Source organism: Ostrea edulis, chromosome 7 (genome assembly GCF_947568905.1).
Source record: "Ostrea edulis chromosome 7, xbOstEdul1.1, whole genome shotgun sequence".
In the NCBI taxonomy this organism is placed as follows: Eukaryota; Metazoa; Mollusca; class Bivalvia; order Ostreida; family Ostreidae; genus Ostrea; species Ostrea edulis.
Genome location: NC_079170.1, coordinates 1,723,761 through 1,851,864, shown reverse-complemented (window position 1 = coordinate 1,851,864; position 128,104 = coordinate 1,723,761). Strand labels below are relative to the sequence as shown.

Sequence of the window (128,104 nt, the reverse complement as noted above, 5' to 3'; positions counted from 1 at the left end):
TAACCGGATTGCTCCGTTTACCTTATCGGGATATAGGCTTCACGGCGGATGTGACCGGTTGACAGGGAACGTTTACTCCTCATTCTCCAGTTTGTCCAAAATTTTGAATTCTTTATTGGAATCATGATATCTATAGCTGCACGTTATCTTCACCTTTTATCCACTAACATCAGAAACTTCATCTGAGACATCATCAGGCACATAATGGACATCTTAGGATCATCAGGCACATGAGGGACATTTTAGGATGTAGGTATCTTAACTCGTTGATCTGCTAAATATCTGATGAAATATGACTTAACTTTTGTCTAAATAGTCTACATTTCCCTTTATGATCTGGCATAGTATTGGATAAGTTCATTTTCCCCTAAAAACGATGACGTTTCCATATGTAACAATATTCCATAATTACCTGCATATGGTGTTTATGTTTCTCCACTGATTCGATACGCTAGAGCTTATTCTTCGAACGATAAGTTTCAAGGCACACTACCAAAAAATAAGCTGAGGTTACAGGGATTTCAACCTTCTCGTTTAAAGTCAGTATTTCGCAAATTCTATACCTATTATAACAACCTAATTTACCAAAACAACATGTCATTGGATAAAATGCTGTCTGACATGTTTCATAGCTACTGGAACCATTCTTTAAACACTGATTTTGAAAATGGTTTATTCTATATATCTGATTAAGATATAGGGCTCACGGCGGTATGACTTCTTAACAGGGGATGCTTACTCTTTCTAGGCACTTGAACCCACCTCTGGTTTGTCTATAGGGGTTCATGTTTGTCCTACTCTTAATTTTGCATTCTTTATAAGTTTGTAGGAACTATATAACTTTATAACTTTATATATAACTGTATAGGGGATCCCTACTCCTCCTAGGCACCTTATACCACTTCTGGTGTGTCAAAGTGGCGAAAATCCCTGTTTGCAGTAAATTGTATTTTAAAATATGTCTTGTGTTTTCCTTTGTCAGTGACATTTTATCGCCTGTTTGTTTATGCAGTCAAAATCTGTTTATTCAGTCAGCGCGTGCGACCGGAAATCCCGCGTAGCCCCAGTGCACACAGAGCTGGTCAATAGCCTTAGGTAAGGTATGGTTGCAAAAAAGTCGATGATTATGTAATAAAGTACATCGGACAGCTGTGTACCCTGCTGTGGTCAATTATTTAACATTTAAAGTCTTATTCATTAGCGTGTTATCATCTTCACATTACCACAGAACCGACCGGTAATTAAGTTGGCCGTCTTATTGTGTATAATGTATATACATCAATTGTTTGTTTTTGCGGCCAAGCTCGTTGATTACAAGATTTTGATTTTGATGTGTTTGATTTTAGTTCGAATATTTCATAAACAATGCGGTCGGTCACCATTGATATGGACATAGCAATTTTAATAAAAAAAATTCTTTGAAGTTCGGTGCACAACAGTATAAAAATGTTAATCTCATAAGACTATGCACCCCATTCTATTTTGCCACTAAACTCGTAGCTTCTGACCATAGTCAGTCTAGAATTCAAAAAAATATCTATGTTTGGCGTTACAGTCAACCCCACCTGCTCAAACATCTTATTCTGTCCAAATTGCAAAATCTTCCATACCAAAACGGAAATTTGATAGGGAATGGTTGAGATACGACTCTAAATTGGGCTTAATGTTTTGTGACATCTGCATTTCGGGAAATGTACACAATGTTTTCACTGAGGGGCGTAGTATCATGAAGTTTTTATTTATATGATTTATTATCTGATTTTTTTATTTTCATAATAGAATTTATCAAAAAACAAATCAACTTCTTAACAATTCAGAAAGAAGTGTTTAGGTATGATAGCTGGATATGATTAAGTAATGTAACTGATTCAAAATGCTAAAATCAGTGTAATGAATAAAATAATATGATGGAAATAATTGTAAAGCATGAGATTATTTGCGCCGCGCCGCACCCCGAAAAAGTGGCGAAAGGGAATTTTGGTCCAGTGGGAGCACTGGTCCAGGGGTCCGTGTTTTCCCAACTATATATTTTGTATTGCTTATAGGAGTTATGAGATTAATCACTGTTCGTTATCTTCACCTTTCATGAGATTGATCACTGTTCATTATCTTTAACATTATTATTCAAAGACTATTCTAAGTTGTTCTTTATTTCCTTATGTCGAACTTTTTTTTATCTGCGGAGTATATTCAATGCGCAAGGAAATAAAATCCCAAAAAGAGTGACTTTTTTTTGGCAGATTTGGGGTGATTAGAGATTTATTTGTTACTTAGGCTAGTTATACTAATCGAAAAAATAGTAATTTTGTGTTTTATATGTTTTGTGTTTTGTATAAAACATTTCAAATGCAGTGCGTATCTTGTATAATCCTCTTAAATATCTTTATGCCATTTCCAATTGCAATGACTCTGGATCCGGTGACAGCGTGGCAAGTACATGTAGTACTTTGAAAGCGAGTTTTTCGCTTGCCTAAATGGTCAAGCGGTCTAGTGTAATGAATATTGCTTAGTAACACATTTACACAGTGTTTGCCGTCATTGGAACCCACCGATTTTTCTTTGTTACACTGCATTCAACGCGTAGTGTAACGGAGAAAAAAGCCATGGTTTCTGATGATGAGTGATTTCAAAGTAAAGTTTATTATTATATCATGATATAACATTGGCAAAATAATACGGGGAAATCTTATTTTTTCACAATTGCAGGGGAGAAATAAAAATGTTGTTACTTTGTAAAACTAAATTATGTAGCATTCAAGTAAGGTTTATATTTTTGAATGAGTATTTTGTCTTTGGTTTCTTTTTCTGTTGGCCATTGTTAAATTCATATATGGGAAAAACGATGACATGAGGATTTATGTTTTTTCAACAGTTCTAATGCTTAATAAATGGGTGCACTGGTATTGATTAATTGATTGATGTTTTCTGCCACACTCAACAATTTTTTTCAGTTATCTGGTGGCGTCCAGTTTTTATTGGTGAAAGAGAGAACCCAGATACAATGTACCTGGGAAGAGACCATCGACCTTCCGAAAGTAAACTGGAAACTTTGTCACTTACCGATGGGAGCGGGATTCGAATCTGCGCCGACCAAATGTGAGAGGCCATGTGATTTAGCTTTTGGGATCTGATGGTGAACGATCATGCGGTGTCTCGCAATGTCTTCTGTCTGGCGCACGCAATACCGTAAGGTTGGAGCTAACGCATGCCTTTTCGTTTTTACCGTAAAATTACTTTCGTTTTACCAGAATAATTCGGACCCTTGTGTTATGTACGGGCAGGTAGCGCGTCTTGTGTTGTTGCATTTAATGATGATAGGATTTCTTTAATATTACTGATAAAACAGTATCTGGTTAGAATGGATTTTAATGAAGGATTTTGTCGTTTACATTTGATTATTTTGGAATTTTTACAAACATTTTGTTCATGTCCTTTTTGGCTTCTACGATAGAAAAGTTATTTTTGATAAGTTTTAAAAACTTTCGGAATTTTAGGGTTATGTGTTGAAACATATGGTATGAGACAATTCATAGATTTACATGCATTTTTCACTGTAAGGAGGGATTTCCTTTCATGTGATTTTGCTTTGTTTATTCCGTTTTCAATTAAGTCCTAGTTTAACGTCTTTGTAAGACTATTTTTTTCCCCTCGAGACGAGACGAATGTTCAGACTTTCTGTATCTGATATCATCGTGCATGGACGTCTAGCTAAATCATATGGAATATTGTTTCAAAACTTTTAAGAAACTGAAGCATACATTATCTAGATTTGATTTCTTTTTTTTAAATAACATGTCCTTGATATTACATAATTCATTTCCGGCACTTATTTCCTTCATTTTTTCATTGTTTACACAACACTTCTTTCTTCATTAAATATTTGCTAACATAGGTGATTTGCTAGCTGCGGAAGTTACTACAAAAACAATTATTTCTATTCACGTCTGTCGTACGAATTGGAAAATAAATGTTTCCGGTTTTACTAAGAGAAATGGCAGATTTAGAGGGAAGTAAAGTAGCTTGGATCCCCCACCTTGATTTAACATATCCTACTCAAATGGCCATTTTTTGGCATTTGGGGAGAAAATGTACAAACCTAGGTTGTAATCCATTTTCTGAAATTGTCTGGATATACCCTTTAAGTATTTGTCCATGGCACAACTTTCCCGCTGTTATAAGTCTCTCTTCAAACAACGATTGCATCATTACACTTAAAGTATGAGTCTTTTATGTAAGGGGGAGTTTCTATCAGGTGCATACGGAGATAATTATTCTTCTTCTTATTATTATTATCATTATTATTTCATTCATTTATAAAGCGCAAAATTACATAACGTTTCTGTGACTCTAATTTGTCTGAAAAATCTGAATCAGCAAAAAATAAAAGTACCTCTGCTCAAACTTTAAACACATTAGTGGGTGCCAAGTTCTTATCCTCATCTGTTCAACCTCACATTCCCACTACCATTCATTTGAAATTAAGTTTGACCTATGCTATTCGATATGTTTTAGTTCGGTGCAGTTTACGCTTTATAATCCGTGGAGGGGGTTACGCGTACATGTAAGGGGCGTAACCCTCACCAAGTTATATCACATCATATAACATACATGTAGGTCAAAATTAGCTTCATTCCTTGTCATTTAATGCAAATTAAAAGACAAAGCTACATTGTGCAAGTCTTTAGCGTATAAAAAAACGTTTAACAAACACTGATAAATATAAATTTCTTGCACCACACAAGGATTCTCTTAGCAACATACGGACGAAGTGACGACCACGAAGGAAGCCGTGTTTTTCGCACAACTGGAGTATCTACTTATTTATCAAATTTGAAAATGTGAGGTGGAGTTTGTGACGAAACTTGATAATATAAGATATGTTTTCGCTATATCTGTAGGCCTAATGATTAGTTCCCAGCGCAATATTGACTTTGAAGACGCTTTGACAGAAAGTACCATCACACAAAATTACGTTGTGTAGGCCTACCAGAAATGGCAATATGATTTGCGATTTTTGATTCAATAAAAGTTTCCATATCTTACCATGAAATATAATATTGTCTCCATTTAAACCCAACACAGGAAGATATGTTAGCAATTCACAGATAGTGATGTACATGCATGTCATTCGATGTGACACACATTTTGCAAGACATGAAGTATTTTATTGTTTGATAGGCGGATCAATCACCCCCTCCCGAAGTGATAATATATATTATAATGAAACAGCAAAATTTGAATGTACTTGATATACCATTATTTTGCATATGATATCGTTGTATAGGAGTATGTATTGAATTTTTACAGTTAGTGTCTTGTAAGAAGATATTCCTTTTGTTTGAAATCATGAAAAAACATTGCCTAACAAAAAATAAATTATCGTGCCAGTTTAATTCCGTTGATTCTAACAGAGTTGCAAAGTAAAAAAAAAAAGAAAAAAGAAGTGCCGTCTTGTGTTGTCAATGGGGATGTCTGCATACCAAGTGACATTGTACAATATCAGCTATTTTTGATCAGTGTGCTCAGCCAATCAAATTACGTTTTGCAAGTAAAATTATATTACTATTGCTATAAAAATCACAATTAATTGATCTTTGCACACAGAAATACATATCAAAGAACAGAATATGTCTAGGAGTCAAACTGTTCAAACATTTAAAGAAAAAATAATTATATATCAAAAATCTTCCTGTATTTTCTTTAATATTTTTTTTTCAAGAAATTTTGGGCAGTTAACATTGATTCAATAAATCTATATATTCTTTATCTAATACATACAAAGATTCGGACAAAACTCGTCGAGATAGTGTTTAGCCGGCAAGTTTGAAGTTTCATGTCAGTGAATATGGAAGATGAATATCATCGTATTTATACATACACACTAAACTGGAAAAAAATATCCCGGTTTCTGTATCATATGTGATGCTGATTAAACTTAAGTAAACAAATATTTCTTTGTTGAAATTAAGTTTTGAATACTCGTGTAGAATTGAATCTCTGAGTGGGGGTTTTCTATCATGCCCAGTTATGTATGGAAAAAAGGTAAAGATGTGCTGCGGCTCGTTCAAAACTCCCTCTAACTATGATAATAAACGCACTGTCCAATAATTAGAAAATTGAGCTCAACTCCCAAAAACGTGGGGTGGGCAGCCCCCGATTCCATCATATGTTGCTACGGGGATAATAGATTGATACTCATATATATATATATATATATATATATGTCATATGAGTTTTATAATATTGCATAGCTCGGTCGGTTTTATGACTCGAGGAAATCAAACAAAGTGAATAAAATCCAGATACGGTAGACAAAATTCAATTACCGGGTACAGTGATACTTTGAAACTTCCCTCCGATATAACGTGGTTTTAGTGCTCTAATATTTGATTGCAACAATAAAAAATATTAAAGCAATAAGATTCTTTTCATAATGAATCATAATTACATGTAGCCACCATTAATAATTGTGTACAAAAGTTGCCCTATTAATGTATAATTTTCGTAAGTACAAGGTACTTTATCTATTATGGAAAGGCCCGCGATTACTTGTATATTATAGAACCTGTTTGTTAAGATATATCAAGTATGTACATAAACCTTAAGAGTTCCAAAATTTCATAGTTCCGATATTCCGTAAATCGTTTTTACGTTTTATAGGAATTTCAATGCATAAAATTTGTTTGACATATCACCTCAGATATCTGAATCACTGAAATTGAGTTGATGGAATTAATCAGTTTTCGTTCATCTTGTGTATAATATTAGTAATTTTATTTCGACATATATTCCATTATCGTATGTACAGTGAATATGATGTTTATGTCTTTCAACTTACTCGATTGTTCTGTGTATCCCAAGTTTTTTTTTTTAATCGAGGCAGGCTACTAACAAAAAAGTTTATGTAAATGGGGAAATTGTATGGTACTTCGAACGATCGAGTTTGTCAGTACAACCTATCAGTTACTGGTACAGGGGTTTCAGAAGTCTCGATTGAAATCAGCATTTCCCACACTCTGTGGTCGTTATAACGATTTAGTTCGTCAATACAACCTATCATTGCGTTGAATGCTGTCTGACATGTTTCATACCAATTCTTAGGCCATCGTTGGCACACTGATTTTGACTACAGATAACTCCGTTTACCTGATCAGGATATAGGGCTCACATCAATTGTGACCGGTCGACAGGGGATCCTTACTTATGTTATGTGTTCATTATCTTCACCTTTCATTGGGTCAAATGCTGTCCGACGAGTTTCAAACCGATTGTTAGACCGTTCTTGAATATGGATTACTCCGTTTATCTGATCAAGACATTTGGCTAACGTTGGGGATGCTTACTCCTCCTAGACACCTTATCCTACCTCTGGTATATCCAGGGTTCTGTGTTTGCCAAACTTTTTATTTTATTTTTGAGTGTTTCGTATAAGAGATTAATGACTATTCGTTATCTTCACGGTTCCATATCGAGATATCTTATCATAACACGATTCACTGCAATATCTTAATCTAATTTCCCTGTCATCCAAACTGTCTAAATACCTTCCTCCATTGTCTTGTTCAACACAAAATAGATCTGGTGACAGTTAGGAAAGGATGCTCAGATTGTATTTGGAATCATGATAAAAGTACAATTTAGTTGCTGCCTGATAATTCTTTTTCTAATTTCAAGTAAGTGTTTCAAGATTTTAATAGATGTATTTCAGAATATCCATGTTCTTCGAGATAATTAAATATTAATATTTGTTTTATAGACCTGTTTGTATGGTGTTTATACTTCATTCTAAACATCTTCAATATTTTTAAGTTTTAGAAAGCAATGAAGAAGCAAACTGTAGACGTCAACTTTATACAGATGAATGCAATAATAGCGGATGGTTATGGAATTGTAGTCAATTGAACTTAAAACGAATTCCTAGTCTCACCACAGGAAAAACTGAAGGCAGAACGTTTTCGATTGACCTCTCCAGAAATAAGTTTACATCGATTTCCCAAACTACTTTCACAGGTGTCAAGAAAGGGCTTTTGAGGAACGTAACAGCTTTATACTTCAGATATAATGAGCTACAAATTATAGATAGCTTTTCTTTTAAATGGCTGCATAAACTGTGTGTTCTGGATGTTTCATACTGTAAACTTCACACAGTTTCCCTCAGAGAATGTGCATTCTCAAATCTTGGAAAATTGGAAATTTTATACGCACAAGGTAATGTCTTTCACAAAATCCGCAACAAACGTAAAGGTTATCCTGATCGAGAAATAACAAGATTGCTATCTTTGAAAACGCTTCATATTGATGTATTTGAAGGATTTATCTTTAAAAGCGATTTCAAACGTCTAAAAAGATTGAGCGATGTGGAGTTCTATACCACCGGGTCCATGTTCCACTTAACCAACAACACATTTAGCGGATTATCAGATTCACCCATCCATAACTTGACGATGATATTTGTGTACGACGTGCATTGCGACGTCAGTGAATATCTCTTTTGTTATTTCCCATATCTAAAGGGTGTTGAAATGAACTTTGGCGGTAAGTGTGGCTTGAGTGTAGTACTTAGAACCTTAAAGTGTCTGCGAAACCGAAAAATAGACTATATACATGCTATTGAAAATGTTCCGCATATTATCCGTCAACCTTTTATTTTAAATGAAAGTAATTGCGAATATCTGCTGAGTGTCTGCGTCAAGGAAATAGATTTTAGCAGCAACCGAATTGCAGGTATTTCCGTAGAAGCACATGGATCAACCATGGGAAATTGTGTTGAACATCTTAATCTCTCCCATAACAGAATTGAAGTTATAGGTTTCTCTATTTTGCTCAATTTGATGAAAAATTACCCTAAACTAAAATACTTAGATCTTAGTTTTAATAACATAAGGTGTGAGGCGGATATCGCTGATGGTTCAGTCCAAACGCATTTGAACGGGACACCGACTATTACATTTACGTTCTCAAAGGAATTAGAAACATTGCTATTTTCTCACAATCACATTCACGTTCTCAGTGATTCTTATAAGATTCATTTAAACTTTGTAGGCGAAGGATTGAAGGTGCTGAATATGTCTCAAACAAATTTTCCATTTAGAATTCTTAGGCAGATGAATTTCCCCCAATTAGAAATTCTTGATATTTCTGACAACAACTGCACTGATATTTCGTTTCAGTTATTACACCACACAACAAAACTGGAACAATTTGGAGCGTCAAACACGAACATGAATTTAAATGCTGGACTAAACATGAGTAAAATCTTCCGAGGTCTGAAAAACCTTCGTCAGCTAGACCTGCGAAAGCTTTTCATTCATAAACTTCCGCCATCTCTTTTGAAAGATCAAACACATTTATCCGGTCTTTATCTTGAGAACAACTATTTATCTTCTATTCCATCTGCAGTGGAACCTTTACTCAACCTAACGCATTTATATCTTCAATCTAACAAAATTTCGTCATTGAAACACTCTGATTTTCACACACTCCAGAATCTAAAAAAAGCGCAGATCTTTATCAAAGGAAACCCTTTAAATTGTGATTGTTTACACATCTCCTCACTTCGATGGATGAAAAAAAATCAGCATCTCTTTGGAGATTTGCATAAAACTGAATGCATGGAAATATCATCCACAATTTCAAAACTATTCGATGAAGAAACTTTTGCAGAATTTGAGAAGAAATGCCAATCTCAAATGTGGTTACTTTTTTCTTCCTCTGTGTTAGTTTTAATAAATGCCTCAATCATTGTATCAGCGCTTCTAAAGAGATACCGCGTGCATGTGGACTACATTATTCTGCGTATTCGTAACAGATTGAAAGGTATACATTTGCCCAAGAACAAAAACTTTGAGTTCGATGCCTTCATATCATACGCTGAAGATGACTACATGCTGGTGACGTCAACCCTTTATCAAGCCCTGACAAATTTAGGTTTTGAAATAAGCCTACCTGATAAAGACTTCATCCCCGGAAGGTCAAAGGTGGACCAGCTTGTACAATCTATTGACCACAGTCGAAAAGTCGTTTTCATCATTACAGAAAACTTTCTAAAGAGTGGCTGGAATTCGTACGCCGTCCAGATGGCGGTGACCCATGCCTTTCATAACCACCGAAAACGGTCCATCATAGTGATTATCAAGGACAACATTCCAATAGAAAGAATGCCAAAAGACTTGCAATATATCTGGTGGTGCATATCGAGCATAAGGTGGCCAGATACTTTAGAACTGATGGATAGTTTTTGGGAAGATCTTGCTACAACCTTGGCCTCAGTTTGAAATATGTGAAGCTCATTTGAAATTCATTTAACAATCACATGTTAAAGAGGAATTTATTGGTCTCACTGAGAAATGGAATTTGTAGTCAATGTAGAACTATGTTCAAATGTAGAATTTTTATTACTTTGGTTAATGTTGTATTTCATCAGAAAATTATATACATGCAAAAATTTCCAGCCTGTGTATCGAGTTTCAACTTCACTAATTTTACATCTGCATGTACATTACAGTTTTATTTTTCATTGTCGAGTATTTTCGTTTTAGGATGCTTCATATTAATAAAGTACTTTTTTCACATACATTTTGGGCAATGTTTTTAAAAAAAAAAATTAAAGGTACTTAGCTAAAGGCTCCTGTCAGTTACATAGGAATAGAGAGATGTCTTCTGCCGAGTTTTGTTTTTTGAAATCATAAAAGAAATATTGCCTACATGAATCCCAAATCCTATCTTATGTGTTTCCTTCGGACATGCCTGTAACTGATAAGTTGTTTCTGTGCTCTGGAGAGTCCATGAAATCATAGCAAGCACAACAAGCAGCTTGTTCTTACAGCGGAAAATCGAGATACATATACATCTACAGAGGTGTTGGCGTCAAAAATAATTCTCCTACAATCCCAACGACCACATTTTCTTATCCCAAAAAGTAATATCTCTTTGGCCTAGATTAATTACCTCGATCTAATTCTACCTTTAAGATTCCCCGTGCGTTGGAATCTAGTAGGTCTGTGTATTTATGGACTTTTAACGATATGCAGTTGTTGACTGGGGTTGGGGGCAACAGTTAGTATGTCGGACCGGTAAGCAAACAGTTGCCCAAGACCGAAGGTCTATATATGTTGCCCGAGAAACAGTCCACAATTATTTGTTATACCCCGTAAAGGAAACAATCTAATGGATGTAGTATATTGTATTGTATTGTTATACACCTTCATGGTTAGGTTGGTTTCACTAGGCGGACATGGTTTGTTGACTTTGAACGGAATAGTGTGCATGTAAAATTTATCCGGTACCAATTTTGAGGCACCAGATGCGCATTTCGATAAATAATGTCTCTTCAGTGATGCTCAACCGAAATGTTTGAAATCCGAAATAACAATGAAATTTTGAGCTATTATAGTCAAAAACAGCGTGTCAAAAAAGTGGAGTCAAATGCGTCAAAGGATAAGAGCTATGCATGAGGGAGATAATCCTTAATTTTGAAATGAATTTCTAAATTTTATAACAGCATACATTCAACACCGGATCCACAAAGTCAAAAGAAACGTTGCTAATATCCTAATTAATAACTATAGTTTAGAGTTTCTGTTCTGCTTTTCATCTAATATGTTCTGTGTTTCATCATCAGTTAGACCAATGAACCTTGCCATTATGTAAGTAAAGCAGCAGATCAAGATTCATGTGACTTGCGTATAAAAGTTTTAACAAGCATAAAATGAAAATAAGTAAACATAATTTGATGCAATTATTCTAGAAAAAGATGAACACATATTTTTCTATGTTCTTGCTGTCCCTACTTTGAAGAATTAATTTAATTTCATCTTTCGCTACAACAAAATGTGCATCTGCCATTTCTATTTATCTAAATGACAGAAAAACATGATTCGAGTTAGCGCCATCTGACGTCATCGGTGAACAGTCAATTTTAACAGTTCCTGGTCTAGCAGTCGCTAGAACAGTCAAAATGTTCGCTTTTTTCGTAAGGAGTTCTATAGGAACTGTTTTATAGGGGTATATCAAAATCCACTACCGTCTTTGTATGCTGTTGTCACACAAAAGAGGAAGTGGTGGATCTAATTAAAGAGATCTATACTTTTGTGCTACAGAAAATAATAATTTTGAATTTCCAGTGTTTGGAAATTGTAACCGCTCATATCTAGTTAATTTCAGGCAGGCCCGGTGATGTAAAACATGGTGACGGCTCCCTCTCCTATTAGTTGAGGCAGGGTCGAGTTATTTTAGCAAGCACATTCAATCGATATAAAAATCAACAACGCCATTCACATTTGCACTATAAGAGAGAAGTTTACCACTTGTGTCTATGGAAATTCGTAAGGCGACACTAATAAAATTTCTTGTTCTTCGGACAAATGACCAAAACAATCGGGGCGAGCAAGCGATTTACTATTTATGATATTATAATTTATTTTTAACATACTTTTCAGGTGGTATGGTAAAAGAAAGAAGCCAGCAATTACATTTTTGTTTTGCTTTCTTGAACTTTTGCATTGTAAAACAATGAGACATATATTCAAAATCACCTGATTATGTAAAATAACCAATATTCTATTTTGTTAAAGGAACATTAACTGTGAAAGTGATGGTAATTTTTTTTATACTCAACATCTCTCAATGGCATAGGAATATACATGTATTTTAATGACTTATAAAAACTTTTATATTGTACAAAAACAAGAGAAACTCTCATAAGACTACGTTTGATAACCGCTTTTGGAGTAACAAAATGTGCAACGAAGAATAATTGCCTTGCAAGACATCACCAAATATTTAATCACCAAAATTACTTAATTCATGTTCCTGCTTTGGGGATAAAAAGTGTTTGAAATAATCAAATCGTGCTGTTACTGCTGAAATATATAATATTGAGCAATTTTCGATGAATATGAGTTTTGGTGACAAAATGACAGCTAATGCCCCTTGGAATACATGCACATATTAATAATTTAGTAAAATAATAAGATGAAAATAACGAACAGTGATCAATCTCATAACTCCTATAAGCAATACAAAATAGGTAGTTGGGCAAATGTTTTGCAGTTTATAGGGCAAATATATGGATTTTTACAGCAGATTTATAGAAATAAATAGAGTTTTTATAAAAGAATTCGTGAAAAGGTTTGTTGTTTCTGTATACAAATATCGCAATCATTGTATCTTACTGTAGAAGAAATAACATTAAACATAAACAAAATCATTTCACATCTAGACAGTTTTCCATCCAACAGACAGTTCTTATGCAATCATCATAGTTATTCTCTTCATAATAATAATAATAATAATAAGACCTTTATTTATCCAGGATTGCATATTTAGCGATAACGCTAGTTTTCAATGTGGTCCTGTTTATAACATACATAGACAGATATTAGTAAAATAAACACAGATTAAAAGAAGTAGAATACATATAAACTTAAGAAATAATTATGAATGTAAGATAAATAGAATGCAAAATGAAGCTTAAAAAGTATGGTGATAATCTCTAAGATAATTTCTCTTAAAACACGCAACACTCGTTGAGTTTCTTATATTTTGACTCAAGGCAATCCACACTGTGCTCCCTGAAATGCTGAAAGATCTTCTATAATATTCTGTTTTTGCCCTGGGTATATACAATATATTTGAATAAGAATTTCTAGTTTGCCTCTGACTGACTTCTGAAACATATTTAAAAACATTTAAATAATCTGGCATTAAACCATGTAAAACTTTATACACTAAAATTACTTTTCTATAGACAAAGTAATCTGATAGAGGCAACCAGTTAAGTTCTGTAAACATGACATTAGATGGTGTTTCAAAATTTCTGATGTTAAGAATTACCCTTGCAGCTCGGATTTGCAATATAAAAAGCTTATTCACATTTTCAGCATTTCTTGGATTGCTCCATATAGTACAACAATATGTAAAATGTGGACAAATCATAGTATTAAAAATCTTCAGCAACGCATCGTTTGACATAAAATATCTTATTCTTCTTAAAATGCCAATTCTCTTGGAAATCTTGTTCATAAGTGATTCTATATGACTTTTCCATAACAATCTGGCATCAGCTCCAAAATTTTTTTTCTTATCATTTTTGAAAATAGGACTCATTTCTTGTTGTTGGATATATAGGGCTTTATAGGGATTTTAATGAATTATAGGGAAAATATAGGAACCTTCAAATTTATAGGAAAATATGGGAATAAATAGGAACTTGACACCCAGCAGGTTGTGTTTCTCTAAGACATTGTTTAAACCACAAATGTGATAATATGTTGCTTAGTTTACGTGTTCAAAGCACTGTGTATAGAAGTTCCTTATTTGATGAAGAAATGAATAACAAAATTCAGTGAATGTATTTAAAATTGTATTTGTACATTTACATACATGTGTAATTGCTATTTCAAGACTAAATATACTGTCATTTGCCTAGTTCCGGATCACATTTTCATTAACGATTGCTGGCGGTAACACGAAGATAATTTTGGTTTCATTCTTCTTATGAGAAGATCAGAAATTTCTCAAATGAAACATTTATATAATTTATCTGACAATTGTTGTAAAGATCACAGGTCTAAATGCATTTCCGGACCAAGTCAATAGGTCTGTTCTGAAACATACCACCAGTTCCGAATCACGGACAAGCAGGCCAATTCGAACATTGACTGATCCGATCCGATATTCAATCGGTCTCATGAGAGGCAAAGAAAACGAACAGTGATCAATCTCATATCTCCAACAAACAATACAAAATAGATAGTTGGGCAAAACACGGATTTCTGGACACACCAGAGGTGGCATCAGGTGTTTAGGATGAGTAAGCATTCCCTGACGACCGGTCACAACCGCTGTGAGCCCAATATCCTGATAAGGTAAATGGAGTTCTTCGTAGTAAAAATCAGTGTGCCGAAAACGGCCTAACAATCGGTATGAAACATGCCAGACAGCATTTCACCCAATGATAGGTTGCATTGACGAACTATATCGTTATAACGACCATTGAATTTGCAAAATGTTGACTTCAATCGAGACTGTTGAAATCCTTGTACCACCAAGTGTTTGTCAGTAGCTTGCCTCAATTTAAAAACTGATCATACGCAGAAGATATTGCGTATCGAATCAGTTGAGAAATGTAAACACCATATGCAGGTGATAATGGAATATTGCTATATAAATATGGGAAGTTAACAATTGAGAGGTTGAAATCATCCCGTTTGTCATAAAGTCGGGTTGTTAGTTTCCTGTTAATATCGACTTTCAATAAAACATCAAAGTATGAAGCAAAAGCGGACGACTATGTGGTGTCTTTTATTTCGAGTTCCCTGAGATATATTGAATTGATTGATTGAGGTTTTACGCCGTTTTGGCAATATATCATCCATTTTACGGCGAAGAATTGACATATGAATGAAAAGTATTATTCTTAATAGATACTACATCATCGATATATCTAAATGTCGATTTCGTCTTCACGTGTAGAGGTTTTTGAATAAATTCTGCTTCAAAAGAATATAAAACAGGTCACCTAGCACAGAAGCACAATTCGTGCCCGTGGGAATTCCAACTGACTGTTGAAAGACCTGATCACCAAAGACCACGAAGATAATGTCAATGAGGAACTCCAGTATATTTTTTATTTTAACTTCAGGATACTTGTGAGTGAAATCAGAGTGGCCTTTAACAAAGTATTTTTGGATGATTGATCACTAGATAGGAATATTTGCATTTTACATTTTTGTTCAAGAAGGAACTGTCTATGATATGAATAAGTCTAGTCTTTAATTTATCGTGAGGAATGGTCGTGTAAAGAGTTGAAAAGGCATACGTTTTGATGTTGTTGATTTGAAAATTTTTTCTGATTTCAAGTTTCCTAAAAGTTCTTTAGAATGTTTTAGAATCCACATTTGATTTTCACCACTTCTTGCATATGTAGTCGCACAGTACGTTTGAGGTTTCGTCTTCACAGCTGTTGATATTTTCGCAAGGAGCACAGATGGTGCTTAGTAGAATGTTTCCTGGATCCAGCAATGTACATTTGCGATCATAACATCCCTGTTTAGAGGGATACCTCCTAAAAAAACCACGAAAATTGTATGTTGAGGAGCAAAAAAGACATACATAATATAACATCAGTCAATAACAGGAATTGCTAAATCATTCTCTATATGAGAGATGAGGATAACGAACAATCACCTGATATATCGGATTAAATATGCTGATAATTAAACTGTACGTAAATCTAAAGATTTTTAACAAATTAACATGGTCATAATTCACAACAAGAGTAATCTCTCAATTAATGATAATTCAGCTTCTATACATTTTTTGTTTCTTAATAAATTCGTTTAGAGGTACCTGTAAGAACACACAACACTTGCTGGAAGGCATTTTTTTTTATTTTGGTGTTTTTATTGTTTCCTGCTACAATTAGTACTTGTTACGTTAATTTGATTTTATATAATTTCCCGCTAGAACTAGTCGTCAATATCTTATGCATGTTTTTCAGTTTTGTTGCTAGACACATTTCCTTAATTAAAATCAAAAAGGAAACCAGCACTCCTTAATTGTTGATGATACCAGACCGATTTCAATTGAGATAGAAGGTGAATGTGTAGAGAATTGGGAGATGAAGTGGAACGTCTGTTACACACTTTTCTTTACGATTCTTCAAGTTTATAGTAAGTGTGTGGATTTCTGTTTGAAAATCTGAATGCCATCATCCTTTTGATATTACATTAAAACCTTTATTTTAGATGCAGTTACAACAGGAGAAAGTCTTTGTAAAATTACACATAAGAGAGATGAGTGTGGAAACCGGGGTTGGTTGTGGAATTGCAGGCACCTCAACTATCGAAGGATTCCTCTTGATTTCAATACAATGTTTAAAGGCGAAACACTATCAATTGACCTTTCATGGAATAAGTTTACTTGGATATAAACAAAAACATTTGCAGGCATCAAAACAACTTTATTAAGGAATGTCTCAGCATTATATTTGAAGAACAATGCCATAAAATGTATAGATAGATTTTCTTTCAGGCGTCTTCCTAGGCTGTGCGTTCTCGACCTTTCGTTTTGCAAATTGAATGTATACACCCCAAGAAAGTGTGCATTTTCGTATCTGAAGAAATTGAGAATTCTCTACATACATGGCAATGAATTTTATGGTCACGTTTTTAATTATACCTATCCGGAAAACGAACTATCACGACTATCGTCTTTAACAGAATTGCACATCGACGTGTTTAAAGGATTTACATTCAGAAGCAAATTCAAACGTTTAAAGCATTTACGGAAACTTAAATTTTACCCAATTTCTAAATTTTACTTAAACAACAACACGTTTAATGGATTATCGGAATCTCCCATTGATAATCTGACAATGAAATTTGATCATCACGTACAATGTAATGTCAGTGAAGATATACTGTGCTCATTTCCTTTTCTAAAGAGGACTACGATAAGTTTTGGGGGTCTATGCAATTTGAATGCTGTGCTAAAAACGTTAAAGTGCTTGCAAAATCGAAAGATTGAAAAAATCATCGCAGCCTCAAATATTCCAGCTCTTGTTAGACAACACCTCATATTAAATGAAAGTAATTCTAAATATCTCTTTAACGTGTGTGTCAAGTTTATCGATCTTAGTAAAAACTTGATTACAAGCATATCTGTAAATTTACTTAAATCTACATTTGGAAGATGCATTGAATATTTGGACATTTCCCAAAATCCTATTGGGTATATTGAACCGTCCTTTGTGACAGATTCCTTGCAAAATTACCCTAAACTCCAGTATCTCATTGTTAATCACAAAAATGTGTGTATTAGTGATATAACCAGCGGCTCATTTCTAGACTATTCAATTTGGAAGTCAAATATTACGTTCACTCTTTCAAATGTTTTGAAAGTAATACGGTATTCCAACAATTATATGCACAGAGTACCTGCTCTTTATCAGTTTCAGTTGACCATTGTAGGTGAGGTTTTACAAGAGCTGGACCTGTATGGAACAAGTTTTCCTTGTAGTATGATTTGGCAAATGGACTTTCCCCACTTAGAAGTTTTGAACATTTCCGACAATGACTGCACCAATATTTCTTCCCAGATTTTTAAACCCTTAAACAAATTAAAGGTTTTGCGAGCGTCAAAAATGAAATCCGGTTTTATAGCCGAATCAAGCAAAAGAGCTTTATTCGACAGTCTCAAAAACTTAGAACTCTTAGATTTACAGGATAATTTTATTCATCATTTTCCAACCACTTTATTCAAAGAACAAACAAAGTTAAAGTTCCTTTACCTTAATAACAATTGCTTATCATCCATTCCCAAAGCAGTGACACATTTACGAAACCTCAAAGAATTATACATTCAAAGTAACAAAATCAAGTCATTAGAAACATCCGACTTTCGTGTACTTCGAAGTCTTAAAAGAGTAAACATTTTCATCCAAGGAAACATTTTAGATTGTGACTGTAGTCATATTTCTATGCTTCGTTGGATGAAGAATAATCAGAATCTCTTTGCGGATCTTAACAAAACCGATTGCATCGAAAAATCTTCGAATTTTTCAGAACTCCTTCAAGTAAGACAATTTGCTATTTTCGAAAAGAAATGTCAAACTGGGGTGTGGTTGATTACTTCTTCCTTGATGTTGTTTTTTATAATAATTGGACTGGTGATTAGAATTGCTATCAAGAGATATCGTGTGCATGTTGACTATGTCGTTTTACGTCTGCGTAACAGATGGAAAGGCGTGGTACGTTCAGATGAGAGTAACACCTTCCAGTTTGATGCTTTCATATCGTACTCTGAAGATGATTACCAGTTGGTTTGCACAACAATGTATCAAGCGCTGACAAATTTAGGATTTCAAATTAGCATTCCCGATAAAGACTTTATTCCTGGAGTGAATAAAGCTGAACAGCTGGTGCAGGGTATTGACCACAGTCGGAAAGTTGTCTTTGTCATCACAGAAAATTTCCTAGACAGTGGTTGGAATTCGTACGCCATCCAGATGGCGGTGACCCATGCTTTTCATAACCGTCGAAAACGATCCATCATAGTGATTATCAAGGACAACATTCCAATAGAAAGAATGCCGAAAGACTTGCGGTATATCTGGTGGTGCATATTCAGTATAAGATGGCCAGAGGTTCGACAGGTACAAGACTTAGACAGCTTTTGGGAAGATGTTGCAGCTGCCTTACGATCACCGTAAATTAAATCTTTCAATGAGTTGACATAGAAGATCTACAGAATCGACTCAATGCAATGCCAAATGATTTACCGTTTGTAGAAAGATTAATTGTATTTTTGTCTTAATTGTATAATGATCCATTGATTTAGTTTTGATCATAATGCAATACAATTGTATAAGGGTTTTTTTTTGTCACAGTGAAATATGTATGATTCATTTTATTGTTCGTATCACAATGCAATTGCGTAATTGTCTATTATGTTTCGTGGATTTATTTGTTCTTATACTCATTTAAAGCTGTGTGGTCTTATGTTCATCTGAGATTTTTTTTTGCAATGATTTTTTTAATGCAGCTTAATTAGTTTTAAAAGATATTAACTTTCCCTAAATGAATGGTTGAAAATATTTACATGTAAATGAAAAAAGTTAGAATGTTTAGAAAATACACATAGTAGGAATATGTACGTAAACTTGCCACTCGTAGTGGGGACTTCTCCGCATGTGTATGAAATTTGATTCAAGTAGTGAAGCATAGAGTCTGGTTATGTAGATGTATCATATCAAGATAATTTTTCTTCGTTTTCCAAGCGTTTGATCTGCTCTGTTAAACATTATATCATTTCTCACAGATTTGACGAAACTGTCCATATTTAGGTTTGAAATGAAAGGTAAAGATAACGATTAGTGATCAATCTCATAATTCCTATAAGTAATACACATAGAGAGTTGGACAAACATGGACCCCTGGATATACCAGAGTTGGTATCAGGTGCCTAGCATAAAACAGCAAATATGTTTTTAATTATTACTATGAGACATGGTGTACATTTGTTTCTCTTAAACAAAAACGTGAAACACTTATGACACGTGCTGTAATACCGAATTCATGGCTTTACACCGAGTAAACCTGCCATTGATCTTTCCTCTGGAGGTCTGAACTGGGCCTCCAATCTCAACTTCCACTTGATTTATTGTCTGATTATGCGTTAGAAATGGCCGAGTGACACCTGTTTGTAAACATTAATTTCAAACTAAATTATTCTGGCTAAAACAGGTGGAATAATGTAAAACATTTCGCACTTCTTAATAGACACGTGCGCATGATAATCAAAGAGTATTTTTACAAGGTGGACAGAATTTGTCGAAAGTCGGACCACATGACTTTAAGTATGCTTTGAATAACAAATCGATCTGTCATTGTATATAAATCTAATCATCTGTACCTAACATACTGAATATGCTGTTGTAAATAAAGGTTAAGTTGAACATTATCTAGAGAGTTTTTGTTTTCTGGTTTAGATACCCCCACAATTGGAAAGGCGAAGACAAGCACACGTGCGCACATACTTGTTTATTTATAACAATGTTGTAGTGTACTGCTTGCACTATACAGTGGAGTCAGGGAAGATGCATTTATTTCAAGTTGTTTTATGCCGAGGCAGACTGCTACAGATAACTAGCATGTAACCTTCCAGAAGTTTAAACAGTCTCGTTTAAAGTCGGTATTTTGTTAATTTTATGATCGTTATCACAATCTAATTAAGCATTTTTGTGATATCTGTAAGAATTTATAAGCTGTTGATTTGATCCTGACAGAAGAAGGATTTAATATAGTTGAAAACCTTCCAGAAGAATTAGCACATGGTACCCCATTCATTCTTACCCCATCTCAAAAAAGAGAATACAATTTTGCTATACAAAGGCCAAAAGCAGAATATCTGTAGAAAGGGCAAATTAAGAAATAAAGAAATGGAGATTGTTAGTTATAATCCATTATAATATAGACATAAGTCTTTGAAAAACCTTCAGCTTTGTGTGGACCTTGTAGATTTGGTTTTTTTTAGAATTCACATTCCATTCACATCACTTCTGGTATATGTTGTGGCAAAATACATTAAAATTTTCTCCTTAACAGTTGTTAATATTTTCACGAGGAGCAAATGTAGGGGTTCGTAGAACAATTACTGGACCGTAGAACATATCTCAGAGTGTAAGGATTTTGTGAAACTTAATTCAATATAGGTATATCAATTCATAGTCATATCATCCTACTAACTGGGATATTAAACGTGGTTAATACGGAATCATGTTGTTGTAGAATTTCACCTTTTCAAAGGATCTTGGAGCATAAGCAGAGTTACTAAATTTGGAATAATGCAAATTCGTCTAAAATGCAGTGGCAATAATAAACTTTACAAACAAAGACTTTGTTTCTGTAAGCTATCGATTGTAAATAAAATATATTTCTCATGTAAGCTATGTAATTCATAATGATATATCAAAATATATATGAATGAACTACAGTAAAGCTTGAGAGTAAGCATTTTGACATGTTACAGAACCGATGTAACTAATGCATGCGACTTTGGGAAATATTACTTTTATAAATGAAGTTGGAAAGCTTACATGAAAATCATCTTTGGTGTTCATGCATTCTGTTTTGTAAAAATGATTGCCAGAACTTTGATGCTTATCAAACTTCCAGAGAAATATTTAAGAAATGAATTTAATTCTGGGACAAGTTATGCGAGTACAACCTGGTTTGGATCAGTTTACGATTTATAATCCTCGAAGCGAAACGGATTATCAAAGAGCGCACACTGACCCAAACCAGGTTATACTCGTATAACTTGCCCTAAAATTAAAGTAGTTCCTTATGATTTAATACAAGAGACAAAGATACTAACCTTCGTTTATCATAATGTACATAAACTCGGAAAAATACAAGTCAACTGAGCCGCGTAATGATTTACTTAGCAACAATGACGAAGCGTCTAGCTGTGAAGCTCGCCATCTTTAATCTTACAATGTAGGTCTACGAACCTAGCCTATTGATAAAAATATTGTATCGAAGGTGAAGTTTGTCATGATAGAAAATATGTGTAGACTATACATGCAATGTGTCTTTCGTTGCCCTTTAGAAATAGAGATCGACTTTGAAGTCTCTCATCTCCGACACATTGAAAAAATACGGGAACTTCCATTGTTTAGGCCTACCCAAAATACATCTTCAAATATCGGAAATTACAATACTTTGAGACATTTAACTCTGTAAAGAATTCTACATCATGAAAACTTGCCATTGCATGCAACGTTGTCGCTATTATTAAATCCAACACAAGAAATTATATGTAGCTCATTCGATAAGCAAGAGCTTGTTCTGTGTATAGTCATTTTTGTTTTTTAGATCAAGGCAAGTTACTGACAAACAAGTTGATGGTACAGGGGTTTCAACAGTCTCAATTGAAGTCAGCATTTCGCAAATTCTATGGTCGTTATAATGATCTAGTTCATCAGTACAACCTATTATTGGGTTAAATGCTGTCTGACATGTTTCATACCGATTGTTAAGCCGTTCTTGGCACACTGGTTTGGACTACGGATAACTCCGTTTACCTGATCAGGGTATAGGGCTCACGGCGGGTGTGACCGGTCCGTTGCTTACTCCTCCTAGGCACCCGATCTCACCTCTGATGTGTTCAGGGGTCCGTGTTTGCCCAACTATCTATTTTGTATTGCTTATAGGAGTTATTAGATTGATCACTGTTTGTTATTTTCACCCTTCAGGTATAAGCAAGTGGCAAATTGCGATCCACATGTCAATGTGACTAACGTCATGTGATAAAATGTGACGTATTATTTTTTGTTTGTTTTGTTGAAAGGCGGAACAAGCACTGACCCCCTCTCCCCAGTGAGAAATGCATTTCAAAATGTACAGAACAGTGCTTACTTTGTAAATCATCAAAACTGATATAATATCTTAGTTTTAATCTATTTTTCAACCATCATACAGAAAAAGATGTTTTACAACAGTTATTTTCGTACAAGTAGATGCTAATATTGACAAGGAGAAAACAATATGTGTATCAAACCAAAGTAACTTATTGTTCACGCTGATTATCTAGTCCATCGAAGGCTGAAAACAGTGCTGCGATGTACATTTAGAGATAGAAAAATAGTTCCGGCATCTGGTTGTCAAGGGGGTATGTCCCTATACCAAACCAGATTATACAAAAATAACCTGCATTTCTCAATTGGAATGTGATCGATCAGAGACAAGGATATAATAAGAATTAAATCATATAAATATAGGTTTAAGATTTAGTAGTTATTCAGTTTTCGACCTAATTAGACATTGTGTAAGAATGACATAGCAAACGGCATGAAACACGTCAGCCAGCATTTATCCCAATGATAGGTTGTATTGGCAAACTAGATCGTTATAACGACCATAGAATTTACTAAATGCTGATTTAAAACAACCCCTCCACCATCAGGCTGTTTGTCAGTAGACTTCCTCGATTTAAGAACTGAACATACGTAGAACAAGCTATTGCATATCAAATCATTTGAGATATAGAAACACCATATACAGGTGATAATGGAATATTGCTACATAAATATGGGAAGTTGACGATAGAGATGCTGAAATCATCCCGTTTGTCATGAAGTTGAGTTGTTAGATTGCCGTTAATATCTATTTTCAATTAAATATCTTAGTATGAAGCGAAAGTGGACGACCCTGTGGCGTCTTTTCGAGTTGACTGGGATGTATTGAATTGATAATACAACCTATCATTGGGTCAGATGCTGGCTGGCATGTTTCATACCGATTGTTAGACCGTTCTTGGCACACTGATTTGGACTACGTATAACTTCGTTTATCTGATCGGGATATAGGGCTCACGGCGGGTGTGACCGGTCAACAGGGGACGCTTAGTCCTTCTAGACACCTGATGCCATCTCTGGTGTGGGCAGGGGTCCGTGTTTGCCAAACGATCTATTTTGTATTGCTTATAGGATTTATGAGATTGATCACTGTTCGTTATCTTCACCTTTCATGAATGAAAAGAATTAAAGTTAATAGATAATATATCATCTATATAGCTAAATGTCGATTATTTCTTCTCGTGTAGAAGTTTTTAAATAAATTCTGCTTCAAATGAATATAAAAACAGGTCAGCTAGCAAGGAAGCAGAATTCGTAACCATTAGCATTCCAAGAGATTGTTGGAAGACCTGATTACCAAAGACCACGAAGATATTTTCCATGAGGAACTCTAGCATATTTTTTATTTCAACTTCAGGATAATTGTGTGTGAAAGCAAAGTATGTTTTTTTTTTGGATGACTTATCACTAGATAGGAATATTTGCATTTTCCATTTTTATTAAAGAAGCAACTGTCTATGATGTAAAACTTATACGGTACCAATTTTGATGCAAAAGATGCGCATTTCGACAAATAATGTCTCTTCAGTGATGCTCAACCGAAATGTTTGAAATCCGAAATAACTATGAAATTTTAGAGCTAAATATAGCCAAAAACAGCGTGCCAAAAAAGTGGAGCCAAATTCATCCAAGGATAAGAGCTATGCATAAGGGAGATAATCCTTAATTTTGAAATGAATATCTAAATTTTATAACAGCAATTAAATATAAATCCGTATTTTCAAGCTAGTAACGAAGTACTTAGCTACTGGGCTGTAGAGACCCTCCGGGACTAATAGTCCACCAGCAGAGGCCTCGACCCAGGGGTCATAATGTAAAACTTATACGGTACCAATTTTGATGAACCAGATGCGCATTTCGACAAATAATGTTTCTTCAGTGATGCTCAAACGACATATTTGAAATCCGTAATACCAATGAAGTTTTAGGGCTATTATAGGGGAAAACAGTGTGCCAAAAAGTGGTGTCAAATTCGTCTAAGGATAAGAGTTATCCATGAGGGAGATAATCCTTAATTTTGAAATGAATTTCTAAATTTTATAACAGCAATTAAATATACATCCGTATTTTCAAGCATCACTGAAGAGACATTATTTGGGGTGATTAGAGTTTTATTTGTTACTTAGGCTAGTTATACTAATCGAAAAAATCGGATCGGGTGACAGCGTGGCAAGTACATGGAGTAATTTGAAAGCGAGTTTTTCGCTTGCCTAAACGGTCGAGCGGTCTAGTGTAATGAATATTGTTTGGTAACACATTTACACAATGTGTACCGTCATTGGAACCCACCAAATTTTCTTTGTCACACTGCATTCAAGGCGTAGTGTAACGGAAAGAAAAGTCATGGGTTCCGACGATGAGTGATTTCAAAGTAAAGTTTATTATAATGTCATGGTATAACTTAGGCTAAATAATACGGGAAAATCATATTTTTGAATAATTGCCAGGGAGAAATAAAAATGGTGTTACTATGTAAAACTAAATTATGTAGCATTCAAGTAAGGTTTATATTTTTGAGTGAATATTTTTTTTTTGGTTTCTTTTTCTGTTGGCCATTGTTAAATTTATAAATGGGAAAACGATCACATGAGGATTTATGTTTTTGCAACAGTTCTAATGCGTTTGCTTAATACATGGGTGCACTGGTATTTAGGTTTTGGGATCTGTTGGTGAACGATCGTGCGGTGTCTCACGGTGTCTTCTGTGTGGCCAATGTAAAACTTATACGGTACCAATTTTGATGCACCGGATGCGCATTTCGACAAATAATACCTCTGCAGTGATGCTCAACCGATTCAAAATCCGAAATAACAATGAAGTTTAAGGGCTATTATAGGGAAAACAGTGTGCCAAAGAAAGTGGAGTCAAATTCTACTAAGGATAAGATCTATGCGTGAGGGAGATTATCCTTAATTTTTTTTAATGAATTTCTACATTTTATAACAGCAACTAAATATACATCCGTATTTTCAAGCTAGAAACGAAGTACTTAGCTACTGGGCTGTAGAGACCCTCGGGGACTAACAGTCCACCAGTCATAATGTAAAACTTATACGGTACCAATTTTGATGCACCAGATGTGCATGTAATTCTCACAACATCTGGAACAGATAATACCATAAGGTGGGGGGCTACTGCATGTCTTGACGTTTTTACCGTAAAGTTACTTCCGTTTTACCAGAAAAATTGGGACCCTTGTACTATGTACGGGCATGTAGCGCATCTTGTTTTGTTGCATTTAGTGATGATAGGATTTCTTTGATATTACTGATAAAACAGTCTCTGGTTAGAATGAATTTTAATGAAGGTTTCTGTCCTTTACTATTGATGATTTTGTTTTTCGTGTCCTTGTTGGCTTCTAAGATAGAAAAGTTATTTTTGATAAGTTTTAAAATCTTTCGGATTTTTAGGGTTATGTGTTGAAACGTATGGTATGACACAATTGGTAGATTTACATGCATTTTTCACTGTAAGAAGGTATTTTTTCATGTGATTTTACTTTGTTAATTCCGTTTTTAATTAAGTCCCTAGTATAACGTCTTCGTAAAACTGTTTTCTTTTTTTCCCTTCGAGACGAGACAAATGTTCAGACTTTCTGTATCCGATATCATCGTACATGGACGTCTAGCTAAATCATATGGAATATTGTTTCAAATCTCTTTAAAAAAAACTGAAGCATGCATTGTCTAGATTTGATTTCTTTTTTAAGAATATTTCCTTGCTATTACATAATTCATTTGCGACACTTATTTCCTTCATTTTTTCATTGTTTATTCAACACTTCTTTCTTCATTAAATATTTGCTAACATAGGTGATTTGCTAGTTGCGGAAGTTACTACAAAACCAATTATTTCTATTCACGTCCGTCGTACGAATTGGGAAATAAATGATACCGGTGTTACTAAGAGAAATGGCAAATTTAGAGGGAAGTAAAGTGGCTTGGATCCCCCACCTTGATTGAACATATTATACACAAATGGCCATTTTGGCATTTGGGGAGTAAATGTACAACTCTAGGTTGTAATCCATTTTCTAAAATTCCCTTGATCCGCCCTTGAAGTATTTGTCCATGGCGCGACTTTCCCGCTGTTACAAGTCTCTCTTCAAACAACGATTGCCTCATTAGACTTAAAGTATGAGTCTTTTGTGTAAGGGGGGTTTCTATAAGGTGCATACGAAGACAATTATTATCATTATTATTTTATTTATAAAGCGCAAAATAACATATAGTTTCTATGACTCTAATTTGTCTGAAAAAATCTGAATCAGCAATAAATAAAAGTACCTCTGCTCAAACTTTAAACACATTAGTGGGTGCCAAGTGTTTATTCTCATCTGTTCAACCTCACATTCCCACTACCATTTATTTGAATTTAAGTTTGACCTATGCTATTCGATATGTTTTAGTTCGGTGCCGTTTACGCTTTATAATTCGTGGAGGGGGTCACGCGTACATGTAAGGGGCGTAACCCTCACCAAGTTATATCACATCATATAACATACATGTAGGTCAAAATTAGCTTCATTCCTTGTCATTTAATGCAAATTTAAAGACAAAGCTACACTGTGCAAGTTTTTAGCGTATAAACAACGTTTAATAAACGCTGATAAATATAAATTTCTTGCACCACGCAGGGATTCGCTTAGCAACATACAGACAAAGTGACGACCACGAAGGAAGCCGTGTTTTTCGTAAAACTGTAGCATGTATTTATTTATCAAATTTTAAAATGTGAGATTGAGTTTGTGACGAAAGTTTATAATATGTTTTATTATACTTTCATTTAAAATACTCGAATCTGATTGGTCGAGAAGCATTTGAAAAAACATATTGTTCCCCTCTGAGAACAGAAAGCACGCGCCCCAGGGTGATAATATCTAGCAACGGGTAACAGTACTCGACTACGGGTGATATTATAAAAAATTATCACATGCGTCAAATTTATGCGCGAACGGTTCGACGTAGATTGTTAGACAATGTCATTTGAGCGTTTGTAATAAACAGGAATACCCGCATCGATATACGAAATGTCGTATGACAGTGATTGATCAAATGTCAACAGACGTAAGTTTTTCTGCTTTCCTGTTTACATCAAATTTTCACCCCTCGAGAAACTATTGTCAACCTCGGCTACGCCTCGGTTGACAAAGGTTTTCTCGGGGATGAAAATTTTCAATGTTACCCTCAACTACATACAATATTTATATAATGTTTTCGCTATATCTGTAGGCCTAATGATTAGTTCCCAGCGCAAGATTGACTTTGAAAACCCTTCGACTGAAAGTACCATCACACAGACTTACGTTGTGTACGGCTACCAGAAATGTCAATATAATTTGCGATTTTTGATTCTATAAAAGTTTCCATATCTTATAAAATATAACATTGTCTTCATTTAAACCCGACACAGGACGATATGTCAGCAATTCACAGATAGTGATCCATATGCATGTCATTCGATGTGACATACATTTTGCAAAACATGAAAGATTTTTGTTTTGTGATAGGTGGATCAAGCACCCCTCCCCCCAAGTGATAATATATTTCATAATGAAACAGCAAAATTTGAAATATTTGATATATCATTATTTCGCATATGATATCGTTGTATAGGAGTTTGTATTGAATTTTTACAGTTAGTGTCTTTTAAGAAAATATACGTTTTGTTTGAAATCATGAAAAAACATTGCCTAACAAAAAACATATTATCGTGCCGGTTTAATTCTGTTGATTTTAACAGTGTTGGAAAGTAAAAAAAGAAAAAAAAGTAGTGCCGTCTAGTGTAGTAAAGGGGGGGGGGGGTGTCTGCATACCAAATGACATTATACAATATAAACTATTTCTCATCAGTGTGCTCAGACAATCAAATTACGTTTTAGAAGTAAAATTATATTGCTATTGTTATAGAAATACCAAAAAATTGATCTTTGCACACAGAAATACATATCCAAGTACGGACTTATGTCTGGGAGTCGAGCTGTTCAAACATTTAAAGAAAAAAATAATTATATAAAAAAAATCTTCCTCTATTTTCTTTAATATTTTTTGTCAAGAAATTTTGTTCAGTTAACATTGATTAAATAAATCTATACATATTCTTTATCTAATACATACAGAGACTCGGACACATTACGTACATGTAATATGTTATTACTGTCAGCTACTCTAACTGGCAATTAACTCGTCGACATAGTGTTTAGCCTGCAAGTTTGAAGTTTCATGTCAGTGAAGATTAAAGATGAATATCATTTTATTTATACATACACTCTAATCTGGAAAAAAAATAAATCCAAGTTTCTGTATTATATGTGATGCTGTTTAAACTTGATGAAACAAATACTTTTTTATTGGAATGAAGTTTTGAATACACGTGTAGGATTGTATCTGTGAGTGGAGATTTTCTATCATGTCCGTTATGTATGAAAAAAAAGTAAAGATGCGGTGCGGCTCGTTCAAAACGCCCTCTAAATATGATCATACACCCTATGCCCAATACTTTGAAAATTGAGCTAAGTTCAATTCCCAAAAACGTGGGGGTGAGCATCCCCCGATCCCACCCTCTATTGCTACGTGGATAATAAATTTATACTCATATGATATGATTATATGTGTGTGTAACAATTTTAAAAAAATCTTGAAAGCAGGCAGATTTTTTTAACAATGAATCATATTTACATGTAGCCAACACTAATATTTTTGTACAACAGTTACCATACTAAAGTACAATTTTCGTATTTTTTTCTTTCTGAAGAGCCAAAATTTATAGTTCCGATAATCCTTAATTCCAAAGCAATGAATTTGTTTGACATATCACCTTAGATATTTGAATCACTGAAGTTGAGTTGATGAAATTAATCTTAATGTAATATTGGTACTTTTATTTGGACATATATCCCATTATCGCATTATATGATGTTTATGTCTTTCAACTGACTCATTACGAAAGGGATTGTTCTGTGTATGGTGAGGTTTTTTTTTAAAAATCGAGGCAGGCTACTGACACAAAAGTTCATGTAACAGAGGAAATTGTATGATACTTCGAACGATCTAGTTTGTCAATACAAACTATCATTGGGTCAAATACTGTCTGACGAGTTTCAAACCGATTGTTAGGCCGTTCTTTACACACTCATTTTGACTACGGATTACTCCGTTTATCTGATCAAGACATTTGGCTCACGGTGGACGTCATCGGTCGACAGGGGGTGCTTACTCCTCCAAAAGCACATGACCCCAAATCTGGTATATCCAGGGTTCTGTGTTTTCCAACCTCTTGATTTTATTTTTGAGTGTTCCTTATACGAGATTAATCACTATTCGTTATATTCCCCATTTCATATCGGGATATCTTATCAGAACACGATTCACTGCAATATCTTAATCTAATTTCCCTGTCATCTAAACTGTCTAAATACCTTCCTCCATTGTCTTGTTGAAAACAAAATAGATAAGGTGACAGTTAGGAAAGAATGCTCAAATTGGATTTGGAATCATGATAACAACACAATTTACTTGCTGCCTAATAATTCTTTTTCGAATTTCAAGTAAGTGTTTCAAGATTTTAATATATGTAATTCAGAATATTCATGTCCTTTGAGATAATTGAATTTTAACATTTGTTTTATAGACCTGTTTGCATGGTGTTTATACTTCATTCTAAACATCTTCAATATTTTAAGGTTTAGAAAGCAATGAAGAAGCAAACTGTAGACGTCAACCTCATACAGATGAATGCAATAATAGCGGATGGTTATGGAATTGTAGTCAATTGAACTTAAAACGAATTCCTAGTTTCACCACAGAAAAAACTGAAGGCAGAACGTTTTCGATTGACCTCTCCAGAAATAAGTTTACATCGATTTCCCAACCTACTTTCACAGGTGTCAAGAAAGGGCTTTTGAGGAACGTAACAGCTTTATACTTCAGATATAATGATCTACAAATTATAGAGAGCTTTTCTTTTAAATGGCTGTATAAACTGTGTGTTCTGGATGTTTCATACTGTAAACTTCACACAGCTTCTCTCAGAGAATGTGCATTCTCAAATCTTGGAAAATTGGAAATTTTATACGCACAAGGCAATGTCTTTCACAAAATCCGCAACAAACGTAAAGGTTATCCTGATCGAGAAATAACAAGATTGCTATCTTTGAAAACGCTTCATATTGATGTATTTGAAGGATTTATCTTTAAAAGCGATTTCAAACGTCTAAAAAGATTGAGCGATGTGGAATTCTATACCACCGGGTCCATGTTCCACTTAACCAACAACACATTTAGCGGATTATCAGATTCACCCATCCATAACTTGAGGATGATATTTGTGTACGACGTGCATTGTGACGTCAGTGAATATCTCTTTTGTTATTTTCCATATCTAAAGGGTGTTGAAATGAACTTTGGAGGTATATGTGGCTTGAGTGTAGTACTTAGAACCTTAAAGTGTCTGCAAAACCGAAGGATAGACTATATACATGCTATTGAAAATGTTCCATATATTGTTCGCCAACCTTTTATTCTAAATGAAAGTAATTGCGAATATCTACTGAGTGTCTGCGTCAAGGAAGTAGATTTTAGCAGTAACCGAATCGCAGGTATTTCTGTAGAACCACATGGATCAACTATGGGAAAATGTATTGAACATCTTAATTTCTCCCGTAACAGGATTGAAGTTATAGATTTCTCTATTGTGCTCAATTTGATGCAAAATTACCCTAAACTAAAATACTTAGATCTTAGTTTTAATAACATAAGGTGTGTGGCGGATATCGCTGATGATTCAGTCCAAACGCATTTGAACGGGACACCGACTTTTACATTTACGTTCTCAAAGGAATTAGAAACTTTGCTATTTTCTCACAATCACATTCACGTTCTCAGTGATTCTTATAAGATTTATTTGAACTTTGTAGGCGAAGGGTTAAAGGTGCTGAATATGTCTCAAACAAATTTTCCATTTAGAATTCTTAGGCAGATGAATTTCCCCCAGTTGCAAATTCTTGATATTTCTGACAACAACTGCAGTGATATTTCGTTTCAGTTATTACAACAAACAACAAAATTGGAACAATTTGGAGCGTCAAACACGAACATGAATTTAAATGCTGGACTAAACATGAGTAAAATCTTCCGAGGTCTGAAAAACCTTCGTCAGCTAGACCTGCGAAAGCTTTTCATTCATAAACTTCCGCCATCTCTTTTGAAAGATCAAACACATTTATCCGGTCTTTATCTTGAGAACAACTATCTATCGTCTATTCCATCTGCAGTGGAACCTTTACTCAACCTAACGCATTTATATCTTCAATCTAACAAAATTTCGTCATTGAAACCCTCTGATTTTCACACACTCCAGAATCTCAAAAAAGCGCAGATCTTTATCAAAGGAAACCCTTTAAATTGTGATTGTTTACACATCTCCTCACTTCGATGGATGAAAAACAATCAGCATCTCTTTGGAGATTTGCATGAAACTGAATGCATGGAAAAATCATCCACAATTTCAAAACTATTCGATGAAGAAAATTTTGCAGAATTTGAGAAGAAATGCCAATCTCAAATGTGGTTACTCTTTTCTTCCTCTATGTTAGTTTTAATAAATGCCTTAATCATTGTATCAGCGCTTATAAAGAGATACCGCGTGCATGTGGACTACATTATTCTGCGTATTCGTAACAGATTGAAAGGTATACATTTGCCCAAGAACAAAAGCTTTGAGTTCGATGCCTTCATATCATACGCTGAAGATGACTACAAGCTGGTGACGTCAACCCTTTATCAAGCCCTGACAAATTTAGGTTTTGAAATAAGCCTACCTGATAAAGACTTCATCCCTGGAATGTCAAAGGTTGACCAGCTGATACAATCTATTGACCACAGTCGAAAAGTCGTTTTGGTCATTACAGAAAACTTTCTAAAGAGTGGCTGGAATTCGTATGCCGTCCAGATGGCGGTGACCCATGCCTTCCATAACAACCGAAAACGATCCATCATAGTGATTATCAAGGACAACATTCCAATAGAAAGAATGCCAAAAGACTTGCAATATATCTGGTGGTGCATATTGAGCATCAGGTGGCCAGATACTTTAGAACTAATGGATGGTTTCTGGGAAGATCTTGCTACCACCTTGGCCTCAGTTTGAAATATGTAAAGCTCATTTGAAATTCATTTAACAATCACATGTCAAAGAGGCATCTTTTGACCTCACTGATATATGAAATTTGTAATCAATTTAGGAATATATTACAACTGTAGACTTTTTATTACTTTGGTTGATTTTTTTTTTATTTCATTGGAAAATAATATGCATGCAAAAATTTCCAGTCCCTTTATCGAGTTTCAACTTCACTAATTTTACATCTACATGTTATTTACACTTTTATCTTTCAATGTCGTATTTTTTTCGTTTTATGATATTTCATATTAATAAAGTACTTTTTGACATACATTTTGGGCATTGTGTTTTTTAAAAAAACGATTAAAGGTACTTAGCTAAAGTCTCCTGTCAGTTCTGTAGGAATAGGGAGACGTCTCCTGCCGAGTTTTTTTGAAATCATAAAAGAAATATTGCCTACATGAATCCCCAATCCTATCTTATGTGCTTCCTTCAGACATGCCTGTAACTGATAAGTTGTGTCTGTGGTCTGGAGAGTCCATGAAATCATAGCAAGCGCAACAAGCAGCTTGCACTTATAGCGGAAAATCGAGATACATATACATCTACAGAGGTGTTAGCGTAAAAAATAATCCTCCTACAATCCCAACGACCCCATTTTCTTATCCCGAAAAGTAACATCTCTTTGGCCTAGATTAATTACCTCAATTTAATTCCACCTTTATGATTTCCTCTGCGTTAGAATCTAGTAGGTCTGTGTATTTATGGACTTATAACGATATGCAGTTGTTGACTGGGGTTGAGGGCAACTGTTGATATGTCGGACCGTTAAGCACACCGTTGCCCAAGACCGAAGGCCTATATCTGCTGCCCGAGAACCAGTCGTCAATTGTTTGTTATACCCCATATAGGAAACAATCTAATCGATGTAGTATATTGTACTGTATTGTTATACACCTTCATACTTAGGCTGGTTTCACTAGGTGCACATGGTTTGTTGACTTTGAACGGGACAGTGTGCATACATTCAACACCGGATCCATATGGTCAAAAGAAACGTTGCTAATATCCTAATTAATAACTATAATTTACGTGTTTAGTTCTGCTTTTCATCTAATATGTTCTGTGTTTCATCATCAGTCAAATCAGAAAACCTCGCCATTTTATAAATAAAGCAGCAGATCAAGAGTCATGTAACTGGCGTATAAGAGTTTTAACAAGCATAAAATGAAAATAAGTAAACATAATTTGATGCAATTATTCTAGAAAAAGATGAACACATATTTTTTCTATGGTCTTGGTGTCCCTATTTTGAAGAATTATTTTAATTTCATCTTTTGCTACCACAAAATGTGTATCCGCCATTTCTATTTATCTGAATACAGGAGGGTCAAACATGCAGCAAACTTTGATCACATTTATTTGCTATGTATACGAATGTTGAAACATTTAATCATTGTATTACGGATTAAGATTCTGAACAATAGTCTATTGTTCTAATGTCTTCTTTACAATCAACACACTGTTGACATGGGATCGTTTTCTAAATTTTTTAAACCTGTAATATAAGGCCAATCAGCGATTTTTTTTATTACATTGGACCTATATGCAAGGTGAAGATAATGAACAGTGATCAATCTCATAACTCCTATAAGCAATACAAAATAGATAGTTGGTCAAACACGGAGCCCTGGCCACACCAGAGATGGGATCAGGTGCCTATATATACGAGGTGTGTGTTTTCTATCCGAAAACCTTTGCGAGGAAATAGAAAACATACAACGAGTTTGATATAAATCATATCAAAGCACAAACCAAGAAATATTCTTTTTATCACATGTTAAATATCCCCTCCCCGGTTAATCATTTACGTCACTGTATTTTGCGAAATTTGCTTCCTTGCATTTTCATGTTTTGCTTTCTAGTGTAGGGAAATGTAGAGTAATAATCAAAGTTCATGTAATGGGTTATATCCACTGGAGAAAGGAGTGGATATGTAATACATACTAGTATTCTTATCACATAGAAATATCAAGCTACAAGTATTTCACAGAATATGCTCTTGTGCGTGTTTTGCGATAAATGAAATTTAGTACCATTTTTCTCTGAATTGTCATTACTTTTTTCCGTGCGCTCTCTTGATGTTTCTTAGCGGGTCAACGTGTCCTGCATACTGAGTGTGTGACGTATATGTATTGCTTGTAGGAGTTATGAGTTTGTAAAGTATATGCCGTTCCATCTTATGTTCGTTTGTTTACGATATTAACAGTAATAATTTTCATTTATATGTCGATTCGATATATCCCTGTGAACTTGAAATAAAAAACAATACCACAGATTCGTCCACTTCTGCTTCATACCTATATATTTTATTGAAAGCAGATATTAACGACAAACTAACAACTCAATTTTATGATAAACGGGAGGATTTCAGCTTCTCCATCCTCAACTTCCCATAGTTATGTAGTAATATCTCGTTATCACTTGCATATGGTGTTTACGAGGTTTTATCTCTCTCAGCTGATTCGATACGCAAGAGTTCGCTCTGCCTATGGTTAGTTTTTCAATCGAGGTAAGCCACTGACAAACAACTTGATGGTACAAGAGTTTCAACCAATCTCGTTTAAAGTCAGCATTTCGCAAATTCTATGGTCGTTATAACGTTCTAGTTTACCAATACAACCTATCATTGGGTCAAATGCTGTCAGACGTGTTTCATATCGATTGTTAAGCCGTTCTTGGCACACTGATTTTTACTACGGATAAGTCCCTTTACCTGATCAAGATATAGGGCTCACTGCAGGTGTGACCGGTCGGCGTGGGATTACTACTCCTCCTAGGCACCTGATCTCACCCCTGGTGTATCCAGGGGTCTGTGTTTGTCCATCACTCAATTTTGTTATGAGATTGATCACATCGGAGAAAAGAATGATGGCGAATATCGTAGTAAATTCAATATCTGGGGCACACTCAGATTACAAGGTTATTTACAAATATTGAAATTACTGATTCAAGTTGGTCACCACAATTTTTCCGGGCTTGCTTTTTTCTTGTCAATATACATCTCTGGAAACAAATTGTATTAAATGTAAAAAAAAAAATTCCTAAGCTGTATTTGTCACTAAGTAGTGTTAAGTGGAGCTTCATCTTATTTGGAATATGAAGATAACGAACAGTGATCAATCTCAAAACTCTTATAAGCAATACAAAATGTATAGTTGGGCAAACACGGACCCCTGGGCACATCAGCAGTGGGATCAGTTGCCTAGGAGGAGTAAGCATCCCCTGTCGACCGGTCAAACCCGCCGTGAACCCTATATCCTGATAAGGTAAACAGAGTTCTCCGTAGTCAAATTCAGTGTGCCGAAAACGGTCTAACAATTGGTATGAAACACGTCAGACAGCATTTGACCCAGTGATATGTTGCATTGACGAACAATATCCTTATAATGACCATTGAATTTGCGAAATGCTGACTTCAATCGATACTGTTGAAACCCATGTACCATCAACTTGTTTGTCAGTAGCTTGCTTCAATTTACAAACTGACCATATGCAGAAGAAGATATTGCGTATTGCTTCAGTTGAGAAATGTAAACACCATATGCAGGTGATAATGGAATATTGCTACATAAATATGGGAAGTTGACAATGGAGAAGTTGAAATCATCCGTATTGTCATACAGTTGGGTTGTTAGTTTCCCGTTAAGATCGACTTTCAATAAAATATCTACGTATGAAGCAAAATCGGACGACTCTGTGTTTTCTTTTATTTCAAGTACACTGAGATATATTGAATATATTGATCGAGGTTTCACGCCGTTTTGGCAATATTTCAGCCATTTTACATTGAATTGACATATGAATGAAAATTATTATTGTTAATAGATAATACATTATCGATATCTAAATGTCGATTTTGTCTTCCCGTGTAGAAGTTTTTGATCAAATTCTGCTTCAAAGGAATACAAAACAGGTCAGCTAGCACAGAAGCAGAATTCGTGCCCATGGGTATTCCAACAGACTGTTGGAAGACCTGATCACCAAAAACCACGAAGATAATGTCAATGAGGAACTCCAGCATCTTTGTATTTCAGCTTCAGGATGCTTGTGAGATAAATCAGAGTGGCGTTTAACAAAGTAGTTTTTTGGATGATTGATCACTAGTTAGGAATATTTGCGTTTTTCATTTTTGTTCAAGAAGGAACAGTCTTTGATGTCAATAAGTCTAAACTTTAATTTATGGTGAGGAATGATCGTGTAAATAGTTGAAAAGGCATACGTTTTGGTGTTGTTGATTTAAGAAAAGTTTTGTGATTTCAAGTTTCCTAAAAGTTATTTAGAATGTTTCAGAATGCACATTTGATTTTCACCACTTCTGGCATAAGTAGTCGCACAGTACGTTTGAGGTTTCTCCTTCACAGCTGTTGATATGTTCGCGAGGAGCAAAGATAGGGGCTTGGTAGAATTTTTACTGGATCCGGCAATGTATCGTTGCGATCATAACATCGCTGTTCAGAGGGATACTTATTTTAAAAAAAACACGAAAATTGTATGTTGAGGAGCAAAAAAGACATACATAATATAACATTAGTCAATAACAGGAATCGCTAAATTATTCTCTATATGAGAGATGAAGACAACGAACAGTCACCTTATATATCGGATTAAATATGCTGATGATTAGACTGTACGTAAATCTAAAGATTTTTAATTAATAAACATAGTCATAATTCACAACAAGCCTTTGTGTGCATGCACATTCTCAATTAATGATATTTCAGCTTCTATACATTTTTTGTTTCTTAATAAATTCGTTTAGAGGTACCTGTAAGAACACAGAACACTTGCTTGAAGGCAAAAAAATTTGTTTGCTTTTGGTGTTTTTATTGTTCCCTGCTACAATTAGTACTTGTTACGTTAATTTGATTTTTATATATGTTCCCGCTAGAACTATTCGTCAACATCTTATGCATGCTTTTCAGTTTTGTTGCTAGACACATTTCCTTAATTAAAATCAAAAAGGAAACTAGCACTGCTTAATTGTTGATGATACCAGACCGATTTCAATTGAGATAGAAGGTGAATGTGTAGAGAATTGGGAGATGAAGTGGAACGTCTGTTACACATTGTTCTTTACGATGCTTCAAGTTAATTGTAAGTGTATGCATTTCTATTTGAAAATTTGAATTCCATCATCCTTTTCATATTACATTAAAACCTTTATTTTAGATGCAGTTACAACAGGAGAAAGTCTTTGTAAAGTTACACATCAGAGAGATGAGTGTGGAAACCGGGGTTGGTTGTGGAATTGCAGGCACCTCAACTATCGAAGGATTCCTCTTGATTTCAATACAATGTTTAAAGGCGAAACAGTATCAATTGACCTTTCATGGAATAAGTTTACTTGGATATCAACAAAAACATTTGCAGGCATCAAAACAACTTTATTAAGGAATGTCTCAGCATTATATTTGAAGAACAATGCCATAAAATGTATAGATAGATTTTCTTTCAGGCGTCTTCCTAGGCTGTGCGTTCTCGACCTTTCGTTTTGCAAATTGAAAGTATACACCCCAAGAAAGTGGGCATTTTCGTATCTGAAGAAATTGAGAATTCTCTACATACATGGCAATGAATTTTATGGTCACGTTTTTAATTATACCTATCCGGAAAACGAACTATCACGACTATCGTCTTTAACAGAATTGCACATCGACGTGTTTAAAGGATTTACATTCAGAAGCACATTCAAAGTTTAAAGCATTTACGGAAACTTAAATTTTACCCAATTTCTAGATTTTACTTAAACAACAACACGTTTAATGGATTATCGGAATCTCCCATTGATAATCTGACAATGAAATTTGATCATCACGTACAATGTAATGTCAGTGAAGATATACTGTGCTCATTTCCTTTTCTAAAGAGGACTACGATAAGTTTTGGGGGTCTATGCGATTTGAATGCTGTGCTAAAAACGTTAAAGTGCTTGCAAAATCGAAAGATTGAAAAAATCATCGCAGCCTCAAATATTCCAGCTCTTGTTAGACAACACCTCATATTAAATGAAAGTAATTCTATATATCTCTTTAACGTGTGTGTCAAGTTTATCGATCTTAGTAAAAACTTGATTACAAGCATATCTGTAAATTTACTTAAATCTACATTTGGAAGATGCATTGAATATTTGGACATTTCCCAAAATCCTATTGGGTATATTGAACCGTCCTTTGTGATAGATTCCTTGCAAAATTACCCTAAACTCCAGTATCTCATTGTTAATCACAAAAATGTGTGTATTAGTGATATAACCAGCGGCTCATTTCTAGACTATTCAATTTGGAAGTCAAATATTACGTTCACTCTTTCAAATGTTTTGAAAGTAATACGGTATTCCAACAATTATATGCACAGAGTACCTGCTCTTTATCAGTTTCAGTTGACCATTGTAGGTGAGGTTTTACAAGAGCTGGACCTGTATGGAACAAGTTTTCCTTGTAGTATGATTTGGCAAATGGACTTTCCCCACTTAGAAGTTTTGAACATTTCCGACAATGACTGCACCAATATTTCTTCCCAGATTTTTAAACCCTTAAACAAATTAAAGGTTTTGCGAGCGTCAAAAATGAAATTCGGTTTTATAGCCGAATCAAGCAAAAGAGCTTTATTCGACAGTCTCAAAAACTTAGAACTCTTAGATTTACAGGATAATTTTATTCATCATTTTCCAACCACTTTATTCAAAGAACAAACAAAGTTAAAGTTCCTTTACCTTAATAACAATTGCTTATCATCCATTCCCAAAGCAGTGACACATTTACGAAACCTCAAAGAATTATACATTCAAAATAACAAAATCAAGTCATTAGAAACATCCGACTTTCGTGTACTTCGAAGTCTTAAAAGAGTAAACATTTTCATCCAAGGAAACATTTTAGATTGTGACTGTAGTCATATTTCTATGCTTCGTTGGATGAAGAATCATCAGCATCTCTTTGCGGATCTTAACAAAACCGATTGCATCGAAAAATCTTCGAATTTTTCAGAACTCCTTCAAGTAAAACAATTTGCTATTTTCGAAAAGAAATGTCAAACTGGGGTGTGGTTGATTACTTCTTCCTTGATGTTGTTTTTTATAATAATTGGACTGGTGATTAGAATTGCTATCAAGAGATATCGTGTGCATGTTGACTATGTCGTTTTACGTCTGCGTAACAGATGGAAAGGTGTGGTACGTTCAGATGAGAGTAACACCTTCCAGTTTGATGCTTTCATATCGTACTCTGAAGATGATTACCAGTTGGTTTGCACAACAATGTATCAAGCGCTGACAAATTTAGGATTTCAAATTAGCATTCCCGATAAAGACTTTATTCCTGGAGTGAATAAAGCTGAACAGCTGGTGCAGGGTATTGACCACAGTCGGAAAGTTGTCTTTGTCATCACAGAAAATTTCCTAGACAGTGGTTGGAATTCGTACGCCGTCCAGATGGCGGTGACCCATGCTTTTCATAACCGTCGAAAACGATCCATCATAGTGATTATCAAGGACAACATTCCAATAGAAAGAATGCCGAAAGACTTGCGGTATATCTGGTGGTGCATATTCAGTATAAGATGGCCAGAGGTTCAACAGGTACAAGACTTAGACAGCTTTTGGGAAGATGTTGCAGCCGCCTTACGATCACCGTAAATTAAATCTTTCAATGAGTTGACATAGAAGATCTACAGAATCGACTCAATGCAATGCCAAATGATTTGCCGTTTGTAGAAAGATTAATTGTATTTTTGTCTTAATTGTATAATGATCCATTAATTTAGTTTTGATCATAATGCAATACAGTTGTATAAGGTTTTTTTTTTTGTCACAGTGAAATATGTATGATTCATTTTATTGTTCGTATCACAATGCAATTGCGTAATTGTCTATTATGTTTCGTGGATTTATTTGTTCTTGTACTCATTTATAGCTGTGTGGTCTTATGTTCATCTGAGATTTTTTTTTGCAATGATTTTTTTAATGCAGCTTAATTAGTTTTAAAAGATATTAACTTTCCCTAAATGAATGGTTGAAAATATTTACATGTAAATGAAAAAAGTTAGAAGGTTTAGAAAATACACATAGTAGGAATATGTACGTAAACTTGCCACTCGTAGTGGGGACTTCTGCGCATGTGTATGAAATTCGATTCAAGTAGTGAAGCATAGAGTCTGGTTATGTAGATGTATCATATCAAGATAATTTTTCTTCGTTTTCCAAGCGTTTGATCTGCTCTGTTAAACATTATATCATTTCTCGCAGATTTGACGAAACTGTCCATATTTAGGTTTGAAATGAAAGGTAAAGATAACGATTAGTGATCAATCTCATAATTCCTATAAGTAATACACATAGAGAGTTGGACAAACACGGACCCCTGGATATACCAGAGTTTGTATCAGGTGCCTAGCATAAAACAGCAAATATGTTTTTAATTATTACTATGAGACATGGTGTACATTTGTTTCTCTTAAACAAAAACGTGAAACACTTATGACACGTGCTGTAATACCGAATTCATGGCTTTACACCGAGTAAACCTGCCATTGATCTTTCCTCTGGAGGTCTGAACTGGGCCTCCAATCTCAACTTCCACTTGATTTATTGTCTGATTATGCGTTAGAAATGGCCGAGTGTCACTGTTTGTAAACATTAATTTCAAACTAAATTATTCTGGCTAAAACAGGTGAAATAATGTAAAATATTTCGCACTGCTTAATAGACACGTGCGCATGATAATCAAAGAGTATTTTTACAAGGTGGACAGAATTTGTCGAAAGTCGGACCACATGACTTTAAGTATGCTTTGAATAACAAATCGATCTGTCATTGTATATAAATCTAATCATCTGTACCTAACATACTGAATATGCTGTTGTAAATAAAGGTTAAGTTGAACATTATCTAGAGAGTTTTTGTTTTCTGGTTTAGATACCCCCACAATTGGAAAGGCGAAGACAAGCACACGTGCGCACATACTTGTTTATTTATAACAATGTTGTAGTGTACTGTTTGCACTATACAGTGGAGTCAGGGATTGAAGATGCATTTATTTCAAGTTGTTTTATGCCGAGGCAGACTGCTACAGATAACTAGCATGTAACCTTCCAGAAGTTTAAACAGTCTCGTTTAAAGTCGGCATTTTGTTAATTTTATGATCGTTATCACAATCTAATTAAGCATTTTTGTGATATCTGTAAGAATTTATAAGCTGTTGATTTGATCCTGACGGAAGAAGGATTTAATATAGTTGAAAACCTTCCAGAAGAATTAGCACATGGTACCCCATTCATTCTTACCCCATCTCAAAAAAGAGAATACAATTTTGCTATACAAAGGCCAAAAGCAGAATATCTGTAGAAAGGGCAAATTAAGAAATAAAGAAATGGAAATTGTTAGTTATAATCCATTATAATATAGACATAAGTCTTTGAAAAACCTTCAGCTTTGTGTGGACCTTGTAGATTTGGCTTTTTTTTAGAATTCACATTCCATTCACATCACTTCTGGTATATGTTGTGGCAAAATACATTAGAATTTTCTCCTTAACAGTTGTTAATATTTTCACGAGGAGCAAATGTAGGGGTTCGTAAAACAATTACTGGACCGTAGAACATATATCAGGGTGTAAGGATTTTGTGAAACTTAATTCAATATAGGTATATCAATTCATAGTCATATCATCCTACTAACTGGGATATTAAACGTGGTTAATACGGAATCATGTTGTTGTAGAATTTCACCTTTTCAAAGGATCTTGGAGCATAAGCAGAGTTACTAAATTTGGAATTATGCAAATTCGTCTAAAATGCAGTGGCAATAATAAACTTTACAAACAAAGACTTTGTTTCTGTAAGCTATCGATTGTAAATAAAAGATATTTCTCATGTAAGCTATGTAATTCATAATAATATATCAAAATATATATGAATGAACTACAGTAAAGCTTGAGAGTAAGCATTTTGACATGTTACAGAACCGATGTAACTAATGCATGCGACTTTGGGAAATATAACTTTTATAAATGAAGTTGGAAAGCTTACATGAAAATCATCTTTGGTGTTCATGCATTCTGTTTTGTAAAAATGATTGCCAGAACTTTGATGCTTATCAAACTTCCAGAGAAATATTTAAGAAATGAATTTAATTCTGGGACAAGTTATGCGAGTAAAACCTGGTTTGGATCAGTTTACGCTTTATAATCCTCGAAGCGAAACGGATTATCAAAGAGCGCACACTGACCCAAACCAGGTTATACTCGTATAACTTGCCCTAAAATTAAAGTAATTCCTTATGATTTAGTACAAGAGACAAAGATACTAACCTTCGTTTATCATAATGTACATAAACTCGGAAAAATACAAGTCAACTGAGCCGCGTAATGATTTACTTAGCAACAACGACGAAGCGTCTAGCTGTGAAGCTCGCCATCTTTAATCTTACAATGTAGGTCTACGAACCTAGCCTATTGATAAAAATATTGTATCGAAGGTGAAGTTTGTCATGATAGAAAATATGTGTAGACTATACATGCAATGTGTCTTTCGCTGCCCTTTAGAAATAGAGATCGACTTTGAAGTCTCTCATCTCCCACACATTGAAAAAATACGGGAACTTCCATTGTTTAGGCCTACCCAAAATACATCTTCAAATATCGGAAATTACAATACTTTGAGACATTTAACTCTGTAAAGAATTCTACATCATGAAAACTTGCCATTGCATGCAACGTTGTCGCTATTATTAAATCCAACACAAGAAATTATATGTAGCTCATTCGATAAGCAAGAGCTTGTTCTGTGTATAGTCATTTTTTTTTTTAGATCAAGGCAAGTTACTGACAAACAAATTGATGGTACAGGGGTTTCAACAGTCTCGATTGAAGTCAGCATTTCGCAAATTCTATGGTCGTTATAATTATCTAGTTCATCAGTACAACCTATTATTGGGTTAAATGCTGTCTGACATGTTTCATACCGATTGTTAAGCCGTTCTTGGCACACTGGTTTTAACTACGGATAACTCCGTTTACCTGATCAGGGTATAGGGCTCACGGCGGGTGTGACCGGTCCGATGCTTACTCCTCCTAGGCACCCGATCTCACCTCTGTTGTGTCCAGGGGTCCGTGTTTGCCCAACTATCTATTTTGTATTGCTTATAGGAGTTATTAGATTGATCACTGTTTGTTATTTTCACCCTTCAGGTATAAGCAAGTGGCAAATTGCGATCCACATGTCAATGTGACTAACGTCATGTGATAAAATGTGACGTATTATTTTTTGTTTGTTTTGTTGAAAGGCGGAACAAGCACTGACCCCCTCTCCCCAGTGAGAAATGCATTTCAAAATGTACAGGACAGTGCTTACTTGGTAAATCATCAAAACTGATATAATATCTTAGTTTTAATCTATTTTTCAACCATCATACAGAAAAAGATCTTTTACAACAGTTATTTTCGTACAAGTAGATGCTAATATTGACAAGGAGAAAACAATATGTGTATCAAACCAAAGTAACTTATTGTTCACGCTGATTATCTAGTCCATAGAAGGCTGAAAACAGTGCTGCGATGTACATTTAGAGAGAGAAAAATAGTTCCGGCATCTGGTTGTCAAGGGGGTATGTCCCTATACCAAACCAGATTATACAAAAATAACCTGCATTCCTCAATTGGAATGTGATCGATCAGAGACAAGGATATAATAAGAATTAAATCATATAAATATAGGTTTCAGATTTAGTAGTTATTCAGTTTTCGACCTAATTAGACATTGTGTAAGAATGGCATAGCAAACGGCATGAAACACGTCAGCCAGCATTTATCCCAATGATAGGTTGTATTGGCAAACTAGATCGTTATAACGACCATAGAATTTACTAAATGCTGATTTAAAACAATCCCTCCACCATCAGGCTGTTTGTCAGTAGACTTCCTCGATTTAAGAACTGAACATACGTAGAACAAGCTATTGCGTATCAAATCATTTGAGATATAGAAACACCATATACAGGTGATAATGGAATATTGCTACATAAATATGGGAAGTTGACGATAGAGATGCTGCAATCATCCCGTTTGTCATGAAGTTGAGTTGTTAGATTGCCGTTAATATCTATTTTCAATTAAATATCTTAGTATGAAGCGAAAGTGGACGACCCTGTGGCGTCTTTTCGAGTTGACTGGGATGTATTGAATTGATAATACAACCTATCATTGGGTCAGATGCTGGCTGGCATGTTTCATACCGATTGTTAGACCGTTCTTGGCACACTGATTTGGACTACGTATAACTTCGTTTATCTGATCGGGATATAGGGCTCACGGCGGGTGTGACCGGTCAACAGGGGACACTTAGTACTTCTAGTCACCTGATGCCATCTCTGGTGTGGGCAGGGGTCCGTGTTTGCCAAACGATCTATTTTGTATTGCTTATAGGATTTATGAGATTGATCACTGTTCGTTATCTTCACCTTTCATGAATGAAAAGTATTAAAGTTAATAGATAATATATCATGTATATAGCTAAATGTCGATTATTTCTTCTCGTGTAGAAGTTTTTAAATAAATTCTGCTTCAAATGAATATAAAAACAGGTCAGCTAGCAAGGAAGCAGAATTCGTAACCATTAGCATTCCAAGAGATTGTTGGAAGACCTGATTACCAAAGACCACGAAGATATTTTCCATGAGGAACTCTAGCATATTTTTTATTTCAACTTCAGGATAATTGTGTGTGAAAGCAAAGTATGTTTTTTTTTGGATGACTTATCACTAGATAGGAATATTTGCATTTTCCATTTTTATTAAAGAAGCAACTGTCTATGATGTAAAACTTATACGGTACCAATTTTGATGCACCAGATGCGCATTTCGACAAATAATGTCTCTTCAGTGATGCTCAACCGAAATGTTTGAAATCCGAAATAACTATGAAATTTTAGAGCTAAATATATCCAAAAACAGCGTGCCAAAAAAGTGGAGCCAAATTCATCCAAGGATAAAAGCTATGCATGAGGGAGATAATCCTTAATTTTGAAATGAATATCTAAATTTTTAACAGCAATTAAATATAAATCCGTATTTTCAAGCTAGTAACGAAGTACTTAGCTACTGGGCTGTAGAGACCCTCGGGGACTAATAGTCCACCAGCAGAGGCCTCGACACAGGGGTCATAATGTAAAACTTATACGGTACCAATTTTGATGAACCAGATGCGCATTTCGACAAATAATGATTCTTCATTGATGCTCAACCGACATATTTGGATTCCGTAATACCAATGAAGTTTTAGGGCTATTATAGGGGAAAACAGTGTGTCAAAAAGTGGAGTCAAATTCGTCTAAGGATAAGAGCTATCCATGAGAGAGATAATCCTTAATTTTGAAATGAATTTCTAAATTTTATAACAGCAATTAAATATACATCCGTATTTTCAATCATCACTGAAGAGACATTATTTGGGGTGATTAGAGTTTTATTTGTTACTTAGGCTAGTTATACTAATCGAAAAAGTCGGATCGGGTGACAACGTGGCAAGTACATGGAGTAATTTGAAAGCGAGTTTTTCGCTTGCCTAAACGGTCAACCGGTCTAGTGTAATGAATATTGTTTGGTAACACATTTACACAATGTGTACCGTCATTGGAACCCACCAAATTTTCTTTGTCACACTGCATTCAACGCGTAGTGTAACGGAAAGAAAAGTCATGGGTTCCGACGATGAGTGATTTCAAAGTAAAGTTTATTATAATGTCATGGTATAACTTAGGCTAAATAATACGGGAAAATCATATTTTTGAATAATTGCCAGGGAGAAATAAAAATGGTGTTACTTTGTAAAACTAAATTATGTAGCATTCAAGTAAGGTTTATATTTTAGAGTGAATATTTTTTCTTTTGGTTTCTTTTTCTGTTGGCCATTGTTAAATTTATAAATGGGAAAACGATGACATGAGGATTTATGTTTTTGCAACAGTTCTAATGCGTTTCCTTAATACATGGATGCACTGGTATTTAGGTTTTGGGATCTGTTGGTGAACGATCGTGCGGTGTCTCACGATGTCTTCTGTGTGGCCAATGTAAAACTTATACGGTACCAATTTTGATGCATCGGATGCGCATTTCGACAAATAATGCCTCTGCAGTGATGCTCAACCGAAATATTTGAAATCCGAAATAACAATGAAGTTTAAGGGCTATTATAGGGAAAACAATGTGCCAAAGAAAGTGGAGTGAAATTCTACTAAGGATAAGAGCTATGCGTGAGGGAGATTATCCTTAATTTTTGAAATGAATTTCTACATTTTATAACAGGAACTAAATATACATCCGTATTTTGAAGCTAGAAACGAAGTACTTAGCTACTGGGCTGTAGAGACCCTCGGGGACTAACAGTCCACCAGCAGAGGCCTCGACCCAGGGGTCATAATGTAAAACTTATACGGTACCAATTTTGATGCACCAGATTTGCATGTAATTCTCACAACATCTGGAACAGAGAATACCATAAGGTGGGGGACTACTGCATGTCTTGACGTTTTCACCGTAAAGTTACTTCCGTTTTACCAGAAAAATTGGGACCCTTGTGCTATGTACGGGCATGTAGCGCATCTTGTTTTGTTGCATTTAGTGATGATAGGATTTCTTTGATATTACTGATAAAACAGTCTCTGGTTAGAATGAATTTTAATGAAGGTTTCTGTCCTTTACTATTGATGATTTTGTTTTTCGTGTCCTTGTTGGCTTGTAAGATAGCAAAGTCATTTTGGATAAGTTTTAAAAACTTTCGGATTTTTGAGGTTATCTGTTGAGACGTATGGTATGACACAATTAATAGATTTACATGCATTTTTCACTGTAAAGAGGTATTTTCTTTCATGTGATTTTGCTTTGTTAATTCCGTTTTTAATTAAGTCCCTAGTATAACGTGTTTGTAAGACTGTTTTCTTTTTTTTCCTTCGAGACGAGACGAATGTTCAGACTTTTTGTATCTGATATTATCGTGCATGGACGTCTAGCTAAATCATATGGAATATTGTTTCAAATTTATTAAAAAAAATGAAGCATATATTGTCTAAATTTGATTTCTTTTTTTAAGAATATTTCATTCCTATTACATAATTCATTTGCGACACTTATTTCCTTCAATTTTTCATTGTTTATTCAACAATTCTTTCTTCATTAAATATCTGCTAACATATGTGATTTGCTAGTTGCGGAAGTTACTACAAAACAAATTATTTCTATTCACGTCCGTCGTACGAATTGGAAAATAAATGATTCCGGTGTTACTAAGAGAAATGGCAAATTTAGAGGGAAGTAAAGTGGCTTGGATCCCCCACCTTGATTGAACATATTATACACAAATGGCCATTTTGGCATTTGGGTAGTAAATGTACAACTCTAGGTTGTAATCCATTTTCTAAAATTGCCTGAAGTATTTGTCCATGGCGCGACTTTCCCGCTGTTATAAGTCTCTCTTCAAACAACGATTGCCTCATTAGACTTAAAGTATGAGTCTTTTGTGTAAGGGGGGTTTCTACAAGGCGCATACGGAGACAATTATTATTATTATTATTATTATTTTATTAATCTATAAAGTGCAAAATAACATATAGTTTCTATGACTCTAATTTGTCTGAAAAATCTGAATCAGCAATAAATAAAAGTACCTCTGCTCAAACTTTTAAACACATTAGTGGCTGCCAAGTGTTTATCCTCATCTGTTCAACCTCACATTCCCACTACCATTCATTTGAAGTTAAGCTTGACCTATGCTATTAGATATGTTTTAGTTCGGTGCCGTTTACGCTTTATAATCCGTGGGGGGGGGGGGGGTCACGCGTACATGTAAGGGGCGTAACCCTCACCAAGTTATATAACATCATATAACATACATGTAGGTCAAAATTATCTTCATTCCTTGTCATTTAATGCAAATTAGAAGACAAAGCTACACTGTGCAAGTTTATAGCGTATAAATAACGTTTAATAAACGCTGATAAATATAAATTTCTTGCACCACGCAGGGATTCGTTTAGCAACATACAGACGAAGTGACGACCACGAAGGAAGCCGTGTTTTTCGCACAACTGGAGCATGTATTTATTTATCAAATTTTAAAATGTGAGGTTGAGTTTGTGACGAAAGTTGATTATATAAGTTATGTTTTCGCTATAGCTGTAGGCCTAATGATTAGTTCCCAGAGCAAGATTGACTTTGAAAACGCTCCGACAGAAAGTACCATCACACAAAACTACGTTGTGTACGGCTACCAGAAATGGCAATATAATTTTTGATTTTTGATTCTATAAAAGTTTCCATATCTTATAAAATATAACATGGTCTTCATTTAAACCCGACACAGGACGATATGTCAGCAATTCACAGATAGTGATCCACATGCATGTCATTCGATGTGACGTAAATTTTGCAAGACGTGAAAGATTTTTGTTTTGTGATAGGCGGATCAAGCACTCCCCCCCCCCCTCCCCCCAAGTGATAATATATTTCATAATGAAACAGCAAAATTTCAAATATTTGATATATCATTATTTCGCATATGATATCGTTGTATAGGAGTTTGTATTGAATTTTTACAGTTGGTGTCTTGTAAGAAAATATACGTTTTGTTTGAAATCATGACAAAACATTGCCTAACAAAAAATATATTATCGTGCCGGTTTAATTCTGTTGATTTTAACAGTGTTGGAAAGTGAAAAAAAAAGTAGTGCCGTCTAGTGTAGTCAATGGGGGGGGGGGGGTGTCTGCATACCAAATGACATTATACATTATAAACTATTTCTCATAAGTGTGCTCAGACAATCAAATTACGTTTTAGAAGTAAAATTATATTGCTATTGCTATATAAATACCAATAAATTCATCTTTGCACACAGAAAACATATGAATGTACGGACTGATGTCTGGGAGTCGAACTGTTCAAACATTTAAAGAAAAAAATAATTATATATAAAAAATCTTCCTCTATTTTCTTTAATATTTTTTTCAAGAAATTTTGTTCAGTTAACATTGATTAAATAAATCTATATATATTCTTTATCTAATACATACAGAGACTCGGACACATTACGTACATGTAATATGTTATTACTGTCAGCTACTCTAACTGGCAATTAACTCGTCGAGATAGTGTTTAGCCTGCAAGTTTGAAGTTTCATGTCAGTGAAGATTAAAGATGAATATCATTTTATTTATACATACACACTAATCTGGAAAAAAAAATAAATCCAAGTTTCTGTATTATATGTGATGCTGTTTAAACTTGATGAAACAAATACTTTTTTATTGGAATGAAGTTTTGAATACACGTGTAGGATTGTATCTGTGAGTGGAGGTTTTCTATCATGTCCGTTATGTATGAAAAAAGGTAAAGATGCGGTGCGGCTCGTTCAAAACGCCCTCTAAATATGATCATACACGCTATGCCCAATACTTTGAAAATTGAGCTAAGTTCAATTCCCAAAAACGTGGGAGTGAGCATCCCCCGATCCCACCCTCTATTGCTACGTGGATAATAGATTGATACTCATATGATATGATTATATGTGTGTGTAATAATTAAAAAAAATCTTTAACGCAGGCGGATTTTTCTCACAATGAATCCTATTTACATGTAGCCAACACTAATATTTTTGTACAAAAGTTACCCTACTAGAGTACAATTTTCGTAATTTTTTCTGAAGAGCCAATAATTATAGTTCCGATATTCCTTAATTCCAAAGCAATGAATCTATTTGACATATCACCTTAGATATCTGAATCACTGAAGTTGAGTTGATGAAATTAATCTGGTGTGTAATATTGGTACTTTTATTTGGATATATATCCCATTATCGCATTATATGATGTTTATGTCTTTCAACTGACTCATTACGAAAGGGATTGCTCTGTGTATGGTGAGGTTTTTTTTTAAAATCGAGGCAGGCTACTGACACAAAAGTTCATGTAACAGAGGAAATTGTATGATACTTCGAACGATCTAGTTTGTCAATACAAACTATCATTGGGTCAAATAGTGTCTGACGAGTTTCAAACCGATTGTTAGGTCGTTCTTTACACACTGATTTTGACTACGGATTACTCCGTTTATCTGATCAAGACATTTGGCTCACGGTGGACTTCACCGGTCGACAGGGGGGTGCTTACTCCTCCAAAAGCACCTGATCCCACCTCTGGTATATCCAGGGTTCTGTGTTTGTCTGATCCCACCTCTGGTATATCCAGAGTTCTGTGTTTGTCTGATCCCACCTCTGGTATATCCAGGGTTCTGTGTTTGTCTGATCCCACCTCTGGTATATCCAGGGTTCTGTGTTTGTCTGATCCCACCTCTGGTATATCCAGGGTTCTGTGTTTGCCAAACTTTTGATTTTATTTTGGAGTGTTTCGTATAAGAGATTAATGACTAATCGTTATCTTCACCGTGTCATATCGGGATATCTTACCATAATACGATTCACTGCAATATCTTAATCTAATTTCCCTGTCATCTTATCATAACATGATTTACTGCAATATCTTAATCTATTTTCCCTGTCATCTAATCTTTTCAAATATCTTCCTCCATTGTCTTGTTGAAAACAAAATAGAAAAGGTGATAGTTAGAAAAGGATGCTCAGATTGTATTTGAAATCATGATAACAACACAATTTACTTGCTGCCTAATCATTCTTTTTCGAATTTCAAGTAAGTGTTTGAAGATTTTAATATATGTAATTCAGAATATTCATGTCCTTTGAGATAATTGAATTTTAACATTTGTTTTATTGACATGTATCTATGGTGTTTATACTTCATTCTAAATATCTTCAATATTTTTAAGTTTTAGAAAGCAATGAAGAAGCAAACTGTAGACTTCAACGTTATACAGATGAATGCAATAATAGCGGATGGTTATGGAATTGTAGTCAATTGAACTTAAAACGAATTCCTAGTCTCACCACAGGAAAAACTGAAGACAGAACTTTTTCGATTGACCTCTCCAGAAATAAGTTTACATCGATTTCCCAAACTACTTTCACAGGTGTCAAGAAAGGGCTTTTGAGGAACGTAACAGCTTTATACTTCAGATATAATGAACTACAAATTATAGGTAGCTTTTCTTTTAAATGGCTGTATAAACTGTGTGTTCTGGATGTTTCATACTGTAAACTTCACACAGCTTCTCTCAGAGAATGTGCATTCTCAAATCTTGGAAAATTGGAAATTTTATACGCACAAGGTAATGTCTTTCACAAAATCCGCAACAGACGTAAAGGTTATCCTGATCGAGAAATAACGAGATTGCTAGCTTTGAAAACGCTTCATATCGATGTATTTGAAGGATTTGTATTTAAAAACGATTTTAAACGTCTAAAAAAATTGAGCGATGTGGAATTCTATACCACCGGGTCCATGTTCCACTTAACCAACAACACATTTAGCGGATTATCAGATTCACCCATCCATAACTTGAGGATGATATTTGTGTACGACGTGCATTGTGACGTCAGTGAATATCTCCTTTGTTATTTTCCATATCTAAAGGGTGTTGAAATCAACTTTGGCGGTAAGTGTGGCTTGAGTGCAGTACTTAGAACCTTAAAGTGTCTGCAAAACCGAAGTATAGACTATATACATGCTATTGAAAATGTTCGGAATATTATCCATCAACCATTTATTCTAAATGAAAGTAATTGCGAATATCTGCTGAGTGTCTGCGTCAAGGAAGTAGATTTTAGCAGTAACCGAATCGCAGGTATTTCCGTAGAACCACAAGGCTCAACCATGGGAAAATGTATTGAACATCTTAATCTCTCCCATAACAGAATTGAAGTCATAGGCTTCTCTATTGTGCTCAATTTGATTAATTTAATTAAATTTTTGCAAAATTACCCTAAACTAAAATACTTAGATCTTAGTTTTAATAACATAAGGTGTGTGGCGGATATCGCTGATGGTTCAGAACAAACGCATTTGAACGGGAGACCGACTATTACATTTACGTTTTCAAAGGAATTAGAAACTTTGCTATTTTCTCACAATCACATTCACGTTCTCAGTGATTCTTATAAGATTCATTTGAACTTTGTAGGCGAAGGATTGAAGGTGCTGAATATGTCTCAAACAAATTTTCCATTTAGAATTCTAGGCAGATGAATTTCCCCCAGTTGCAAATTCTTGATATTTCTGACAACAACTGCACTGATATTTCGTTTTAGTTATTACAAAAATTAACAAAATTGGAACAATTTGGAGCGTCAAACACGAACTTGAATTTAAATGCTGGACTAAACATGAGTAAAATCTTCCGAGGTCTGAAAAACTTTCGTCAGCTAGACCTGCGAAAACTTTTCATTCATAAACTTCCGCCATCTCTTTTGAAAGATCAAACATATTTATCCGGTCTTTATCTTGAGAACAACTATTTATCGTCTATTCCATCTGTAGTAGAACCTTTACTCAACCTAACGCATTTATATCTTCAATCTAACAAAATTTCGTCATTGAAACCCTCTGATTTTCACACACTCCACAATCTCAAAAAAGCGCAGCTTTTTATCAAAGGGAACCCTTTAGATTGTGATTGTTTACATATCTCCTCGCTTCGATGGATTAAAAAAAATCAGCATCTCTTTGGAGATTTACATGAAACTGAATGCATGGAAAAATCATCCACAATTTCAAAACTATTCGATGAAGAAACTTTTGCAGAATTTGAGAAGAAATGCCAATCTCCAACGTGGTTACTGTTTTCTTCCTCTGTGTTAGTTTTAGTAAATGTCTCAATCATTGTATCAGCGCTTATAAAGAGATACCGCGTGCATGTGGACTACATTATTCTGCATATTCGTAACAGATTGAAAGGTATACATTTGCCCAAAAACAAAAACTTTCGATGCCTTCATATCATACGCTGAAGATGACTACAAGCTGGTGACGTCAACCCTGTATCAAGCCCTGACAAATTTAGGTTTTGAAATAAGCCTACCTGATAAAAACTTCATCCCCGGAAGGTCAAAGGTGGACCAGCTGGTACAATCTTTTGACCACAGTCGAAAAGTCGTTTTCATCATTACAGAAAACTTTCTAAAGAGTGGCTGGAATTCGTACGATGGCGGTGACCCATGCCTTTCATAACCACCGAAAACGGTCCATCATAGTGATTATGAAGGACAACATTCCAATAGAAAGAATGCCAAAAGACTTGCAATATATCTGGTGGTGCATATCGAGCATCAGGTGGCCAGATACTTTAGAACTGATGGATGGTTTCTGGGAAGATCTTGCTACCACCTTGGCCTCAGTTTGAAATATGTGAAGCTCATTTGAAATTCATTTAACAATCACATGTCAAAGAGGCATTTATTGGTCTCACTGAGATGTGGAATTTCTAGTCAATGTAGAAATATGTTCAAATGTAGAATTTTTTATTACTTTGGTTAATGTTGTATTTCATCGGAAAATTACATACATGCAAAAATTTCCAGCCTGTGTATCGAGTTTCAACTTCACTAATTTCACATCTGCATGTACATTACAGTTTTATCTTTCATTGTTGAATATTTTCGTTTTAGGATGCTTCATATTTTTTTCACATACATTGTGTTGCTTGTGGGAGTTATGAGATTGATCACTGTTCGTTATCTTCACCTTACATTTTGGGCAATGTTTTAAAAAAAAAAATTAAAGGTACATAAAAACCCTTACAAACAAAGATACATTGCTGGATCCAGTAAGTGCTGTACCAAGCCCCTATTTTTCCTCCTCACGAAAATGCTAACAGCTGTGAAGGAGAAACTTCAAACTTACTGTGCGACTACATATGCCAGAAATGGTGTTAATCAAATATGGATTCTAAAAAATTCTAAAGAACTTCTAGTAAACTTGAAATCATAGAATTTTTCCCAAATCAATAGCATTAAAACCTATGACTTTTCAACACTATACACGACCATTCCTCACGATAAATTAAATACTAGACTTTTTGACATCATAGACAGTTGCTTCTTCAACAAAAAGGGAAAACGGAAATATTCATATCTAGTGATCAGTAATTCAAAAAACTTACTTTGTTAAACACCACTCTGATTCCACGCACAAGTACTCTGAAGTTGAAATAAAAAATATGCTAGAGTTCCTCATTGACAATATCTTCGTGGTCTTTGGTGATCAGGTCTTCCAACAGTCTGTTGGAATTCCCATGGGCACGAATTGTGCTCCTTTGCTAGCTGACCTGTTTTTATATTCATAGGAAGCAGAATTTATTCAAAAACTTCTACGTGAGAAGAAGAAATCTCTCGCTGTGACCTTTAATTCGACTTTCAGATATATCGATGACGTTTTGTCTATTTACAATGATAATTTTCATTCATATGTCGATTTGATATATCCCTGTGAGCTCGAAATAAAGGACATCACAGAGTCGTCCACTTCTGCTTCATACTTAGATATTTTATTGAAAATAGACATTAACGGCAAACTGACAACCCAACTGTATGACAAACGGGATGATTTCAGCTTCTCCATCGTTAACTTCCCACATTTATGTATCAATATTCCATTATCACATGCATATGTGTTTATATATTTCAAGTGATTCGATATGCAAGAGCTTGTTCTGGGTATAGTAAGTTTTTAAATCGAGGTAAGCTACTGACAAACAAGTTGATGGTACAGGGATTTCAACAGTCTCGATTGAAGTCAGCATTTCACAAATTCTATGGTCGTTATAGCGATCTAGTTCGTCAGTACAACCTCGCATTGGGTCGAGTGCTGTCTGACATGTTTCATACCGTTTGTTAAGCCGTTTTTGACACACTGATTTTGACTGCGGATAACTCCGTTTACCTGATCAGGATATGGGTTCACGGCGGGTGTGACCGGTCAACAGGGGATGCTTACTCCTCGTAGGCACCTTATTCCACCTCTGGTGTGTCCAGAGGTCCGTGTTTGCCCAACTATATATTTTGTATTGCTCATAGGAGTTATGCGATTGATCATTGCTCGTTATCTTCACCTTTATAGGAGTTATGAGATTGATCACTGTTCGTTATCTTCACCTCTATAGGAGTTATGAGATTGATCACTGTTCGTTATCTTCACCTTTATAGGAGTTATGAGATTGATCACTGTTCGTTATTTTCCCCTTTATTGGAGTTATGAGATTGATCACTGTTCGTTATCTTCACCTTTATAGGAGCTATGAGATTGATCACTGTTCGTTATTTTCCCCTTTATTGGAGTTATGAGATTGATCACTGTTCGTTATCTTCACCTTTATAGGAGCTATGAGATTGATCACTGTTCGTTATTTTCCCCTTTATTGGAGTTATTAGATTGATCACTGTTCGTTATCTTAACCTCACATGTAAGTACATTATATATACAGTTCTTGAATATAAATTGGACAAAGATAATATGTAGTTACATGTACCAACATCTGAAAGAATCCGGTGTCTGATCAAAAGGAAATATCTAATGAGAAAATGCATCTGATGTATGAGGAAAAGAATATATTTCTAATGTATGTCAATAAAACTAATATTTCGTGATACTTGAATTTGTACATTACCCGCTTCCTATATTTCTGTGGAATTTCTGTACAGTTTTGCTGTGGATATTTAACAATAAATGACCGTTGATTTCTCAGAAAGGATCCATTACAACAAAAAACTGTCCGTTATGACTCTCCACCGTCTATATAGGTCTGCGGAAAATAAAGGCGAAGATAACGAACAGTGATCAATCTCATAACTCCTATAAGCAATACAAAATAGATAGTTGGGCAAACACGGACCCCTGGACACAGCAGAGGTGGGATTAGGTGCCTAGGACATTTTAAGAATGGGACTCATAACAGTTCTTTGATGTCAATATTTTGGTAGCGTTCATTTTTTTTTACTCTACTCACGTTTCGTCCTTAACTGATTGTATCTCATTCAATTTAGTTCATTACAAACAATTTAACGTTTAATGTTAGTGTTATTAAGAGTTATCTCCCTCAAAATAATCCTATATCTAGGTCACAAAGGGTAGAATGCTATTGCTTGAAAGGTGAATGATTCATGTCACCTATCCAATCCACTAAAGAAAGACTTAATGGGGATGTCCATACGCAATTGGAAAGGCTTATACATGACTCATGATGGAGCAAAACTAAAACAGTAGTTGGTGATAATTAGGTCTATGACCAGAATCAGTTGAGAGGGGGTCTAGTTAATCCTTAACCATCACGGAAAACTACAGCCAAGTACAACAATACGACTGATTGTGCTCTCTCATAAAAACTGAAACCTGTGTAGTTTTTTTTCTTGAGCATGCATCTATTTGTGCATTTCAAATAATGACAAAAGTACTCTTGTATAGCAATCCGATGTATCATGATTAAGCCTCTGTTTTGTGACAGAGTCTTTATTACAGTTTTCTATACATACAATAAATGTTTCTTATGGCTCATTTATTTACGATATACACGTAGCTACAGGGGAGGAAAGTTGTGATCGAAGTTTGTACTTATTCAGCCCAAATTAGGAAATTGAAGACCCAAGAAGAACCAACAATATCCCTTTTTGATGAAATGTTCAACCCAATTGGACTACAACCCCCGTAACCACCTTTAGATCCGCCAGTGGTTCAACTGTAATTATTTTGATATGTTTATGCTGAAGTTGATTGTCCCTATTGTGCATCCGTGGAAAGCAAGCATAATTTTCCTGGTCTGGACACTCGAAAACCTGGTTTCTGTATGAGATTGTAGAGTATGATCACAGTTAAAATCACCAAAGAGATCCGAAAGGTTGATTCCCTGCAATTCGGCAACTGCTTCATGATCACCATGTTCCTGAGGTAATGACACCAGGTTACTGTCTCCAACAGACGCGGGTGCAGTTCTCGGTAAAGCATAAGAAACATTTATTGTATGCAAGGTGAAGATAACGAACAGTGATCAGTCTCATGACTCCTACAAGCAATACAAAATAGATAGTTGGGCAAACACGGACCCCTGGACACATCAGAGGTGGGATCAGGTGCCCAGGAGGAGTAATAATCCCCTGTCGACCGGTCACACCCGCCCCGCCGTGAGCCTATATCCTGATCAGATAAATCGAGTTATCCGTAGTCAAAATCAGTGTGTCAAAAACGGCCTAACAATCGGTATGAAACACGTAAGACAGCATTTGACCCAATGATACGTTGTATTGACGAACTATATCGTTATAACGACCATTGAATTTGTGAAATCCTGACTTCAATCGAGACTGTTGAAACCCCTGTACCATCAACTTCTTTGTCAGTTACCTGCCTCGATTTAGAAAAACTTATCATACGCAGAAGAAGATATTGCGTATCGAATCGGTTGAGAAATGTAAACACCATATGCGTGTGATAATTGAATATTGCTACATAAATATGGGAAGCTGACGATTGAGAAGTTGAAAATCATACCGTTTGTCATAAAGTTGAGTTGTTAGTTTACCGTTAATATCTATTTTCAATAAAATATGTAAGTAGGAAGCAAAAGCGGACGACTCTGGGGTGTCTTTCATTACGAGTTGAATTGAATTATATTGAATTGACATATGAAAGAAAATTATTATCGTTAATAGATAATACATTATCGATATCTAAATGTCGATTTTGTCTTCCCGTGTAGAAGTTTTTAAATAAATTCTGCTTCAAAGGAATATAAAACAGGTCAGTTAGCACAGAAGTACAAATCGTGCCCATAGGAATTCCAACAGACAGTTGAAAGACCTGATCATCAAAGACCACGAAGATATTGTCAATGAGGAACTCCAGCATATTTTTTATTTCAACTTCAGGATACTTGTGTGTGAAAGCAAAGTAATATTTTGGATGACTGATCCCTATATGTGAATATTTGCTTTTTCAATTTTTTTTCAAGAAGCAACTATCTATGATGTCAATAAATCTAGTCTTTGATTTATCGTGAGGAATGGTCGTGAAAAGAGTTTTAAAGGCATGCCTTTTGATGTTGTTGATTTCAGAAAAGTTTTTTTGATTTCAAGTTTCCTAAATGTCCACATTTGATTTTCACCACTTGTGGCATATTTAGTCGCACAGTACGTTTGAAGTTTACTCCTTCCAAGCTGTTAATATTTTTGCAAGGAGCAAAGGTAGGGGCTTGATAGAATATTTACAAGACCCAGCAATGTATTTTTGTGTGTTATCATAATATCCCTGTTTAGAGGGATACCTCCTAAAAAAGACAACACGAAAATTGTATGTTGAGGAGCAAAAGAGACATACATAATATAACATCAGTTAATAACAGGAATTTGCTAAATCATTCTCTATATGGGAGATGAAGATAACGAACAGTCGCCTTATATATCTGATTAAATATGCTGATGATTAGACTGTACGTAAATATAAAATGCTAAACAAATTGGCATAGCCAATAATTCACAACCAGCCTTCGTGTGCACGCACATTCTCAATTGATGATATTTCAGCTTCTCTACTTGTTTATTTCTTAATAAATTCGTTTAGAGGTACCTGTAAGAACATACAACACTTTGTTGAAGGCAAAATTTTAGTGTCTGTTGGTGTTTTCTTGTTTCCTGCTACAATTAGTACTTGTTACATCAATTTGGTTCTGATATAATTTTCCGCTAGGTACCTGTTGGAACAGCCACCACTTGGTTGAAGGCGATATTTTGGAATCTTTATTGTTTCCTGTTACAATCATTACTTGTTACGTTAATTTGATTTTGATATAATTTTCCCCTAGAACTATTCGTCGACATCTCATGCATTTTTTTCAGTTTCGTTGCTAGACACATTTCCTTAATTAAAATTAAAAAGGAAACCAGCACTGCTTAATTCTTGATGATACCAGACCGATTTTAATTGAGATAGAAGGTGAATGTGTAGAGAATTGGAAGATGAAGTGGAACGTCTGCTACTCACTTTTCTTTACGATGCTTCAAGTTTATAGTACGTGTATGCATTTCTGTTTGCAAATCTGATCTTCATCTTCCTTTTGATATTACATTAAAATCTTTATTGCAGATGTAGTTACAACAGGAGAAAGTCTTTGTAAAGTTACACATCAGAGAGATGAGTGTGGAAACCGGGGTTGGTTGTGGAATTGTAGTCACCTCAACTATCGAAGGATTCCTCTTGATTTCAATACAATGTTTAAAGGCGAAACAGTATCAATTGACCTTTCATGGAATAATTTTATTTTGATATCAACAAAAACATTTGCAAGCATCAAAACAACTTTATTAAGGAATGTCTCAGCATTATATTTGAAGAACAGTGGCATAAAATGTATAGATAGATTTTCGTTCAGGCGTCTTCCTAGGCTGTGCGTTCTTGACCTTTCGTTTTGCAACTTGAAAGTACACACCCCAAGAAAGTGGTCATTTTCGTATCTGGGTGAATTGAAAATTCTGGGTGAATTGAAAATTCTGGGTGAATTGAAAATTCTCTACATACATGGCAATGAATTTTATAGACACGTTTCTAATTATAGCTATCCCGAGAACGAACTATCACGACTATCGTCTTTAACAGAATTGCACATTGACGTTTTTGAAGGATTTAGATTCGGAAGCAAATTAAAACGTTTATAGCATTTTAGCAAACTGAAATTTTACCCAACTTCATCCATTTTCTACTTACACAACAACACGTTTATTGGATTATCGGAATCGCCCATCTACAATCTGACAATGGACTTTAAGGATCACGTACGATGTGACGTCAGTGAAGATATCCTATGCTCTTTCCCTGTTGTGTTGAGAATAGAAATGAATTTTGGAGGTATATGTGACTTGAATGCAGCGTTAAGAGCGTTAAAGTGTTTGCAAAATAGAACAATTGTAGAAATATCCATAAATTCAAATGTTCGATATTTTGTTAGGCATGATTTATTGTTGAATCGGAATAATAGTAAATATTTGTCCAACATCTGCGTGCAGAAAATTCATGCTAGGAACAACCGAATTGCAGGGATTTCTTTCGATTTTCTTAAAAAAAATCTTGGAAGATGTATTGAATATTTGGATATTTCCAGGAATAGTATTATGCATTGCGTACTTTAATAGACTTCTTGACAAATTAACTCAAACTTCAGTATATTGATGCTAGTTTTAATAATAATAAATGCATTAGAAAAGTAGTCCACGTCTCATTGTTGGACATTTCGAATTTGAATCCAAATATTACATTCACTTTATCAAACGTGTTGAAAGTTTTACGGTTCTCTAACAACTACTTTAACTATATACCTGATTCTTATCAATTTCAGTTGAAAATTGTAGGCAAAACTGGACTTGTCCAAAACAAATCTCCCGTGTAGTAAGGTTGCGGAAGTCGACTTTCCTCTTCTAGAGATCCTGAACATTTCCAACAATAACTGCACCAATATTTCGATTTTTGAAACGTTACTAAATTTAAAATCCCTTCGAGCATCAAATGCAAATTCAAATGGTGCACGTTGGAAACCTTTATTGCGTGATCTTAACAAACTACAACTGTTAGACCTACAACATAATTATATTCATCATCTTCCTTCCACTTTATTTAAAGAACAAACCAAGTTAAATTCCCTTATCCTAAATGACAATTATCTTTCTTGAATCCCCAATGTAGTTGTACATTTACCAAACCTTACACATTTCTACATTCAAAACAACAAAATTAAGTCATTGAAAACATCTGATTTTCATGTACTTCAGAGTCTAAAATATACGAAAACTTTCATTAAAGGGAACATTTTTGACTGCGACTGTAGCGATATTTCTTCTCTTCGATTAATAAAGAATAATCAAGAACTTTTTGGCGATTTGAATGAAACAATGTGCATCGAAAAATCATCGAATTTTTCAGGACTACTTCAAGGAAGACAATTTGCTGTTTTCGAAAAGAAATGTTAAAATGGAATGTGGTTAATGATTTCTTCCTTTATGTTGGTTTTGTAACAATTGGAATGATGTTAGTAATCATCATAAAAAGATATCGTGTGCATGTCGACTACATCATTCTACACCTGCGTAACAGATGGAAAGGTGTAATAAATTCAGAAGAGAGTAAAACCTTCCAGTTTGATGCTTTCATATAATACTCCGAAGATGACTACCAGCTGGTTAGCACAACAATCTATCAAGAGCTGACACATTTAGGATTTCAAATTAGCTTTCCCGAGAAAGACTTCATTCCTGGAGTGAATGAAGCTGAACAGCTGGTGCAAGGTATTGACCACAGTCGGAAAGTTGTCTTTGTAATCACAGAAAATTTCCTAGACAGGGGTTGGGATTCGTACGCCGTCCAGATGACAGTGACCCATGCTTTTCATAACCGTCGAAAACGTTCCATCATAGTGATTATTAAGGACAACATTCCAATAGAAAGAATGCCGAAAGACTTGCGATATATCTGGTGGTGTATATTCAGTATAAGATGGCCAAAGTTTGATCAGGTACAGGCGATGACCAAGTTGTGGGAAAATGTGGCGAATGCCTTGCGTTAACAGTGACTTTCGTCAACCAATGAGTTTCCCATTGAAACTACATATGTATAACAAAATCATTCCGTACAATGTATAACTAATCAGGTGTATGTCGAGCATACTAACAAAAGGAGTATTAACATACATGTATATCAGAAGGGTTGTGATTTGTTTTTTAAATCTTGAAATTTTATTTGCGAATTACATCAAAACCAGGAAAATAATCAGTGGCTTAGGTGAACGGAACCAAATCCTTCTGAATATAGTGTATAATTATGGCCGTTGACCGAATCAACAGAACCAAATCCTTCTGAATACAGTGTATAATTATGGTCGTTGACCTAATTAACAGGTTGCATAATATTTTGATGACATTGGTTGTGGTTACATTTTTAAAGTTCGTGTTAAATATCACTGTGTGTTCCTATTGCTGTGAATTTGAATACTGATTCATCTTATTGTATACAATGTAGTGGAATTGTATAGTGAGTTATGTTTTTCCTATTTCAGCTGTATGTTTACTCCTCCTAGACACTTGATCCCACCTCTGTTATATCTAGGGATCCGTTTTTGCACAACAATATCTTCTTCTACTAGTTATAAGATTGATTATTGTTCATTATCTTGACGTTTATTCATTTCCGTATCCGTTATACATTTACTATATACGAGTATACTTATCTGTCATAGTTTATAGATATAATCTGCGTTTGCATAGAAATTTAATTTGCTATTGCCTATAAATTTTGCAACTGATCTAGTAAGGGGATGACATTCATATTCGAAGGGGCATTTTTTCCCGGACATACAGTTCGTTGGACAGTGGATAAAATATGTATAAAATGGTGACATTTTTTGTCCTCATTTTGGGGAAATTGGGACACAGAAGCAGGTCATTCTTCAGTTAAAATTCCCTTTTGAGTCTGCGTCTGTAATAATTAAAGTGATTATTAAGTAATTCAAAATCTAAAAATGCATAAGAATCTGTACATGAAACCGCTTTGGCTAGGGTGCCTTTGCATTGTTACCTTTGCATAGCGCTTATATGTCAAGAAATCAATCCTTTTGCATGGTGCAATCTATAATTAGAAGCCTCGTCATTAAGCTATACACGAATCATGACGGTTTTCCATTTGGGTTTTGACTGCTGTTCCGACTGAGTACAAATTTTGTCCGACATAACAGAAATGTGTGAACACAATAAAAAAAATTAATTGATCCGCGTCGATCGTGTGCACGATTATGTTTTGACAGCGAAGGACAGAGATCGGTGTCTCAGAGGGACGATATTGCGTAACTGATTACATCTCCCCTGATCATATATATAGGACATGCAGAAATTTAGAGGATGTAACGGTGTGACTTAGGCTTACCTTACTATTTCTAAACGACCAAGTTATTCTTCAGAATCATCGTCAACACATTCAAATTTGATTTTATTATTTAGTTTCAAAAACGAGACTGAAAATAACGATCTTGGGGGAGAGAAAACACAAAAGGTACAAAATCATAGGTATACGTTTACGGAAGACAATGCCCCGGTTTCAAGTTCTTCAAAACACTGCCTGGAATTGTACGAGGGCTGTTTACTGAAATACATATGGTTAGAACAAGTGTTAGATAAACATTGCCATTGTGTCAAGCATGAATGTAAAATGGTTTGCGGTCCACAGCACGCTACACACAATGAAAAGTAATCGTGTTTTTAATTTGTCTGTACTTCAAACAAACAAATGACAATCCGAGAAATATGCTACATGTATTTACGGACGTACAAAGGATGAAGGAAGGGAAGGGGTATGGTTTTATCGTCGTTGTTCCCTGCCCCACAATTTGTTTTCGTTGAACGATCTTTTCATATAAAAATGCATTTAGTTTTGTGGGGAGATGTCTCTTCTTTATTTCTAAAAGTGGTTTCAACATTACCGTTTGAAAATTACTTTTGTAACGTTTAAATTCCTAGCTTGGGGTTCTCATTGAGCTTATACATTTACATGTTGTAAATATTATATATTTATTGCGAGTCAATTCTCGTACGTTTTTTTTTTTCGTATTAGAACTCCTACACCATCTTCGCAAGCAGCGAATATTATGCTTTTTTGCTATGGTTATTTGCATTTTCATATAAAGAACTGTTTTATACAATTCAAACAATAGCAATGTGTATTATGTCTCATTCAGACAAAAAGATGAGGTTAGTTTGCAATATGAATGAGCTTGTACATAAAAAGTTCAAAACACACATGTTGATGAGTACAGTGTTTAATGTACCTGTGTACAAACTCTTGGGAGTTTTTTTGTTAAATTTACGTACAACAAACAATCACTGCAATGCCTAAATGTAAATCCATGCATATATGTTATCCCAATTTATCATAGTCGATTTAGTATATCCTCTTTCACTAACTTTCATATTAAAAATGAGCTCTTTCCACTCTTGTTGATATAAAGCAGCATTCAGTTTCAAAGTTATTAATATTGCACATGTATGATGAACATCTTTTTAAAATAACTTCCTATATTTTGTTTTCAGTTATACATGTATTTATCTTACTTATTTCGATTCACATTCTCTCCAACCCGATTTTGAATTGAAATCAACTTCATTATGGATTACAAAAAATAATTCTGCTTCCATGGTTTGACTGCTATATGTAGATAATTATGCACTGGGTTCTGTAGTACAAGTCATACAGATGTATATTTATGTGTGTATCTAAATGATATCCGGTGAGGTGATGAATGGATGAAATGAAGTGTTTCATAGGCCTGCATTATTAGTTTGTTTTGACATGAATATCTGTGGCACTTGTTAGTTAGTGTATTTGGTGACGTGTATTTTTCTTTTTTGTCCAATTTCTTGTTTGTTTCTTTCTATTATTATTTGACATACATGTATGTATCAAACTATAGATTTGTTTCATTTTAGTTGTATTCTACAAATATTTCATACACTATTAAACTGGAACACAACAGTAAATTAGTTGCGTAATGACAATTGAACACTTTTTACCGAAAACTACCATTACAACTGTTTTCGCATTTTCTGCCAAATCTTGACAAATTTCCAAAACTATTCTTCTCTACATCACATCTGTAAGAAAAAAATGCTTAGTCATGTAGAGCATTTCATGATCCAGGGTGGGGTCCGCAGCGGCGTTGATCAGAAACCCTATATTTGGGAAGATGGGTGGGGCCAAACTGGGTATAAAGTGTTTATGTGTACATATTTGATTAAGATAGCCTTTAATGCTATTGATTTGCTGTATCTTGTTTAACGTCCCTCTCCATAATTTTTAATTCATATGGAGACGTCACCAAGACCGGTGATGGGCTGCAACATTTAGGCCTTTGGTCGGTGCATACAGCCATTTAGCAGTGAGGGTTCTTTAGCGCGCCACACCCACTGTGACACAGGACATCCGTGTTTAAGGCCATCTCCGAGAACACATGACATTGACACCTGATGCCGAGAGTTTGGCGATGGAACTGGCATTACCTGTTTTAACGACCTAGGTCTGTCGCGGCCGGGATTCGAACCCCGACCGTCCGCATACAGGGCGAACACTACCTCTAGACAACCACAGCGGAGGTAATGCTATTGGTACTAAATACGCCAGTTTCGATATAAGAGCTCTCCTGTGTAGGGGGTACATTTAGTAGAACTTTGAGTGCCTAAGTGGGACAGAATGAACCTAGATATAATGAGGAAGACGATGGAATATATTTAAAAAAAACCTTCTCTTTTGATGTGTAAATGTAAAAAATGCAAAATAATATCAAAAGAAATGTTTTACTTAAGTAGAAACATAAAAACAATGTCATATTTAAAAGTAATACCCCTGGATATGATACCTATGACCAACGAAATCACGTGATATAAGAATAAGTCATGTATTCAATTATTTCCTGAATTCTTATTACTTACTTAGTTTGCGTATCAGTTGATTTCAGGTGAGGAAAAAGTATATGAAAAAAATAATGAATATATTTACTTATGCAGTGATGAATATTCGTCACACTCCCGCATGTAAAAAATTTGTTTCGCGCCTTATTATGTACGAGAGTTCTTCAAAGGAAATAACTCGAACGTATCTCGAAACTGACGTATTCTGATTATAGATATTTAAAAAGAGCAGGTGTTTTTTTTTTTACCATATTGTAAATTTCATGATCGAATGCAAGGGTTTTAGTTCCGGGTGGGACCAAAATTATTATAGTGACCATTGTTTTTAACAACATTATATAAAGTTTATATTTTACCATGTTAAAAAGTTTCAGGACATTGTATCCAATCCATATTTGTTATTTCCTTACAGAAAATGTATAATTCATTTGTGAGAAAATAACGAATAACGCATGAAGTTTTTTTTTTTACTGTTGTTCCTGCTCTTTTACATTACAGACATAATTCATGAAGTCAGTTTAGCCCTTTTCAGTACTTTCAGTAATTTGATTTATTTCTGTTGGTATTTTTTTTAAAATTGTTTACATAAATTAATGTCCCACTGCATCCACTTATGGGGTTTCCCCCAATTAAATGTAAAAAGAAAATCTAGATACATTAACACCACATCATTCTTTTTTGATTCTCAGAATGTTTGACCTTGACATTTCATAATGTTTTTCATTTCACTACAACATTTTTTAAACCAATCCTGGGACCATAAAGAATTTAAATTAAGTAAGAAACATGACATTTTTTTAAAGACGGGGCAAAGTCCATAGAAAATAGAATGATGTGGTGTAAATGTATCTAGATTTTGTTTTTATATTTAATTGGGGGAAGCCCAATAAGTGGACACAGTGGGGTATTAATTTATGTAAACAAGTATCTTAGTTTTTTTCTTTCAGAAATAAGTAGACACCAAGAAAGTTGATACAGAGGGCATTGCAATCATGCAGCCACTACTACTGGACGTGGATTAAAGTTGCAGCGCAAACCGAATAATAACTATGTACTCAGCGACATAAATAAATGCTTATTCCTTCCGACATGAATTGTTTTCTTTTTTTCTGGAGAGGTACTTCTAAATTGCATGTGCGACCAAAAGATGGTAAACGTTGATGGCATGTATATCAACATCATAGAAATCATCTAAACAAAATAGATATTTATTGATCATGGAGTAATACTAACATTTCCCTACTGTATATTATCAACAAACAAGCTAAAGAAATGTTCAAAAACATATATATACTGTGTGTCACTTCACGATTATCGTGTTTCTCAACATGATGAATATATGTTTAACATATCTTAAATATATGTTTAATGCATGTTAAATACATGTTTAATACATGTTAAACATTTGTTTGATACATGTTAAACATATGTCAAGCATACATTAATCATTATTTGTCGAAATGCGCATCTGGTGCATCAAAATTGGTACCGTATAAGTTTTACATTATGACCCCTGGGTCGAGGCCTCTGCTGGTGGACTGTTAGTTCCCGAGGGTCTCTACAGCCCAGTAGCTAAGTACTTCGTTACTAGCTTGAAAATACGGATGTATATTTAATTGTTGTTATAAAATTTAGAAATTCATTTCAAAATTAAGGATTACCTCACGCATAGCTCTTATCCTTAGACGAATTTGACTCCACTTTCTTGGCACACTGTTTTCCCCTTGAATAGCTCTAAAACTTCATTGTTAATTCGGATTTCAAAAATTTCGGTTGAGCATCACTGAACAGTTATTATTTGTCGAAATGCGCATCTGGAGCATCAAAATTGGTACCGTATACGTTTTACATGTTAAAAATATTTTTAATATAAACATGATGTTACAATTTTGCATGGAGATAATACGAAATTCATAAGAAAAACACGTGAATATCATATGAACAAATTATATGTTTATTATAAGATAATACAAACATATGTTATTCATATTGTAAACATGTGTTAATCATATGTTTGAAACATGCGTTGACCTCTAAGTGCTCCTTTTATATGATTATCATATGTTTCAAAACATATGTTAATCATATGTTTAACATATGTTAATCATATGTTACAATTTTTCCAGTATAGTAGTAGTTTAGTAGTAGTAGTTTTATTCTGGCAGAACAATATAGGCTTTGTTTTCTTGACCTTTCGTTTTGTAACCTGATTGTATATACTCCAAGAAAGTGGGCATTTTCGTATTTTGGTGAAATGCCTAATTCTCTATTTTATATTGCTTATGGGAGTTAAAAGATTGATCATTGTTCGTTATTTGACCTTATATATCAGATTAAATATCCTGATGATTAAACTGTACGTAAATATAAAATGCTTAACAAATTGAAATAGTCATATTTCACAACCAGCTTCCGTGTGCACGCACATTCTCAATTGATGATATTTCAGCTTCTATACATTTTTGCTTCTTAATAAATTCTTTTAGAGGTACCTGTAAGAACAACAATACAAACAAGGGCTTTACGTTGGACACCACTAGGCAAAAGACCAAGGGGAAGACGAAAAACAGCCTGGCGAAAGACGGTCGAAAATGAGTTAAAGAGTCTTAACTTGGGGAGAAGCAGAGGCAAAAGCAAAAAACAGAGCTGAGTGGCGAAGTCTTGTATTGACCTTATGCTCCGACTAGGATAGGTAGGTAGGTAAGAAAATAAAACACTTGGTTGAAGGCGATGTTTTGGTGTATTTTTGGTGTTTTTATTGTTTCCTGCAACAATGAGTACTTGTTACATTAATTTGATTTTGATATACTTTTCCGCTAGAACTAGTCGTCGACATCTCAGGCATTTTTTTCAGTTTCGTTGCTAGACACACTTCCTTAATTAAAATTAAAAAGGAAACCAGCACTGCTTAATTGTTCATGATACCAGACCGATTTCAATTTGAGATAGAAGGTGAATGTGTGGAGAATTGGGAAGATGAAGTGGATCGTCTGCTACACATTGTTCTTTACGATTCTTCAAGTTTATAGTAAGTGTATGCATTTCTATTTGAAAATCTGAATTCCATCTCTCTTTTGATATTACATTAAAACCTTTATTTCAGATGCAGTTACAACAGGAGAAAGTCTTTGTAAAGTTACACATCAGAGAGATGAGTGTGGAAACCGGGGTTGGTTGTGGAATTGTAGTCACCTCAACTATCGAAGGGTTCCTCTTGATTTCAATGCAATGTTTAAAGGCGAAACAGTATCAATTGACCTTTCATGGAATAATTTTACTTTGATATCAACAAAAACATTTGCAGGCATCAAAACAACTTTATTAAGAAATGTATCAGCATTATATTTGAAGAACAATGGCATAAAATGTATAGATAGATTTTCGTTCAGGCGTCTTCCTAGGCTGTGCGTTCTCGACCTTTCGTTTTGCAACTTGAAAATACACACCCCACGAAAGTGGGCATTTTTTTATTTGGGTGAATTGAAAATTCTCTACATACATGGCAATGAATTTTATAGACACGTTTCTAATTATAGCTATCCCGAGAACGAACTATCACGACTATCGTCTTTAACAGAATTGCACATCGATGTGTTTGAAGGATTTAGATTCAGAAGCAAATTCAAACGTTTAAAGCATTTAAGTAAAGTGAAATTTTACCCAACTTCATCCATTTTCTACTTAGACAACAACACGTTTAATGGATTATCGGAATCTCCCATCTACAATCTGACAATGAACTTTAATCATCACGTACGATGTGATGTCAGTGAAGATATACTGTGTTCATTTCCTTTTCTAACGAGAACTACGATGAGTTTTGGGGGCCTATGCGACTTGAATGCGGTACTAAAAACGTTAAAGTGCTTGCAAAATCGAAACATTGAAGAAATCATCGCAGTCTCAAATATTCCAGATTTTATTAGACAACTTTTCATATTAGATGAAAATAATTGTAAATATCTCTTGAACATCTGTGTCAAGTATATCGATCTTAGCGCTAACATGATTGCAGGCATATCTGTAAATTTACTTAAATCTACATTTGGAAGATGTATTGAACATTTGGACATTTCCCAAAATCAGATTAGGTATATGGAACCGTCGTTTGCGGTAGATTTCTTAAAAAATTATCCTAAACTCCAGTATCTCAATTTTAATCACAACAATGTGGACATTAGAGATATAATCAGCGTCTCATTTCTAGACCATTCGATTTGGAAGACAAATATTCCGTTCACTGTTTCAAAAGTATTGAAAGTAATACTATATTCCAAGAATTATATACACAGAGTACCTGATGTTTATCAGGTTCAATTGACCGTTGTAGGTGAAGCTTTAAAAGAGTTTGACCTGTATGGAACAAGTTTTCCTTGTAGTAGGATTAGGCAAATGGACTTTCCCCACTTAGAAGTTTTGAACATTTCCAACAATGACTGCACCAATATTTCGTCTGAGATTTTTAAACATTTAACACAATTAAAAATTTTGCGAGCGTCAAAAATGAATTCCAATTTTATAGCCGAATCAAGCAGGGGGACTATATTCGACGGTCTCAAAAACTTAGAACTGTTAGATCTACAGCACAATTTCATTCATCATTTTCCAACTATTTTATTCAAAGAACAAACAAAATTAAATTTCCTTTACCTTAATTACAATTTCTTATCATCCATTCCAAATGCAGTGACACATTTTCGAAACCTCAAAGAATTATACATTCGAAGTAACAAAATCAAGTCATTGGAAACATCCGACTTTCGTATACTTCGAAGTCTTAAAAGAGTAAAAATTTTCATCAAAGGAAACATTTTAGATTGTGACTGCAGCCATATTTCTATGCTTCGTTGGATGAAGAATAACCAGAATCTCTTTGCGGATCTTAATGAAACCAATTGCATAGAAAAATCTTCGAATTTTTCTGAGCTCCTTCAAGTAAGACAATTTGCTAATTTTGAAAAGAGATGCCAAACTGGGGTGTGGTTGATTACTTCTTCCTTGATGTTGTTTTTTGTAACAATTGGACTGGTGGTTAGAATTGTTATAAAGAGATATCGTGTACATGTTGACTATGTCATTCTACGTCTGCGTAACAGATGGAAAGGTGTGGTACGTTCAGAGGAGAGTAACACCTTCCAGTTTGATGCTTTCATATCATACTCTGAAGATGATTACCAGTTGGTTTGCACAACAATGTATCAAGCGCTGACAAATTTAGGATTTCAAATTAGCATTCCCGATAAAGACTTCATTCCTGGAGTGAATGAAGCTGAGCAGCTGGTGCAAGGTATTGACCACAGTCGGAAAGTTGTCTTTGTCATCACAGAAAATTTCCTAGACAGTGGTTGGAATTCGTACGCCGTCCAGATGGTGGTGACCCATGCTTTTCATAACCGTCGAAAACGATCCATCATAGTGATTATCAAGGACAATATTCCAATAGAAAGAATGCCGAAAGACTTGCGATATATCTGGTGGTGTATAATCAGTATAAGATGGCCAGAGGTTGAACGGATACAGCCGATGGACAGTTTTTGGGAACAGATTGGGGCCGCCTTACGGTCACCGTAAATATGTATATATATATATATATATATATATTTTTCACACCTCCAGTTGATAATTTCCCACCTGACTGGTAGGTAAGTCATTGTTCACACCTGACCGGTCTTAATCCCCCTCTGGCCACAATTTTCAAATAATGGCCGGTATTATAAGGGTAAATTACACATGTTTGTTAACAATTGTACTTTAAAAAGTGGCCGATGTCCGGTTTTCAGGGGTGGCCGGTTTTGTGAGACTTTCTTTGTAAGAAAATGTTAAGGTTTCTGCCAGGACTTTGAAAATCGGACGATATTCAGGGAGAACCGGTTTTCTGAGGGAACGGTTTGGAGAAGTTTCACTGTATATATATATTATTGATTTAGTTTTGTTCATAATGCAATACAATTGTATCGGGTTTTTTCTTGTCACAGTAACATTTGTATACTTCATTTCACTGTTTGTATTACAATGCAATTGCACAATGATTTATTATATTTCTTGGACTTCTTGTTCTTGTAGTCATTTAAAGATGTGAGGTCTGATGTTTATCTGGGGTTTTTTTTCCACAAAGTGTACATAATTTCTTTAATGCAGCTTCATTAGTTTTGAAAGTTATTAACTTTCCGTAAATGAAATGCTTGAAACGATATGCATTTAAATAAAGAGTTAGAACATTTAAAAAGTAATTATGGTAAGAACATATACGTACACTTGCCTCTCGTGGTCTGTTATGCTATAGGTTTGTCACTTATCGCAGATTTGAAGCCATGTTTTTATGCATTAAGATATAGCTCGTCACACATGCGTATATTAAAAGCTACTGTCTAAATTAAAAGATAAACAAAGATATACAGGATTACTACTAAGAAGTATTCAATGTTTTCGTTTCTCTTAAACAAAAAAATGAAACACTTATGACACGGTGCTGTAGTAACCCAATACATGGCTTTACACCGAGTAAACCTGCCGATGATCTTTCCTCTGGAGGTCTCAACTGGGCATCTGACTTCCACTTGATTTATCTTCTGATCATGCGTTAGAAATCACCGAGTGACACCTGTTTGTAAACATTCATTTCAAACTAATTTTTTTTAGCTAAAACAGGTGAAATAATGTAAAATATTTCGCACAGTTTAATAGACACGTGCTCGTGATAATCAGAGAGTATTTTTACAAGGTGAACAGAATTTGTCGAAAATCCGACCCCACGACTTTAAGTATGCTTTGAATAACAAATTGATCTGCCATTGTATATCAATGTAATCAGCTATACCTAACATAATGAATCTGCTGTTGTAAATAAAGGTTAAGTTGAACATTATCTAAAGAGTTTGGTTTTTCTGATATAGACACCTCACATTCTTAATGAAAATGAGATGATTGGCATAATTAGTAGTTTTCTAGCAATGCGCTATTCTAAATTGGCATTAAAATTTTCCTTTCGCTGTAAACATTAGATTTACAAGCACGTTGCTTTCCTTTGGTGCTTTGACATCAAGGACTTCTTTATTTATGAAAATGATGTAGTGTGCTGCTTTGTATTACACTACAGAGTGGACTCAGGGATCGAACATGTATTTATGTACATTTTTATGAATAAGGCAGTTAGGTTTCTAACATTCCAGGAGTTACCCGGATTGATGCGTTTACCTTATCAAGATAGAGGCTTCACGGTGGATGTGACCGGTTGACTGTGAATGTTTACTCCTCAAAGACACCTGCTTCCTTCTCCAGTTGGTCCAAAATTTTAAATTCTTTATTGGAATCATGATATCAATAGCTGTACGTTATCTTCACTTTTTATCCACTAACATCAGAAACTTCATCTGAGATATCATCAGGCACATGATGGACATCTTAAGATGTAGGTCTCTTAACTCAATCATATAATATATTTCTGATGAAATATGACTTCACTTTTATCTAGATAGTTTACATTTCCCTTCTATGATCTGGCATAGTATTGGTGAAGTTCATTTTTTCCCTAAAAACGATGACCTTTCCATCGTTAATTCTCCATATTTATGTAACAATATTCTATAAGCATCTGTAAATGGTGTTTATGTTTCTTCACTGATTCGATACACTGGAGCTTGTTCTTTGAACGATAAGTTTCGAGGCAGGCTACTGACAAATAAGTTGATGTTACGGGGATTTTAACCTTCTCGTTTAAAGTCCACATTTCGCAAATTCTATGCTCGCTATAATGACCTAATTTACCAATACAACATGACATTGGATTAAATGCTGTCTGACATTTTTCATAGCTACTGAGACCATTCTTTAGACACTGATTTTGAAAATGGTTTATTCTATCTATCTGATCAATATATAGGGCTTAAGGCGGTATGACTTGTTGATAGGGGATGCTTACTCTTTCTAGGCATTTGAACCCACCTCTTGTTTGTCAATAGGGGTCGATGTATGTTCTACTCTTAATTTTGTATTCTTTATGCACACTGATTTTGACTACGGATAACTCCGTTTACCAGATCAGGATATAGTGCTAACGGTGGGTGTGACCGGTCGGCTTAGGATGCTTACTCCTCCTAGGCACCTGATCCCATCTCTGGTGTGTCCAGGGGTCCGTGTTTGCCCGACTATCTACTTTGTATTGCTTATAGGAGTTATGAGATTGATCGCTGTTCGTTATATTCATCTTCCATGAGATCGATCACTGTTCATTATCTTTATCATTATTATTCAAAGATTATTCTAAGTTCTTTATTTCCTTAAGTCGAACTGGGTATTTTTTTTTATCTGCGGAATATATTCAATGTTAAAGGAGATAAAATCCCAAAAGGAGTGATTTTTTTAAGATTTGGGGTAATTAGAGCTTTATTTGCTACGTACATGTAGGATAGTTATACTAATTGAAAAATTCATAACAATTTCGTGCTATGTATAAAACATTTCAAATGCAGTGCGTATCTTTTATAATCCTCTTAAATATCTGTATCCCATTTCCAATCTCAGTGACTCTGGATCGTGTGACAGTGTGGCAAGTACATGTAGTACTTTGAAAGCGAGTTGTTCGCTTGCTTAAATGGAGGAGCGGTCTAGTGTAATGAATATTGCTTAGCAACACATTTACACAATGTTTGCCGTCATTGGAACCCGCAAATGCTTTCTTTGTTACACTGCATTCAAACGCGCAGTGCAACGGGGAGAAAAGCCATGGGTTCCGACGATGAGTGATTTCAAAGTAAAGTTTATGATAATGCCATGATATATTTTTGGCAAAATAATACAGGAAAATCATATTTTTGCATAATTGCGAAGGAGAAATAAAACTAGTGTTACTTTGTAAAACTAAATTATGTAGCATTCAAGTAAGGCTAATATTTTTGAATGAATATTTTTGTTCTTCGGTTTCTTTTTGTGTTGGCCATTGTTAAATTCATACATGGGAAAAATGATCAAATGAGGATTTATGTTTATGCAACAGTTCTAATGGGTTTGCTTAATACATGGATGCATTGGTATTTAGGTTTTTGGATCTGTTGGTGAACGATCGTCTGTTGTCTCATGATGTCTTCTGTGTGGCCAGTGTAATTCTCACAACATCTGGAACGACCAATACCATAAGGTGGGGGACTAACTCATGTTTTGACGTTTTTACCGTAAAGTTACTTCCGTTTTACCAGAACAATTCGGACCGTTGTGTTATGTACGGGCAGTTAGTGCGTCTTGTTTTGTTGCATTTACTGATGATAGGGTTTCTTTAATATTACTAATAAAACAGTCTCTGATTAGAATGGATTTTAATGAAGGATTTTGTCGTTTTCTTTTGATGATTTGGGAATTTTTAGAAACATTTTGTTCATGTCCTTGTTGGCTTCTACGATAGAAAAGTTATTTTTGATAAGTTTAAAAACTTTCGGATTTTTAGTGTTATGTGTTGAGACGTATGGTATGACACAATTGATAGATTTACATGCATTTTTCACTGTAAGGGGGTGTTTTCTTTCATGTGATTTTGCTTTGTTAATTCCGTTTTCAATTAAGTCCCTATCATAACGTCTTTGTAAGACTATTTTCTTTTTTTCCTTCGAGACGAGACGAATGTTCAGACTTTCTGTATCCGATATCATCGTACATGGACATCTAGCTAAATTATATGGAATATTGTTTTAAAACTTAAAAAAAAAACTGAAGCATACATTAACTACATTTGATTTCTTTTTTAAAGGATTTGTCCTTGATATTACATAATTCATTTCCGGCACTTATTTCCTTCATTTTTGCATTGTTTAAACACCACTTCTTTCTTCATTAAATATTTGTTAACATAGGTGATCTGTTAGTTGCGGAAGTTACTAGAAAAACAAATATTTCTATCCACGTCTGTCGTACGAGTTGGAAAATAAATGTTTCCGGTTTTACTAAGAGAAATGGCAGATTTAGAGGGAAGTAGAGTGGCTTGGGTCCCCCAATTTGATTGAACATATCCTACACAAATGGTCATCATTTTGTGGCATTTCGAGAGAAAATGAACAAACCTAGGTTGTAATCCATTTTCTAAAATTTTCTGGATCCGCCCCTGGAGGATTCTCCCTGACGCGACTTCCCCGCTGTTATAAGTTTCTCTTCAAACAACAATTGCCTCATTAAACTTATAGTGCGAGGCTTTTATGTAAGGGGGAGTTTCTACAAGGCGCTTACGGAGACAATTGTGACTCTAATTTGTCTGATATGTCTGGATCAGCAAAAAGTGAAAGTACCTCTGTTCAATCTTTAAACACATTAGTGGGTGTCAAGTGTTTATCCTCATTCGTTCAACCCCACATTCCCACTACCATTCACTTGAAGTTAAGTTTGACCTATGCTATTTGATATATTTTAGCTTGATGTAGTTTACGCTTTATAATCCGTGGAGGGGATTACACGTACATGTAAGGGGCGTAACCCTCATCAAGTTATATCACATCATATAACATACATGTAGGTCAAAATTAGCTTCATTCCTTATCATTTAATGCAAATTAAAAGACAAAGCTACACTGTGCAAGTCTTTAGTGTATAAATAACGTTTAACTAACAATGATAAATATAAATTTCTTTCACCACGCAGGGATTCTCTTAGCAACATACAGACGAAGTGACGACAACGAAGGAAGCCGAGTTTGTCGCACAACTGGAGCATCTACTTATTTATCAAATTTGAAAATGTGAGGTTGAGTTTGCGACGAAACTTGATAATATAAGATATGTTTTCGCTATATCTGTTGGCCTAATGATTAGTTCCCAGCGCAAGATTGACTTTAAAGACGATTGGACAGAAAGTATCATCACACAGACTTACGTTGTGTAGGCTTACCAGAAATGGCAATATAATTTGCGATTTTTGATTCTATAAAAGTTTCCATATCTTACCATAAAATATAACATTGTCTCCATTTAAACCCGACACAGGAAGATATGTTAGCAATTCACAGATAGTGATGTACATGCATGTCATTCGATGTGACGTAAATTTTGCAAGACATGAAGTATTTTTGTTATGTGATAGGCGGATCAAGCACCCCTCCCCCCAAGTGATAATATATTTCATAATGAAACAGCAAAATTTCAAATATTTGATATACCATTATTTCGCATATGATATCGTTGTAAAGGAGTTTGTATTGAATTTTTACTGTTAGTGTCTTGTAAGAAAATGTACGTGTTGTTTGAAATCATGAAAAAACATTGCCTAACAAAAAATAAATTATCGTACCGGTTTAATTCTGTTGATTTTAACAGTGTTGCAAAGTAAAAAAAAAGTAGTGCCGTCTTGTGTAGTCAATGGGGTGGGTGGGGGTGTTTGCATACCAAATGACATTATACAATATAAACTATTTCTCATCAGTGTGCTCAGAGAATCAAATTACGTTTTAGAAGTAAAATTATATTGCTATAGCTATAGAAATACCTATTAATTAATCTTTGCAAACAGAAATAGATATCAAAGTACGGACTTATTTCTGCAAGTCGAACTGTTCAAACATTTAAAGAAAAAAATGACTATATATCAAAAAACCTTCCTCTATTTTCTTTAATATTTGTTTTCAAGAAATTTTGTTCAGTTAACATTGATTAAATAAATCTATACATATTCTTTATCTAATACATACAGAGACTCGGACATATTACGTACATGTAATATGTTATTACTGTCAGCTACTCTAACTGGCAATTAACTCGTCGACATAGTGTTTAGCCTGCAAGTTTGAAGTTTCATATCAGTGAAGATTAAAGATGAATATCATTTTATTTATACATACACACTAATCTGGAAAAAAAAATAAATCCAAGTTTCTGTATTATATGTGATGCTGTTTAAACTTGATGAAACAAATTCTTCTTTATTGGAATGAAGTTTTGAATACACGTGTAGGATTGTATCTGTGAGTGGAGGTTTTCTATCATGTCCGTTATGTATGAAAAAAAAGTAAAGATGCGGTGCGGCTCGTTCAAAACGCCCTCTAAATATGATCATACACCCTATGCCCAATACTTTGAAAATTGAGCTAAGTTCAATTCCCAAAAACGTGGGGGTGAGCATCCCCCGATCCCACCCTCTATTGCTACGTGGATAATAAATTTATACTCATATGATATGATTATATGTGTGTGTAACAATTTAAAAAAAAATCTTGAAAGCAGACAGATTTTTTTAACAATGAATCATATTTACATGTAGCCAACACTAATATTTTTGTACAACAGTTACCATACTAAAGTACAATTTTCGTATTTTTTTCTTTCTGAAGAGCCAAAATTTATAGTTCCGATAATCCTTAATTCCAAAGCAATGAATTTGTTTGACATATCACCTTAGATATTTGAATAACTGAAGTTGAGTTGATGAAATTAATCTTAATGTAATATTGGTACTTTTATTTGGACATATATCCCATTATCGCATTATATGATGTTTATGTCTTTCAACTGACTCATTACGAAAGGGATTGTTCTGTGTATGGTGAGGGTTTTTTTTAAAAATCGAGGCAGGCTACTGACACAAAAGTTCATGTAACAGAGGAAATTGTATGATACTTCGAACGATCTAGTTTGTCAATACAAACTATCATTGGGTCAAATACTGTCTGACGAGTTTCAAACCGATTGTTAGGCCGTTCTTTACACACTCATTTTGACTACGGATTACTCCGTTTATCTGATCAAGACATTTGGCTCACGGTGGACGTCATCGGTCGACAGGGGGTGCTTACTCCTCCAAAAGCACATGACCCCAAATCTGGTATATCCAGGGTTCTGTGTTTTCCAACCTCTTGATTTTATTTTTGAGTGTTCCTTATACGAGATTAATCACTATTCGTTATATTCCCCATTTCATATCGGGATATCTTATCAGAACACGATTCACTGCAATATCTTAATCTAATTTCCCTGTCATCTAAACTGTCTAAATACCTTCCTCCATTGTCTTGTTGAAAACAAAATAGATAAGGTGACAGTTAGGAAAGAATGCTCAAATTGGATTTGGAATCATGATAACAACACAATTTACTTGCTGCCTAATAATTCTTTTTCGAATTTCAAGTAAGTGTTTCAAGATTTTAATATATGTAATTCAGAATATTCATGTCCTTTGAGATAATTGAATTTTAACATTTGTTTTATAGACCTGTTTGCATGGTGTTTATACTTCATTCTAAACATCTTCAATATTTTAAGGTTTAGAAAGCAATGAAGAAGCAAACTGTAGACGTCAACCTCATACAGATGAATGCAATAATAGCAGATGGTTATGGAATTGTAGTCAATTGAACTTAAAACGAATTCCTAGTTTCACCACAGAAAAAACTGAAGGCAGAACGTTTTCGATTGACCTCTCCAGAAATAAGTTTACATCGATTTCCCAAACTACTTTCACAGGTGTCAAGAAAGGGCTTTTGAGGAACGTAACAGCTTTATACTTCAGATATAATGATCTACAAATTATAGAGAGCTTTTCTTTTAAATGGCTGTATAAACTGTGTGTTCTGGATGTTTCATACTGTAAACTTCACACAGCTTCTCTCAGAGAATGTGCATTCTCAAATCTTGGAAAATTGGAAATTTTATACGCACAAGGCAATGTCTTTCACAAAATCCGCAACAAACGTAAAGGTTATCCTGATCGAGAAATAACAAGATTGCTATCTTTGAAAACGCTTCATATTGATGTATTTGAAGGATTTATCTTTAAAAGCGATTTCAAACGTCTAAAAAGATTGAGCGATGTGGAATTCTATACCACCGGGTCCATGTTCCACTTAACCAACAACACATTTAGCGGATTATCAGATTCACCCATCCATAACTTGAGGATGATATTTGTGTACGACGTGCATTGTGACGTCAGTGAATATCTCTTTTGTTATTTTCCATATCTAAAGGGTGTTGAAATGAACTTTGGAGGTATATGTGGCTTGAGTGTAGTACTTAGAACCTTAAAGTGTCTGCAAAACCGAAGGATAGACTATATACATGCCATTGAAAATGTTCCATATATTGTTCGCCAACCTTTTATTCTAAATGAAAGTAATTGCGAATATCTACTGAGTGTCTGCGTCAAGGAAGTAGATTTTAGCAGTAACCGAATCGCAGGTATTTCTGTAGAACCACATGGATCAACTATGGGAAAATGTATTGAACATCTTAATTTCTCCCGTAACAGGATTGAAGTTATAGATTTCTCTATTGTGCTCAATTTGATGCAAAATTACCCTAAACTAAAATACTTAGATCTTAGTTTTAATAACATAAGGTGTGTGGCGGATATCGCTGATGATTCAGTCCAAACGCATTTGAACGGGACACCGACTTTTACATTTACGTTCTCAAAGGAATTACAAACTTTGCTATTTTCTCACAATCACATTCACGTTCTCAGTGATTCTTATAAGATTTATTTGAACTTTGTAGGCGAAGGGTTAAAGGTGCTGAATATGTCTCAAACAAATTTTCCATTTAGAATTCTTAGGCAGATGAATTTCCCCCAGTTGCAAATTCTTGATATTTCTGACAACAACTGCAGTGATATTTCGTTTCAGTTATTACAACAAACAACAAAATTGGAACAATTTGGAGCGTCAAACACGAACATGAATTTAAATGCTGGACTAAACATGAGTAAAATCTTCCGAGGTCTGAAAAACCTTCGTCAGCTAGACCTGCGAAAGCTTTTCATTCATAAACTTCCGCCATCTCTTTTGAAAGATCAAACACATTTATCCGGTCTTTATCTTGAGAACAACTATCTATCGTCTATTCCATCTGCAGTGGAACCTTTACTCAACCTAACGCATTTATATCTTCAATCTAACAAAATTTCGTCATTGAAACCCTCTGATTTTCACACACTCCACAATCTCAAAAAAGTGCAGATCTTTATCAAAGGAAACCCTTTAAATTGTGATTGTTTACACATCTCCTCACTTCGATGGATGAAAAACAATCAGCATCTCTTTGGAGATTTGCATGAAACTGAATGCATGGAAAAATCATCCACAATTTCAAAACTATTCGATGAAGAAAATTTTGCAGAATTTGAGAAGAAATGCCAATCTCAAATGTGGTTACTCTTTTCTTCCTCTATGTTAGTTTTAATAAATGCCTTAATCATTGTATCAGCGCTTATAAAGAGATACCGCGTGCATGTGGACTACATTATTCTGCGTATTCGTAACAGATTGAAAGGTATACATTTGCCCAAGAACAAAAGCTTTGAGTTCGATGCCTTCATATCATACGCTGAAGATGACTACAAGCTGGTGACGTCAACCCTTTATCAAGCCCTGACAAATTTAGGTTTTGAAATAAGCCTACCTGATAAAGACTTCATTCCTGGAATGTCAAAGGTTGACCAGCTGATACAATCTATTGACCACAGTCGAAAAGTCGTTTTGGTCATTACAGAAAACTTTCTAAAGAGTGGCTGGAATTCGTATGCCGTCCAGATGGCGGTGACCCATGCCTTCCATAACAACCGAAAACGATCCATCATAGTGATTATCAAGGACAACATTCCAATAGAAAGAATGCCAAAAGACTTGCAATATATCTGGTGGTGCATATTGAGCATCAGGTGGCCAGATACTTTAGAACTAATGGATGGTTTCTGGGAAGATCTTGCTACCACCTTGGCCTCAGTTTGAAATATGTAAAGCTCATTTGAAATTCATTTAACAATCACATGTCAAAGAGGCATCTTTTGACCTCACTGATATATGAAATTTGTAATCAATTTAGGAATATATTACAACTGTAGACTTTTTATTACTTTGGTTGATTTTTTTTTTATTTCATTGGAAAATAATATGCATGCAAAAATTTCCAGTCCCTTTATCGAGTTTCAACTTCACTAATTTTACATCTACATGTTATTTACACTTTTATCTTTCAATGTCGTATTTTTTTCGTTTGATGATATTTCATATTAATAAAGTACTTTTTGACATACATTTTGGGCATTGTGTTTTTTAAAAAAAACGATTAAAGGTACTTAGCTAAAGTCTCCTGTCAGTTCTGTAGGAATAGGGAGACGTCTCCTGCCGAGTTTTTTTGAAATCATAAAAGAAATATTGCCTACATGAATCCCCAATCCTATCTTATGTGCTTCCTTCAGACATGCCTGTAACTGATAAGTTGTGTCTGTGGTCTGGAGAGTCCATGAAATCATAGCAAGCGCAACAAGCAGCTTGCACTTATAGCGGAAAATCGAGATACATATACATCTACAGAGGTGTTAGCGTAAAAAATAATCCTCCTACAATCTCAACGACCCCATTTTCTTATCCCGAAAAGTAACATCTCTTTGGCGTAGATTAATTACCTCAATTTAATTCCACCTTTATGATTTCCTGTGCGTTAGAATCTAGTAGGTCTGTGTATTTATGGACTTATAACGATATGCAGTTGTTGACTGGGGTTGAGGGAAACTGTTGATATGTCGGACCGTTAAGCACACCGTTGCCCAAGACCGAAGGCCTATATCTGTTGCCCGAGAACCAGTCGTCAATTGTTTGTTATACCCCATATAGGAAACAATCTAATCGATGTAGTATATTGTACTGTATTGTTATACACCTTCATACTTAGGCTGGTTTCACTAGGTGCACATGGTTTGTTGACTTTGAACGGGACAGTGTGCATACATTCAACACCGGATCCATATGGTCAAAAGAAACGTTGCTAATATCCTAATTAATAACTATAATTTACGTGTTTAGTTCTGCTTTTCATCTAATATGTTCTGTGTTTCATCATCAGTCAAATCAGAAAACCTCGCCATTTTATAAATAAAGCAGCAGATCAAGAGTCATGTAACTGGCGTATAAGAGTTTTAACAAGCATAAAATGAAAATAAGTAAACATAATTTGATGCAATTATTCTAGAAAAAGATGAACACATATTTTTTCTATGGTCTTGGTGTCCCTATTTTGAAGAATTATTTTAATTTCATCTTTTGCTACCACAAAATGTGTATCCGCCATTTCTATTTATCTGAATACAGGAGGGTCAAACATGCAGCAAACTTTGATCACATTTATTTGCTATGTATACGAATGTTGAAACATTTAATCATTGTATTACGGATTAAGATTCTGAACAATAGTCTATTGTTCTAATGTCTTCTTTACAATCAACACACTGTTGACATGGGATCGTTTTCTAAATTTTTTAAACCTGTAATATAAGGCCAATCAGCGATTTTTTTATTACATTGGACCTATATGCAAGGTGAAGATAATGAACAGTGATCAATCTCATAACTCCTATAAGCAATACAAAATAGATAGTTGGTCAAACACGGAGCCCTGGCCACACCAGAGATGGGATCAGGTGCCTATATATACGAGGTGTGTGTTTTCTATCCGAAAACCTTTGCGGGGAAATAGAAAACATACAACGAGTTTGATATAAATCATATCAAAGCACAAACCAAGAAATATTCTTTTTATCACATGTTAAATATCCCCTCCCCGGTTAATCATTTACGTCACTGTATTTTGCGAAATTTGCTTCCTTGCATTTTCATGTTTTGCTTTCTAGTGTAGGGAAATGTAGAGTAATAATCAAAGTTCATGTAATGGGTTATATCCACTGGAGAAAGGAGTGGATATGTAATACATACTAGTATTCTTATCACATAGAAATATCAAGCTACAAGTATTTCACAGAATATGCTCTTGTGCGTGTTTTGCGATAAATGAAATTTAGTACCATTTTTCTCTGAATTGTCATTACTTTTTTCCGTGCGCTCTCTTGATGTTTCTTAGCGGGTCAACGTGTCCTGCATACTGAGTGTGTGACGTATATGTATTGCTTGTAGGAGTTATGAGTTTGTAAAGTATATGCCGTTCCATCTTATGTTCGTTTGTTTACGATATTAACAGTAATAATTTTCATTTATATGTCGATTCGATATATCCCTGTGAACTTGAAATAAAAAACAATACCACAGATTCGTCCACTTCTGCTTCATACCTATATATTTTATTGAAAGCAGATATTAACGACAAACTAACAACTCAATTTTATGATAAACGGGAGGATTTCAGCTTCTCCATCCTCAACTTCCCATATTTATGTAGTAATATCTCGTTATCACTTGCATATGGTGTTTACGAGGTTTTATCTCTCTCAGCTGATTCGATACGCAAGAGTTCGCTCTGCCTATGGTTAGTTTTTCAATCGAGGTAAGCCACTGACAAACAACTTGATGGTACAAGAGTTTCAACCAATCTCGTTTAAAGTCAGCATTTCGCAAATTCTATGGTCGTTATAACGTTCTAGTTTACCAATACAACCTATCATTGGGTCAAATGCTGTCAGACGTGTTTCATATCGATTGTTAAGCCGTTCTTGGCACACTGATTTTTACTACGGATAAGTCCCTTTACCTGATCAAGATATAGGGCTCACTGCAGGTGTGACCGGTCGGCGTGGGATTACTACTCCTCCTAGGCACCTGATCTCACCCCTGGTGTATCCAGGGGTCTGTGTTTGTCCATCACTCAATTTTGTTATGAGATTGATCACATCGGAGAAAAGAATGATGGCGAATATCGTAGTAAATTCAATTTCTGGGGCACACTCAGATTACAAGGTTATTTACAAATATTGAAATTACTGATTCAAGTTGGTCACCACAATTTTTCCGGGCTTGCTTTTTTCTTGTCAATATACATCTCTGGAAACAAATTGTATTAAATGTAAAAAAAAAAAAAATAATAATAATTCCTAAGCTGTATTTGTCACTAAGTAGTGTTAAGTGGAGCTTCATCTTATTTGGAATATGAAGATAACGAACAGTGATCAATCTCAAAACTCTTATAAGCAATACAAAATGTATAGTTGGGCAAACACGGACCCCTGGGCACACCAGCAGTGGGATCAGTTGCCTAGGAGGAGTAAGCATCCCCTGTCGACCGGTTAAACCCGCCGTGAACCCTATATGCTGATAAGGTAAACGGAGTTCTCCGTAGTCAAATTCAGTGTGCCGAAAACGGTCTAACAATTGGTATGAAACACGTCAGACAGCATTTGACCCAGTGATATGTTGCATTGACGAACTATATCCTTATAATGACCATTGAATTTGCGAAATGCTGACTTCAATCGATACTGTTGAAACCCATGTACCATCAACTTGTTTGTCAGTAGCTTGCTTCAATTTAAAAACTGACCATATGCAGAAGAAGATATTGCGTATCGCTTCAGTTGAGAAATGTAAACACCATATGCAGGTGATAATGGAATATTGCTACATAATTATGGGAAGTTGACAATGGAGAAGTTGAAATCATCCGTATTGTCATACAGTTGGGTTGTTAGTTTCCCGTTAAGATCGATTTTCAATAAAATATCTACGTATGAAGCAAAATCGGACGACTCTGTGTTTTCTTTTATTTCAAGTACACTGAGATATATTGAATATATTGATCGAGGTTTCACGCCGTTTTGGCAATATTTCAGTCATTTTACATTGAATTGACATATGAATGAAAATTATTATTGTTAATAGATAATACATTATCGATATCTAAATGTCGATTTTGTCTTCCCGTGTAGAAGTTTTTGATCAAATTCTGCTTCAAAGGAATACAAAACAGGTCAGCTACCACAGAAGTAGAATTCGTGCCCATGGGTATTCCAACAGACTGTTGGAAGACCTGATCACCAAAAACCACGAAGATAATGTCAATGAGGAACTCTAGCATCTTTGTATTTCAGCTTCAGGATGCTTGTGAGATAAATCAGAGTGGCGTTTAACAAAGTAGTTTTTTGGATGATTGATCACTAGTTAGGAATATTTGCGTTTTTCATTTTTGTTCAAGAAGGAACAGTCTTTGATGTCAATAAGTCTAGACTTTAATTTATCGTGAGGAATGATCGTGTAAATAGTTGAAAAGGCATACGTTTTGGTGTTGTTGATTTGAGAAAAGTTTTGTGATTTCAAGTTTCCTAAAAGTTATTTAGAATGTTTCAGAATGTACATTTGATTTTCACCACTTCTGGCATAAGTAGTCGCACAGTACGTTTGAGGTTTCTCCTTCACAGTTGTTGATATGTTCGCGAGGAGCAAAGATAGGGGCTTGGTAGAATTTTTACTGGATCCGGCAATGTATCGTTGCGATCATAACATCGCTGTTTAGAGGGATACTTATTTTAAAAAAAAAACCACGAAAATTGTATGTTGAGGAGCAAAAAAGACATACATAATATAACATTAGTCAATAACAGGAATCGCTAAATCATTCTCTATATGAGAGATGAAGACAACGAACAGTCACCTTATATATCGGATTAAATATGCTGATGATTAGACTGTACGTAAATCTAAAGATTTTTAATTAATAAACATAGTCATAATTCACAACAAGCCTTTGTGTGCATGCACATTCTCAATTAATGATATTTCAGCTTCTATACATTTTTTGTTTCTTAATAAATTCGTTTAGAGGTACCTGTAAGAACACAGAACACTTGCTTGAAGGCAAAAAAATTTGTTTGCTTTTGGTGTTTTTATTGTTCCCTGCTACAATTAGTACTTGTTACGTTAATTTGATTTTTATATATGTTCCCGCTAGAACTATTCGTCAACATCTTATGCATGCTTTTCAGTTTTGTTGCTAGACACATTTCCTTAATTAAAATCAAAAAGGAAACTAGCACTGCTTAATTGTTGATGATACCAGACCGATTTCAATTGAGATAGAAGGTGAATGTGTAGAGAATTGGAAAATGAATTGGAACGTCTGTTACACATTGTTCTTTACGATGTTTCAAGTTTATAGTAAGTGTATGCATTTCTATTTGAAAATTTGAATTCCATCATCCTTTTCATATTACATTAAAACCTTTATTTCAGATGTAGTTACAACAGGAGAAAGTCTTTGTAAAGTTACACATCAGAGAGGAGTGTGGAAACCGGGGTTGGTTGTGGAATTGCAGTCAGCTCAACTATCGAAGGATTCCTCTTGATTTCAATACAATGTTTAAAGGCGAAACAGTATCTATTGACCTTTCATGGAATAAGTTTACTTGGATATCAACAAAAACATTTGCAGGCATCAAAACAACTTTATTAAGGAATGTCTCAGCATTATATTTGAAGAACAATGACATAAAATGCATAGATATATTTTCTTTCAGGCGTCTTCCTAGGCTGTGCGTTCTCGACCTTTCGTTTTGCAAATTGAAAGTACACGCCCCAGGAAAGTGGGCATTGTCGTATCTGAAGAAATTGAGAATTCTCTACATACATGGGAATGAATTTTATAGTCACGTTTCTAATTATACCTATCCGGAAAACGAACTATCACGACTATCGTCTTTAACAGAATTGCACATCGACGTGTTTAAAGGATTTACATTCAGAAGTAAATTCAAACGTTTCAAGCATTTATGGAAACTTAAATTTTACCCAATTTCTAGATTTTACTTAAACAACAACACGTTTAATGGATTATCGGAATCTCCCATTGATAATCTGACAATGAAATTTGATCATCACGTACAATGTAATGTCAGTGAAGATATACTGTGATCATTCCTTTTCTAAAGAGGACTACGATACGTTTTGGGGGTCTATGCGACTTGATAGCGGTGCTAAAAACGTTAAAGTGCTTGCAAAATCAACAGATTGAAGAAATCATCGCAGTCTCAAATATTCCAGATCTTGTTAGACAACACCTCATATTAAATGAAAGTAATTGTAAATATCTCTTGAACGTCTGTGTCAAGTTTATCGATCTTAGTAAAAACTTGATTACAAGCATATCTGTAAATTTACTTAAATCTACATTTGGAAGATGTATTGAATATTTGTACATTTCCCAAAATCCTACAGGGTATATTGAACCGTCGTTTGTAATAGATTTCTTGAAAAATTACTCCAAACTCCAGAATCTCATTGTTAATCACAAAATTGTGTATATTAGTGATATAACCAGCGTCGCATTTCTAAACTATTCAATTTGGAAGTCAAATATTACGTTCACTCTTTCAAAAGTTTTGAAACTAATACGGTTATCCAACAATTATATGCACAGAGTACCTGATTTTTGTCAGTTTCAATTGACCGTTGTAGGTGAAGCTTTACAAGAGCTGGACCTGTATGGAACAAGTTTTCCTGTAGTAGTATTAGGCAAATGGACTTTCCCCACTTAGAAGTTTTGAACATTTCCGACAATGACTGCACCAATATTTCTTCTCAGATTTTTAAACCCTTAACACAATTAAAGGTTTTGCGAGCGTCAAAAATGAAATCCGGTTTTATAACCGAATCACGCAAAAGAGCTTTATTCGACAGTCTCAAAAACCTGGAACTCTTAGATTTACAGGATAATTCTATTCATCATTTCCCAACCACTTTATTCAAAGAACAAACAAAGTTAAAGTTCCTTTACCTTAATAACAATTGCTTATCATCCATTCCCAAAGCAGTGACACATTTACGAAACCTCAAAGAATTATACATTCAAAGTAACAAAATCAAGTCATTAGAAACATCCGACTTTCGTGTACTTCGAAGTCTTAAAAGAGTAAACATTTTCATCCAAGGAAACATTTTAGATTGTGACTGTAGTCATATTTCTATGCTTCGTTGGATGAAGAATAATCAGCATCTCTTTGCGGATCTTAACAAAACCGATTGCATCGAAAAATCTTCGAATTTCTCAGAACTCCTTGAAGTAAGACAATTTGGTATTTTCGAAAAGAAATGCCAAACTGGGGTGTGGTTGATTACTTCTTCCTTGATGTTGTTTTTTGTAACAATTGGACTGGTGGTTAGAATTGCTATCAATAGATACCGTGTGCATGTTGACTATGTCGTTTTACGTCTGCGTAACAGATGGAAAGGTGTGGTACGTTCAGATGAGAGTAACACCTTCAAGTTTGATGCTTTCATATCGTACTCTGAAGATGATTACCAGTTGGTTTGCACAAGAATGTATCAAGCGCTGACAAATTTAGGATTTCAAATTAACATTCCCGATAAAGACTTTATTCCTGGAGAGAATAAAGCTGAACAGCTGGTGCAAGGTATTGACCACAGTCGGAAAGTTGTTTTTGTCATTACAAAAAATTTCCTAGACAGTGGTTGGAATTCGTACGCCGTCCAGATGGCGGTGACCCATGCTTTTCATAACCGTCGAAAACGATCCATCATAGTGATTATCAAGGACAACATTCCAATAGAAAGAATGCCGAAAGACTTGCGATATATCTGGTGGTGTATAATCAGTATAAGATGGCCAGAGGTTGAAGAGGTACAGACGATGGACAGTTTTTGGAAAGACATTGCGGACGCCTTACGTTTACCGTAAATATATATATATATATATTTATATATATATTATTGATTTAGTTTTGTTCATAATGCAATACAATTGTATCGGGATTTTTCTTGTTGTCACAGTAAAATTTGTATACTTCATTACACTCTTTGTATTACAATGCAATTGCACAATGATTTATTATATTTCTTTAATGCAACTTGATTAGTTTTGAAAGTTATTAACTTTCCCTAAATGAAATGCTTGAAACGGTGTGCATTTAAATAAAGAGTTAGAACATTTAAAAAGTAAGTATAGTAAGAACATATACGTACACTTGCCTCTCGTGGTGGGGATTCCTGCGCATGTGTATTAAATTCGATTCAAGTAGTGAATCATGGAGTCTGGTTATGTAGATGTATCGTGTCACAATAATCTTCCTTCGTTTTGCATACGTTTAATATGTTCTGCTATAAGTTTGTCACTTCTCGCAGATTTGAAGCTATCTCTTTATGCATTAAAAAATAGTTCCGCAAGCATGCATATATTAAAAGCTACTGTCTAAATTAAAAGATAAACAAAGATATACAGGATTACTACTAAGAAATATTCAATGTTTTTGTTCCTCTAAAACAAAAACATGAAACACTTATGACACGGTGCTGTAGTAACCCAATACATGGCTTTACACCGAGTAAACCTGTCGATGATCTTTCCTCTGGAGGTCTCAACTGGGTATCTGACTTCCACTTGATTTATCGTCTGATTATGCGTTAGAAATGGCAGAGTGACACCTGATTGTAAACATTCATTTCACTAAAACTAAATTATTCTAGCTAAAACACGTGAAATAATGTAAAACAAAATCTCGTACACCTTAATAAACACGTATTTTTACAAGGTTTACAGAATATGTGAAAAATCGGACCACATGACTTTAAGTATGGTTCCACGTAAAAATCAGGCAAAATCGCATTTTTGTGATAAGTCCATGTTCACGAAATGAACCCGAACTTAGCATACTAACTCACCGTAATATGTTTAGCAAATATACAAAGTAGTTCTGATTTATTTTGCCTTGTTCCAAAATTATGGAAGATAATTATGAACATGGAGAATTAACGCTTAGTGCAAATCTATACAAAACACTATTTGTAATCCCTTTGAAATCTAAAAACAGCAAAGCGGGTATGAAAATATATCATCATATAACATTAAACAAATAAAAAAGGCATGCTCTGAAATAAATATTTTTTTTGAAAGTTTCAATATAACATTTTAAAACCTCTCTGAATGTTTCGATTTTAATGCAATTTCGGTTATCGTTCTTGAATTTAAGCTCGATGATCACTAGGGGCGCTGCGTTGTCAACACGCTAAGTGCGCGGAATATGGTGGATCCAAAACTGAATGCCTTGTAGGACAATATTCCGACATATCGTGATCTACCCTCAAGCCTTATCTACAGGAAACGAATATATTTTTTTTTCGGAGAGAGTCAGAAATACATTGATGCATATGGCGTCACTGAAGATAGACCGTGTGTGGAGCAGCCGACAACGAAGACCGAGCAACATAATCAACGTATCTTATATGACATGTCACCAAGTCGGCGCATTCTGGTAATTTCAAATGGTGTGATTTACATATTTAATAAGTCAAAATTCGCAATATTTATTATTACTAGCATAAAAATCATAAACGAATGTTGTATTATACAATGTAGCATTGTATGAGACGACTGTGTACAGATGACACCCACTCCCTTGTTTCAAAAAGTCTCATACTTTCAACAGTTACGCTAAGATATGTTTTAGGCCAAGGCTAATCGACGGTATGTTTAATTTGTAATGGTCTGCAATAATAGCAGACATTTACGTATCCTCCACACAAATGCTTCCTCTCTCAGATAGAAATGTAGATTATGCCTAACTGAGGATCAGTAGGAGTAGGTATCATCTCAAAAGAGTGAGGTTTTATGTACTACATATAGATTTCTGTCGAATTCGCATATAAAACTATAAGACATGATATGACTTTGTGAGATGCAATGTTTAGTATATAATGTAATCCTAAATTAAATAAGTATCAGATAGCGTAGTGGTTAGGTATCCAATTTAGCAGGTCGGAGGTACCGGGTTAAATTCTCAGAATTGATGAATTTTTTTCTTCAATTTTATTTTCTATACACATCATTTTTTTTCCTTCAAGGTATTCTATATAAACACACAAAATTTGTTAAATATTATTTCATATGCACAAAATCATTTGTTGTAGTGGTCACCATCCAGCTCTTGACAAATCAGAATTTGTATTTTAAAAATATATGCATACTATTAGACATATCAAAGAAAATATTTAGGGTCTGTAGATTTAAAAAAAAAAATCATTTTATTGTCAAACAATTCATAATGTTAATTATAAATCTTTATATCAATCAATAACATTAAGTTGAGTCTTCTTGACATTTTTATGAGATATTTATTATATTACTATTTAAAGTCTGCCTCAATTTGATATGGTCATGGGGACTGGTCAATGCATGGGTTCTTGAATGTATATTTCTAATAATAATATATAAATATAACAAAGATCAAGTAATTTAGCTAATGTATAGTTTTTTAAAGTTTTCATACCAGCATCATGGAGTGTCATTACCATCACTACATGCATTGGAAACCTCTGTGGTAAATACATGTAGCACACATGTACTAATGAATCTACAGTGCAAATGTTTTATAAACCTTTAACTTGGTAGAGCAGTATTATATAAATAATCCTGATATACAAGCACTATATGAACCTTCTGATAATGAGGTCAAAGTCACCCCCCCCCATTATAGGAAATATTGGTTACTCAGAAACCAGATTCAAAACCTGATACAGCTGTTGCCCTGACTAGTATCTGAACCTACTTGTCACTGATTTAGAGTATTAGGAACACCTTCTCAATGCCATATACAAGTTTATTTAGGCATTTCTTGTCTTCAAAAGTTTCATATGCTGTTTTAGTATTTTTATTCTTTCTAACTACATGTATAATTTAAATATCAATGTGTACTATGATTACTAGGCACTGAGGTGTGTACTTTAATTGAAAGTTTTATGATATAGAATGTTCAAACATTCTCAAAAAATAAAGACATATATATTATATATTGAGGAGAGAAAAATAAGTAAATTCTTGTGTCCTGAAAATCAGTGTCTATCTTATTGTATTGTAGGTCTCTGCAAAACCCAAAGGACATACTTAAAAGTGGTGACAGGAGGAAAATCAAACAAACCAAGTGAAAGTACAATACAATATTACAAAAGGAAAGCAAAGGAGTCCGTAAATTCAATGTTGAACATCAAGACAGTCTAAAAAATTGAATCCAAACAAAATATCAAAACTTTATGAAGAAATAAACGACAAAGTGTCAAATAAACATGAAAGCATTCTTATATATGGTGTTTATTCAAATTATTTCAACTGAAATTCCAAATGTACCTAAATTCGAAAGGGAAACAACTTATGAAAACATTAAACACCAATGGGTTGAACTGTGTAATGAAGTTGTGTTGACATGCAAAAATACATGTATAATGTGATGCATCGTAGAATAGCTCAAATGGTCTATTTTATGCAATTGTTGGGGTCTTCACCCACCCCTTTCTGAATGGAGAAGGTACAGACATGAGTCACAACCCCTCCATTCCCACCCTTATATTTTTTTCTGGATCTGCCTCTGCTTTGTAAATATGTTCGTAACAAATATATTTCTGTGCTCATTTGTTCCTTTATCATGTTTATGCCTTGTTTGGGGTTACACTTTTAAAAAAGTATGATTTTGAAATAAACTTATTAAGCTTCAAAGAACTCTTCCGTGTACATTTATCAGTATACAGTTTATAAAGGATCTAAACTTACAAGTTGCAACTGTTAAAAAATCTTATAGATAATGGAATGTATTGATGAAATAATTAAGAATTCATTTTCAATTCCCTTTACAGACACTAATATCTACATGGATTATGTAAAACACGGTTGTTTTGTCATCTGAAAGCAACCTGTAATCATACTTGGTAAAAGATAGTGCCATAGACATGATAAATGAGTCAACTTACATTTTTTTAAACTACATTACTGAATTTTAAAACAATCCCACCTCTACATTACATGTATTTTCATAAAATTATATAAAGTCAATATAATCTGTCCAAATTTTACAATATTAATGACACAAATGTCTGCAGTTTCTGTTCTAATTTTTATTTGTTCCTGAACAACCATATATATTATACGACTGTAAAAACGTACATTTCACTAAAAGTTTTTGTTCCACTCTTACGAAGGATTCATAAGGAAATCAAGTGCTAAAAAGTTTATTTTAAAATTTGAGGCATATCATGTTTCTAGAATTGTTAGCAAAAGTTTTTAATGTCCAGATGCTTTGTAATAAATGTTTTAAATTTCATATTACATAGAGCAAAAATGAATTCAAAATGATTTGTCAAATAAAAAATATTTTCAGTGAATTATTTAGGGTAAAACACAAAAGTTGATAAATTATATCTTTGTTTTATCATAAAGGATTCTCTTGAACATGTTGAATGTATTTTCAGTTTTGTTTTTCTGAAGATATACGTTTTAAGAGAGCATGGACATTCATTCTCTTTATACTCGGGACTATAATGCCAATTTTTGTCATTCGAGATTCGAGCAACCTACAACGTTCGTCGTTGACCAGCCTCAAAAGAGTTGTTGATAGGCGAATTTCAAAATGAAAAACAATTGCCAACCAAGCATTTTTCCTTTAATCTGTTAATTACCCACCCACTCCAAACTATCCAGCCAAAAATACTTGCAAGTTAAACTCGCCATTCAGTGCAAAATATCCTATAAAGGCCGGTCAAATAAGTTGTTTACAATAACCTGAGGAAATCTGAAAGAAATGGGTTGATAATAAACGGACTTTCGATCCCCACCCAAAATGCTATGCATCGTTTCTCGCATTTACATCTATAGACATATCATTATGGTATGTAGACACATAAAGAAGATCATTTTAGATATTGATAAATATGATAATTACTAGAACATGACAGAAAAGTGTATTTGTTTACTTGTTGAATAGTTTGTAAGTTGAAGAAAACTTAAAAACATGAAAATATATTATTTTCCCGCCATTTTTCACAATCTTCATATATTTTTTTCCGAGTACAGTAAAAACTTTCAAAAAAAAAATATTGATTAAAAATTTTTCAATAGCATGCACTTTATCCGTCTAATTATAAAACTTTTTTGAAAATGTTTGCTGTGTCGAGAAAAATTGTTTTAAAGTTGGAATGTTTTTCCGTTAGAAAATCCTTTCGTTAATTACAGCAACTGTTACCATGGTAACACATAACAAATACTCACTGTGACAACAGAAATTTGTAAAAAGTAGCCTTCTTCTTCATTTTATATAAGCCATTTGAAAATGTATGATCTTTTCATGTAACAAAACCTTTAAGAATATAAAGCATTTTTATGAGTCAATTTTGGTCAAAACATGGATATTCTATTTTTAGGAACACAGCTCTGTGAAGGTGCGTCATATGAAAAAAAATATTATCACCGAATTATTTCCTATAAACAATGTTACTATATATATAAGTATCGGCTCAATCCCTGACGGTCGACTTATCACCCTCTGCTTGATTTTTACATGGAACCATACTTAAGTATACTTTGAATAACAAATTGATCTGCCATTGTATATCAATGTAATCAGCTATACCTAACATAATGAATCTGCTGTTGTAAATAAAGGTTAAGTTCAACATTATCTAAAGAGTTTGGTTTTTCTGATATAGACACCTCACATTCTTAATGAAAATGAGATGATTGGCATAATTAGTAGTTTTCTAACAATGCGCTATTCTAAATTGGCATTAACATTTTCCTTTTGCTGTTAACATTAGATTTACACGCACGTTGCTTCCATTTGATACTTTGACATCAGCAGATACACTTGCAAAAGCGCAGACAAACAAAAGTGCGCAAGGACTTGTTTATTTATGAAAATGATGTAGTGTGCTGCTTTGTATTACACTACAGAGTGGAGTCAGGGATCGAACATGTATTTATGTACATTTTTATAAATAAGGCAGTTAGGCTGCTAACATTCCAGGAGTTAACCGGATTGCTCCGTTTACCTTATAGAGATAGAGGCTTCACGACGGATGTAACCGGTTGACAGGAAACGTTTACTCCTCAAAGACACCTGACTCATTCTCCAGTTTGTCCAAAATTTTGATTTCTTTATTGGAATCATGATATCTATAGCTGCACGTTATCTTCATCTTTTATCCACTAACATCAGAAACTTCATCTGAGACATCATCAGGCATATGATGGACATCTTAGGATTATCAGGCACATGGTGGACGTTTTATGATGTAGGTATCTTAACGCGTTCATATGCTAAATATCTGATGAAATATGACTTCGATTTTATCTAGATAGTCTACATTTCCTTTTTATGATCTGGCATAGTATTGGAGACCTTCATTTTTCCCTTAAAACGATGACATTTCCATCGTTAATTCTCCATATATATGTAACAATATTCCATAATTACCTGCATATGGTGTTTATGTTTCTCCACTGATTCGATACGTTAGAGCTTGTTCTTCGAACGATAAGTTTCAAGGCACGCTACTAACAAATAAGCTGAGGTTTCAGGGATTTCAACCTTCTCCTTTAAAGTCAGTATTTCGCAAATTCTATGCCTATTATTTTACCAATACAACATGTCGTTGGATAAAATGCTGTCTGACATGTTTCATAGCTACTGAGACCATTCTTTAGACACTGATTTTGAAAATGGTTTATTCTATATATCTGATCAAGATATAGTGTTCACGGCGATATGACTTCTTAACAGGGGATGCTTACTCTTTCTAGGCACTTGAACCCACCTCTGGTTTGTATATAGGGGTCCATGTTTGTCTAACTCTTAATTTTGCATTCTTTATAGTAGAGGTGTGCGGTATTACCGGTATACTTGTGTACCGGTATTTTTCTGGCGAAATACCAGTATATTCAAGTCTGATAACTCTTAACAAAAATATAAAATTGAAACAAGAAAAAACAATGAAAGAAATTTGTGTACGCAGTGACTCACTTTATTTACATCGTTCCCTCGTTGTGATGCAATGAAAGGTAAGTCTAATAACTGTACACAATCGGTAATACATACGAAGTATACAACGCGATGATTTGATTATTAATTATATCAAAATCAAAATTAAAGAAAAAAAATAATAGAAAACATTTCATTAAGTAATTAATTTAATATATAAGGTAGATTATAAAAATTGTTTTTATGTTGTTTGTTTTATGCGGGTCGATTACCATTTCCGCCTTTTAGGCAAACCCCAAGTAAATCAAATTGGCAGATGCAGACCTGTGCGTTCGAAACCACCGTTATTCGCGCGAGTACAAATTCCTGCCGATTCTGAATGCCGAATTAAAGGGTTTGAGGTGCAAGAATGTAGGAATTGTGGTCGAAGAACAAGAACACGTTCGTGCGCACATGTTCTCGTTATTCTCTTTAGAGAAATGAACAGGCGTATCCTACATGTAGAAGTTCTCGTCATTAGCGACTCTATGAACTTTTAGACTTTAAGATCGTGTCAAATAAATTCCATATGTTTCCCCCTATTGATTATTTTGATAGTCGTTCCCGTCAGTAGTCTAGTCACTGTAGATTCTAGTCATGATACAGACACACTGCTATATTGTATGTACGATATACTTTTATCTTTGGACTAAACTTTTGTTCTGTTAACTGGTTTCAAAATAGATTTAAATAAGATATGTTCCTTAATATTTATATTTTAATAAATTGAATGCAATTTACAATCAATAAACTAATAACTGCTGCAATAAATCACAACTAAAATCCACTAAAATTGAATCATAACATTAAAATATTAAATCTGTTGTATACCGTGGTATGTACCGCCGTATTTTGCAAATATCACGGTATACCGCGGTACCTTCATTTTCTGCGGTACCCAAACCTACTTTATAGGAAGTATATAACTTTATAGGGGATCCCTACTTCTCCTAGGCACATGATACCACCTCTGGTGTGCCCAGGGGGGTCCGTGTTTTTGCAACTATATATTTTGTATTGCTTATAGGAATTATGAGATTGATCACTGTTCGTTATTTTCACCTTTCATGAGTTTGATCACTGTTCATTATCTTTATCATTATTATTCAAAGATTATTCTAGGTTGTTCTTTATTTCCTTAGATCGAACTTTTTTTTATCTATGGAATATATTCAATGCGCAAGGAAATAAAATCCCCAAAAGAGTGATTTTTTGGCAGATTAGGGGTGATTAGAGCTTTATTTGTTACTTAGGATAGTTATACTAATCGAAAAAATAGCAATTTTGTGCTATGTATAAAACATTTCAGATGTAGTGCGTATCTTGTATAATCCTCTTAAATATATGTATCCCATTTCCAATCTCAGTGACTCTGGATCGTGTGACAAGTACATGTTGTACTTTGAAAGCGAGTTGTTCGCTTGTTTAAATGGACGAGCGGTCTAGTGTAATGAATATTACTTAGTAACACATTTACACAATGTTTGCCGTCATTGGAACCCAATGATTTTTCTTTGTTACACTGCATTCAAAGGGGCAGTGCAACGGAGAGGAAAGTCATGGGTTCCGACGATGAGTTATTTCAAAGTAAAGTTCATTATAATGTCATGGTATAGCTTTGACAAAATAATACGGTAAAATTATATTTTTGCATAACTGCGGGGGAGAAATAAAAATTTCGTTACTTTGTAAAACTAAATTATGTGGCATTCAAGTAAGGTTTATATTTTTGAATGAAGTATTTTTTCTTTTGTTTCTTTTTCTGTTGGTCATTGTCAAATTCATAAATGGGGAAAACGATGAAATGAGGATTTATGTTTTTGCAACAGTTTTAATGGGTTTGCTTAATACATGTATGCACTTGTATTTAGGTTTTGGGATCTGTTGGTGAACGATCGTGCGGTGTCTCACTATGTCTTATGTGTAGTCAGTGCAATTCTCACAACATCCGGCGCAGGCAATACCATAATGTTGGTGACTAACGCATGTCTTGAGATTTTTACCGTAAAGTTACTTCCGTTTTAACAGAACAATTGTGTTATATACGGGCAGGTAGCGCATCTTGTTTTTTTGCATTTAGTGATGATAGGATTTCTTTAATATTACTGATAAAACAGTCTCTAGTTAGAATGAATTTTAATGAAAGATTCTGTCCTTTATGTTTGATGAGTTTACAAACATTCCTTTTTTCGTGTCCTTGTTGGCTTCTAGGATTGGAAAGTCATTTTGGATAAGTTTTAAAAACTTTCGGATTTTTAAGGTTATGTGTTGAGACGTGTGATATAACACAATTAATAGATTTACATGCATTTCTTTCATGTGATTTTGCTTTGTTAATTCCGTTTTCAAATAAGTCCCTAGTATAACGTCTTTGCAAGACTATTTTCTGTTTTTCCCCTCGAGACGAGACGAATGTTCAGACGTTCTGTATCTGATGCTATCGTGCATGAACGTCTAGTTAAATCATGTGGAATATTGTTTCAAAACTCTTCAAAAACTGAAGCATACATTATTTAGATTTGATTTCTTTTTTCTTCAAAGAATATTTCTTTGATACTACATCATTCATTTCCGTCACTTACTTCCTTCATTTTTTCATTGTTTACACAACATTATTTCTTCATTAAATATTTGCTAACATAGGTGATTTGCTAGTTGCGGAAGTTACTACAAAACCAATTATTTCTATTCACGTCCGTCGCACGAATTGGAAAATAAATGTTTCCGGTTTTAGTAAGAGAAATGGCAGATTGAGTGGGGAAGTAAAGTGGGTTGGATCCCCCACCTGGATTGAACATATCCTACTCAAATGGCCATGAAAATGTACAAACCTAAGTTGTAATATATTTTCTGCAATTGTCTGGATCCGCCCTTGAAGTATTTGTCCATGACGCGACTTCCCCGCTGTTATAAGTCTCTCTTCAAACAACGATTGCCTCATTAGACTTAGAGTATGAGTGTTTTATGTACGGTGGTGTTTTTATAAGGCGCCTACAGAGACAATTATTATTATTATTATTATTTTATTCATTTATAAATCGCAAAATTACATATAGTTTCTATGACTAATTTTTCTGAAAAATCTAAATCAGGAAAAAATAAACGTACCTCTGCTCAAACTTTAAACACATTAGTGGGTGTCAAATTTTTATCCTCATCTGTTCAACCTCACATTCCCACTACCATTCACTTGAAGTTAAGTTTGACCTATGCTATTCGATATATTTTACCTTGATGCAGTTTACGCTTTATAATCCATGGAGGGGGTTACGCGTGCATTTAAGGGGCGTAAACCTCACCAAGTTCTATCACATTATATAGTGTCACCATGTCAAGTTTGACAGTACCCCACTCCATGTCTGAGTGTTATGTATTATGTCGGTAATAATGTATGATGAAATCTGTTTACCTAAATCAATGCTATTGCATGTTAGGCCTATAAAACTTTAAAGATTGATTCATACTGTCAAATTATATTGCATTTATTTTACTTCCGAAGTGGCAAAACAGCCCATATATCGATACTTGTGAAGTTGTATGTTATGTTATAAGTTATGATGACATGGGGTTTCTATTTTTCAGTGATCCACGGCACAAATAGGTAATATATTATCATAGACGTTCATTTTACTTAATTAAAAAAATGTCTCAAGGGGAGATAACTCTCAATATAATTACATCGCCCAAATTAATAGAACGTCAGTGTGTATTGTCTGCAATCATCACTTGAAAATACGGGATCCCAGTGCTAACTTGAGATATATTAAACTTACATTTAAGGTAAGGTCTCAAGAATTAGTAATTGATGATATTTTTTTTTGTCTTTTGACATCAATGCAGCAAATCCTATAAAATGTAATTGCTGATGAGAAACACATGTATAGCGATTTTAACTGATGTAGCAGAAAACTATAATTCAAAGTGTACATGTAAAATCATGCAAACAATAAAAAAAATCGAAAATACATATTACGATATCAACAACCTTTCCCCCTCCCACTGAATTTTTCCTAGATCCGCACCCGAACAATAATTACATGTACATGTATATTGAATACGTTTCTAATGAAATCTTTCTGTTGAAATCTGGGTTGGTTTTTGTTTATTCACGTACAATTCAATATTTTGAAAATATTATTTATTCAAATCAACTTTTAATACATTAAAGAGCTCGATCTGCGTTTAGTTACGTAGCATTAGGGGGTGGAGGTTCTTTTCCCACTATTATTACAGGCAAAGTTGGCCATTTTTAAAGTAGGATCTGTAAACTGGTTCTTGGCCTTTTTTTAAAATTGTGAATTGTAGTGGAAATATAATTAACTTAACTGGAGAATTAAAATCAACAATCAAGCCTCCTCATCTTATCCCCAAAAAATTAGGATTAAGAGCTTTGATTTCATATCTAAATTCTGCAAGATACGAATTTTCAGACAATTGTGATACTACACACCCCCTCCAAAAAAAAAAGCATTACAACGTGCGTGATTGCATTCACATCTTTACAGGTGTCTATTTCTTTTTACAAATTATTTCTAATATTCTAGGGATTCATTGTATTACAATTCAGTGGAAAGAAATAAACATTAAGTACGGCTCTAAAAACCCCTCCCCCTTTCCCCAGCACTACAATCCTGGCAAAATTCTACTACAGTTCAGGGGCGGATCCAGAGGAGGATCCGAAAGTCGGTCCCCATTTTGTCAGAATATTTAGCTTTAAAAGGGGTAAATATAACGCATTCTGGTGCCTTGTTTAGAAAAATGTTAACGAGTAAAGAACAATTACTTCGGAGATATAAATGACAAAATATTTTGATTTATTGAATTACTTTTATTGGGAGAACTTACAATTTTCCCCAAAGCCCTTTATATTTGCGTCATTTTATTAATTTCACCTTATTAGTAATGACAGAAAATAATGAAAAGGATTACATAAGAGATGTATTCCAGGCCCTGTAGATGCGATTTCTCCAAACTTCTATCATAGAATGGGTCGGCTTGTGCCGACCAATGAAAACGTAGGTATTAACGTATTTGTAGTATCTAAAAAAATCTCCCTCTGAATACACCACTGTTCAAACTGATATCCACTGAACATACAATAATTATACACACTGATATCCACTGTTCAAACTGATATCCACTGTACATACAATCATTATACACACTGATATCTTCTGTACATACAATCATTATAAACACTGATATCTACTGTACATGCAATCATTATACACACTGATATCTACTGTACATACAAGCAATATACACACTGATATCTACTGTACACACTGATATCTACTGTACATACAATCATTATACACACTGATATCCACTGTTCAAACTGATATCGACTGTACATACAATCATTATACACACTGATATCCACTGTTCAAACTGATATCCACTGTACATACAATCATTATACACACTGATATCCACTGTTCAAACTGGATATCAGTGTGTACAGTAGATATCAGTGTGTATAATGATTGTATGTACAGTAGATATCAGTGTTTATAACGATTGTATGTACAGTAGATATCAGTATGTATAATGATTGTATGTACAGTAGATATCAATGTGTACAGTAGATATCATTATAAACACTGATATCTACTGTACATACAATCATTATACACACTGATATCTACTGTACACACTGATATCTACTGTACATACAATCATTATACACACTGATATCCACTGTTCAAACTGATATCCACTGTACATACAATCATTATACACATTGATATCTACTGTACATACAATCATTATACACACTGATATCTACTGTAGACACTGATATATACTGTACATACAATCATTATACATACTGATATCTACTGTACATACAATCATTATACAAACTTATATCTACTGTATATACAATCATTATAAACACTGATATCTACTGTACACACTGATATCTACTGTACATACAATAATTATACACACTGATATCCACTGTTCAAACTGATATCCACTGTACATACAATCAATATACACACTGATATCTACTGTACATACAATAATTATACACACTGATATCCACTGTTCAAACTGATATCCACTATACATACAATCATTATACACACTGATATCCACTGTTCAAACTGATATCCACTGTACATACAATCATTATAAACACTGATATCTACTATACATACAATCATTATACACACTGATATCCACTGTTCAAACTGATATTCACTGTACATACAATCAGTGTGTACAGTAGATATCAGTGTGTATAATGATTGTATGTACAGTAGATATCAGTGTTTATAACGATTGTATATACAGTAGATATCAGTGTGTATAATGATTGTATGTACAGTAGATATCAGTGTGTACAGTAGATATCATTATAAACACTGATATCTACTGTACATACAATCATTATACACACTGATATCTACTGTACACACTGATATCTACTGTACATACAATCATTATACACACTGATATCCACTGTTCAAACTGATATTCACTGTACATACAATCATTATACACATTGATATCTACTGTACATACAATCATTATACACACTGATATCTACTGTAGACACTGATATATACTGTACATACAATCATTATACAAACTGATATCTACTGTACATACAATCATTATACAAACAGATATCTACTGTACATAAAATCATTATAAACACTGATATCTACTATACACACTGATATCTACTGTACATAAAATCATTATACACACTGATATCCACTGTTCAAACTGATATCTTGTGTACATACAATCATTATAAACACTGATATCTACTGTACATACAATCATTATACACACTGATATCCACTGTTCAAACTGATATCCACTGTACATACAATCATTATACACATTGATATCTACTGTACATACAATCATTATACACACTGATATCTACTGTAGACACTGATATATACTGTACATACAATCATTATACATACTAATATCTACTGTACATACAATCATTATACAAACTGATATCTACTGTACATAAAATCATTATAAACACTGATATCTACTGTACACACTGATATCTACTGTACATACAATCATTATACATACTGATATCCACTGTTCACTCTGATATCTACTGTACATACAATCATTATAAACACTGATATCTACTGTACATACAATCATTATACACACTGATATCTACTGTACACACTGATATCTACTGTACATACAATCATTATACACACTGATATCCACTGTTCACTATGCACACTGATATCTACTGTACATACAATCATTATACACACTGATATCCACTGTTCACTATGCACACTGATATCTACTGTACATACAATCATTATACACACTGATATCTACTGTACACACTGATATCTACTGTACATACAATCATTATACACACTGATATCCACTGTTCACTATGCACACTGATATATATATACAATCATTATATACACTGATATATACTGTACATACAATCATTATACATACTGATATCTACTGTACATACAATCATTATACACACTGATATCTATGGTACATACATCATTATAAACACTGATATCTCATGTACACACTGATATCTACTGTACATACAATCATTTATACACACTGATAACTACTGTACATACAATCATTATACATACTGATATCTACTGTACATACAATCATTATACACACTGATATCTACTGTACATACTGATATATATTGTACATACAATCATTATATACACTGATATCTACTGTACATAAAATCATTATAAACACTGATATCTACTGTACACACTGATATCTACTGTACATACAATCATTATACATACTGATATCCACTGTTCACTCTGATATCTACTGTACATACAATCATTATAAACACTGATATCTACTGTACATACAATCATTATACACACTGATATCTACTGTACACACTGATATCTACTGTACATACAATCATTATACACACTGATATCCACTGTTCACTATGCACACTGATATCTACTGTACATACAATCATTATACACACTGATATCCACTGTTCACTATGCACACTGATATCTACTGTACATACAATCATTATACACACTGATATCTACTGTACACACTGATATCTACTGTACATACAATCATTATACACACTGATATCCACTGTTCACTATGCACACTGATATATATTGTACATACAATCATTATATACACTGATATATACTGTACATACAATCATTATACATACTGATATCTACTGTACATACAATCATTATACATACTGATATCTACTGTACATACAATCATTATACATACTGATATCTACTGTACATACAATCAGTATACATACTGATATCTACTGTACATACAATCAGTATACATACTGATATCTACTGTACATACAATCATTATACATACTGATATCTACTGTACATACAATCATTATACATACTGATATCTACTGTACATACAATCAATATACACACTGATATCTACTGTACACACTGATATATATTGTACATACAATCATTATACATACTGATATCTACTGTACATACAATCATTATACATACTGATATCTACTGTTCACTCTGATATCTACTGTACATACAATCATTATAAACACTGATATCTACTGTACATACAATCATTATACACACTGATATCTACTGTACACACTGATATCTACTGTACATACAATCATTATACATACTGATATCTACTGTACATACAATCAGTATACATACTGATATCTACTGTACATACAATCATTATACATACTGATATCTACTGTACATACAATCATTATACATACTGATATCTACTGTACATACAATCATTATACATACTGATATCTACTGTACATACAATCATTATACACACTGATATCCACTGTTCACTATGCACACTGATATATATTGTACATACAATCATTATACATACTGATATCTACTGTACATACAATCAGTATACATACTGATATCTACTGTACATACAATCATTATACATACTGATATCTACTGTACATACAATCATTATACATACTGATATCTACTGTACATACAATCATTATACATACTGATATCTACTGTACATACAATCATTATACACACTGATATCTACTGTACACACTGATATCTACTGTACATACAATCATTATACATACTGATATCTACTGTACATACAATCAGTATACACACTGATATCTACTGTACACACTGATATCTACTGTACATACAATCATTATACATACTGATATCTACTGTACATACAATCAGTATACATACTGATATCTACTGTACATACAATCATTATACATACTGATATCTACTGTACATACAATCATTATACATACTGATATCTACTGTACATACAATCATTATACACACTGATATCTACTGTACACACTGATATATATTGTACATACAATCATTATATACACTGATATATACTGTACATACAATCATTATACATACTGATATCTACTGTACATACAATCATTATACATACTGATATCTACTGTACATACAATCATTATACATACTGATATCTACTGTACATACAATCATTATACATACTGATATCTACTGTACATACAATCATTATACATACTGATATCTACTGTACATACAATCATTATACATACTGATATCTACTGTACATACAATCATTATACATACTGATATCTACTGTACATACAATCATTATACATACTGATATCTACTGTACATACAATCATTATACATACTGATATCTACTGTACATACAATCATTATACATACTGATATCCACTGTTCACTCTGATATCTACTGTACATACAATCATTATAAACACTGATATCTACTGTACATACAATCATTATACACACTGATATCTACTGTACACACTGATATCTACTGTACATACAATCATTATACATACTGATATCTACTGTACATACAATCAGTATACATACTGATATCTACTGTACATACAATCATTATACATACTGATATCTACTGTACATACAATCATTATACATACTGATATCTACTGTACATACAATCATTATACATACTGATATCTACTGTACATACAATCATTATACACACTGATATCCACTGTTCACTATGCACACTGATATATATTGTACATACAATCATTATACATACTGATATCTACTGTACATACAATCATTATACACACTGATATCTACTGTACACACTGATATATATTGTACATACAATCATTATATACACTGATATATACTGTACATACAATCATTATACATACTGATATCTACTGTACATACAATCATTATACATACTGATATCTACTGTACATACAATCATTATACATACTGATATCTACTGTACATACAATCATTATACATACTGATATCTACTGTACATACAATCATTATACATACTGATATCTACTGTACATACAATCATTATACATACTGATATCTACTGTACATACAATCATTATACATACTGATATCTACTGTACATACAATCATTATACATACTGATATCTACTGTACATACAATCATTATACATACTGATATCTACTGTACATACAATCATTATACATACTGATATCTACTGTACATACAATCATTATACATACTGATATCCACTGTTCACTCTGATATCTACTGTACATACAATCATTATAAACACTGATATCTACTGTACATACAATCATTATACACACTGATATCTACTGTACACACTGATATCTACTGTACATACAATCATTATACATACTGATATCTACTGTACATACAATCATTATACACACTGATATCCACTGTTCACTATGCACACTGATATATATTGTACATACAATCATTATACATACTGATATCTACTGTACATACAATCATTATACACACTGATATCTACTGTACACACTGATATATATTGTACATACAATCATTATATACACTGATATATACTGTACATACAATCATTATACATACTGATATCTACTGTACATACAATCATTATACATACTGATATCTACTGTACATACAATCATTATACATACTGATATCTACTGTACATACAATCATTATACATACTGATATCTACTGTACATACAATCATTATACATACTGATATCTACTGTACATACAATCATTATACATACTGATATCTACTGTACATACAATCATTATACATACTGATATCTACTGTACATACAATCATTATACATACTGATATCTACTGTACATACAATCATTATACATACTGATATCTACTGTACATACAATCATTATACATACTGATATCCACTGTTCACTCTGATATCTACTGTACATACAATCATTATAAACACTGATATCTACTGTACATACAATCATTATACACACTGATATCTACTGTACACACTGATATCTACTGTACATACAATCATTATACATACTGATATCTACTGTACATACAATCAGTATACATACTGATATCTACTGTACATACAATCATTATACACACTGATATCTACTGTACACACTGATATATATTGTACATACAATCATTATATACACTGATATATACTGTACATACAATCATTATACATACTGATATCTACTGTACATACAATCATTATACATACTGATATCTACTGTACATACAATCATTATACATACTGATATCTACTGTACATACAATCATTATACATACTGATATCCACTGTTCACTCTGATATCTACTGTACATACAATCATTATAAACACTGATATCTACTGTACATACAATCATTATACATACTGATATCTACTGTACACACTGATATATATTGTACATACAATCATTATATACACTGATATATACTGTACATACAATCATTATACATACTGATATCTACTGTACATACAATCATTATACATACTGATATCTACTGTACATACAATCATTATACATACTGATATCTACTGTACATACAATCATTATACATACTGATATCTACTGTACATACAATCATTATACATACTGATATCTACTGTACATACAATCATTATACATACTGATATCTACTGTACATACAATCATTATACATACTGATATCTACTGTACATACAATCATTATACATACTGATATCTACTGTACATACAATCATTATACATACTGATATCTACTGTACATACAATCATTATACATACTGATATCCACTGTTCACTCTGATATCTACTGTACATACAATCATTATAAACACTGATATCTACTGTACATACAATCATTATACACACTGATATCTACTGTACACACTGATATCTACTGTACATACAATCATTATACATACTGATATCTACTGTACATACAATCAGTATACATACTGATATCTACTGTACATACAATCATTATACATACTGATATCTACTGTACATACAATCATTATACATACTGATATCTACTGTACATACAATCATTATACATACTGATATCTACTGTACATACAATCATTATACACACTGATATCCACTGTTCACTATGCACACTGATATATATTGTACATACAATCATTATACATACTGATATCTACTGTACATACAATCATTATACACACTGATATCTACTGTACACACTGATATATATTGTACATACAATCATTATATACACTGATATATACTGTACATACAATCATTATACATACTGATATCTACTGTACATACAATCATTATACATACTGATATCTACTGTACATACAATCATTATACATACTGATATCTACTGTACATACAATCATTATACATACTGATATCTACTGTACATACAATCATTATACATACTGATATCTACTGTACATACAATCATTATACATACTGATATCTACTGTACATACAATCATTATACATACTGATATCTACTGTACATACAATCATTATACATACTGATATCTACTGTACATACAATCATTATACATACTGATATCTACTGTACATACAATCATTATACATACTGATATCTACTGTACATACAATCATTATACATACTGATATCCACTGTTCACTCTGATATCTACTGTACATACAATCATTATAAACACTGATATCTACTGTACATACAATCATTATACACACTGATATCTACTGTACACACTGATATCTACTGTACATACAATCATTATACATACTGATATCTACTGTACATACAATCATTATACATACTGATATCTACTGTACATACAATCATTATACATACTGATATCTACTGTACATACAATCATTATACATACTGATATCTACTGTACATACAATCATTATACATACTGATATCTACTGTACATACAATCATTATACACACTGATATCCACTGTTCACTATGCACACTGATATATATTGTACATACAATCATTATACATACTGATATCTACTGTACATACAATCATTATACACACTGATATCTACTGTACACACTGATATATATTGTACATACAATCATTATATACACTGATATATACTGTACATACAATCATTATACATACTGATATCTACTGTACATACAATCATTATACATACTGATATCTACTGTACATACAATCATTATACATACTGATATCTACTGTACATACAATCATTATACATACTGATATCTACTGTACATACAATCATTATACATACTGATATCTACTGTACATACAATCATTATACATACTGATATCTACTGTACATACAATCATTATACATACTGATATCTACTGTACATACAATCATTATACATACTGATATCTACTGTACATACAATCATTATACATACTGATATCTACTGTACATACAATCATTATACATACTGATATCTACTGTACATACAATCATTATACATACTGATATCCACTGTTCACTCTGATATCTACTGTACATACAATCATTATAAACACTGATATCTACTGTACATACAATCATTATACACACTGATATCTACTGTACACACTGATATCTACTGTACATACAATCATTATACATACTGATATCTACTGTACATACAATCAGTATACATACTGATATCTACTGTACATACAATCATTATACACACTGATATCTACTGTACACACTGATATATATTGTACATACAATCATTATATACACTGATATATACTGTACATACAATCATTATACATACTGATATCTACTGTACATACAATCATTATACATACTGATATCTACTGTACATACAATCATTATACATACTGATATCTACTGTACATACAATCATTATACATACTGATATCCACTGTTCACTCTGATATCTACTGTACATACAATCATTATAAACACTGATATCTACTGTACATACAATCATTATACATACTGATATCTACTGTACACACTGATGTATATTGTACATACAATCATTATATACACTGATATATACTGTACATACAATCATTATACATACTGATATCTACTGTACATACAATCATTATACATACTGATATCTACTGTACATACAATCATTATACATACTGATATCTACTGTACATACAATCATTATACATACTGATATCTACTGTACATACAATCATTATACATACTGATATCTACTGTACACACTGATATATATTGTACATACAATCATTATATACACTGATATATACTGTACATACAATCATTATACATACTGATATCTACTGTACATACAATCATTATACATACTGATATCTACTGTACATACAATCATTATACATACTGATATCTACTGTACATACAATCATTATACATACTGATATCTACTGTACATACAATCATTATACATACTGATATCTACTGTACATACAATCATTATACACACTGATATCTACTGTACATACAATCATTATAAACACTGATATCTACTGTACATACAATCATTATACACACTGATATCTACTGTACACACTGATATCTACTGTACATACAATCATTATACATACTGATATCTACTGTACATACAATCATTATACACACTGATATCTACTGTACATACAATCATTATAAACACTGATATCTACTGTACATACAATCATTATACACACTGATATCTACTGTACACACTGATATCTACTGTACATACAATCATTATACATACTGATATCTACTGTACATACAATCATTATACATACTGATATCTACTGTACATACAATCATTATACACACTGATATCTACTGTACACACTGATATATATTGTACATACAATCATTATATACACTGATATATACTGTACATACAATCATTATACATACTGATATCTACTGTACATACAATCATTATACACACTGATATCTACTGTACACACTGATATATATTGTACATACAATCATTATATACACTGATATATACTGTACATACAATCATTATACATACTGATATCTACTGTACATACAATCATTATACATACTGATATCTACTGTACACACTGATATATATTGTACATACAATCATTATATACACTGATATATACTGTACATACAATCATTATACATACTGATATCTACTGTACATACAATCATTATACATACTGATATCTACTGTACATACAATCATTATACATACTGATATCTACTGTACATACAATCATTATACATACTGATATCTACTGTACATACAATCATTATACATACTGATATCTACTGTACATACAATCATTATACATACTGATATCTACTGTACATACAATCATTATACATACTGATATCTACTGTACATACAATCATTATACACACTGATATCTACTGTACACACTGATATATATTGTACATACAATCATTATATACACTGATATATACTGTACATACAATCATTATACATACTGATATCTACTGTACATACAATCATTATACATACTGATATCTACTGTACATACAATCATTATACATACTGATATCTACTGTACATACAATCATTATACATACTGATATCTACTGTACATACAATCATTATACATACTGATATCTACTGTACACACTGATATATATTGTACATACAATCATTATATACACTGATATATACTGTACATACAATCATTATACATACTGATATCTACTGTACATACAATCATTATACATACTGATATCTACTGTACATACAATCATTATACATACTGATATCTACTGTACATACAATCATTATACATACTGATATCTACTGTACATACAATCATTATACATACTGATATCTACTGTACATACAATCATTATACACACTGATATCTACTGTACATACAATCATTATAAACACTGATATCTACTGTACATACAATCATTATACACACTGATATCTACTGTACACACTGATATCTACTGTACATACAATCATTATACATACTGATATCTACTGTACATACAATCATTATACACACTGATATCTACTGTACATACAATCATTATAAACACTGATATCTACTGTACATACAATCATTATACACACTGATATCTACTGTACACACTGATATCTACTGTACATACAATCATTATACATACTGATATCTACTGTACATACAATCATTATACATACTGATATCTACTGTACATACAATCATTATACATACTGATATCTATTGTACATACAATCATTATACATACTGATATCCACTGTTCACTCTGATATCTACTGTACATACAATCATTATAAACACTGATATCTACTGTACATACAATCATTATACATACTGATATCTACTGTACACACTGATATCTACTGTACATACAATCATTATACATACTGATATCTACTGTACATACAATCATTATACATACTGATATCTACTGTACATACAATCATTATACATACTGATATCCACTGTTCACTCTGATATCTACTGTACATACAATCATTATACATACTGATATCTACTGTACATACAATCATTATACATACTGATATCTACTGTACATACAATCATTATACATACTGATATCTACTGTACATACAATCATTATACATACTGATATCTACTGTACATACAATCATTATACATACTGATATCTACTGTACATACAATCATTATACACACTGATATCTACTGTACACACTGATATATATTGTACATACAATCATTATATACACTGATATATACTGTACATACAATCATTATACATACTGATATCTACTGTACATACAATCATTATACATACTGATATCTACTGTACATACAATCATTATACATACTGATATCTACTGTACATACAATCATTATACATACTGATATCTACTGTACATACAATCATTATACATACTGATATCTACTGTACATACAATCATTATACACACTGATATCTACTGTACACACTGATATATATTGTACATACAATCATTATATACACTGATATATACTGTACATACAATCATTATACATACTGATATCTACTGTACATACAATCATTATACATACTGATATCTACTGTACATACAATCATTATACATACTGATATCTACTGTACATACAATCATTATACATACTGATATCCACTGTTCACTCTGATATCTACTGTACATACAATCATTATAAACACTGATATCTACTGTACATACAATCATTATACATACTGATATCTACTGTACACACTGATATCTACTGTACATACAATCATTATACATACTGATATCTACTGTACATACAATCATTATACATACTGATATCTACTGTACATACAATCATTATACATACTGATATCCACTGTTCACTCTGATATCTACTGTACATACAATCATTATAAACACTGATATCTACTGTACATACAATCATTATACATACTGATATCTACTGTACACACTGATATCTACTGTACATACAATCATTATACATACTGATATCTACTGTACATACAATCATTATACATACTGATATCTACTGTACATACAATCATTATACATACTGATATCTACTGTACATACAATCATTATACATACTGATATCTACTGTACATACAATCATTATACATACTGATATCTACTGTACATACAATCATTATACATACTGATATCCACTGTTCACTCTGATATCTACTGTACATACAATCATTATAAACACTGATATCTACTGTACATACAATCATTATACACACTGATATCTACTGTACACACTGATATATACTGTACATACAATCATTATACATACTGATATCTACTGTACATACAATCATTATACATACTGATATCTACTGTACATACAATCATTATACATACTGATATCTACTGTACATACAATCATTATACACACTGATATCTACTGTACATACTGATATATATTGTACATACAATCATTATATACACTGATATCTACTGTACATACAATCAATATACATACTGATATCTACTGTACATACAATCATTATACATACTGATATCTACTGTACACACTGATATCTACTGTACATACAATCATTATACATACTGATATCCACTGTACATACAATCATTATACATACTGATATCTACTGTACATACAATCATTATACATACTGATATCTACTGTACATACAATCATTATACATACTGATATCCACTGTTCACTCTGATATCTACTGTACATACAATCATTATAAACACTGATATCTACTGTACATACAATCATTATACATACTGATATCTACTGTACATACAATCATTATACATACTGATATCTACTGTACATACAATCATTATACATACTGATATCTACTGTACATACAATCATTATACATACTGATATCTACTGTACATACAATCATTATACACACTGATATCTACTGTGAATACTGATATATATTGTACATACAATCATTATATACACTGATATCTACTGTACATACAATCATTATACATACTGATATCTACTGTACATACAATCATTATACATACTGATATCTACTGTACATACAATCATTATACATACTGATATCTACTGTACATACAATCATTATACATACTGATATCTACTGTACATACAATCATTATACATACTGATATCTACTGTACATACAATCATTATACACACTGATATCTACTGTACATACTGATATATATTGTACATACAATCATTATATACACTGATATCTACTGTACATACAATCAATATACATACTGATATCTACTGTACATACAATCATTATACATACTGATATCTACTGTACATACAATCATTATACATACTGATATCTACTGTACATACAATCATTATACATACTGATATCTACTGTACATACAATCATTATACATACTGATATCTACTGTACATACAATCATTATACATACTGATATCTACTGTACATACAATCATTATACATACTGATATCTACTGTACATACAATCATTATACATACTGATATCTACTGTACATACAATCATTATACACACTGATATCTACTGTACACACTGATATATATTGTACATACAATCATTATATACACTGATATATACTGTACATACAATCATTATACATACTGATATCTACTGTACATACAATCATTATACATACTGATATCTACTGTACATACAATCATTATACATACTGATATCTACTGTACATACAATCATTATACATACTGATATCTACTGTACATACAATCATTATACACACTGATATCTACTGTACACACTGATATATATTGTACATACAATCATTATATACACTGATATATACTGTACATACAATCATTATACATACTGATATCTACTGTACATACAATCAGTATACATACTGATATCTACTGTACATACAATCATTATACATACTGATATCTACTGTACATACAATCATTATACATACTGATATCTACTGTACATACAATCATTATACACACTGATATCTACTGTACACACTGATATATATTGTACATACAATCATTATATACACTGATATATACTGTACATACAATCATTATACATACTGATATCTACTGTACATACAATCATTATACATACTGATATCTACTGTACATACAATCATTATACACACTGATATCTACTGTACACACTGATATATATTGTACATACAATCATTATATACACTGATATATACTGTACATACAATCATTATACATACTGATATCTACTGTACATACAATCAGTATACATACTGATATCTACTGTACATACAATCAGTATACATACTGATATCTACTGTACATACAATCATTATACATACTGATATCTACTGTACATACAATCATTATACATACTGATATCTACTGTACATACAATCATTATACATACTGATATCTACTGTACATACAATCATTATACATACTGATATCCACTGTTCACTCTGATATCTACTGTACATACAATCATTATAAACACTGATATCTACTGTACATACAATCATTATACACACTGATATCTACTGTACACACTGATATCTACTGTACATACAATCATTATACATACTGATATCTACTGTACATACAATCATTATACATACTGATATCTACTGTACATACAATCATTATACATACTGATATCTACTGTACATACAATCATTATACATACTGATATCTACTGTACATACAATCATTATACATACTGATATCTACTGTACATACAATCATTATACACACTGATATCTACTGTACATACAATCATTATACACACTGATATCTATGGTACATACATCATTATAAACACTGATATCTCATGTACACACTGATATCTACTGTACATACAATCATTATACACACTGATATCTACTGTACATACAATCATTATACACACTGATATCTACTGTACATACAATCATTATACACACTGATATCTATGGTACATACATCATTATAAACACTGATATCTCATGTACACACTGATATCTACTGTACATACAATCATTATACATACTGATATCTACTGTACATACAATCATTATACACACTGATATCTACTGTACATACTGATATATATTGTACATACAATCATTATATACACTGATATCTACTGTACATACAATCAATATACATACTGATATCTACTGTACATACAATCAATATACATACTGATATCTACTGTACATACAATCATTATACATACTGATATATATTGTACATACAATCATTATATACACTGATATCTACTGTACATACAATCAATATACATACTGATATCTACTGTACATACAATCATTATACATACTGATATCTACTGTACATACAATCAATATACATACTGATATCTACTGTACATACAATCATTATACACACTGATATCTACTGTACATACTGATATATATTGTACATACAATCATTATATACACTGATATCTACTGTACATACAATCAATATACATACTGATATCTACTGTACATACAATCATTATACATACTGATATCTACTGTACATACAATCAATATACATACTGATATCTACTGTACATACAATCATTATACATACTGATATATATTGTACATACAATCATTATATACACTGATATCTACTGTACATACAATCAATATACATACTGATATCTACTGTACATACAATCATTATACATACTGATATCTACTGTACATACAATCAATATACATACTGATATCTACTGTACATACAATCATTATACATACTGATATCTACTGTACATACAATCATTATACATACTGATATCTACTGTACATACAATCATTATACATACTGATATCTACTGTACATACAATCATTATACATACTGATATCTACTGTACATACAATCATTATACATACTGATATCTACTGTACATACAATCATTATACATACTGATATCTACTGTACATACAATCATTATACACACTGATATCTACTGTACATACAATCATTATACACACTGATATCTATGGTACATACATCATTATAAACACTGATATCTCATGTACACACTGATATCTACTGTACATACAATCATTATACATACTGATATCTACTGTACATACAATCATTATACACACTGATATCTACTGTACATACTGATATATATTGTACATACAATCATTATATACACTGATATCTACTGTACATACAATCAATATACATACTGATATCTACTGTACATACAATCATTATACATACTGATATCTACTGTACATACAATCATTATACATACTGATATCTACTGTACATACAATCATTATACACACTGATATCTATGGTACATACAATCATTATACACACTGATATCTATGGTACATACAATCATTATAAACACTGATATCTCATGTACACACTGATATCTACTGTACATACAATCATTATACATACTGATATCTACTGTACATACAATCATTATACATACTGATATCTACTGTACATACAATCATTATACATACTGATATCTACTGTACATACAATCATTATACACACTGATATCTACTGTACATACAATCATTATACACACTGATATCTATGGTACATACATCATTATAAACACTGATATCTCATGTACACACTGATATCTACTGTACATACAATCATTATACATACTGATATCTACTGTACATACAATCATTATACACACTGATATCTACTGTACATACTGATATATATTGTACATACAATCATTATATACACTGATATACACTGATTGTATGTACAGTAGATATCAGTATGTATAATGATTGTATGTACAGTAGATATCAGTATGTATATTGATTGTATGTACAGTAGATATCAGTATGTATAATGATTGTATGTACCGTAGATATCAGTATGTATAATGATTGTATGTACAGTAGATATCAGTATGTATATTGATTGTATGTACAGTAGATATCAGTATGTATAATGATTGTATGTACAGTAGATATCAGTGTATATAATGATTGTATGTACAGTAGATATCAGTATGTACAGTACATATCAGTGTGTATAATGATTGTATGTACAGTAGATATCAGTATGTATAATGATTGTATGTACAGTAGATATCAGTATGTATAATGATTGTATGTACAGTAGATATCAGTATGTATAATGATTGTATGTACAGTAGATATCAGTATGTATAATGATTGTATGTACAGTAGATATCAGTATGTATATTGATTGTATGTACAGTAGATATCAGTATGTATATTGATTGTATGTACAGTAGATATCAGTGTATATAATGATTGTATGTACAATATATATCAGTATGTACAGTAGATATCAGTGTGTACATGAGATATCAGTGTTTATAATGATGTATGTACCATAGATATCAGTGTGTATAATGATTGTATGTACAGTAAATATCAGTGTGTATAATGATTGTATGTACAGTAGATATCAGTATGTATAATGATTGTATGTACAGTAGATATCAGTATGTATAATGATTGTATGTACAGTAGATATCAGTATGTATAATGATTGTATGTACAGTAGATATCAGTGTATATAATGATTGTATGTACAATATATATCAGTATGTACAGTAGATATCAGTGTGTATAATGATTGTATGTACAGTAGATATCAGTATGTATAATGATTGTATGTACAGTAGATATCAGTATGTATAATGATTGTATGTACAGTAGATATCAGTATGTATAATGATTGTATGTACAGTAGATATCAGTATGTATAATGATTGTATGTACAGTAGATATCAGTATGTATAATGATTGTATGTACAGTAGATATCAGTATGTATATTGATTGTATGTACAGTAGATATCAGTATGTATAATGATTGTATGTACAGTAGATATCAGTATGTATAATGATTGTATGTACAGTAGATATCAGTGTATATAATGATTGTATGTACAATATATATCAGTATGTACAGTAGATATCAGTGTGTATAATGATTGTATGTACAGTAGATATCAGTATGTATAATGATTGTATGTACAGTAGATATCAGTATGTATAATGATTGTATGTACAGTAGATATCAGAATGTATATTGATTGTATGTACAGTAGATATCAGTATGTATAATGATTGTATGTACAGTAGATATCAGTGTATATAATGATTGTATGTACAATATATATCAGTATGTACAGTAGATATCAGTGTGTATAATGATCTACTGTACATACAATCATTATACACACTGATATCTATGGTACATACATCATTATACACACTGATATCTCATGTACACACTGATATCTACTGTACATACAATCATTATACACACTGATATCTACTGTACATACTGATATATATTGTACATACAATCATTATACACACTGATATCTACTGTACATACTGATATATATTGTACATACAATCATTATATACACTGATATCTACTGTACATACAATCAATATACATACTGATATCTACTGTACATACAATCATTATACATACTGATATCTACTGTACATACAATCATTATACATACTGATATCTACTGTACATACAATCATTATACATACTGATATCTACTGTACATACAATCATTATACATACTGATATCTACTGTACATACAATCATTATAAACACTGATATCTCATGTACACACTGATATCTACTGTACATACAATCATTATACACACTGATATCTACTGTACATACAATCATTATACACACTGATATCTACTGTACATACAATCAATATACATACTGATATCTACTGTACATACAATCATTATACATACTGATATCTACTGTACATACAATCATTATACATACTGATATCTACTGTACATACAATCATTATACATACTGATATCTACTGTACATACAATCATTATACACACTGATATCTATGGTACATACATCATTATAAACACTGATATCTCATGTACACACTGATATCTACTCTACATACAATCATTATACATACTGATATCTACTGTACATACAATCATTATAAACACTGATATCTACTGTACATACTGATATATATTGTACATACAATCATTATATACACTGATATCTACTGTACATACAATCATTATACACACTGATATCTACTGTACATACAATCATTATACATACTGATATCTACTGTACATACAATCATTATACATACTGATATCTACTGTACATACAATCATTATACACACTGATATCTACTGTACATACAATCATTATACACACTGATATCTATGGTACATACATCATTATAAACACTGATATCTCATGTACACACTGATATCTACTGTACATACAATCATTATACACACTGATATCTACTGTACATACAATCATTATACACACTGATATCTACTGTACATACTGATATATATTGTACATACAATCATTATACATACTGATATCTACTGTACATACAATCATTATACACACTGATATCTACTGTACATACAATCATTATACACACTGATATCTATGGTACATACATCATTATAAACACTGATATCTCATGTACACACTGATATCTACTGTACATACAATCATTATACATACTGATATCTACTGTACATACAATCATTATACACACTGATATCTACTGTACATACTGATATATATTGTACATACAATCATTATATACACTGATATCTACTGTACATACAATCAATATACATACTGATATCTACTGTACATACAATCATTATACATACTGATATCTACTGTACATACAATCATTATACATACTGATATCTACTGTACATACAATCATTATACACACTGATATATACTGTACACACTGATATATATTGTACATACAATCATTATATACACTGATATATACTGTACATACAATCATTATACATACTGATATCTACTGTACATACAATCAGTATACATACTGATATCTACTGTACATACAATCATTATACATACTGATATCTACTGTACATACAATCATTATACATACTGATATCTACTGTACATACAATCATTATACACACTGATATCTATGGTACATACATCATTATAAACACTGATATCTCATGTACACACTGATATCTACTGTACATACAATCATTATACACACTGATATCTACTGTACATACAATCATTATACACACTGATATCTACTGTACATACAATCAATATACATACTGATATCTACTGTACATACAATCATTATACATACTGATATCTACTGTACATACAATCATTATACACACTGATATCTATGGTACATACATCATTATAAACACTGATATCTCATGTACACACTGATATCTACTGTACATACAATCATTATACACACTGATATCTACTGTACATACAATCATTATACACACTGATATCTACTGTACATACAATCATTATACATACTGATATCTACTGTACATACAATCATTATACATACTGATATCTACTGTACATACAATCATTATACATACTGATATCTACTGTACATACAATCATTATACACACTGATATCTATGGTACATACATCATTATAAACACTGATATCTCATGTACACACTGATATCTACTGTACATACAATCATTATACACACTGATATCTACTGTACATACAATCATTATACACACTGATATCTACTGTACATACAATCATTATACATACTGATATCTACTGTACATACAATCATTATACATACTGATATCTACTGTACATACAATCATTATACACACTGATATCTACTGTACATACAATCATTATACACACTGATATCTATGGTACATACATCATTATAAACACTGATATCTCATGTACACACTGATATCTACTGTACATACAATCATTATACATACTGATATCTACTGTACATACAATCATTATACACACTGATATCTATGGTACATACATCATTATAAACACTGATATCTCATGTACACACTGATATCTACTGTACATACAATCATTATACACACTGATATCTACTGTACATACAATCATTATACACACTGATATCTACTGTACATACAATCATTATACATACTGATATCTACTGTACATACAATCATTATACATACTGATATCTACTGTACATACAATCATTATACACACTGATATCTATGGTACATACAATCATTATACATACTGATATCTACTGTACATACAATCATTATACACACTGATATCTATGGTACATACATCATTATAAACACTGATATCTCATGTACACACTGATATCTACTGTACATACAATCATTATACATACTGATATCTACTGTACATACAATCATTATACACACTGATATCTATGGTACATACAATCATTATACATACTGATATCTCATGTACACACTGATATCTACTGTACATACAATCATTATACACACTGATATCTACTGTACATACAATCAATATACATACTGATATCTACTGTACATACAATCATTATACATACTGATATCTACTGTACATACAATCATTATACATACTGATATCTACTGTACATACAATCATTATACATACTGATATCTACTGTACATACAATCATTATACACACTGATATCTATGGTACATACATCATTATAAACACTGATATCTCATGTACACACTGATATCTACTGTACATACAATCATTATACACACTGATATCTACTGTACATACAATCATTATACACACTGATATCTACTGTACATACAATCATTATACATACTGATATCTAATGTACATACAATCATTATACATACTGATATCTACTGTACATACAATCATTATACACACTGATATCTACTGTACATACAATCATTATACACACTGATATCTATGGTACATACATCATTATAAACACTGATATCTCATGTACACACTGATATCTACTGTACATACAATCATTATACATACTGATATCTACTGTACATACAATCATTATACACACTGATATCTATGGTACATACATCATTATAAACACTGATATCTCATGTACACACTGATATCTACTGTACATACAATCATTATACACACTGATATCTACTGTACATACAATCATTATACACACTGATATCTACTGTACATACAATCATTATACATACTGATATCTACTGTACATACAATCATTATACATACTGATATCTACTGTACATACAATCATTATACATACTGATATCTACTGTACATACAATCATTATACACACTGATATCTACTGTACATACAATCATTATACACACTGATATCTATGGTACATACATCATTATAAACACTGATATCTCATGTACACACTGATATCTACTGTACATACAATCATTATACATACTGATATCTACTGTACATACAATCATTATACACACTGATATCTACTGTACATACTGATATATATTGTACATACAATCATTATATACACTGATATATACTGTACATACAATCATTATACATACTGATATCTACTGTACATACAATCATTATACACACTGATATCTACTGTACATACAATCATTATACATACTGATATCTACTGTACATACAATCATTATACATACTGATATCTACTGTACATACAATCATTATACACACTGATATCTATGGTACATACATCATTTTAAACACTGATATCTCATGTACACACTGATATCTACTGTACATACAATCATTTATACACTCTGATTTCTACTGTACACACTGATATCTCTTGTACATACAATCATTATACACACTGATATCTACTGTACACACTGATATATATTGTACATACAATCATTATATACACTGATATATACTGTACATACAATCATTATACATACTGATATCTACTGTACATACAATCAGTATACATACTGATATCTACTGTACATACAATCATTATACATACTGATATCTACTGTACATACAATCATTATACATACTGATATCTACTGTACATACAATCATTATACACACTGATATCTATGGTACATACATCATTATAAACACTGATATCTCATGTACACACTGATATCTACTGTACATACAATCATTATACACACAGATATCTACTGTACATACAATCATTATACACACTGATATCTACTGTACATACAATCATTATACACACTGATATCTACTGTACATACAATCATTATACATACTGATATCTACTGTACATACAATCATTATACATACTGATATCTACTGTACATACAATCATTATACATACTGATATCTACTGTACATACAATCATTATACACACTGATATCTACTGTACATACAATCATTATACACACTGATATCTATGGTACATACATCATTATAAACACTGATATCTCATGTACACACTGATATCTACTGTACATACAATCATTATACATACTGATATCTACTGTACATACAATCATTATACACACTGATATCTATGGTACATACATCATTATAAACACTGATATCTCATGTACACACTGATATCTACTGTACATACAATCATTATACACACTGATATCTACTGTACATACAATCATTATACACACTGATATCTACTGTACATACAATCATTATACATACTGATATCTACTGTACATACAATCATTATACATACTGATATCTACTGTACATACAATCATTATACATACTGATATCTACTGTACATACAATCATTATACACACTGATATCTACTGTACATACAATCATTATACACACTGATATCTATGGTACATACATCATTATAAACACTGATATCTCATGTACACACTGATATCTACTGTACATACAATCATTATACATACTGATATCTACTGTACATACAATCATTATACACACTGATATCTACTGTACATACTGATATATATTGTACATACAATCATTATATACACTGATATATACTGTACATACAATCATTATACATACTGATATCTACTGTACATACAATCATTATACATACTGATATCTACTGTACATACAATCATTATACATACTGATATCTACTGTACATACAATCATTATACATACTGATATCTACTGTACATACAATCATTATACACACTGATATCTATGGTACATACATCATTTTAAACACTGATATCTCATGTACACACTGATATCTACTGTACATACAATCATTTATACACTCTGATTTCTACTGTACACACTGATATCTCTTGTACATACAATCATTATACACACTGATAACTACTGTACATACAATCATTATACATACTGATATCTACTGTACATACAATCATTATACACACTGATATCTACTGTACATACTGATATATATTGTACATACAATCATTATATACACTGATATCTACTGTACATACAATCAATATACATACTGATATCTACTGTACATACAATCATTATACATACTGATATCTACTGTACATACAATCATTATACATACTGATATCTACTGTACATACAATCATTATACATACTGATATCTACTGTACATACAATCATTATACATACTGATATCTACTGTACATACAATCATTATACATACTGATATCTACTGTACATACAATCATTATACACACTGATATCTACTGTACATACAATCATTATACACACTGATATCTATGGTACATACATCATTATAAACACTGATATCTCATGTACACACTGATATCTACTGTACATACAATCATTATACATACTGATATCTACTGTACATACAATCATTATACACACTGATATCTATGGTACATACATCATTATAAACACTGATATCTCATGTACACACTGATATCTACTGTACATACAATCATTATACACACTGATATCTACTGTACATACAATCATTATACACACTGATATCTACTGTACATACAATCATTATACATACTGATATCTACTGTACATACAATCATTATACATACTGATATCTACTGTACATACAATCATTATACATACTGATATCTACTGTACATACAATCATTATACACACTGATATCTACTGTACATACAATCATTATACACACTGATATCTATGGTACATACTGATATATATTGTACATACAATCATTATACATACTGATATCTACTGTACATACAATCATTATACACACTGATATCTACTGTACATACTGATATATATTGTACATACAATCATTATATACACTGATATCTACTGTACATACAATCAATATACATACTGATATCTACTGTACATACAATCATTATACATACTGATATCTACTGTACATACAATCATTATACATACTGATATCTACTGTACATACAATCATTATACATACTGATATCTACTGTACATACAATCATTATACATACTGATATCTACTGTACATACTGATATATATTGTACATACAATCATTATATACACTGATATCTACTGTACATACAATCAATATACATACTGATATCTACTGTACATACAATCATTATACATACTGATATCTACTGTACATACAATCATTATACATACTGATATCTACTGTACATACAATCATTATACATACTGATATCTACTGTACATACAATCATTATACATACTGATATCTACTGTACATACAATCATTATACATACTGATAT

The 128,104-nt window shown here is 33.2% G+C and overlaps 8 protein-coding genes and 1 long non-coding RNA gene across 9 annotated transcripts; all 9 read left to right on the top strand.

The window, feature by feature from the left end:
• The first annotated feature begins 8,416 nt into the window (after positions 1 to 8,416).
• Positions 8,417 to 10,575, top strand: LOC125655136 (toll-like receptor 4). Its single transcript, XM_048885308.2, has 2 exons — positions 8,417 to 8,535; positions 9,171 to 10,575. Exon 2 carries the CDS (start codon positions 9,222 to 9,224, stop codon positions 10,272 to 10,274), a length of 1,053 nt encoding a protein of 350 aa, XP_048741265.2. The 5' UTR covers positions 8,417 to 8,535; positions 9,171 to 9,221; the 3' UTR covers positions 10,275 to 10,575.
• A 5,759-nt stretch (positions 10,576 to 16,334) lies between these two features.
• On the top strand, positions 16,335 to 20,463 carry LOC130047631 (toll-like receptor 4). The gene is made up of 2 exons (XM_056143005.1): positions 16,335 to 16,673; positions 16,749 to 20,463. The coding sequence occupies exon 2, from the start codon at positions 17,378 to 17,380 to the stop codon at positions 19,211 to 19,213; it is 1,836 nt and encodes a 611-aa protein (XP_055998980.1). The 5' UTR covers positions 16,335 to 16,673; positions 16,749 to 17,377; the 3' UTR covers positions 19,214 to 20,463.
• Positions 20,464 to 30,349: 9,886 nt separating this feature from the next.
• LOC130047630 (toll-like receptor 4) lies at positions 30,350 to 33,373 on the top strand. Its single transcript, XM_056143004.1, has 2 exons — positions 30,350 to 30,467; positions 30,603 to 33,373. The coding sequence occupies exons 1-2, from the start codon at positions 30,416 to 30,418 to the stop codon at positions 33,065 to 33,067; spliced, it is 2,517 nt and encodes an 838-aa protein (XP_055998979.1). The 5' UTR covers positions 30,350 to 30,415; the 3' UTR covers positions 33,068 to 33,373.
• Positions 33,374 to 38,122: 4,749 nt separating this feature from the next.
• LOC125655120 (toll-like receptor 2 type-2) lies at positions 38,123 to 41,986 on the top strand. Its single transcript, XM_056142889.1, has 3 exons — positions 38,123 to 38,197; positions 38,273 to 38,769; positions 38,805 to 41,986. The coding sequence occupies exons 1-3, from the start codon at positions 38,146 to 38,148 to the stop codon at positions 40,734 to 40,736; spliced, it is 2,481 nt and encodes an 826-aa protein (XP_055998864.1). The 5' UTR covers positions 38,123 to 38,145; the 3' UTR covers positions 40,737 to 41,986.
• Positions 41,987 to 53,743: 11,757 nt separating this feature from the next.
• Positions 53,744 to 54,393, top strand: LOC125656800 (toll-like receptor 2). The gene is given in 3 exon segments (XM_048887384.2): positions 53,744 to 53,973; positions 53,975 to 54,193; positions 54,195 to 54,393. Coding segments are annotated over 3 exon segments (648 nt in total).
• A 5,519-nt stretch (positions 54,394 to 59,912) lies between these two features.
• Positions 59,913 to 61,179, top strand: LOC130047629 (uncharacterized). The gene is made up of 2 exons (XR_008796452.1): positions 59,913 to 60,044; positions 60,120 to 61,179. It is a non-coding gene; the product is annotated as an uncharacterized LOC130047629 (long non-coding RNA).
• An 8,231-nt stretch (positions 61,180 to 69,410) lies between these two features.
• LOC125655119 (toll-like receptor 4) lies at positions 69,411 to 72,524 on the top strand. Its single transcript, XM_048885288.2, has 2 exons — positions 69,411 to 69,500; positions 69,576 to 72,524. The coding sequence occupies exons 1-2, from the start codon at positions 69,449 to 69,451 to the stop codon at positions 72,041 to 72,043; spliced, it is 2,520 nt and encodes an 839-aa protein (XP_048741245.2). The 5' UTR covers positions 69,411 to 69,448; the 3' UTR covers positions 72,044 to 72,524.
• Positions 72,525 to 79,485: 6,961 nt separating this feature from the next.
• On the top strand, positions 79,486 to 82,412 carry LOC130047628 (toll-like receptor 2). Its single transcript, XM_056143003.1, has 2 exons — positions 79,486 to 79,564; positions 79,700 to 82,412. The coding sequence occupies exons 1-2, from the start codon at positions 79,513 to 79,515 to the stop codon at positions 82,162 to 82,164; spliced, it is 2,517 nt and encodes an 838-aa protein (XP_055998978.1). The 5' UTR covers positions 79,486 to 79,512; the 3' UTR covers positions 82,165 to 82,412.
• A 6,365-nt stretch (positions 82,413 to 88,777) lies between these two features.
• LOC130047570 (toll-like receptor 2 type-2) lies at positions 88,778 to 89,869 on the top strand. The gene has a single exon (XM_056142888.1). The coding sequence runs from the start codon at positions 88,778 to 88,780 to the stop codon at positions 89,843 to 89,845; it is 1,068 nt and encodes a 355-aa protein (XP_055998863.1). The 3' UTR covers positions 89,846 to 89,869.
• The last annotated feature ends 38,235 nt before the right edge of the window (positions 89,870 to 128,104 follow it).

What these genes read in the sequence shown, in the direction of transcription:
- LOC130047631 (XM_056143005.1), top strand. Translation starts at nt 17,378, where the DNA reads ATGAAATTTGATCATCACGTACAATGTAATGTCAGTGAAGATATACTG.
- LOC125655120 (XM_056142889.1), top strand. Translation starts at nt 38,146, where the DNA reads ATGAAGTGGAACGTCTGTTACACATTGTTCTTTACGATGCTTCAAGTT. An exon ending in TACGATGCTTCAAGTTAATT is followed by an intron (nt 38,198 to 38,272) that starts GTAAGTGTATGC and finishes CCTTTATTTTAG; the next exon opens with ATGCAGTTACAACAGGAGAA. An exon ending in TGCACATCGACGTGTTTAAA is followed by an intron (nt 38,770 to 38,804) that starts GGATTTACATTC and finishes CAAAGTTTAAAG; the next exon opens with CATTTACGGAAACTTAAATT.
- LOC125655136 (XM_048885308.2), top strand. Translation starts at nt 9,222, where the DNA reads ATGAATTTAAATGCTGGACTAAACATGAGTAAAATCTTCCGAGGTCTG.
- LOC130047628 (XM_056143003.1), top strand. Translation starts at nt 79,513, where the DNA reads ATGATAACAACACAATTTACTTGCTGCCTAATAATTCTTTTTCGAATT. An exon ending in AATTCTTTTTCGAATTTCAA is followed by an intron (nt 79,565 to 79,699) that starts GTAAGTGTTTCA and finishes CAATATTTTAAG; the next exon opens with GTTTAGAAAGCAATGAAGAA.
- LOC130047570 (XM_056142888.1), top strand. Translation starts at nt 88,778, where the DNA reads ATGAAATCCGGTTTTATAACCGAATCACGCAAAAGAGCTTTATTCGAC.
- LOC125655119 (XM_048885288.2), top strand. Translation starts at nt 69,449, where the DNA reads ATGAAGTGGATCGTCTGCTACACATTGTTCTTTACGATTCTTCAAGTT. An exon ending in TACGATTCTTCAAGTTTATA is followed by an intron (nt 69,501 to 69,575) that starts GTAAGTGTATGC and finishes CCTTTATTTCAG; the next exon opens with ATGCAGTTACAACAGGAGAA.
- LOC130047630 (XM_056143004.1), top strand. Translation starts at nt 30,416, where the DNA reads ATGATAACAACACAATTTACTTGCTGCCTAATAATTCTTTTTCGAATT. An exon ending in AATTCTTTTTCGAATTTCAA is followed by an intron (nt 30,468 to 30,602) that starts GTAAGTGTTTCA and finishes CAATATTTTAAG; the next exon opens with GTTTAGAAAGCAATGAAGAA.